Source organism: Balearica regulorum, chromosome 16 (assembly GCF_011004875.1).
Source record: "Balearica regulorum gibbericeps isolate bBalReg1 chromosome 16, bBalReg1.pri, whole genome shotgun sequence".
Classification (NCBI taxonomy): domain Eukaryota; kingdom Metazoa; phylum Chordata; class Aves; order Gruiformes; family Gruidae; genus Balearica; species Balearica regulorum.
The window spans coordinates 9,005,526-9,122,184 of NC_046199.1; the positions used below are offsets into that span (position 1 = coordinate 9,005,526).

General features: G+C 58.4%; 9 protein-coding genes across 20 annotated transcripts; 1 reads left to right on the plus strand and 8 right to left on the minus strand.

The window, feature by feature from the left end:
• Positions 1-556: 556 nt before the first annotated feature.
• On the minus strand, positions 557-11,787 carry TBC1D20 (TBC1 domain family member 20). Of its 6 annotated transcripts, none has more exons than XM_075768871.1 (8): positions 11,628-11,787; positions 8,863-9,048; positions 7,559-7,639; positions 5,895-6,081; positions 5,001-5,102; positions 3,981-4,122; positions 3,124-3,308; positions 557-2,978 (listed from the first exon to the last, which is right to left on the minus strand). In XM_075768871.1, the coding sequence occupies exons 1-8, from the start codon at positions 11,668-11,670 to the stop codon at positions 2,723-2,725; spliced, it is 1,182 nt and encodes a 393-aa protein (XP_075624986.1). In that variant the 5' UTR covers positions 11,671-11,787; the 3' UTR covers positions 557-2,722. The 6 variants fall into 6 exon arrangements, with proteins under 6 accessions (XP_075624986.1, XP_075624985.1, XP_075624984.1 ...); XM_075768870.1 differs by having other exon boundaries at positions 7,559-7,642; XM_075768869.1 differs by lacking the exon at positions 11,628-11,787 and adding an exon at positions 9,836-9,963.
• A 1,404-nt stretch (positions 11,788-13,191) lies between these two features.
• Positions 13,192-38,124, minus strand: CSNK2A1 (casein kinase 2 alpha 1). 2 transcript variants are annotated; one of them, XM_075768874.1, is made up of 13 exons: positions 37,994-38,124; positions 24,484-24,683; positions 23,314-23,425; positions 22,305-22,406; positions 21,828-21,878; positions 20,981-21,040; positions 20,219-20,302; positions 19,701-19,811; positions 18,770-18,871; positions 17,802-17,902; positions 16,954-17,102; positions 15,018-15,104; positions 13,192-14,510 (listed from the first exon to the last, which is right to left on the minus strand). In XM_075768874.1, the coding sequence occupies exons 2-13, from the start codon at positions 24,582-24,584 to the stop codon at positions 14,395-14,397; spliced, it is 1,176 nt and encodes a 391-aa protein (XP_075624989.1). In that variant the 5' UTR covers positions 24,585-24,683; positions 37,994-38,124; the 3' UTR covers positions 13,192-14,394. The 2 variants fall into 2 exon arrangements, with proteins under 2 accessions (XP_075624989.1, XP_075624990.1); XM_075768875.1 differs by lacking the exon at positions 37,994-38,124 and adding an exon at positions 25,608-30,030.
• A 6,614-nt stretch (positions 38,125-44,738) lies between these two features.
• On the minus strand, positions 44,739-47,753 carry TCF15 (transcription factor 15). The gene is made up of 2 exons (XM_075768663.1): positions 47,066-47,753; positions 44,739-45,187 (listed from the first exon to the last, which is right to left on the minus strand). The coding sequence occupies exons 1-2, from the start codon at positions 47,540-47,542 to the stop codon at positions 45,113-45,115; spliced, it is 552 nt and encodes a 183-aa protein (XP_075624778.1). The 5' UTR covers positions 47,543-47,753; the 3' UTR covers positions 44,739-45,112.
• Positions 47,754-53,893: 6,140 nt separating this feature from the next.
• SRXN1 (sulfiredoxin 1) lies at positions 53,894-55,476 on the minus strand. Its single transcript, XM_075768632.1, has 2 exons — positions 55,191-55,476; positions 53,894-55,020 (listed from the first exon to the last, which is right to left on the minus strand). Exons 1-2 carry the CDS (start codon positions 55,443-55,445, stop codon positions 54,817-54,819), a joined length of 459 nt encoding a protein of 152 aa, XP_075624747.1. The 5' UTR covers positions 55,446-55,476; the 3' UTR covers positions 53,894-54,816.
• Positions 55,477-56,967: 1,491 nt separating this feature from the next.
• On the minus strand, positions 56,968-62,706 carry SCRT2 (scratch family transcriptional repressor 2). The gene is made up of 2 exons (XM_075768958.1): positions 62,038-62,706; positions 56,968-59,748 (listed from the first exon to the last, which is right to left on the minus strand). Exons 1-2 carry the CDS (start codon positions 62,159-62,161, stop codon positions 59,042-59,044), a joined length of 831 nt encoding a protein of 276 aa, XP_075625073.1. The 5' UTR covers positions 62,162-62,706; the 3' UTR covers positions 56,968-59,041.
• A 3,175-nt stretch (positions 62,707-65,881) lies between these two features.
• SLC52A3 (solute carrier family 52 member 3) lies at positions 65,882-68,868 on the minus strand. 3 transcript variants are annotated; one of them, XM_075768956.1, is made up of 5 exons: positions 68,801-68,868; positions 68,297-68,442; positions 66,826-67,888; positions 66,440-66,563; positions 65,882-66,303 (listed from the first exon to the last, which is right to left on the minus strand). In XM_075768956.1, the coding sequence occupies exons 3-5, from the start codon at positions 67,848-67,850 to the stop codon at positions 66,091-66,093; spliced, it is 1,362 nt and encodes a 453-aa protein (XP_075625071.1). In that variant the 5' UTR covers positions 67,851-67,888; positions 68,297-68,442; positions 68,801-68,868; the 3' UTR covers positions 65,882-66,090. The 3 variants fall into 3 exon arrangements, with proteins under 3 accessions (XP_075625071.1, XP_075625069.1, XP_075625072.1); XM_075768954.1 differs by having other exon boundaries at positions 66,826-67,893; XM_075768957.1 differs by lacking the exon at positions 68,297-68,442 and having other exon boundaries at positions 66,826-67,893; positions 68,801-68,862.
• Positions 68,869-74,001: 5,133 nt separating this feature from the next.
• FAM110A (family with sequence similarity 110 member A) lies at positions 74,002-78,604 on the plus strand. Of its 3 annotated transcripts, none has more exons than XM_075768952.1 (2): positions 74,002-74,077; positions 76,671-78,604. In XM_075768952.1, exons 1-2 carry the CDS (start codon positions 74,012-74,014, stop codon positions 77,754-77,756), a joined length of 1,152 nt encoding a protein of 383 aa, XP_075625067.1. In that variant the 5' UTR covers positions 74,002-74,011; the 3' UTR covers positions 77,757-78,604. The 3 variants fall into 3 exon arrangements, with proteins under 3 accessions (XP_075625067.1, XP_075625066.1, XP_075625068.1); XM_075768951.1 differs by lacking the exon at positions 74,002-74,077 and adding an exon at positions 75,381-75,605; XM_075768953.1 differs by lacking the exon at positions 74,002-74,077 and adding an exon at positions 75,952-76,147.
• A 2,212-nt stretch (positions 78,605-80,816) lies between these two features.
• Positions 80,817-91,007, minus strand: ANGPT4 (angiopoietin 4). Of its 2 annotated transcripts, XM_075768949.1 has the most exons (9): positions 90,377-91,007; positions 85,921-86,076; positions 85,559-85,680; positions 84,936-85,168; positions 84,423-84,538; positions 84,203-84,304; positions 83,957-84,123; positions 82,914-83,044; positions 80,817-82,822 (listed from the first exon to the last, which is right to left on the minus strand). In XM_075768949.1, the coding sequence occupies exons 1-9, from the start codon at positions 90,695-90,697 to the stop codon at positions 82,662-82,664; spliced, it is 1,509 nt and encodes a 502-aa protein (XP_075625064.1). In that variant the 5' UTR covers positions 90,698-91,007; the 3' UTR covers positions 80,817-82,661. The 2 variants fall into 2 exon arrangements, with proteins under 2 accessions (XP_075625064.1, XP_075625065.1); XM_075768950.1 differs by lacking the exons at positions 80,817-82,822; positions 82,914-83,044 and adding an exon at positions 83,083-83,280.
• Positions 91,008-92,326: 1,319 nt separating this feature from the next.
• RSPO4 (R-spondin 4) lies at positions 92,327-101,790 on the minus strand. Its single transcript, XM_075768525.1, has 5 exons — positions 101,232-101,790; positions 97,618-97,806; positions 97,147-97,290; positions 96,877-97,062; positions 92,327-93,677 (listed from the first exon to the last, which is right to left on the minus strand). Exons 1-5 carry the CDS (start codon positions 101,308-101,310, stop codon positions 93,604-93,606), a joined length of 672 nt encoding a protein of 223 aa, XP_075624640.1. The 5' UTR covers positions 101,311-101,790; the 3' UTR covers positions 92,327-93,603.
• Between the last annotated feature and the right edge of the window lie 14,869 nt (positions 101,791-116,659).

A 116,659-nucleotide genomic window follows, 5' to 3' on the forward strand; every position in this document is an offset into this window, starting at 1 on the left:
ACTAAAAATAGCCCTGGGCCAATCCAGTAAACACAGCCGCGGCCTCCTGCTGCTGAGCAAAGCCTGTTCCCAGTTCCCAGCCTGGGGAAGGTGGCTGCGCCACCCCGGCTCAGCAGAGCGTGCCCGGCTGCTGGAGGATGCACAGGGGAAGCAGTGATGGCCGGGCCTCTGACAGGCACCGTGCCCGGGATCTCCTCCCACAGCCGGGCACCTAGCCCAGGGTGCAAAAGGGGCCGGGAGGTCAGGTTATTTACAGCCCCGCTCTGCCGCCGTGCCGCTGATGGGGGGGATGCCCCGGAGAGCCAACGGCACGTGCAAGTCCTGGCATTCAACCAAAGGTAGGCAGATGGAAGGAGAACAGCAACTGGGACACGCAACAGCCACTTGGCTCCACTCCTGCTCCTCCTCCCACAGGGCTGCTGGGCGTGAGGCCACGCGGGTCGGTGACCACAGAGATGACCTGGCCACTGCAGGGATGTGCCACAGGGTGCCATGAGAGCAGATCTGGTACCCACGGCCCCACACCATGGCCCCCACTGGCACAGGGCGAGGGAAGGAAGTGTGTTAACTGTTTATTTTACAGTTAAAGGGTTTGTACAAATCTGCATTTACACAGGTATGTGTAAGTCTGTACAGAGTAAATGAAGCACCCAAAGCGACCGTCTCCTCCCAGGCCCTTCCTCCCGCAGGGACAACGCAAGAACTAAAGTGCATCATGGCCAGAGAGCTGGGGGGCTGCAGGGGCTTCCCCCCGGGGCGGGGTCCAGCCATCCCCTCCTTCGGGGCAGCGGGGGAGTGTACAGAGGGGTCCTGGGACCTCTGGCAGCAGCCCGAGGTCACCGCAGCCACCACAGACTCTCCTGCACCATGAGTTTCTAAAGTGCTAAATCACCCAGCCCTCCACCCTGCGCCACCGCTGCCCTGGGGAGGTGCCAAGGGCCAGCAACCAGCTCTGCCTTCACCCATGCTAGGAGGGGAGACCCATGAGCAGTTCCCAGCTCTCACCAACAGCAGACAGCCCTGGCATGAGCCAGCTGCTGGCACCAGCGAGCAGCAGAGGCAACAGGTCTCTGCCCTGCCTCTGCAGATTCACACACTCCAGCTTTCAGCTTGCAGAGGCAAAGGAAACTTCTCTGCTCAGAGCTTCATGGAAACACAGGTCAGATGTGACAACTGCCCGCATGCCCTCTGGCCAGCCCGACCATCAGAAAGGCACAGGTCCTCCAAGACTGAGGGCCCAGGGGACAACCCAGAACTAACACAGAGGCGGTTATAAACCACCAGGCAGGGGGTTGGGACAGGAGGGTGCTGAGCTTTGCAGGGCACGAGTTTTCTTCTCCATCCAGAAATCTGTAACTCTTCAACCAACACCTGATTTTCAGGTATGCAGCCCCTGGGCAGGGCACAGGTGGCTTTGGGCACAACACAGCAACGGCGGGGGAGCTGGGTGGGAGCTGTAAGGGACAGGTAAGGGCACTTGCGGGAGGTTTAGCAGCTCAGGGGAGAGGTAGAGGCATATAGTGTCTATTGGCTTTGTCTCAATGGGACACCAAGTTGTCTAGAAGGATTCGCTGCTTAGCTTGGAGGGCAGGGGAGCACTAGGACTGTTAATGGGACTGAGTGGGGAAACGGGAGCTACGCAGGGGTTGGAGGTGGCCTTTCCGGGAAAATCCCTCACGTGTTACTCTGAAGAGTGACGCTGAAGTCTGATCAGCTCGTGGGAGAGATTTAAGACAGACTTCCTATCGCAGTGACTTCTGTCCTGTGCAAGTGTTTCGCAAGGTGGAAAAAACCTTTCTCTGCATTAGAGCCTGCTTCCAGAGCTGTAGAAGTCTGCAACGGGTGTTTATGGTGCCGCTAATTCTCGTGGTGACGTGATCTGGCACATGACAGCACATGCCTCAGGCAGGGTGAGCGACACTCGTCTCTCACCTCGCTGACCTGAGATACGACCGCGCTACTGCCAGCGAAGGAGCCCCAGCGACAGAGAGCTAAGCTCCCTCTGGCAGTCCTGCAGGTCCACTCCTGTCCCCTGCCCTTCTCTCCTGTAAACAGATCAGGCTACAAAGATGAGGAAGCAAAAGGAGCCAGGGAGTATTACACACTGGAGACAACCTCACGGCAGGGCACTGGCAGGGGTTTGTGAGAGGTTTGGCTCTACTCAGAGGTTGCCTATAGGAAAGGGAAGCTGAACGCAGACAGTAGGAGTGCTGGCAGCCTGCACATGAGAATGATGCAGAGCCAGAGGGTTCCCCTGTTCTTCAGGAGCATAACAGCGCCTTGCCCCCACACATGCACGCACCCAGGCCAAACCCTGCCATGATGCTCTCCTCCAGGCGAGGATCTGTCCTCGCTCCCACTAATTATCCCCAACAGAGAACACGGGATCTTTTTGGCATAGCCCACGCAGGGCTCTCCACTCGTACAGTCACCTGTGCACAGCCTGAAGAGCCTGACTCGTCCGTACCTCCAGTTCCTCATGAGACGGTGGCAGTGCCCATCTGCTCACCCCTGCACGGGGAGGAAAGATCATCAATGTGGGGAACAATCCCGCTGGGCTGGTTCCCATCAGTCTCTGTTGCAAAGGCCAAAAGCGTCACTGGACGCAGCAAGAATAAAAAATAATCTTCAGATAGGTCATTTCCAGACACGTCCTTTCATCAAACATCACCCCTTCCTGCCAGGGAAGGATGTGGTGATAGGGAAGGCTCTTCCGCTGGCTTCAAGGGAAAATCTGCAGTTCAAACTTGGGTGCCCACTCCAGCGCGCTCTTCACCACGGCCAGGGCAGCTGCTCCCAGCGCGACTGTCAGCCCCATCACCGCCAGCTTGACAAAGCGGTTGGTCCTTGGCTTTGTCAAGATGGATTTTGTCCGCTCCTCCCCTCGGAGCCGCTCCCTGAAGCGCTGCCTCAACACAGTGTCTGGTCTCTGCTGCACTGATGCCAACTCAAAGTCCTTAAAAGTGGAAGCTGCAGTTCTGCAAGAGAAGGAACTGGTCAAGGAGCATCCCCGGCTTGCCTTTGGGACCAGCCTCCTGTCATGGAGGAAGATCTTCACAAGGAAGCAAGACCTGGCATGGGAATGTACAGAACACATGGGCACATGGGCTGGCCTGCACTCACCGTTCAGCCTGCTGCTGAGCTGCCTCCCTGGCAAGTTCGGATGGTGGAAACTGGACAAAAAGGTCCCCGGCTCTGCTGATCAGAGTCTCATAAGGAAGGTCCTGTGGGATCTGGGACAGGAGGTGGTGGACAGAGGCCATGTCACACTCACAGTCCAGAACTTCCTGCTCCCGGTGCAGCACGATCTGCAGAGAGGAGTGAGAGCACTGAGGACAGCCAGGAAAGCAGGATAACTCCTTGTCACTCACTGGCACTCACTTTACAGCCAGAAGAGAAAAACATGTCGCTTCCAGCTGAAAGACTTGCCCTTCCTCAAGGCGACACACTGCAGTGAAGCATTCCCTCTCTTGGAAGAAAAATGCAAAACCCTTCCCGAGACCGAGGACATAGAAAGCCCCTTTCTGTGTAGTTATGTCTGTCTTCTGAGCAGAGCCTGCTACTGGCAGGTCAGAGACACAAGCAGAACCTCAGCAGGGCTTGACTCCATGACTTGCCCTCAGAGATTTGTTCTCCTTGTAGGAGAAGGGCAGATGGACGCACGGCGCAGGGCTGCCCACAGCCCGACAGGCTCCCCAGCACCCAAGGAAGTGCCTGGCAGCAGGGCCAGCACATAAAAACACAAAGTCACGCTGCCTCCACAACACTGAACTAGAACAGCCTGAAGATATGGACACCCCCCGGCTGTGTCAAGCAATCCTGGATCCCACCTGCCCTCCACCACCAAGGACATTGCTGGCCTTGGGGGCCACTGGAGAACTGGGTGCAGCCAGGGACAGCAGCAGCACTGGGTTTGCCAGCCCCCCTCTGCAGCCTTGCAGTGGTTCAGTTAATCCCCTATCGCTCTGGCCAATACCTACCACAGCAGCAAAATAAATGGGCATCAGCGGATGGCAAGCCAGAAAGAAGTCATACAATCGCACGACGTGCCTGAAGTCAGACAAAACGTGCCCAAACCAGGTGATCAGCCAGCTGAGAGCAAAGATGGTTCCCACCTCCGCACTGCACAGAGAGAAAGTGCTGTTAGGTCAGCTGCTGCCAGCAGCTTGGGAACAGTGCTGAAATGCTCCTGGGGGATCCCTGTGCTTCCATGGGAGGGGAGATAGACCTGGCTATTGGCAGAGCATTCAGAGCTTAGTCCACATCCACGAACTGTACCTTTGATACAACCCCAAGGCAAGGTACTACTTGTCTCACATCCAGTGGAGTCCACAGTAGGGGTCCATACAGTATGCTTTCAGGAGAACCTGAATGTGTGACGTACCATGTCACTGTATGGCACGCTGACTTGAGGACACCTGAAGTCCTGTGGCACAGTCAACTTTTCAGATTCTTTTCCACCCTAAAGGCTTACTAACTTCTGGGAGTTTCTAATCAAGCTTGGTACCGAAAGACATCTTGGCCATGAAAAGTAACAGAGACACTTGCCCAGAAAAGGACTCTGGACTGAACCTTCCCACTTACCTTCCTGCTTCTGCTTTATTCTGCCCAGACTACACCCGTGCGTCCCTGTTGCACAACCTGGGAACTACCCCCAGAACTAGCAACAAACCACAACAAGGTGACAGCAGCCACAAAACTGGGCATGTGAAGCAGTTGTGGCAGCTTTGTATGACGCTGTCCACAAACCCCCAGCCTTTCCAATACAGACTGCAGACCACTGGGGTAAAGATGGCACCATGTAAAACCACTCAAAACAGGCAGCACAGGTTTGGGTCTGCTTGGAAGCAGAGTGCCAAATGGCTTTGGACTGTCACCATTAGCTGTGGGTCAGCTGGCAACTCACCCTGAGGAAGCCATTGTGGTGCAAACACCCCCATGAACAGTAACGCGAGACTGGCAGGGGAGAGTTAAGAGGCTCTGAGGGAACAACTACGTACCTCTGCATGAAGTCATGCACCTCAGGATTCACCTGGTCTATGATGGGCATCAGGTAATTTAAAATGTGCTTGGTATTATCCATCGTTGGGTCCATAAAATCCCTAAGGAAAGAATTAAAAGAAGCTCTGACAAGCAACCATGTCAGTGAGCTCTCCCTCCAGGGAGGCAGCCAGAAGGTAAATAAACGTACTTGCAATAAACAGCTTTGCTGGCAGAGTGGCCCCCAGCCCCAAGGAAATCTGTCTATTTGGGACAGCCTCCTTCCTGCTTGTCTTGGACACACAGGGCCGAACTGCACAGAAAACCTGGACCCAATCACGCTGGTGTCAGCTGACGCTTCTTATTTTGCTGCAGTGTATAAATGCGCTGTAAAGCCTTTCCAGCACCCAAAACCTGGGAGAATCCCTCCCAACCACTCTCCAGCTGAAGGCTTGTTCTCATGTCAGTGCGCAAACAGGAGAGTCATCTGACATGGGGGCTCAGGACGCCGGCTCTACAGACCACCCTTTCAGTGCAAAACTGCCCAGGGCTGTATAAGGCAAGTGGGAGGCACCGTGCTGAGCCAGCCCCCAGGAGCCAGAGAGGCCCCGACAGCAGAGCTAGCGAGACAACTATGAATAATGCACGTGTGTTGGCTTTTTCACCTTCAAGAGACACTACAAATTAACCGACAGCCTTCAATTATCCCTTCCCCAGAGCACAACTCCCTGCAGGCCCACATGCTATCGCGTGGTCATGCTGCTCTCTCACAACGCTCCTCTGGGTACAGACGTGACAGGCAGCCGGCTTTAACCCAAGGCTCTGCCTTCCAGGCCAGCCCCATCTGCACAGGCATCCCCACAGCTTGAGGACACGCAGGCGGCTCCTCCCCTCCAGCCGAGCCCGGTGAGTACCTGAGGTGATGCGTTGAGAGCTTTTCCACCAGAGCTGTGGCCAGTCTGTCCCCCACCACCAGGAGGAAGGTGACCACGATGTCATGGTAGCCCTGGTAGTAGTGCAGCTGTGGGTTGCGCTTGAGGACGTGGAGGATAATATCGATGAGCTCCTCCTGCAAGCCTTCCCTCTGGTCATCTGGCATCCCTGTGGGGACACAACCAGGTGGCAGTGGGATGGGCTCTGTCACCTACCAGTGCTTGCTGTGGGAGTGAAGGTGGCTGTAGGAGGCAAGGAGAGGACCTGTGCATTTACCAACCCGCCTGATCCCAAGGGATGTGGTGCAAAGGGGAGAGGGGGGGTAAAACTAACAGAAAAAATATCCCAAGCCCTAATTCTGCCCCCCAAAACTCTGATGGCCCAGGGGAAGCCGGCTAGTTGTTAGGTTGTTTAACCTTTGGAGCTGCAGTGCCCCTACCTGTGAGGAAGTCACGGTGGAGGACGGGAGCAGGGTTTACTGATGTTTGTACGGTGCTGTGAGGAGCGAATTGTGCTGCACATCCAGCACTACTGAGGACATTTTAATAATTTTTAATTTCCCAGGAGTTCTACAAAAAATTAAACAGGACCCATTTTCACAGAAACTGTGCCAACTGCATCAGATTGCAAGGCCTCCATCGCTACAACTTGATATCGGTCCCCTGCTAACAACATGTGTTTACGGACAGGATGTCAGAGGAAAAACATTGTTCCTGCCACGCACAGCTGCAGCCAGTTTCTGGCAGTCCTTGTCAACAGATAAAATGCCCAAAGGCCAAGCAGAAAGTCCCAGTGGAGATCCTGCAATGACAAAGTTCTCCTTTTCCCCTGCTCCGCTAATGCGTCTAAAAATAGGCAGGAGGCTGCCATTCAAGGGCAAAAAAATCTGTACTAGCAGACCCTTCAGGAGTCAGGCTTGCACACAGTATCCGCACTCAAAAGAGAATCAGAGTGAATCAACTGTTTACACAAAATAAAAGCAGCAGAAGGGGGAAGCAGATTCTGGCCAGAAATAACAACTGCTCCGCAGAGTTAGATAGCTGCTGGATTAAATGTTTTATAAATAGTACAAGAAGGCACCAGCCACCCATCAGAGCTAAACAACTGCAAAAACATTTTGCTTCTACAAGGTTCAGAGTTCTCTTAAATTTGGTGCATGAACCCGATTTTGAGACTGTTTTACACAAGAAATTGTTCTAAGCACTGACAAACCCTCCCTCCACGCCCCTGGGCTAGACCACTGTCTAAAATAAACTGAAACAAATGGTACATTTCTCAAGTACTCCATCTGTCCTAACTCTGGTCACAACAGGAAGGGGCACGCAGGATCCGGGCCTCCCTGTGCTGCAACGGTTCGAAGGTGTCAGCCTGCTGGAACAGGGGCTCAATGGGGCTGGGGGAAATGTAAGGTTGGAAGAGACACATCAAAACCAAGCTGTAGCACAGGCAGTTGAAGGAAGCAGACAGCTGCAGGACAGCTCCGCTGCATGAAGAAGCTGTTGTGAGCTTACAAGGAAAAGGTTTTCTAGAAGTCAGGCTCTTGGAGCAATGGAGTGCCCATCCTACCACAACCTTTGAGTAAGGTGTGATGCAGGAGGAGCCCCAGACGTTTCCCCTGCAGAGGAGGAAGAGAATCCCCTCTCACCTGGTGGGAAACGGCGCAGGGATCGCCGCACATCCAGTAACACTTGCTGGTAATCTTTATTGTCCTCTCGCAGCTCCTTTCCTGCTGAGAAAAAGAGGAATGTGATTAACATCGAGTAGTGCAAAGGTATCGGGAAGAGAGCTGGGTGAGGGAGTCACAAGAAACCCTGCTGAAGGCAGGAGGATGAGGCTGCACACACAGATACACCACCCCATCGTACGTCCCCTTTCTTGTACATCACACACCAGCCCTGTCCCCTCGCTTTCACTGCCGCACATTCTGACATTAACGGCCCTTCAGTGTGAGGAAACGAGACTATTATTTCTTTAAACAACATGTGTTAAAATGCTTAAACTGACACCACTCCCAGCGTTCCTGAAAGATCTTTGCTCCACAATTTTGCTGTGGAATTCAAAGCATACTCAGCAGCAGCAAGGCATGATATGCTGTAGAGACCACAAAGAATAGTTTATCAAATAGAAATAATTCAGAAGAAAACCCCACCCATGGGTAACTTAGATACATAAAAAAAAGAAGAGAAAAAAAAATTGCTGGCACACTGAACTATCTACATGATCACGTGAAATTAAATGTTGTCTTCCAGCAGCTCTGATCACCTAACAACATCCAGCTCTTGCCTGGCGTGGGGGGGACAAACACTTTTGAATGGCCACAGGTTCAGGAACAATGACAAAATCTGTCCTGGGGACATTGACTGTAAAAGCTACAGGACTTGGAGCTCCTGCACTGCTAAGGTTTAAAAACCATGCAGGTACCTCATCAGGAAGGTCATTTTCCTTGCTTCTGCCCTGACCAAACACCACATGCACCTCATGCCACAAAATGCTTCATCCATGCCTGGAAGTATTTCGGCCAAGCCAGGGTTCAGCATCGCCACCTCTCCATGGGAGCAACAAAAATTAAGTTTGATGCTTTCTGCTGCAGATAAACGTACAGACACCAGCTAACTGCTCAGGGCCACATCAGCTGCATCCAAAGTGAACCAATTTCCATCACTGTCACTAAAGATAATAACACCCTCACAGCACAGTGGAAATGTTGTTTTTATGAAGTCATGTACTTCCAAATCTGTCATTTACGTACAATACAGTATGTGAAGCTACGGCGTTCATGCTGCAGTGCGAGTCCCCTCTGCACACAAGCTTGGTGGGAAACACATCAGCGTACACAGGGAAAAGGCAGGTCAGAACGTGCACGCTTCAACCTCTGCGATCCTTTCTCTAGCACACACAGGGATCACCGAGCCATTCTTCCAAAGCACCCACGTCCAGGCTGTTCCATACCTGGGAGAGGGGGCAGGTCATCCGTATTAACGCTTAGCAGCTTCGGCCACACTTTACAACGAATCTCATCCGTCAAGAGCCCCCCCTCGCTGATTGCCATCCGCCTGAGCGCAGCCACATCGATGGGGTCACTGTTCAGAGCCTGATAAATTTCCGCCACTTTTCTTTTCTTCTTAGAATCAAAGTCTGTAAGAAGATCACAAAGAGGTAAGCTGATAGGCAACGCCAGCACATGGCGGGCAGCAACTCAGATCAGGGGGGCAAAATACACTCACAGTGATTACATTCACAGCGATGTCACACACACAACAAGGGAGATGACATGGGACAGTCGGCACGCGCCCTGCCAGGACAGGCTAGGGATGACCCCGGTGGGTGACCCACCAGCTGACTGTGCACATCTCCACAGGCTCAGCGCCGGGGGCACCTCACACCACACAGGACACCCCCAACGCTGGTCCCACCCCGGGAGGCAACTGCTGCTTCTCCTGACACGGGAGTCACCACCGCTGCCCAAGCGGATCCCTTGCCCTCAGCTCCCACCCTCCCCAGCAGATCACAGCTCCAGTCAGGACTGTGACAGCCGTACAAAGCCATCCTGCAACTGTTTGCTCTGACGCAGCTGCCAGCTCAGGTGTCAAGTGTTTCCTAAGACCAGGACTTTGCGTTCCTACCAACTCCCAGCTAGACAGCAGCTCTGGGATGCAGCCGTCCTAAGGAAAAGTATGAGCATTTCCACTGACAGCAACAGTCACGAGAAAGGGAATAATTATTCCAGAGTCAGCGAATCACAAACATATTGACTTTTCTCCCAACAAACACAAACTTGCCAGCTATTAGTATATGCGCAGGTTAGCCAGTATTAAACAAATACCACTGCTTTGTGGCACACACGAACTTGGGGGCAGGTAGGGAAGGGAACAACACACAAAGCACACGGTGCTCTGGTTTCAAATGGGTTAAATGCACTTACAAGACACAAGAGTGCTTCTTGGGGAGCTGAGAAAGGACACTATTTCACACTGCATCGTGGTATTTGTCACCGCTGCCTCACGTTAGGAAGAAGAGAGGCAGTCAAGAGCCACCTGATATCCCACACTGGAGGAGTTTCCACTAAGGAGGCTTTGCTGAGCAGACGCAGGGCTGGAGCACAGGATGAGGCTGCAAGTGCTGCCTTTACCTAAAAGCTTTTCCAACAGATCCAACTACTCTTGGGATCCAAATGGGATTCATTTGATAAGGGATGTGTCCAAATAGGATTTGGGTGGGAGGAATTAAAATGATCCTGATGGAGAAACAGTTGTTTCTCAACACCCCACCCTCCCAGCAGCGACTCGAGGAGCGCGTTCCTCTGCACACGTGGCATCTCCAGCGTCTCGGCACTGCCCCGGCTCTCTCCCTGCTCTCGGGAAGCTGTGTGCAAGTGCCTGGCTGGAAGTGTGGCTTTCTGTGGTGTCTGCACGGGAGACGGTGGGACAGCAGGCCGCTCAGACATGCAGACGCTAAAGCAGGTCAAGCAGTGGACGCTGTCCCTCCTCAAAGCACCCTTTTTAAACACTTTTTGGATGAAAACAAGCTGTAACAAGCCTAGGACAGATCTCCAACTCCCCTCCAAACACCAAGGTCCTGGTAACATTAAAGCTTCTAACGCTCACCCAGTGACTAGAATTTCCTTTTATTTCCTTTCCCGCCCCTTATGCAAGCAAAGGTGTTTGCACACAAACAGAAACCAGCTCCGCTCAGCTGGCTGTTCCTTATCTGCTGCAACACACAGACGCTGAGCTGTCACATACTGAAGCCTTGGGAAGGAGGAGACAAAGTCTATAGAAGAAGAAACTCCTGTTCACACACAAAGTACTTAAGGAGTAGCATGAAGGAAGGAGCACGTATTGCAGGCTCCTCTTCTAAGATTTACCAGCAAATACCCCAATACTTATGCTATTCAAATGTATAGCGGACAACAGTTCCAAGTATTAAAAAAAAAAGTTTCAAAACCTTTTTTGTGCACCCACAAAACCTTCACTTGCCGCATCAGTTACACTTTGAAGGAGAGACAGAAACATGAGCACAGGGGCTTATCGCACCGTAACTCAAACTGCACCAGCATGAAAGGTCCACCCGACTGGCTGAGAGTGGATTTTTATTTACTTCTGCAGCTAAAACCCGCAGCACCTGGAACAATTCTCACTGACGAGCACAGCACCCGTCTGTGCGCATAGAACGCAGTCTCCGAGGGCTGAAAAGGGATGACGGCCCGCACCGGAGTGCGGTTCCGGAGAGGGAAGCAGCCCTACGTTCCTAACGGCTGAAACAACATGCAGGCACCGGGCACCGGCACTCACACAGCGCCGTGCAAGGCCGGGCCAGCCCCGGCGCTGCTGCAGAACCCCCCCGGGTACTGCCGCGATGGGCGCCCTGGAAACGCGAAGCCGAGAGAGCTCACGGGCCCGGCCTCGAGTCAGGCAGCGTCCAAACCGCAGCCCTGGCTGCTCCCCGCCTGCCCGAGCCCGCGGCCTGGCGAAAGAGCCCGCTCCCGCGCCGAGGGACGGCTCCGCAGCCGCGGGGGGTGTGCCCGAGCGGAGTGTTCGGGCCCCCGGGCGGACCCCCGGCCGCTTCCCACCGGGCGGCTCTGAGGGCAGCGTCGAGCCCCGCCCCGCCGCTAGGGGGCGCCGCCGCGCCTGCAGGGGGCGCTCCAGCCCCCGCCCACCTGAGAGGAACCGGCGCCCCCCGCCCAGCCCGCCCGCCAGGCCCGGCTCAGCCCGTACCGTGGCCGCCGACGCCGTTGCGCGGCGGGCTCCGCCGGGCCATGTTCCCGGGCGCTGCGGCGCATGCCGGGCCGGAAACCGGACCGGGCCGGGCTGGGGCTCCGCGCTCCCCGCGCCGTCCGGTCCCGTCCCGCCCCCGCCCGCTCCCTCCGCCCCTCCGCCGTCGGCGCGCGGGCGGTACGTCACAGCGCCCCAATGCGCAGACGCAGCTCCTTCAGGGGAATCACGTGAGCGGAAGGGGCGCGGTTGCGCATGCGCAGAGAGGAACGCGCAGCACGTGCATCGCCTCCCAACCCGCGCGCTCCTCAGTGGGACGATCGTTTCAAGGGTTTTATTAAATAAAACCCCCAACACCCCCACGGCCCGGCTCCTTCCCCGCGCAGGCAGGGTGGATAACACGTCTGCCAGTGCTGCTGCCACCCCCATAGAACAATACCCTTAAAACCCCCTGTGAATTGCATCAGCGGGGGCAGCAAGGTGCGGGCAGTGCCAAGAACAGCCCCGTGCAAGGGCTCGTCCCGTCCAGAACCGTCCCTCCGTGCGCGGGCTCTTGTGCTTCCTTGTGCAAGGGCTGAGGGGCATCCGGACCATCAGCCAGCTGCAGTCCCCTCTTCTGTACGGCTCATCCATGTCTGCAAGCTCAGAGGGAGCAGCAAGCACTCCGGTTTGCAAGCTTCCCTCACTTGAAGTAACACAAAAGAATGGGGTTAAAGGTCCTGTGCGGCTCACAACCTAGTGCAAACAACCACAAGCTGTATTTTCGTCATATTGGGTGCTTTTACGTTACAGCACATCAAGGTAACAGTCAACACGGTCCAACTTTCACATCATTCTAAGATATAAAAGATTAAGTACAATATATTTCCACTGGATGAAGTCATAGAGGAGAAAGCTACCCTGGGGCACGTGAAAAATCTCATCTCCCCTGCCAGTGCCCCGCACAGAAATGGGCTGTTTCATGTTCTCCTGCCTCATTTCTCTTCAGTCAGTTTAACCTGGCCTACACGCTCCACTCTACCTCGTAAAATTAACGGAAGTACCATGGAAGCCTGTGGCCATCACCTCCCCAAAGAACAACAAACGAGGGACGGATGCTCCGAGGACAAGGAGCCGAAGGCCAAGGCTTCAGCACTCGCTGAGGAACAGGAAGGGCATGCGCTGCCCAGGACAAGCAACCGCTGCGATGGCTTTAGGGTACGTCACCAAGAGGGGCAGGTGCCATTGCGCTCACGGCCACTGCAGCCGAGTCCCACAAGCGTGAAACCAAGTCGCTGCATCCAATGAATGGCAACACACACAAAAAACTAAGAATTGGTTCAGCATCTCAACTCCCCATCCATCAGGGCTGAGACAGAAGAGGAGGGTTTTTTGGTTTTATGGCAAAAGATCCTTCTCCCAGGAAACACTTTGGCTTTGCGTAAGGCTTCTCTACACTGCTCACCGTTCAAGGTGCGTGTGAACGGGGACACGGCCCTCCCGGTACGCGCAGGGCTGTGGGCTGCTCCTGTGTCAAAGCGTACCACCACCCCAGGGAGGCCTCTACACAGGGAACTTAAATCTAACCTCGATAAATAAAACCAAATGTTTATTTACACCAAAGAATTCCAACACTGGATCTTTCACATATGAAGGACAAAGTATATATACACAGCAAGGGGTAGCAGGGCTGTAACAAGGGTGCTTTTCTGTTGTCAATGATAATATTTGTCCACAATTACTGATCTACCATTTCAGTTTAAGTTAACGTCTGCTCGCTCCTTCCTCTCAGTGCATATTTACAAGACTGTGAGGTAACTGGTATTCTCACCACATGGCACGTGAGGGAGGGGATGGTGGGTGAAGATGTGATATCGGACTTGGCGCAGTCTGAGTTTTCCAGCTTTAAGTAGCCACCAGCTTGAAACCTATATAAACAATTTAAAAACAATATACCCAATAACAAACTAATTCCAGAGATCCAAGCCAAGCAATGGCAGGAAGAACCCTCCATGAGAAAGAGGCTGATTAGAGGACGGCTTACTCTACAGGAGCACCTTTCTCAGGAGGTGGCAAGGACTCCAATTGAATCGGTAACTTCATCTTTTAAGACTAAAATTACATGCAAGGGGGTGAGTTGGCATTCTGGTTGGCTCCTAAGGAGACATGATTCAATCCAATTAGGGTTTCAGACATTATCTGCACTTACTTTTTTTAAGCTTATACCACCTCTCCATACTGGAATTGTCTCCTCAGTGTACCCCAGCTGAGTCATATGCAGGACATGGGGATAAAGTGAGTGGTACTTTAAGAATCCCCTCCCCTGCCTCACGAAGACTTGGTTTGGTAGTCTCTGGAGAACAGCACGATCCCCCAAGGTGTAGGCTCATGGAGGAGTAATGGTGGGAACATGAAGAGAAGAGATTTCCAGCAGGATGCAAGAGCTTGGAAATGCTGTTGATTCATCTTTGTTCTTAAATGAAGAGTACTTTTTTTGGGGGGGGAAAACAAAAAACAAGCTGTCCAAGAAATATTCCATCTGTAGGTATTTTCAGGGAATCCCCTGAGTTACGAAAAGTTCAAGTAAAAAAAGAAAAATCAGCCTATAATAATTTTGTATATAATGACTGAACTACTATAAATCCACAAGCAACAGTTCAGACACGGTGCCTCCAAAGCGTTCATCCCCTCCCTTCCCCTGCCAGGCACAAGCTGCGTCCTGAGGAGAGGTGGAGGGGGAAACCTCTTCCCCACCTGACTCAGCTCAGGCAGCAGGAGACAGAGCCCATCACTACTGCTGAGCGCCTGCAGCAGCTGGAACGGGCATCCCCAGAGTGGTGGTGGCAGAAATGACAGGTGAGCCTGCTAGAGGTCCAAGGGGTGAAGGTGTTGGCACTGAAGAAATCCCTGGAAGAGAGATAGGTAAGCAGGAATTAGAGTGGCACCAGTGCAGTGTTATCCAGGACAGCTCAGCTTCTTAAATTAAGTGGTGTCTTTGCAGGTCAGTTTGCTGCTGCTTTGTTACATTTCCAGAGCTGCCAAAATAAGCTGAGATTAAAGGTCTGTTACTGTTCTCTGCAGCCTCTGAAATGAGCTGGGATTTGTACACATACAAGTGTCACTGATGGACAGATGTATGGCAGGATCGCTGTCCTTCAAACTGCTGCCAAAAATCCAACTGCAAAGCACTTTTCGAAATGGGACCAGAAAAGCAGGTCAGGCTGCAGTGAAGCCTTATTTATCACACTCTCCCACCCACTTCTTCATACCCCTCCTTGCTCTTGTCACATCGGTCCCAGGAGATGACCTAATGCCCCACCTGCAGAACTCATCCTCCTGGATCCTCACATCCACACAGCATATATAAATGCTTTAAAATGCCACACACCAAGAAGAGTCAAGAGCAGAACTGACCTGACATCATACTCGCACTGCTGACAGGAGTGCTGCCACCCGGCATGTTGGATGAGCCCATCCGAGCTTGGTCTTTCACGATGGGATCTAGGAAGAGGAAACTACCCTTAGATGCCGTGTTGCCAGAGAGCAGCTGAAGCACACTGACTGCGGGCAACCTGTGTGCTCAGCCAGTCCTTCCAAGCTGCCTACGTCAAATAATACCAACCATCATCTACCAGAACACAAAACAGTTTCCATCAAATTCCAGTGGGAAGCACCCAAGAAGGTACCAAGGTAACACGATCAGTGAAAAGTCACCTAAATGATGTGCTTTGGAGTTCAGCGGGACCACCTGACAGGAAAAGCTGAAGGAAATAAAGGTGAAGTTGACCTCCTTTCTGTGCTAAGCAACTGCACAATTCCATAAAGCCAAACCCAGAAAATGAGGGTAGCAAGCAGAAAGATTATCATGAATTACAATCATACGTCATGTCTCTATACACAGCCCACAGCAACATGTGAGTTGTAATGAATGTCACTGGAGCTTGTCGTCTTCTGTAAGATATCCCTAATTTACTCACTCTTTATAGAATATAACTGAGCAAATATTCCTACTTTGCATTGTTACAGCTGTCTCCAGAAAAACCAAGTATCAAAGTTTTCTGAAAACCAGCAAGCATTTAAACACATTTCCAATATGATTTAGGTTGGAAGGGACCTTAAAGTCCATCTAGTTCCAACCCCCTGCCATGGGCAGGGACACCCTCCACTAGACCAGGTTGCCCAAAGCCCCATCCAACCTGGCCTTGAACACTGCCAGGGATCCAGGGGCAGCCACAGCTTCTCTGAGCAACCTGTGCCAGTGCCTCACCACCCTCAGAGTGAAGAATTTCTTCCTTATATCTAATCTAAATCTCCCCTCCTTCAGTTTAAAGCCATTCCCCCTTGTCCTGTCACTCCAGATCCTTGTAAACAGTCCCTCCCCAGCTTTCCTGTAGCCCCTTTAGGTACTGGAAGGTGCTATAAGGTCTCCCCAGAGCCTTCTCTTCTCCAGGCTGAACAACCCCAACTCTGTCTGTCTTCACAGAAGTGCTCCAGCCCTCTGAGCATCTTTGTGGCCTCCTCTGGACTTGCTCCAACAGCTCCATGTCCTTCTTATGTTGGGGACCCCAGAGCTGGACGCAGTACTGCAGGGGGGTCTCACAAGAGTGGAGTAGAGGGGCAGAATCTCCTCCCTCAACTTGCTGGTCATGCTGCTTTTGATGCAGCCCAGGACACGGTTGGCTTTCTGGGCTTTAAGCGCACATTGCCAGCTCATGTTGAGCTTCTCGCACCCCAATGCCCCCAAGTCCTTCTCCTCAGGGCTGCTCTCAATCCATTCCCCTCCCAGCCTGTAGTCGTGCTTGGGATTGCCCTGACCCACATGGAGGACCTTGCACTTTGCCCTTGTTGAACTTCATGAGGTTCGCACGGGCCTACCTCTCAAGCTGGTCAAGGTCTCTCTGGATGGTCGCTCTCTCACTTTTACTAGCCAAAGTTACATTTTTGCTTGCAAAACCAAGACCTGAATATACCATTCGCTAAGGTAGCAACAAAAGGAGTTAAAAGGACCTGTTTCTCAACAAATCAGTTATCTGGTTTTATCAAAGGAATCCGTGTACCCAAACACCTGCTGAAATTAGCATGGGTTCAGCACCAAAGCTTCTTAAACACAGTGCTGCTGATTCACTGGCCTGACACAGGCATGTAACACTTTGTTTCCTCAGCTGGTGTACGTGGCAATGGCCTGTTTTATCCACCACAGAGACAAGCAGCCTCAGCTCCAGCACAATTATTTGCCAAGACCAGGCTTATTATGTTGCCGTTCTCAGCTCCTGTCTACTGGAATGGAGATTTCCTAGAGGCAGAAGAACTCCTCTTTCGACAGCAGACGATGACAGCAGCTGATACTTACAGAAGTAGGGGTGTTCCATGGCTTCCCTCGCTGTGAGTCGTGACTGGTGATCATATCGCAACAGCTTGTCTAAGAAATCCAGTGCTTCTGGACTCACCAGATGTTGGTTCTCGCTGTGAACAAAGCGCTCCCATCGCTTACGAGAGTGTCTGTAGGAAAAAAAATGTACCCAAATCAGACTAGGCAGAGGTCATCAACACCAAATTTCACTTTTTTAAAGAGCAAGAACTGCAACAGATGCCTGTCTCTGAGAGGGGCTGCTGCCAGGTGTGGCAGCAATGGGGCTGAGCCGTACCAGAGCACAAAGCAGCAGTACACCCCATCTCCACGTGAGGGCACAACCACCACAGCCCTGGTCAGCACAAGGAATCAAGTTCAGAATGGATTTACAGGCCTAAAATCCCAGCTTCTGCTCATTCCTTATGCCCCCAACATTAGTTCCCTGTAGTTTTGGTGTGTGTCACACAAAATAACTCTATGGAGGGAGAAAAATTTGTAAATGCCATTTTAAGCAGCAACTGATTTTCTGTACTGTAATTCTGAAAAACTCAGTTTTTTGGTTTTTTCCCCCAGAATACTGGAGAGAGCATTTGCCTTTCATGCTTTATGCATGGCAGTTCATTTACTGCCTAGACGACATTTAAAAACCTTTCCTAAAGTCCATTTGCAGATCAAGGACCATGGGAAGCACTGGCAAAAGGGATCAAAGGCACAAAGTGACAGTTATCAAGAAACTTGGCTGTTTTCTCCCGTAAGTTTGGGGGTTTTCTTACTTCAAGGTCTACTGACAAAGCAGTAGCTGTCTGGATCTACCAAGAGCTTATGAGCTACTCTGGACCTTGGCTCACCTGCCCAAGATGTCATTGAAACGTGGATCCAGTTCAATGTTGTATTTGTCAATGTAGTCATACAGATCTTCTGTTCCCAGCACCTTGGCTATCCTCACCAGCTGGGAACAAACAGAAAAATAAGTTGGTACTGTGAGGGTGAAGAGCCAGGGTGAAGACAGAGCAATACATTCCCTTGAAAGCTTGAACCTGCTCTCAGTGGTCTGAACCAGGAGCCACAGGGTCACCTTGTGGCTCTGACCTCCCCGGCCACATACAATCACAGGCATCACGAACAGTTAGTAACCCCAGGCAGTCAGGAGGGAGCTGCATACCCTAACATCCCTAAAACTTGAGATCTTGCAACACTAACTCCCTTTGTAGCAAGAAAATACTCAAAACCATCAGAGTGGGAAGGCAAGAATAACTGGTCAAAAGAGCAGAAACTCTGTAACTTGAACCTGAAGGGTGAAGTGCCACCCCAGAGGGCTCCAGAATGAAGGTTTGAGAACAGAAGGTCCCTGTTCTTGAACGTCTGCACATCAGTTCAGATGCAGAGCACATGTTGAAGGTCTAAGTATAAAGATTTCAGCCTAAAGGCAACACATCAAAGATTTCAGAATCCATATAAATTCAGAGTTTCTATACATAGGGGAGGGAGGGTGGATAATGGCAGGGGCTTTCCACATAACATAACCTCAGGAATAGTCAAGCTACATACCAGAACACACCAGCCTTAATACAACTATTTTTATAACTTTTTCCAGATACCTACTGAGGAGCTCATAAATACAAAGCACTATAAATATGTTTCTATGTAACTGGTTAGATAATTCTGCACACTTTGAGAAAAAGAACGTGGCTTCAGACTGAACAAAGAAGCCATTAGAGAAATGCTTAAATTCTTCTTTGGATCCTTCAAGAGAAGTGCAAACAATGCAAACTTCATAGTGCTAAGAGAACAGAGATTGTACATGACCAGCTCTCACCTGATCATAGTTGTCATGGCCATGGAAAAATGGCTCCTTTCGGAATATCATACTAGCCAACATGCAACCCAAGCTCCACATATCCAGACTGTAATCGTACATCTGTACAAAACCAGAAGGACAATTCAGTTTCTAATGAATTAAGCAGAACAGACTCCCAATACTAACAGGGTCCCCCCTTCCAGTGAAACAAATACGACCACATTACACTGGGAACAGACTGAAATATCTTCATGAATCTTCATCACTAGATGATGTTCAGCTCAGTGTTCCAGTTACTCAAACTGGGATACAGCAATTAGCAGAACAGCAGGTATCCTATTTCCATCCTTGTCCATAAGGATAATAAAGACCAATGCCTCTATTTTCACTGCAGACTTCAATGTTACAAATCATTGACAAACGCAGGTTGAGAAACATCACGACAAGCAACAAAAGGAGTGGACTCCACAAGGTACATGGGCAGTTGAGGAAGTGCCTTCATTCAGAACCAGCACGATCTGAAAGTCACCAGTAAAACACTGCTATTTCCAGCCCACAGCATTTCCATAATGCAAACTGCTATCAGATATGGAGATGTTTTAATAGCTTAATTTAGAAGTTCATGCAGTACTAGCTATTCCCACAAGGGCTTTGTTTCATTCCTGTACCTTACTGCAAAAGCAGCCTTGCTAAAAAAAAAAAATAAAAAAAAATTCAACATTTGTATTCCAAGATCCATGATGATAGTTCTGCAGCTCTTTCTCAGGTCCTGAGACTACTCGTTAGTTTCTTTAACTCAGTAGCTTTATAGCCACTGCTTTCTGTGATACATTTTAAAATGGACTGTCTTTAGCTTCAGGTCTCTAGATACCCGGATTTCTTGTTTGCTACCTTGAAATGGCACAGCCTTTGCATATAAAAGTCAGTGATAAATGCTGGTAATTCTTACCTGATAATCTACAAGGAGTTCAGGTCCTTTGAAATATCTGGAAGCCACTCTGACATTGTACTCTTGGCCGGGGTGATAGAATTCGGCCAAACCCCAGTCTATTAGTCTAAGCTAGAAATGGTAGAAAACAAAGAAAAAACGCTCAAGGGATGCTCCAGCTCTCCACTGGCTGAACCACACTATGGGTGAGTTTAGTTTGAAGCTTCATTTACAAGTCTTCTGTTTTCAATTAATTTGAAGTTGATCACAGTATCTGTTTAGATATTCTCCCCACATCCATATCACTAACCAGTCTAAACAAAATACGTCTCCTTACCAACCCTGTTTATAGGTTGCATGCAACCCATAAAGACTTAAGAGAAGCAGCATATAGAATTTCTTTTTACATTTCTCCACATGATGGAAGTGCAGCCCCCCTTGAAGATGTCTGCTAGTACCACTACGTAGGAGAACCCAAAAGGGATCATTGTTTGCCCAAAGTATTACCTCTCCCCACCCTCCAGCCTGCGCCACTTTACCTTTCTGTGCTCATGGTCAATCATGACATTGTGAGGTTTGACATCTCTGTGCATGATTCCCATGCTATGGCAGTAATCTAGAGCCTGTAAGTGACATACAAAGAAACAGATGCTGCAGTCACAAGAACTTTTCAAGTTCAATCATATTCAGAAGTATTTCCATATATACCAAGTCTAACTAGACAGCAAGACTTTACTGCCCAGTGTTATAACCTGGACTAGACTGGTGGACCACAGAAAACACCTCTGGAGTCCCCTCTCAAAGGGAGGTCCCAGCAACAGAAGTGTTTTGACTTCACCTCATGTGCTTCCTCATAAAAATGGGATTTTGGAGTCCCTAAGAGCAGAGTTACTAAGCACTACTGATCAAACAAGCCTCCTCTTCTCTGCACTCCTGAGGAAAAAATACTTGTTTCAGAAGAATGGACAAATACGTTCGACTCGCATTACATCAGAGCACAAACTCAGCCAGTAACAGCTTACGATTTTCTGTTTTCAGAGGCTACATGTACTTTTCAATTAGGATCTTAAGTTATCTCAGTGCACCCAAAGGCTCTGCTATCCTCAAAAAAAGGACTAGATTTTGTTGCAGATACATGGCTGAACAATTGATACTGACTTGATATATATTTTTCTGTCCAATTCTTCCACAGGCTTTCTCTTCCCTTCCCCCCCATTAGCGACATGATAACCATCTCTATAGGATTAGCTGAGTGTAAATCCTAGAAATATACCGATAAAAACAGCAAAACACCAACTTACCTTCAAAATCTCATACATATAGAATCGAATATCATAATCTGTTAATGTCTGGTATAATTGCTGTGGGACACAAAGACATCATATCAGTGTTCAACACCTGAGAAAAATATCACATCCCTGCCAATCCAGAACAACCCAGCCCTGTTCTCTGCTGCTGTGGTTCTCCAAACCCATTTGAAAGAACAGGAAAAGTTTCCCAAGTTACTCTGTGTGTTCCTCTCCCCTTACAAATCATATATATAGTTTACTTCCAGCTCTGCTCAGACAGTACATTCTGGTTTCTGTCACTAACTCCCTCAGGTTGCACTCATCCACCACCAGCACGATGCACTATGCCTGCAGACTGGGTCTCAAAAAGAGATGTTGCTCTGCAACGTTGAGCAGCTATTCCAGATGGCATTACACAGCCGTTCTTCTGAGGCAGGTCAGTACGGAAGAGGACAAAAAAAACCCCATTTAAATCCCTTTTCCCAGAAGTATGGAAAGCCGTGGAAACAGCTGTCCACATTTAAAGTGGTTCTAATAAATAGCTATATGCTGAACATAAAAGCATAGTGTTTCAAAGAGACAGGCACTGATGGTCCACAAGATAACAGATTAATTTGCTCCAAAGGTTAGAATACCACTTGGAATCTGGATTGTCATCTTGTAACTTCTGTGACAAAATGGTACTAAAGGACTAATTACAAACTTCTGTCCCAAGCATATTTACCTTTACAGACAGTTACTATGTTAGAAGGAAATGATTAAATAACCTGCCTGCCCCTATGTACTTGCCTTTCCCCAGAAAAACATTATGAGTGGCTTTCAAATGGAAAACATTAGAAGTTCAGATCCCATACTGTACCTTAAAGTCTGTGTTGTTTACATGTTCAAAAACCAAAGCAGGTGTCCGAGACTAAAACAGAGAGAAAAGTGTTCAGCCATGTTAAGTTGCGATAATATGTTTCCATTCAGGATAATGAGTTAAATCATATTTACTCCTAGAACTGCTAGAAGCCCCTCTGCCTCAGACATACTTGTGATTCCCCTCAGATAGAGGAAGCAGAGCCAAAGCCTGCAGCCCCTGGCAGCACTGTTTGTAGAATGAATTAACTTGTCTCAGTTCACTGGTATCTCATCCTTACAGAGCAAGGGGCTGAAGGGACCTGTGGGGGAAGGGGCCTCTAAAAGAAGTTAATCAGATTAAGAGCTGATCTGATTAAGCAATTCAAAAGTAGGATTTAAGAGCAGGGGAAAACAAAAAGCCAGATCAGAGCTGAAGTCAAACACAGCAACTTCATCTATAATCCCAGTGTACCCTCTAAGTTCCTTCCATACTCACCACAGGATCTTTTACTATATCTGCAAGAGTGATTATATTGGGACCGCCTCGCAAGTTCTCTAAGATCTTGATTTCACGCTTGATTTTCTTCTTTTTAACAGGCTGAAGAATAAAAACCCAAAGTGTAAGACAAAGCACTCCAGTAAAGGGAGGCTAACAGACAGCTTAACATCCAGACGACCACGGTAGATGACTGCAGGTCAGCATAATACATTGGAGCCTTTGCAAGTTAAGTTTAAAAAAAACCTATATTTTGTTGTTATCTGACTATGCATCATTCCAGTAAGGGCTCAAATATCTGCAGTCTCCTTTCTAACCATAACAACCCTGACAGCTACAAACATTCGTTTCATGTGAACGAGGATTAGGAAGATGGTGTATTATTTTTAAAGCTGTCTGAACATGATCTGACAGTCCAAAACTTCTTGACTGTCACGTGGTAAATGTCTAACTATGAGAAGTCGATGAGCTACCTGAGGGTCACTAAATGAAGGTATTTCACCAATCGAGGCTGTGGAATAACCAGCATCCAGGAGATCCTTACTCAATCTGGAAGAATATTACATATGCAATGGAACATGTGGAGCAGAAATGAAAATTTTAAGGTTAGCAGTCCCTAAGTCTAATCAGTGGCTTTAAAGGACAACAATCTCATCAGCTCATAGGCCTCTATGCACATGACAGTATGTCAGGACACTGGTAGGTAGAGGAGGTGAGAATTTTCTAGTCAGCTGTTGAAGCATCGCTTAGCTCCAAGTAAAAATGTGTTGCACATCAGGACTTCTTTAAGAGAGGCTAATTCCTTAGATGCAGAGTTTTGACTTAACCAAGAGTAAGGGCTTCTATTACGAGGCTCAAAACGACAGCCTATTTCACCTAATAACACTCCAAAGCCAGGCTTTAAGGATTTCAGTTTTAGAACATAAGACTTTTTAGACTAAATGCTGCACTTTCTGACCTTCTGATCACCTCAAGACAGATACCATCTTCTGCCCAATCCCCAGCTCACCTTGAGAATTTTAACAACTACTTTTTCATTATTTGTAATGTTGATGGCTTCAAATACTTCACTGTATTTGCCTCGGCCTAATTTTCGAACTAGCTGGTAGTCATCTTGATTTCTGTGGAGATAAAAAGTTAAGAGTTCCAAAGAGCTCAGTCACTTCCATCACAATTTACAAGCTGCTCCTTAATACTAAACCACTGCCTCACCTTCCAGACAAGGTGGATTAACTAGTGTCTTACATCTCCTGAACATGAGTATGAATTAGGAAAGAAACAGGGAGCTTCTATTCACCCAAATTAGATTAAATCCAGAACTTATTTCTTCTGTAGTAGGTAACATAAGCCCAACTATGCATTTTAGCAGCAGCAAACTCAAGCTATCCCTTCCACCGGTATCTATTTGGAAGCTACATTTTTCCTTGTATAATGCTGTCAAAAAAAAAATCAGCAAATTCAGTAAGATAAAAAAATTTAAGTGCTAGCCTGTTTAAAAACAGACTAGGCTCAAAACACCACTTATGCTCAGAAGAGTGTACATTTCAGAAACTAGGAACTCCAACAAAATTGAGGGCAGAACTTAGTCTGGGCCCTGCTATACAAAAGCAGGAACACAGAGCTTTGAAGCTGGCATCACTGCTGTCTGATTCTTGGATGGTTTAGTCATGGGCTCAATTTAGACACCTCCTTCCTTCATAAAGAAGCAGACATGTCTTTTCCAGTCACTCAGAGAGCTGAGCAACAAGTCACAAAATAGCATGTACCTATTCAAGTCTGCTGAGCCTCTTCACTCATGCAAGTCAGAAGCAACATCAGATGTCTTTTCACTTCTTGTCAGCCCCACACCCAGGGCTGGTTCAACTGTTTTCAGATAAATATTTTCTGTCCTATGAAAGGACAAGTTTCCTGACTACCTGGCAAAAATTCCTCAAAACAAACTCTTAAGGGAGCTGCTAAAAATGTTCTTGTGCTGCTGGGGATTTAGAATTTTGACAAGAAACACTTCTCCAAAGAAAAGTTGTGATCCTAACACTTGCCATGCACACTAGACATCTGCCAAGGAACATGGAAAAGCCTAACGCAGCACAGGTGTCTGAACTCCCCATGAACCACCATGCCAGATCCTACAGGGATCAATCCTGGTCCAGGAACAGCCATAAGCAGCCCAGAGACTTACCCCCACTCAACAACATGCGACTCATAGTCCCAGTACTCCCGGGGTCTGTGTGTGTTCACATCCGTGTAAACTCTGGCCCTGCTCGGCACGGGTCCCGACATATCAGACAGGTTGGCAGGCGGAAATGATGAGGTGTCTGAAATCAGAGGCTACTTGAACTGCAAAGCTGGACAGAGGATAAAGGCCTCAGATTCTTCCACCTGCAGAGAGAAAATAAACCTGAGGTTAAATATTTTTATAATATCTTGAAATTTTTAAGTTAATCATTAAAAGCTGCTGAAAAGGAGAGGCTGGAGCCCAGCCACAGGCCTGGGATTATTTGTCAGAGCTTGAAAACAATGTCTGCTCTCCCTCACATAAGATGGGACCACTTGGCCCCACAAGCAAAAGTAACACCCCCCCACACCTTGCAACTTTCAGCATGTAGTTTCCAACTTATGGTTGCAAAGATAACTTTCCAAAAGGGAAGAAATGGAGCATGATCTGTGTCTGCAGACAGAGTGAAAGCAACAGCCATCAGCTGCAATGTCTCCGTCATCCAGGAAGAAGTCTTGCGCCATCCCATGTAACCAAAACACTTCTTTCACTGAAGGTTGCACAACTATCATGCCTCTTGCAATGCACTAATTAATGATGCTGCAAACAGAGTTGAGATCAACAAGAACACCTGTGCAACTTAAATAAAGCACTTTCTGAAGTTTCAGCTTTAGAAACACCAATTTTCATTTAAATCAGAACTTTGGGATTTACTCGCAATTCTTAAAAGGATCAAAGTCTTTCATGTGCTCACACACAAAGGTTTGTGTGGCTATATTGATTCATTCTGTGGAAAAAAAACCCCAAACCCTGAACTGATCCACCACTACTCTGCCCTTTCCATCCACTGGAAAATGCAGGTACTAACCAAAGCATTTATGTACAAAGCAAGGCTGGTCAGCTCAGGAGCAGGTTTCTGGAGGAGAGCAGAGATGTCCAGACACTGTATCAGAGCATGGATCTTCTCAGTTTTAAGCACCCTCCCACTCATGTATTACTGTACAGGCTTGTATAAAACAGCTAAATAGCATTTCAACACAATCACTCATGTTGCTTTCCCCACAAAGTAAAAATTTAAATGTATGCACCTGAAAGCAGCATCAAGACCAAAACATTATCCAAAAATACGATTGCTGAAGTCTGAACATCACTCTGGGGATTTTCACAGTACAACATTTTTCCCATTTCCACATATTCTGAAGAAGACTTTTGCTACTCTGTTCTTGCCCTCCTGCACAGACATCTCATCCCACCATCTCACAACAGATACCTTCTACATATAACCCAGCACCCACTTGAAAGTGAGCAAGACTTCCAGAGCAGCCAGCCACTGGGTCTCATCTGCACTTTCTTAAGGAAAAACGCAACACCATGTTGTACAATGCAATTAAGTTCCTAACACAGAAAACAGCATTCTCCAGAAGAGGTAGGACATTTATAGTGATAAGCTACATCCACACTAATCCGACTGTCATGAGGAAAAGTACATCCCCAACTAGCAGTGAGACAAGGACATTGGGAAGATCTCACTGGAGGCCAGTCTTTACGAACCATTCAGGGATTAAATGGCTTGAGGATGCTCTGAAGACTTCACAACAAACTGAGGCAGCCAGAAGAGTTCTGCTGGGATGGGGCACCAGTTTTGGTCACGACTTTCTATAGTCAAGACATTATATCCAACTGTCCAAAAGACAGTGGCATCTGTGTTGGATTATGATGCTTTACCCAAACACAAAAGAAAAATTCTGCTGCAAGGATTTAAAGATGTTTCTTTGCATTGCTTGTCCAAACTTCTGTTAAGTTTTATCTGTACTGAGACTAGTCAAACTAACTCAAAAGGAAGTTACTGGATGTGAGAGACAAATACTCTAACTTCAGAATATTTAAGACAACAGTAACTTACTATGGTTTTATATCAATATTGTCCTACCTAAAGTAAAAGTAGTGCCTTTGCACCTCTCAAATCTTTCACAAGTGAAAGCCAACATATTTTTAAACATTCAAATACCAGAACCTCTTTGTCAACTTTCAAAATAACTCACAAGGAAGGAAGCTGTATCAGAGCATGAAAGAGTACTGTTTGGTGCATAGCACATGGCAGAGACTATACAGCCCTGTCTATCCAAAGGCACCCAATCAGTAAGCAATGCTATAATCTAAATGAATATAATGCATATAATTGCTATGCCAATCTTATCCCTTCATAGAAAACAGGCAACTGCCAGACTGCAGGAGGAAGTAATAGCCCCATTAATCAGAAAGACCTAGAAATCTTCTGCGAGCAGTTAGCTTAGGCTATCAGGATACGTCAGAGCAGAAGAAAATTCTAGAAGCAACATCCTGCTCTATTGGCAGTGTCCTGTCATTTATTCGAGATCTGCAGTACATCATTCTGCTGCAAGGACCACAGCAACAATCACTTGCAATGAAGATGATGGAGGATCTGGGCGGGGGGGCATAGGTCTGATGGCCTTCACCATGTCACACAACTTGACCAGCAGCTGGTTCTGCATTCAGAGGCAGAAACGCAAACGAGGTCTCTTTGTGCCATGGACTAAACCACCTCAGGTGGTAGGGACCTTTGCAGCGTGGGTTATTTTTTGACCTACTGATACACAAATGGTGCTGAAGGCAGCTCCAGGTAGACAGGGTTGCAATAATCCAACCCCAGGGTTGAAAAGGGACACAGCACTGTTCCAAAGTCCACAAGAGGTGTGAGCGAGGCCTCAGACCAATAAAGGAAGGACAGGGGACTTCAGCCACGTGTTCAGCTCATGGAAGAATATGAAGTATTACTAAAAAAAAGGAAGTCTATCCTGGACAAAACGTTAGTCCTCTAACAAAATACACTTTCCAAAGATTAGGCAGCAATAATCTAAGACCACAAACCATTTATGTGGCATGACTCAGACACTCCAGAAGTTAGATGTATATTCCAAAAGCATATTCAGGCATTAACAGAGCATGCAAGTTTACTAGAACACTTTTAGCACAGTGAAATTTATTAGATTTCAAAGTTTAATCACTGTGCTTTTGTTTCTCCTCATTCCATGTACTTCTGGCAGGAGATGCACTGGCTAATTTCCTCTGCCCAATACTTGTGTAGGAATTAACTGAACCTATATATGTCTAGATGACTTAGCAATTTTAATTTTTTTTAGGCACAACTCTCTATCAATACAGAACACATGACTGCTCCACCTCATCCAGCTTAGTAAGATCAGTTTCAGCATGGAAAAAAATAATAATCAATCGCATTATCTAAAGACACATCAAATTTCACAGCAGATATTTTTTGTCATGTAGTTCCAGCATAGCACAAGCTGTATGTTGTAACAGACTGCTCAGAGAAGGGCTTTTTCAGGAAATCATCGACTGTAGCTTCTAAGAATGGCACACAATGCCTATTTACAAAGGTAGGTATTATTGTCTACTGTTCTTTATATATGAAGAGGAAAGAGTCTGCACACATAATTTGGTTTTAAAGCAAAGTTATATATACAAATTTACCCTGCCTGAAAGCTTCTCACACTCTCTGCTCAAAACTGCTTGAGGAATTTATATATATTTTGCTTTCACTGCCCCTAGAGAGGGATAATTCTGCAGTGGATCCAAGCTCTTGAACAGGAGGGACCAACACAAATAGGGACAAATATTGGGGACAGGTGTGGTCATGCAAATGTCAGTTTAGCTTGCAAGTTTAAGGCAGAAAATCTACAGTATGAGCAGCGATTACACCTAGATGAGTGTCCTGAGCTTGTTATAAAGAATAAGTTCTATTTCTGCAGTCAGAATCCAAACAGAACATGTCATTCATTAATTCCTGTGTTAATGACAGCATCATAGAATAATTTATGTTAGGAAGGACTGCTAAAAGTAATCTAGTCAAAGTAGATCTAATTAGAACAGGCTGTCATATCCAGTGCAGTCTTGAGTATCTCCAAAAAACACAACGCATCTCTGATAATTTTAATTTCTTTGGTAGAGAAGTGCTTAACTAGGAAACATAACCATGAGCTTTTGGGAAATACATCAGAGATCACAGAGAGAGAAAGACAAAGCTTCCAGTTACAGTCTGACACACACTGTTCAATGTTAAGGCTTGCCTGTGTGAGGACAGAAAACAGCTCTTCTGTTTTAGCACTTGTGGTGACACCCCTTGGGAAGACATTACCAAACAGCACTCACATGGTAGCTATACCAAATCAGCACCATGCAAAAATTTCAGTGCTTGGTTTTCCCTCAGAGGCCTGCCCTTAAAAAAGCCATTTAAGTATTAGCAAACTGCCAATTAGCTAATCTCTTACACAGCATCGTTACCGGGAGCACCCCACAGGACCCTGTTCATCCTGCGTACAATAATAATAATAATAATAATAATAATAATATCACAAAACCATAGCCAAATACAACAATGCAGGTATTACTGATAATTACTCCGCAGGAGTACCTGAGAGCCTGTCAAGAGACAGAAGCAATTGTGCTGCCATCACATAGGAATTTTTAATTGGAAGGTCTATTAATTGAAAGAGACCAGTTCTTAAGTTTGAATTATTCTAACAGTAGCCTATTGTCTGAGCAGATTGGTAAGCTAAACTTTTTGTACCTAAAGTTCAATAAAATGGTAAAAAGCCTCACAACATTTACTTTGAATCTTATTTTTAAAATATTTTCATTTAAGCCACTGTTAGAAGCCTCCTCCTTTTTAAAAAGGGACTTTATCATCCTTACAATGCATTCTAATCCCAATGGCAACCCCTGCCCCCATGGAGGACTTGATTTCTTGTGAGGTGTTTGTACTTACAGCACCTATAACTCAATTAGTATAGGAATTTCCTATGCCCTCTGTCCTTCCAGATGTAGCCACTGACAGCAAGTAGCAACAAAACGTAGCTAAGAAATCTATGCAAACCACTTTTAAGAAAGACACCTACTTTGCCTCTAGTAAAATTCACCTCTCTTTTCAGTCAAGAATAACTGAGATACTGGAATATTTTTTTTCTCCTTTTAAGTGGAACAGAGCTTCTCTCAGATAGTTACTCAGAACCTTAAACCTAAGTAGTTGCACCAGTATGACGCAGCACACATACAGACTCCCAGTGAGCTGCAAGCCAAGAGCTTCCCAGAAGACTGGTGTCCTGAGGAACGTGCAAGTGCTATCCAAGCAATGACCTTTGTGGATAAGGCTTGGAGTATAAATAATAAACCCAAGAACATGAACACCGCTTGACACTGGTCTCCCTGTGGATTGCTGCTAACAGCACAACTTGCCCTCAGCGTGAGCAGTATATTGCCGGGTAGACCCAAGATCATGCAGACAGAGCAGAGTGAACTCAGTGAACTATGTTCAACACCACATAAACATGATCATTACTGATGGCCCTCCTGAACTCAGACTGTTAGCGGAGAGCAGTCCCAAAGGAGCAAGATAAGCCCCAAATTGCATCAATCGAAACTCAAAGAGCCAAGAAAATATTGCCGTCAGTTTATCAATTCCAGATAGATCATCCCAGACAAACTCAAGGAGAAAGCAAGATGCAGAGATTGGTCAAACAGGTCTAGAGACTTTCCTCTCACTTCTACTTTCCCCATGTAAGCTCATTACCAGCTCTGATTGTGACAAACCAAGACTGTAAACAGGCTAAGACAGACAGCAGCCAGTTCATTTTGAAAAAAAAGAAGAGCCCTCTGTCAGCTGAAAAGAGCAGAATTACAGTAAGCAGCCTGGAATCAATGGTTATTCCTTTCTTTTATCCACAGCTGCAAGAAAGACATTACCTTTCATAGTAAATCGTTCAAACCCAACCTCTGAAATCATGAGTGTATAACGTGCTTTATTAGTGAGAGGAAGTATTACAATTATCAGATAAAATTGATTATGATTTCCTTCACATAGCCCATTTATCCCTTGCTTGTAAGCCTCCCAGGAAGGAGCACTCACTTCTTCAGTGTTTGGAGAACATCTAGTACTGGATAGACACCACTGATATTAAAAGATCAAGACATGCTTAAATACTACAGTACAGCCTACTGTCAGCCAACATTAATCAAAACCCAGCTTACCTTTAAAAGAAGAAATAACAGTAACCAACTTTATAAAAAATATGTTCTACCTCACAAAAGAAATCTGATTTGTGTATTTTCATGAGGCTGGAACCGCCTCATGAAAAGTATGGAACAGATGACCTCCAGAAGTCCCTTGCAACCTATATTTTTCTATGATTTTATAGCTGACATAGAAACAAGGCTCAATTATCAAAACTGACATTTTACATGCTTTCCTGAAGACCACTTACCTACTAAAGGGACAACATCAATAGAAAAGCAGCTTTTAAACCCTAATTGAGTTTGAAAAAAAAAAGCTCAGGTTTGAAATCAAACTTTTCTCTTGGTATTTTTTTTGGAACAGTACGCTCTGTTCTAACTACATTTTTCCAGCAAAATTATTTTCCAGATTTCTTTCAAATAGCTGGTTGTGTCCAGCTACAGAGAACTAACAAATCATAATATATAACAACCTCAAACATTCTTTTATAAAAGAAACAGGAACAGTTGTGATTTAATTCAAAATAAGATGTGACCAGTCACTAGGGAAAACAGTTGACAGGTTTAGTTAAAGTGGAAGAAACATCTTGGAGTAATTCTGTATTAGCAACATCCTAAAACTGAGACTGGTTCTTTCTTCATCAGCTTCACCAATTCCTCCCCCGAAATCCTCATAGTTCCTGCCAATGCAGAGTTCATCCCTTGTAATGAGGATCACGGTCTATATGGAAGTCACAGGACCAACCATGAAACAGCTTTACTGTAACTCTGTATTTTATGATAACCTCCACAGTCTTGGGGGAAATTTAACTCTCCCACTCCACAAGTGTAGAAAGCAGCATCTATCACATCTGACACTCTTCGGGTTGCCCTGGCAGCATCGCTGGTGCCCACATGCTCTCCTAGCAGATGTTGTATCACATTTAGTCTTCATTTTTGTTCAGACCTGTAACAGCTAAATTTTAGTGGAGCTTACACAGATGCTCCATGGGTCCCCAGCATCTCAGCCTAGTTGGACAACTGTCCTTTGCAAAACCTGTGTTTTCCTCACTGCTGGAGAAAATCCCAACTGTCTGGCCCCAGGTGCAGCACATGTATCTGGGGCCAGACAGTTGGGATTTTCTCCAGCAGCAGAAAGCTGCCAGTGATGGGAACACTCCTCACTCCATCTCCTAACGGCTTTGAAAGTCTTCTCTTTCCGCTTCTCACCAAAAATCATGGAGTCTCCCTCACATTTTCAGAGCTAAGGTAGTCTACAGCACACAGAGCAAAGGGAAATCTTTTCCTAATGCAAAAACACCAAGACTGATCTTAGATGAGGCCATGTAGCCACAGTGGGCAGTGACACCAGCAAGACACCTAAGCACCAACAGCCAAGTGCAGGCTGTGCTGCTTTTCCACACCTGCAGCTTCTCCTGCCACAGTTCCCAGATTCCAACAAATCACAGCAGATATCCTTACTGCCAGCACTGAAAACTCCTGACACAATCAAATAAAAACAGCTACAAATGTAACGAGGAATTGTCAAACTAACCTGTCAGCACACACATATCAAACAGAAAGGGATGACAATATTCTTCTACCAGCATCTCCTCCGCGCCCTGGCAGTTCAGGGTGAGCAGGGAGTGCAGAAGAGCTGGTGGGGTTTTTTTGGAGGCACGTCTCTTTAGGTCTGACCTAAAGCCAAAGCAAGATCACCTGCAAGGACCAAAGCTCCTACTGCTGGAGCTTTGGACAGTATTTTCCAACAAGTCAATTACCAAAACTACCATTTCTAAGATCCTGACACCACCAGGTAACTCCTCCTGAAGGCTCACGAAGGGGAACGTTTCAGCACCACTACAGGCTCTTCACAGCTGACAGCAGGTCAACTGACAGCATCCTCTGGAAAGTTCTACCTTCCTAATTACTACTGACACAGTTGTTTTCCTCATTAATTAGTACGCACAGAGTACTGACAGGCCAATCGTTCAGCTGATTTGACTCCTATGGTTCACATACAGACTGTGATTTAGCTAGAACTCTGACACCTAAACAGTACCCACCATCTGTAAAAGTTATACGCTTTTAATTCATCTGATCATGCAATTCCTAGAGGCAGGAACAGTTACCGGAGCCAAAGAATAAACCAGCATACATTGCGTGTAACTGTTTCTTCAGGAAATTCCCGTGATCAGCTGTTCCCATCGAGCAGGCAATGCACTGCAAACCATCTTCACAGTTCAGCTGGCATCCAGAAGGCTCAGCAAGAGACACCCAATGCAAACCCCTGCCAGAAAGTAGTTCTAACACAATTCTCTAAAAATTTGTCATTATTAACACAAGACGAACCTAGCTTCCAACCAAATGGAAAAAAACAGGTATTAAACTCCAGAAATCCGTATCTATTATGCACTGGGTACCCTAACACCCCACACTGAGTGCTGGGTTTATACAGCTCAGTAGACAGGCAACTCTCCTAAACATTGCAGGTGATGTAAATGTCTTGATTGAGATTTTAATACTTCATATCAGCATTTTGGAGGTTAACTGAAGCCTGGTGATCACAGCATTCCTCACTCAGTGTAACCCAGCAGGGACACAAATGCTGAACCTGCCCTCACCATGCCAAAAACCCCACACCACTATCGGCCACATACAAGGACAAGTTTGTCCATCTCCACAGCATCTTTCTTCACACTTTGCAATCACCCAGTAAAGCCACAGTGCAGCATTAAGTCACAGCTTAGGACAAGTATACATTTATATGGCTGGTAAGATGCATATATTGGACGTATGCCTAGATGCCATATGTTTTAAAACACTGAAACTTGTAACTTTTCATTTGTAAGCTGAGTTGACATGAATCTGGATGCTGCACAATTTCCTCAGTGAGCAAAAAGCCCTCCTTTTCCTTCTGGAGTACAATCAAAGTGCTGCTTAATCTGCAGAAGGCAAGGCTGGAATTTAACAGTGCTCTGGTAACAGACAGAGAAATCTGTGACAAAACTTCTAAGAGAAGTAACACTGCAGGAGCTCTTGCTTTTCTATACTGGAAATTAATTTGTTGTGCATATCCACGGTCACCCATTTTCAGAACACTAAAATATAAAGATTTACTGACAACTCACACACGTGTGCAAAGATGTGCTGATAAACTGCCTCCTCCAAGGGCTTTGGCTGGAACACAGGAGAAGCACCACTTCACCTCCCTGGACACGCAGGAGGGCTTTGAGGACACTTCTTCACGACATAACGAGACCTCTCCCACCCAGCAAAAGCAAGTTCTGGCACATAATTCTGTGTTAACACTGCAGAACATGCTGGACTCTCCCTACACTTAGCTTAATTAAGAAAAAAAAAAAAAGACTACTTTATCCTTTGGTTGTTCCAGAAGATGCAAGGGCACAGGCCTACTTCTCTGCAGAAACAGACTAACTTCATTTTTCTAGGAATGCTGCCATAATATAATCCAGCCATTAGATTAAGCAGCTGGATAGTCTGCTTTAGAAAGCACCTCCCTGCAAAAGGTAATATTCCTTAAAAATTAGAAATCAGTCACAAGAAGGGCATATCCTTACTCTCAGAAATAAACTCTATGGAAAATTAAAATTATTGAAATTGTGACCTTCCCAATACGAGTCTGTGGCGGTATTGTCTTGAGTCCGCAAGGAACTCCAAGGTCTCCCTTCTGCTCTTCAGCTTTCCAAAGCAGCAGTTTGAAAAGGATAATAAAATCATTTGTTTGAATAAAACTGTCCACAACAGTCTGAACAAAGGACCAGGTAAGACTCGTGTCAGGCTCGCTTTGCTGCTCCTCTATTGCTGACACTTGAGCAACAGAAGATATCCATGAACCACTGATGCTATGACCACATCAGCAATCCCACTTCTTATCAATCTTTCATACTGACAGATAGGGTTGGCACCTCGATGGCAAATGGGGTCCAAAAAACAGCTTGTAAAACCACTTTCCTTTCAGCAACAGTGCTAACACCAGTTCAGAAAGCTGCAGTCTCCCCTTCAAAGCAGTTTTTCTAGGTCCAAAGGAGAACTCCTTTTCTCCAGTTACGTTCTGTAAATTCCAGGAAAGTCGGCTCTTGGAAGCCCCTGGAAGGAGATATCCAAGCTCAGAAAAATTATCCAAGAGTTGTCTTCAAGTCAAAACCAGATAACGTCTGCAGCCAGACTGAGTCACAGCAGTCCTTCCTGATCTTAAAGTCTGTGGGGTTTATTCTCTCAAGACCCTTGCGGGACAATAAAATCTAAGATGGCATGAATCTTGCCCAGATAGTTTATAAACCAGATACGTTAGTGTAAAGTGATTCAATAATGGAGGAACAGTGGAGGTGACAAGTCTGGTAACCCAGAAATAAATCCCTGCCTCTTCAGACATGTGACATGAAATTAATCACACCACCACAATGTCACCCACTTGCTTCTCCTGTCTTCCTTTCCCTTATTCCTCAGAGGACATGAAGAAAGACAAAAAGAGAAAATTAGTTCTGTAAGGAGAAAATGCAGACAAAGAATTCAATTGGAAGGTATAAGGACACCTGCCATTTAAAAAAATTGGGAAAAGTTACATCCCCGTCCCTTTTATCACAGTAGAAACACAGGTTTTTTTCTCTACAACTCCACAAATCTATAACCACCTTTTGACATCCTGTCTTCCCAAGTTTCCTACCACAAACCCATTTCACATCTATTCACCTAACCTGCAGTACTCGAAAATGCCCCAAATCTCAAGTACTAAAGTCCTTCCATGCCTTGTATTTTACCAAGTCTTTCCCCAGTAATCCCCACTCGCAGGTTTGCATCTTCATTCTCATATTTCATCAGGTTTTTTTCAAGTAAACAAGTACTATTAACTGCCCCTGCACAAAATTAAACTCCATTTAATTCCATGAAACATTCCACGATCCAATTTCCTCCATATTTGCTAGAACCACTGCCAATGTTACTATTCCTCTTCCATTTCTCTTCAACCCATGAACCCATATGCCCTGACAAACCCCAAGAACCTGCTCTGAATCTCCCACTTGGAAGCACCTGCTTTCTCCTCCAGCATCCGATTCTCTCACCACATTTTTCCATACTCTGTGGCTTATCCCCACCACAGCATGTTACCCGGCTACTCAGCTACATCAGCTTTCCCTCCTTTGCTACAGCCAAGGCTGAGATGATGTTACCTTTGTTACCTTCCTCAACCCCATTTCAACTCCTCATGGGCAGCAGCCAACTCAGCAAGCTCACTGGTCTGAGCTGCAAGACGTGTATGCTGAACTCTCTGCTACTGCCCACACTGGGAAGCAGAAGACAGTGAGGTTTTACCAACACATAACTAATAGAAATGATAGTACCAGGTGACAGAGAAAGATAAAAAAAAAAAAAAAAAAAAAAGGGAAATCTCTCTCCATTGCAAAGATGAAAGGGAAGGATCACACTGCCTGCCACCAAAGATGTACATACTTCATACTCAGGCAAAGGTCTGGACCTTCACAATAAACCCTTCTCTGTCAGGAGGCACCTGAAGAGCTGGACTTCCAGCCCCAAGACACAGACAGATCTTCTCCTGAGGGTGGAAAGCAGACTGCCCTATACATGGGAGCAGATGCTCTTCTGCTGGTGGGAGCCACATTCTATTCCAATTTTCTTTTGCCAGTCACAGACACCGTGTGTGTCTCTACACAGAGGATGTACCACTGTTGCTGTGTTTTACCCAGGCATGGCATTGTGCTGCAAGAACTGGAATGTTACCCTAGTCCTAGTTTTAGGACTAATTAAGGAGCTGATCAAGCTTCACACTTTGCCCAAATTCTGCCTAAAGCTCAGTCTCCCCTCTCCTAGCACAACTTTGCCCTTTTCTACATAATGCCTACATGAACAACACACAGGACGAGCGATTTCTGTGCACCTACCTATGATACACCGAGAATCTGCACTGGCACGTTCAACACCCAGGTCGATTTGCAATATGGCATGAACACCAACTCTGAGCCTGAATACTCAGAGCAACTATTACGTTTTTGAAGAAAAAGTGTTCAAAGAGCAAACTAAATTGCTACCTGTTCCCAAGCAGAAACTCTGCTGTCTCCATGTGCTGCCATCTAAAAAGATGACGTTGCCCCTGGTCACCTCCAATGGGTGCTGACCCTTACACACAGAATGAGCTGCTCTTCCCAAGCCATTTACGGAGCACACCGATGATAGAGCTCGCTCAAGCCAGGTGAGCACACGTGGAGCACGCAATGCAGTCACCTCCAAAGATACACACGCAGTACCCACTTTTGCAGCCTGGCATCAATAGTCAGCACGAGAGCAGCTCTCCAAGACCCCAGTCCAGTGGCAGGTTTGAACAGCACAAATCCCACACCATTTCAGACCTCTCTCACAGGTACCAGGGCTCAGCACAGGCGTGAAGGACCAAAACACTGAACAACACAGGCTCTGGATCCATAAAGTTAGCTTGCAGAAGTGAGGCACATGCCCTCATGAGTCTCTGCATAGATCAACCACTGCTGTCAGCAGAAAATATACCGATGACTGAGTGTTCATAATCCAAACTTTATTGGTTGTACCCAAAGCCCTCAGCAAGAAAGAATAAAGTAATCTGACAAGCAACACGTATGAGGTTTCATAATCTTATATCTGCCCTTTCATTTACAAAGCATATTTTACCAACAGCCACACACAGCCTGTTGCCCCAAGGCACAATTAACTAAATTAAAGCAGGGGCGAGACTGACCACCATTGCTTTCAGAAGAGGAGAGCGACTGGTGGGGAAATCTGTGAAAATCACCCTCCTCTCCACCCAGAAAGGCCCAGAACGGAGTCTCTGCACGGCTGGGGGTGGAAGCAAGAAGAAACAGGCTTCTCCTTGTCCCTCCACACACCTCGCAGCCCCCCGCTTTTTTAGGGAGGGCAAGGAAAAGAAAAGAGAGAGCTTTTCTGGTAAATAATACCTACACCGCCTGAACGTGCGAACTCGGAGAGCTGGGGGGAGGGGAAGGCTACCTTTCCGTGGGGCCCTGCCCTTCCTGCGTGGCCGGGGGCAGCGGGCGGCCCCAGAGCTGGTCCCAGGCCAGGCTGAGGGCAGCCGAGGCGGCCCCCCCCGCAGCGCCCTGCCCTGCTACCTCCTCCAGGAACACAGAAGCTCCCTCCGTGAGCAGGAGGCGGCGAGTCCTGCCCTCCCGCCGCGGTGGGCCCGCCCGTTGCCCTCCCGCCGCCGCCCGTTCCTTTTCAGCGGCGCCGGGCCGTGTTCCCGCCGCGGCCCAGCTCTCCTGAGGGGCGGCCTCGGCCCCTCAGCCCACACCGTGCCCGCAGCGGGGCGGGGGGAGGGGGAAGGAACGCAGGAGACACAGTGGCGCCTCCCCCCCGTCGCTCCCTCCGCCCGCCCCCGCCGCTTGGCCCCAGGAGGGTCACCAGAGCCGCCGCGGCCCGCCGGTACCTGCCGCGGCCGCCCGCTCGCCGCCCGCCCGCCGGCCGCACACAGACAATATGGCGGAGGCACAAGGCTCGGCCGCCAGCCGCAGGGACCAGAGCGAGGCGCGCCGGAAGCGGAAACCCCGCCGCCCGCTGGCGCGCGACATGCCGCGGGGGCGGGGCGCGCATGCGCGGGGGAGGGAGAAAGCGCGCCGCAGGGGGTTGTGGGGGCTGTAGTCCGCGGTGGGGCGGGCGGCGGTGACGGATTCGGCGGCGGCGGCGGGCGACGCAGGGAGGTCCGGGGGGGACGTCGGGCCTTGTTCCCGCTCCGTGTCCCGGGGCCGTGCCCCGGCGTGGGAAGCTCGGGCCGTCCCCCGAGGCGAGGAGAGGCGTCGGGGCCAGTAGCAGAGCGCAGCCCGACTACGTCGGCTGCCCTCGCCCCGCGGCCCCGGCGGGTGGCGGGAGGCCTGGCCGTGCGTGGCGGGCTCCCGGGGCCGGGGCCCCTCCGTGGGGTTCCCGAGTGGCCGCCGGCGGCCGCCCCTCAGCGGGGCTGTGCGCGGGGCCCGCCGCCAGGTGGCAACTGCGGCCTGCCGAGGGGAGCCGGGTCCGCAGCGCCCGCGGCCTGGCCGTGCTCCGCGGCGGGGGGCGGCCCTTGCCCCGGCCCGCAGGGCCGTCCTGCCCGCCCTCCAGGCCCCGCGGCCGAAGCCCTGGGGTCGCTGCAGAGCTGCAGGGCCCCGGCGTGCCCCGCCCCGGGAGATCCCCGAACCGTGCGGATGCAGGGGCTGTGGCGGAGTGGATGCAAGGGGCTCTTCCCCCGCAGTATTAGCAGGGCCCGCGGCAGCGCTGGGCCCGAAGCTGGGCTGAGCCCTGACCTCTTCCAGGGCCCGGTGACCTTCGCTCACTGCCTTTCACGTTTTTAACCCCAATTTCCTTTTGTCCAGCCCTGGAGATTAGCTTTACCCCTGAAAGGCTGGCCAAACCAGATCATCCACAGACCCCTCTAGCACAGGCTGAGCCAGGAGAGACCCCTGGGGAGGAGAAAATGCTTCGGGGCACGGCCCGACCCCTCTCTGCTTCCTCTGAAACTGCACCGAGCCCCCAGGCAGGGCAGGAGTACGCCCTGGCTCATGGCACCTTCAGAGCAGGGCTGGCTGGGGACACGGAGCCCTGAGCTAGTCACAGCTGGGCCACCACAGCCAGTTCTCTCGCCAAGCGCTGTGGGCTACCTAGAGGGTTTGTGCTGAGCCATGTCCGCACCCCCCTGCGCTCCAGAGCCCCCCGTGCCCAGAGCCCTGTGCCCTTCATCACATGGGTGTGTGGCACAAGCAGACAGGAGCCAGCCCGTCCCACCCTGAGGCTCCCCCCGGCCATGGCCTCACAGAAAGCTGAGCATGGCCACACTTCACCCCGCTTCCCTCCCCGCGTGGGAGTCTCCCCCACGGGAGGCTGCTGGCCCGAATCTCGCAGCCCCTCACCCTGGGTCACTCCCATTAGGTAAAGGAGCAGCTCGTCTTGGCGGGGGTATCTCCCTCTTGTGCTTTCCTTGTATTGTACGGGCCTGGGTCATCGAGGAAATCTTACAGGTCCTTCTGCTGCCGAGTGGTCACGGGGGAAGCCCGGCCCCCTTCCCCCCATTGTCAGCGGCCGGGCCGTATCCTCGCTCCAAGCCCCGGCCCCTAAAAATAGCTCTTTGTCAGGCGATTGTTCCGACACCTTCACGGCGGCATTGACGTGGGCCGGAGCGGGAGAGTGGTGGGGTAGGTGGAGGGGAAGGGCTGGAGGTCCCCCCTGGGACCACTCTGAGTATTCGCCACTGATAACAGCCCCTGTTGTGGGGAAATGGGCTCCCGGCACGCGGTTGTGTGCTGAAGGCCTTCTCGTGCCACTGCCTGCTGCTGCCCTGTGGTCACCTCTCCCCCACCTGTCCCAGTCCTTCTGCACTGGACCCCCACCCTGGGGTCCCCAAGTGGGGGGGAGCCTCTGCCCAGGGCACATGGGGGTTGTGGATGCCTCCCGAGCCCCTGGCTCAGACCCCACAGTGTAGAGTCCAGCCCCGCACCCCCCCAACTGGCACCCCAGGGCTCCCCACATGCCCACTGCCCTGCTCATCCCAGTGGGGCCAGTGCAGACAGGGTTCTGCCCCAGGGGGAAGCAGGGTTGTTGACGGGTTGAGAAGGCAGCCTGGACCCCCACCACGTTTTGGAGGGGTTAAGTCCAGGCCTGCAGAGCTGTCCCTGGCCCAGGTACCCACAGGGGTGACCTGCCGCACAGCTCTTCCCCAAGCCCCAGCGAGACCCCCAACACGGTCCCATCTCTGCCGAGTTGAGGAGCCCCTGCAGGGCTGGGGAAGGGGCTGTGCTGTGGCAGGATGGGGCTCAGCCCTCCCCCAGACACCCTTTCCCCAGTGCAGATCCTGAACGGCTCCTGGGACCTGTGGTGCCCGTGGCCCCCCCATACCCACTCAGAGGGGCCCCTTGCACCACGCAGCCCCAGCACGGCCCCACGCAGGGGAGGCACCCGAGGAGAGCCCCCTCCACTTGTCACCCCCTGCCACCCCGACTGCTGTCAGCTGGAGGTGACCGTGTCCCCTGAGGCCTTCTCCTGCCTGGCCACCCCAGCTGCAGAAACAGGATTTTATTTCCCATGAGCGTGAGCAGGTCTGGATTAAAATAAACTCCTGGCCCAGATCCCTTTTCTGGTGTCGCAGGAGACGCTGTGTTTGCTCTGAGCGCTGCCCACAGCCCTGCTGAGTGCCCAAGCCTCGATGCTCCAGGCTTTGCATCCCCTTAGCGGGGACATACCTGTTCCCTGCCTGGCCCTCAGGGATGGCTCCCTCTCTCAGCCATGCCCAGCTGTGCTGGCTCTCACGGATGCTGGCTCCACTCAGCAGCCACCCCCAGGCTGGGCTGAGCCCCCCAGGGCCACTGGCTGTGGTGCAGGGCACTGGGCCAACCCTGCTCTGATTACCCCCAGCGCTTTTTCCTTTTTATTCCTTAATTTACTGAGTGCTAAATCCAAATATTACAACTTCCCCTCCGCACCGCTGGTTACGCAGGCGGCCCCCGGCCGGGCATTGTCTTATTGTTTGCAGAGGGAAGCTCCAGCGGGAGATTAACCTGGCGTTCACCCCGCACTGTGGCTTCACACCCTGTCCCTGCCGGCGCAGCCTGTGTCCCCAGGGACCATGGCCAGCACAGGGTCCTGGTGTGGTGGGCAGCTCCAAGGGGTCCGGTGCACGGGGGGATGTGGCACAGCGGTGGCACCGGGGCTGCCTGGCAGCGCGGATGCCTGTGCAAAGGCTGGTGTGGGGCTCAGTGGCTGCAGGGCCACTGTTGGCCCTGATGGGGTGGCGAGGAGCTGGCGGGTGTCTTGGGGGGTGTCAAGCAGACCCCTTGCCCTGTTCCTTCCCCAGGGACCCCAGCAGGGTGCTGGCGGGGTCAGTACGATCCGTTTGCTGGCACAGGGAGGCAGGGACTGGCTGGCACCCCAGGCCAGGGACCATCACACTGACCCCTGGTCTGCCCATCCCATCCCGTCCCATCCCATCCCATCCCATCCCAGTGTGCCCATCACACCATGGTTCATGGTGTGTCCATCCTATTCCCACCCCTGGCTGCCTATCCCTTCCCGGTCCTTCCCCCTACCCTGTCCTGGGCAGCAGAGCCCTTCCCCTCTGCCCTGTGCTCCCCTGTCCCACCGTCCCTCTGCCCTCCTGTCCCCCCTGCTGCCATCTAGACCTTGGGGGTTCCTTCCTTTGCCCCCAGCTCCGACAGGGCCGGGGTGATCTGCAACACTCGGTTGATCGCTGTGGTCACGGCAGCAGGGAGCATTCCCTGAGCAGCGAGCGGCTGAGCTTTCCTCTGGTGCCAGTGCAGGACACGTGGGGGGTTTTGTCCTGAGCCTCTGCTCCAGGAGGTGCCCGGGGAGGGCCAGGCAGCACCCAAAGGTGTTGCCAAAGGACAAGGCATGAGGAAGGCTGGATCTGGGGGCTGAAATCTGCCTTCATGTCCCACATTCCTGGCTGGTTCTGCTTGCTCAGCGGCACAAGCTCAGGCTCAGGCACAAGCTCAGACACAACTTGACCCCACTGCCCCATCCCAGGGGCTGCGAGTCGGGAGAGTGGGGCTGCCCACCCACCTCAGGCTCTGCAGACCCCTCTGCCATGGTGGCCTCATCCTCCCACGCCCCCGTGCGTGGCCAGACACCCCTGGGTCCCCACAAGGTCATGAGTCCCTTTCCACTGGCCCTGGTGCACAGAAGTGCTGGGGGCTGTGGGGTCCTGCCTCCCCCCCATCACCAGAGACCCCCTGTCTGAGCCCCCTGCCCACCTGCCCAGGGCTCCAGTAGCTCCTGCCCGGCTGAACTTGGCCTTGGCCATCCCACCAGCGCGGTGACTGTCGGTACTGCCGGGCTCCAGCCGCGGGTGCAGCCCTGCTGCATTCCAGCCTCACTGGCCCAGCAAGGTTAAACTGCGGAGAGGCTGAAATATTTGGGAGGGGAATGAAGAAGGGAAAGGGGAAAAAAAATTCTATAAAAAGAAAGTTTAAAAACACAAGTTAAAGAAAAAAATACCAGGCGCAGAGTGCAGCTGCGGTTCTGGTTCCAGTTCCCAGGTGATGTCAGGCCTGGAGCCTCTCCAGCCCTGGCCCCTCGGAGACGGTCTTTGTGGGTTCAGCACTGAGTGTTTTTCCTTCCTGAGACTTGGGGACACCTTCCTGTCTCAGAGAAAGCGGCCAAGAGCCTTTCCAAGGGTGTCCGCGCGCAGGAAGGGGAGAGGATGGGAGGGGAGCGCGAGAGAGGCGGCGCGGCTGGGTTCGGCGTGGGGCTGCGGCAGCCGGGGAGCCGGGAGCATCCGTGGGTGATCGGCTGCGGTGGCTGCGGCGCTTGCCTCGCGCAGGGCAAAGGGGCGCCTGGCTCCCACCAGCCCAGCAGCCTCCGGCGCCTCTGAGTCACCGTTTCCCTCTCGTGGTGCTGGGAGGGGCTGGAATGTACTGGGACCCACGGGATTGGCACCGGTACGTGGTGGGACCCGTGGGCTTGGCACTGGGACGTGCTGGGACCCATGGCCCCAGTGCTGGGGCATGCTGGGATCCACAGCCGCAGCACTGGAACGTGCTGGGTTCCACAGCCCTAGCACTGGGACATACTGGGTGCACAGCTCCTGCACTGGGGCTTACTGGGATCCATGGCCTTTACTTGGGGCTTGCTGGGATGCACAACTCCTGTACTGGGACATGCTGAGACCCATGGCCTTTACTTGGGGCTTACGGAAGTCCTAGTCGCTGGCATTGGGACATACTGGGACACTTGTGCTCAACCCTGTGACATGTTGGGACCCATGACCCGGCAGTTGAGACACAATGGGACAGTTGAGACACTCAGTGCTGGGACGTGCTGGGACCCACACCATTGACACTGGGACATGCTGGGATGCACTGGGCGCCCCGCCTTGGTGCTGGGACCTGCTGTGCCCCCAGCACTGGGACCACCAACCCTCGCCGTCCCCCCAGGGGCTCCGAAGCCGCCGTTTCAAGGGGCCGGTCCCGTTTCATGTGCGGGTCGGGCTGTTTGCAGAGAGCAGCCTCCTCCCCGCTGCCCCTGCCTGCCGATAAACCCGAGGGCAGGGATTCTGTGTCCTGGGCTGTTTGGAGAATCTCACGGCTGTTTATTGGGGTCTGGGACACATTAGCCACGCTGAGAACAAACCTCTCCCACCCACCCCGGTCCCTGCCTGGGACCAGCTCTCACAGCTGCGCTGCGCTGTCAGCTCCATAAATCAAAACCCGGGGGGAGGGAGCCTAGGGCAGGCTCGCTTCGGCCAAGCGGGCGGCCGAAAGGTGCCGGTGGGCTCCCACCTTCACCCCTTCTCCAGAGCAGGCTGGGGGAGGCTTCTGTGGGACCCCCAGGGTGTTACCCTCGCTCCCTGCTGGCTCCAGCACCCCAGGGAGATGAGGCAGGCCTGGCCCCGCAGCCCTCAGGGGGCTGCCCTGGGAGCCCCCGGCCGCCCCATCCACAGCTGCGTCTGCTCCACAGGACGCACCAGCCCCTGGGAGCCGCAGGCCCCGGCACGGCACCTTTCCCAGGCCTGGCGCTCCCCGCTGCCCAGCACAGCCCGGCCTCCCCGAGCAGGGTCTCGGGGGGGCCCAGCCTGGGAAACCCCTGTGTCCCCACCTGACCCCACGCAGGTGCTGCTGCCTGCAGCCCCGCCGTGCATGGCCCCGGGCGGCTGTGGTGGTGGTGGTGGCAGTCATGGCAGTGATGGCAGTCACAGCAGTGGTGGCAGTCATGGTGGTGGGGACAGTCATGGTGCTGGTGGCAGTCATGGTATTCGTGGCAGTCATGGTGATGGTGGCAGTCGTGGTGGCGGTGACAGTCATGGCAGTCATGATGTACCAGGCGGAAGGGAAGGCACAAAAGCAGCAAGATGAACTCCAACCCATGGCCCAGGCGCTTGTGTCTGTGGCATGCGGCTGGCAGTGCCATCCCCATCCTGCAGCACAGCGCAGCACAGACCGTGCTGGGGCTCCCATAGCCCTTGCAGGGCCAGAGCTGTCATCAGGGCCTGGGGACATGGGGACAGTGTGTGCCTGGGGGTCTCACCCCACATGGATCCCACTGGGACCCTCAAGCGCACCCGCAGGGAGAGCTGGGACGGTCACACTGGCTCTAGTGACACAGAGCAGCAGCAGGCGCAGGGCCGGGGCCTGGGGCTGTCTCAGGGCCCCCGTCCTCTTCCCTTCCTCGCACCGGGGCAGCAAGCAGGCACCAGCCCATCAGAAAAATAAGGTTTATTTTTCAAGCGGCTGCATATGCACAACCAGCGCCCATGGGGCCGCAACACCGTCTCCCCCAGAGCGCCTTGACGCCGGCCGCACGTGGGCCCCTTCCAGTCCAGCCCCGGGGCGCGGGGACCCCCCTCCCCGGCCCTGGCCTGCGTGGGCAGCCTCGGCCACGGGAGCGTCCTCCCACCCCGCTGCTGGCTCCGGGGTCGGTGTCGGTGCGGTCCCAGCCCGCGGCCCTGGGCTCGGTTGCCATCGCCTCAGGCGGGCAGCTCCCTCCCTCCCCGCTCCGGTCTCTGGGGCTGGCGTGCGCGGGCTCCGGCCGGCTCTGCCGCTGTCTCAGGCGGGTGCTGCCGGACCCCGGCTCATCTCCGTGACACTCGCAGCGGGGTTACCCCCCGCACCTTCAGGCAGTTGCCCCCGAGGTCCCTCCGGCTGCCCTGTGGAGAGAGGAGGGGAGAGCTGCAGGCGCCGGGGGGGTGCCCTGCTCCTGCTCACTGCTGCTCTGTGCCAGCTCCGCATGGACAAACTGCTCCAAAATGGCCGGTGCTCTGGTCCTGGGGCAGCGCAGCGCTGCCCAGGATGGATGGACAGATGGGGCCGTGCCTGGCGAGTGGCTGGGTACGTGACTGGGAGGTAGCTGCTATGGGGGGGGCCATCCACGGCCCTGTCACCCTACAGGGACACAGTCCCCATGGCTGCTCAGTGCCATCATGCTTAGACCGTGGGCAGGGCGGTGCTGCCCCAGGACAGACCCACAGCCCCAGAGAGACCCACGGCCCTGCAGGGGATGAGGAAGCTGAGCCCCACTGCCCAGCACAATTTCAGCCCAGTACTGCCCAGTACAACCCATCATGGCTCAGCAGAGTCCAGTACTGCCCCAAAACTCAGCCCAGCACCACCCAGCATGGCCCAGCACAGCCTATTTCCAGCCCAGCCTATTCCCAGCCCAACCCAGCCCAACCCATTTCCAGCCTATGGCCCAGTACAGCCCATTTCCAGCCCAGTACAGCCTATTTCCAGCCCAGCCCAGCCCAGTACAGCCCACTTCCAGCCCAGCCCAGCCCAGTACAGCCCATTTCCAGCCCAGCCCAGCCCATTTTCACCCCAGTACAGCTCCTTTCCAGCTCAGCCCCAGAGCTGGGAAGCACAGAGCTGGGTCCCAGCCCAGCTCCTGCTGTTGTTCCCAGGGTCCAGGGTGCCGCAGAAGCTCCCTGGCCCCGGTGCCTCTGTGGGATCCCCTGAGGTGTCCAGCACCGTGCCAGCCCCCCCAGCTCTGGCTCTGGGGAGCAGCGCAAGGACACAGCTCAGCCCTGGTTGAGGGCTCCCAACATGAGGACCCCCATGGAGGGGGCTGGGGGTCCCCCAGTGAGGGCTGGCGAGGCTGCAGAGACCAGCCAGCGAGGGGGGGACGGGAACAGGAGGAGCAATTAAAAATGGAGCATCAGAAACTGAAAGAGTCCCCAGGACTGGAGTGTGACCCATGGCCATACTGCTTGGGGTTGCATGTGTGACGGCTTGGGGGTCTTGTGGGGACTGTGGCAGGTCTGGCAGCCCCTGCCCACGGCCCTGCCCAGGGGTGCCCATGGAGCTGGGAAGCTGCCAGCTCTGCAGCCCACACCTTGCACCCTGCCAGGCCCATCCCGGGGCAGGGGCACTCAGGACCCCGGCGTAGGCAGTGGGAGGGGCTCACCACAGGAAAGGTGCCCCCTGAGCTGCAGGGTGCTGGTGGGAGTCAGCTGGGCAGGGCAGGGGTGCCATGCCACGGCCCAGCTCAGCCCCCTGCCCAGGTGGGAGCCGTGCCAGTGCTGTCAGCAGACCCTGTGTGGGGCCACAAGACAGGGAGCTCGGCCTGGCCCCCCCCTACGTGGGGTGTCTCCATAACATCAGGGAGCCCTGATGGGACAGCCCTGCCCCAGCGCCTGGGGGGGTTTGCAGTGTTGGGCATGGAGACAGGGGATGGGGATGGGGTCAGGCTGTGAGCTCTGAATTTCCGCCCTGGGGCAGTCAAGTGCCCCCGGCACTGGGGTGACTGTTTAACCCCCCGAGACCTCCCGGCCCGGATGGACGTGGAGGAGCAGCCCGGCCCTCTGACGCGAGCAGGAGCTGTGGGCGTGCGGCTACGAGCAGGATTTGGCCGGGAGCAGCCAAAACCTCCGGCGGGAGCTGGAGCCACAGCCTACAGTTCTCGCTGAGACATGCCGAGCCTCCTGCCCCACTCAGCCTGGGCAGGGGCTGCCGCCCCCCCATCCCTTGGGGACATGCTGAGCCTAGTGCCCTGCTCAGCCCAGGGACCCCCATCCCACCGCCTTGCTCACCCCTTTCCGCTGGTTGCTGAGGCAGAAGGTGCAGATACTGCGGGGCTGCTTGCTGTCCAGGTCGCCCTTGGCCCCATAGATGGCACTGAAGCAGGGCTGCCCGTCCTCACAGCCCTCGCCCAGCAGCAGCACGTTGGCCAGGTGGGAGATGTAGCTGGAGGCCAGGCGGAGGGTCTCGATCTTGGACAGCTTCCGATCCACCGGCTCAGTGGGGATGAGGGTCCGCAGGGCGGTGAAGGCCGTGTTGACACTCTGGGTCCGGTCCCGCTCCCGCGCGTTGGCTGCCTGCCTCTGCTTCACCATCACCATCGGCCCCGGTTTCCGTGGCAGCTTGCGGCGAGCCTCGGCGCCCTCGCAGCAGCCGAATGACTGGTCCGACGTGTCACTCTCACTCCGGTTCTCCTCATCCTCGGATAGGATGCTGAGGTCAGGGTAGAGCATGCGGGCGGCTACGGGGCGCAGCATGGTGAAGGCCATGGCGTGGCGCCTGCCCGTGGCCCCGGCCCTGCTGGGGGGACCCCCCGGGCTGCGGGGAGCCTTTCCCCCGCCGGCAAGGCTGCAACGGCTGGCTCCGGACGCCTTCCCGCTGCTCCTCCGCTCCGGCGGCCGAGCGGGGCTGGGACGTCTGTCTGCTGGGGGAATCAGGATTTATACGGCCGGGGAGGGGCTGGCGCTGGAGCCCACCCCCAGCCGGCCCCCCTAGCCGCCGGCCAGCGTCCAGCGTCCTCGCCCCAGCCCGTGGGAGCCAGCACTGGCTCCGGCCACAGGCCTGGCCCTGCTCTGGCACGCCAGCTTGGCCACAGGCACCTTGCACCCGGGGCTGTGCTCCAGATTGTGCCCATGGTGGTACTGGATCCCAGCGGTGCCACAGACAGTGCCAGGGCTACCGCATGGCTCCTTCTCTGTGCCACAGCCCTCAGCCCCCGGCACCTGCGGAGCAATGCCACATGTAGTGCCAGCCTGTGGGCAGCGTGTCCCCAGCCCCTGCCCGACTGTCCCTTGCCAGCCCTGGGTTCCCTGCAGGGTGGCAAGCGATGAACGCAGAGCGTGGAAGCCAGGATGGGGCAGGTACCCGGGAGCGAGTGGCACCGGTGTGATCCCCGGGGTGTTTATCAGAGGGGATGCCAGTGGGTGACACGCTGCTCCTGACACCCCACTGTGCCCCACTGGGATGGGGTCTGTGCCTGGGAGGATGGCTGGGGTGGGCAGGGAGCAGCGAGGGCAGGCAGCCCTGCGGGGATGCTCTGCACCCCTCACCCTTCTGTCCCCAGGGCCTGGCACCCTCTCCACCCACCTGGGGGTGGGGACAGGACGACATGGTCAGGGGCATGGGCAGCATTGCAGGCAGCACTGCCAGGTAGCCAGGAGTGTTTCCTCCTGCCCGGGAGGAAGGTGTGCGCCGGCAGTGGAAACACGAAGTCTTTTCCTGCGAGGGAAGAGCTGAGCTGGCAGCAGCAGGAACCACCGGCATCCCGGGGAGGGCTGGGGATGCCCCCCCAGCCTGAGGTTGGCTCCCAGCCCTTCCTGGGCACCTGATACCACTCGTGATGGCCAACTCCTGTTCCTCCTCACCAGGGAGGTCTCTGTGGGTCCTGCTCTGCCTCCCCCCCCCCCCCCGCCCCAAGCCCAGCACCCCTGAGAGCAGGCAGGGGGGCGGCCAGCTGGGCTGAGCAGCCAGGAGGCTTCCTGCCTGCCTTCCTCCCCGGCCTGCGGCTGAGCGGAGGTCAGCGGCTTGGTGTTGCTCCAGGCACAGCAGGTCAAGCAGCAAAGGCGAATGGAGGGCAGGACCTGGCTCCCAGCAGATGGTCCTGGGGCTGGGGGGGACATGGCCCTGTGGGTGCTGGGGACGTGGCCCCAGGACCTGGCGGTGGCTGCAGCGCTGGCCCATGCCAGCAGCAGTCCCTTTCTGGCCACTGGCCCCACAGCCAGAGGGAGATGCCGGAGGAAATCTCAAACTAATGAGGCAAAAAGGGCCAGCTCGAAGGCTTGCCGGGGGCTGGGATGGCAGTCATGGGACACAATGGGCACGTTGCAAACCCCAAAGTGAGATGGCTGGTGGGGGGGTCTGGGGGCCACGGGATGGGGTTACATCATGTCCCAACTATGCCCCACAGCCAAAGCCCCACAGTTGCTGGACTGAGCTCATGGTGTGGCTCCTGTGGTTCCCCCAGGGCTCTCCCGGAACGTACCAGGGCTTGTCGCTGCTGGGACTGTGGCAGAGGTGGCTGTGCTGCCCATCACTGGCACTGGCACTGGCACCGGCACTGGCTTGCTGCCAGCCCATCTTGCTGGCTGTGAGCAAACGGCCCCTCTCCCCCCCGCAGGGTGCAGGCAGCCCCCTTGCCAGCGGGACCCCCCTGTCCTGTTTTCCTTCACCATTTGTCTGCCTGCGCAGAGCCCGTAAATCACGCAGCGGGGAGGGGGGAGAGGGCCGCGCCAGGGGCCAGAGGTCCTGCTGGGGCTGGGGGCGTGCAGGGCTGTGCTGGGTGTCCACACTGCCACAGGGACATGTCCCTTGCCAGCTCTGTTCCCCACCACCTTTTGCTGTGCATCGGTCCCCAGCAAGAGACCCTAACCCTCTCCTGGCCCTGCAATAGCCCCTGCTTGGGTGCAGACCAGGGGCTGTTTCTACCCCTGCAGAGGTGCTCAGGGCAGAGCTGGGGATGGGCAAGCCCTTGGTGCAGCAGGCAGGGAGCAGGCAGGTGCCTACACAGAGAGGGGAGCCCCCCGCTCTCGCCCTGCTCTTGCCCTGGTGTCCCGCTGGGCTGTGGCTGGGGGGCCACAGCAGCCCCCGGCACTGACAGGCAGCAAGATGGATGGCAGGGGCTGTGTACTCAGCTGCAGCCGCCCCACACATGGCCACCAGCTGACGGGGACGGGCTGGGGGGAGAACCCGGTCCGGGGGCCCAGCCGAGCTGCCCTGGGGCATTTCCAGGGGGCACAGCCATGCATGGGGTGCTGGTGGCCTGCGCTGCTGTGGTGGAGGACAGGGCACTGGGGGACATGGGAGGGAAGGAGCAGCAGGCTTTGGAGATGGCTCGGTGTGGGGCAGGGGGCAGTGCACGCGTGTGCATGCGTGTGCACTCATGTGCATGAAAGTGTGTGCATGTGTGTGCAGCTGTACGCACTGCTGTGCATCCATGCACGTGTGGGCACGTGTGCTTGGCTGGGTATATCCATGCATGTGTGTGCATGGATATATGCGAGTGCGGGAGTGTGTGTGCATGTGTGTACGCAATTGTACACGTATATGAGCATGTGCATCTGTATGCATGTGCATGGATGCGTATGCTGGTGCATGCAAGCACATCTGTGTGCAGGGTGCCGTGTACACCCTGACTGGCACCACCTTCTGCTGCAGAGAGCTCCCCAGGTTGGCACATGAGTGTGTGTGTGTGTGTGTGTGTGTGACCACCACCCCGTGAGGTCCTGCACGTGGGAAGACAGACAGAAGGAGCCATCAGTCCTGGCCAGGAGAGAAATGGGAGCCATGGGAAGCAGCGAACGCTGCTGCCTCCCTGCCTGTCCAGCTGCCAGCTGCCTGCGGATGCTGCTGCCGCTGGGCTGGGAGGACGCACGGCAGCAGCCGGGTTTTCCTGTACTGCCTGGCGGGTGCACGGGACAGGACGTGCATTCCCATGCCTGGACCCCCCCAGCCCCCCCTGACACCAAGCACCTCAGGCCTGACTCAGCCAGGCGGCACGAGGGGCAGCCGGGGGCTGCGGCATTGCAAACCTCCTGCCGGTCGTTGTGCCGCACGGCTGACTTGAACGGGTGCCAGGACATGGTTGTGTTTGGCATCATGGCTCTCCCAGCTGATCCAGCCAAACAAACCGGCCGCCGGGCCAAGGGCTGCTGTCTGGCAGAGCAGTGCCGCGCTGCACAGCCGGGGCATGGAGCGGGCAGCGTCGGGCGGTGGGTCGGGCATATGTGGTGGGTAGGGGGTGAGCGGGACCCTGCATGGGACATGTGGCATGGAGGGGACATGGCCTGAGCATAGGGTTGCAGCCATGGCCCCAGCCTAACCTGCCAGGCACCCCCCCCCAGGTGCAGACTGGCCCGTGTGTGAGCATCCCTGGGGTCAGGGTGCTGGGGACCCCAAGAGCTGGGTACTGCTCCGCTGGCAGGGAAATGCCCCCTGCCCCCCGCTCCGGGGAGTGTTTATCTGCGAGGTGATACTTAAGTGTAAGAAAATAAACAGGGAGCAGATGGGCTGGGGGGGCTGGGGCTGCCCCCAGCCCTGTGGGGCCACTCCAGCCCTGCTGGGAAAACACCGCTGCCAGCGAGGCAAATGGATTCCAGACCCGCGGCAATACCGGCACATGTGGCCGCCAGGACGCCAGGCCTGACCCTGCTGAGCCCCAGCAAAGCAATGCCAGACTGACCGGACCCACCCCACCCCACTCCACCCCATCATATCCCATCCCATCCCACCCCATCCCTTCATATCCCATCCCATCCCATCCATCCCATCCTACCAAGAGCCCTGAGGGCACTGCCTGGCCCCATTTGCCTGCAGACCCTCCCCAGCCCCCAGCGCAGGGGGATGTCTGCACCTGGCCCCTCTGCCCACAGCTCCCCGATTTCGGGGCAGTTCAGACCAGCTACGCTGCAGCCCTGCGGAGCTGCCCCATTGCAGGCAAGCTCAGGGAGCTCTGCCCCGGCCAGCTGGGTGCATGCAGCATCCGAGCCCAGCTGCTTCCCTCTGGGACAGGGTCTCATCCAAGGTGTGGCTGTCCCTGCTTGCCAACACAGGGAGACCAGGGCCGGCAAATCTGGTAGCCCCTGTAGCCCCCCTGGGTGGGGAGGAATAGTGAGATGGGGTCAAGGGGACCAAGCGTTGTGAAACCTTTTGACGAGCAGAAGCATTTCCCCACAAGAGCAGCCCCTGCCCTGGGAGAGGTCCCTCCCTGATCCTCCCCCCCCAGGGTCGGGGCTGTGGCAGGGTGTCCTGGTGGGTCCCTGGGACAGCATGGGGAACCCCAGGCCCCCTCTGCTCACCGGGCTGTACCTGTGGGACAGGGCTGCTGGTCTGGAAGGCATTACACGCCTGTCGCACGGGGAAGTCTGTCCCAGTTCCGGAGCAGGGACCCCCCCACCCAGCCCGGGCCAGAGGGAGCCCACAAAGCCCCTTTGTTCCTGCCCTGGAACGAATGGATTGGAGGCAGCCAGGATCGGCTGTCAGCCGACGACACCGGAGACCCCTCGGGTCAGGCAGAGGGAAGGGGGACAGGTGGAGGGATGGATGAACGAAGCCGATGCAGAGATCGCTGGCTCTGGTGAGACTCGCTCTTGTGCCAGCCGGGGGGTTGTGGCACCGGCAGCACCAGCCGGGGACCAGCTCACGCTGCCTGCACCATGCCAGCCCCGGGGACGTGCCAGTCAGCCCTGGAGATGCTCACACAGCACCTTGGACACAGTGGCTGGTCCTGGCTCCCAGCCAGCATCACCAAGCCCTGGCAGCAGTGTCACAGGGCACCCGCAGAGCCGGCACGGCCGTCGTGGCACTGTTTGGAGGGGATGGGAAGCTGGAAGAGTGGATCCTGCAGTGGGTCTCCCAGTTTGAGGAAGCCCCCGCAGGGTGCAGGGAAAGGGGGCTGCAGCGTCTGGGCAGCCTTGGTTCATCCCCACTCGTGGGGCCCCAGCTCTGCTGCACTGCCTCACACCCAGCTCCCTTTGTAAGGGGCACAAAACCAGAGAGGGGGGGATGAGCAGAGCCCAGGAGAGATGCCCAGCACTGGGGCACAGCCTGGGTAAAAATCAGTCCCTGCCATGGGGCACCCATTCGAGGGCACCCTGGCAATGTCCTGTGCTGCCACAGGAGCTGCCACCTCCTTCCTTTCCCCCCTGCTCTCTAACAAGAGGAAACTTTTTAGCACGCCACAATTCTTCTGAGAAATTTATGGCCCATCAGGGAGCTGTGAGCCAGGGCTGCTCTCTCCGTGAACGCTTGCAGGGCTTCCTCCTGGAGGAGAGAGGCTTTGATGCGGCACATGTAGCTCTGCCGTGCTGGAGTGTCCCTCCAGCCCCTTCCCTCGCGGAGGCAAGGGAAGGGGCTGGAGGGACGCTCCGGCGCAGCGGCCCCCAGCCCACCCTGTCCTTCCTCCCCAGTGGCTCCTGCGGAAATGCTGCACTGACAGACAACGGCAAAGCGTGCCCTGTCCGGTGGGCAGTGCTGCCAGCTCATGTCATGCACGCTGCCCTGCAGAGCTGCTGCCCAGGGCAGCTGTGTCCTCCTCCCAACTATCTCCCCAGTCTATTTCTGCTCTTGGAGGACAGGATCCATCTGGGGAGGAGCGTGGCTGAGGGGGCAGAGCAAGGGTAGAAGTGTCTGGTTGTGGTTCCTGTCCCAGTTCTGCTGCTGACTCACAGTGCGGTGGGGTGAGTCAGTGGCCTTTTCCCTCCCTGGACCGAGGTTCCCGGCTCCGAGGGATGCCGAGACACCCAGGGGATGCTCAGGGCAGTTTTTCCAGCCCGCACATGGGGTGAAGACGTGGCGTTTGCAGAAGTGACAGCATCCCGGCATGGAAGGACTGCATGTGCTCCCACAGCTGGGCCAGAGCTAACCCTGACTTCGGCTGCAGGCCAGAGTGGTCTGGCAGAGCATCCATCCCCCAGCACAGTATCTATCCCCCAGCACAGCATCTATCCCCCAGCACAGCATCCATCCCCTTGAAAAGCCTCTGACCCATGACACAGCATCTGTCCCTGTCCCATGTGCCCTCAGCCACTGCTCTCACAGGTGCCAGGCCTCCACACTGTCCCATGCTGTGCCACTACACGCCTGCTCCTGACCCCAGCCTGTCCCAGCACCAGGCCCCAGAGCCGCGGGGGTTTGATCACCTTTATTCCAGGTGCAGCAGCAGGTGTCCCCACCACCCCATTTTGGAAATGTCCCCCCACAGAGTAGGGGACCGTGGGATGTATCCAGGGAGGGGGCAGGTGGTTTCGGGGTAGGCACAGCCCAGGGTCCTCTTGGTCAGGGCACAGGGTGAACCCAGAGTCGCTGGGGGTGGGACCTGGGGACTGGCTGTGCTGGGTTTCGCTGTGCCCCGGTTTGGCTGTGCTCTGGTATAGCTGTGTCCCCATTCAGCTGTGTCCCGGTTTGCCTGTACCCCTTCCCGGTTCAATTGTGCCCTGGATGGGCTGTGACCTGGCCCAGTTCCAGTGTGCCCCGCTTCAGCCTGTCCCGGTTCAGCCAGTCCCGGTTGAGCCGTGCCCCGGTTCAGCCCGTCCCATCCCGGTTCAGCCCGTACCGGTTGAGCCGTGCCCCGGTTCATCCAGTCCCGGTTCGTCCCGTTCCAGTTGGTCCCGTCCCGGTTCATCCAGTCCCGGTTCATCCAGTCCCGGTTCGTCCCGTCCCGGTTCGTCCCGTCCCGGTTCATCCAGTCCCGGTTGGTCCCGTCCCGGTTGGTCCCGTCCCGGTCCCCGCGGCAGCTCGGGGCTGCGCAGCGCGGCAAAACAGCGCCACCTGCCGGCCCCGCTGCGCCGCACCATCCCGGGCTCTTCCCGGGGCCAGCGAGACCCTAACCCCGTCCCGGCTGGAGGGGTGCCCCAAGCCCCGCAGGAACCCCGGGACACACACACACACACCCCCCCCAGGACCCGGAGACCATGAACCCATCCCTACCGGAGGGTGACGGGACCCCCGGGACAGGACCAGCTCAGCTTACGGGGACCGTGGGGGGACCCACCGGGATCACGGGCTGAGGGGGCACTGCGGGGGTCTGTGCATCCTCCGGGGCACTAGGCTAGCGCAGGTGGGGCGTGGAGGAGCCCAGGTAGGTGCGGAGATCGCTGAGGGTGGACGGGATGATCTTGGCGGGGATTGTCTCCCGGTTGAGCGCCCTGTGGGCGGCAAAGCGGTGGCAGCCCCCGAAGGAGTAGAAGTAATCCCCCCCCTGGCTGCCCTTGATCCAGAGCACGTCGATGGGGGGCACCCGCTCGGGATCCTCCTGGGAAGAGAGAGACCCACGAGAGCAACGCACGCCTCGGCACCCCTCCACCCGCCTGTACCGGGGCCTCAGTGCTGCGAGCTGCCCTGGCAGTGCCCCCCAGGGTGGTACGGGTCGGTGCAGGGTTGGCTGCCCCAAACACCCCGGGGAGGGAGCGGGGCTGTGCTCACCTGCAGGGTCTCCATCAGGCTCTGCACCTTGCCCGGCTCCAGCTCCGCGGGGATGGGCCGGATGAGGACGTGCATGGGCACGTTGTGCACGGTTGAGATGTGTTGTGTGTGGATGCTCCGGTCCCCAGCCTCGGCCATGGCTGCTGTCGAGAGCCGGCCTCGTCCTTCTTCCTGCCTGCCCGGCCGAGCCCGCCGCTCCGCCCCGAGCAGCACAGCGCCCAGCCGGGCCCCTCTGCTTCCTCCAGGCCCGGCCATCGCCAGCGTCACCGCCACCGCCCTGCCGTTTTGCAGAGTCACAGTGAAGGGGCAGGACAGGCTGCCGGGACCAGTGCCAGCGCCGGCTGGCCTGCTGCCCGCTCCTCTGTGCCCCGATGACACTACAATTGGGGCTGCCCTCAGCTTCCCACCCAAGTGGGACACCCCTCAGCACTCAGTGGCTGAGCATCCCGCCGGGGGCTGCTCAGTGTGCTGGGGGTCCCCATCCTGACCCCCACCCTGGGGCTGCCCAAGGGTCTCTGCTCCTACCTGGCCATGCCAGGGCACTAAGGATCTGCCTGTGGCATCTCAGCTGGGATGTGCCCCCCACCTGCTTGGCTGTGCCAGGACTGTGTCCCCACCCCAGAACGCCCTCCGGGCTGTGCTGATGCCTGCCAGGTCCTTGGTGGCACCATGAAACAGCCCTGGAGCTGAACAGTGAAGCAGGGATACTCCGCAGCTGGGCAGACACCATGGTGCTCCAGCCCTGAATCTTTCTAGATCATTCCTCCAGACCAGTGTCCCAAACGGCAGAGAGGGTCCCAGCAAAAACTGGGTCTCCTGCCCCACCAGCTGCTGGAACCGGGCCAGCCTGGATCCCTAGCAGGGCCAGTGGACAGCTGCTCCTGGGTCCCCTCACTCTGACTCCCGGGGGACATAGAGGGTCCCCGGCCCCGGTGCTGACTCAGAAACATGCCAGTGGGACGGGGTGTGTTGGGTGACTCACTGTCCTATGTGAGGGCTGGGGATGGTCTGGGATGGGCTTGCAAGGTTCCAGGATGATCTTTTCATAGAATGAATCCCGCGATGACTGTGCAGGTGAATTATTGCGCTCTTGCCTACGGGGCAGGACTGATGTCATCGGGAGCACAGGTCTCGGTGAGGGCTTTACCAATGAGCTGGAGGCCCAAAATAATTTGCCTTCCCCTTTTGGCACCAATCTGTGCAGAAGGAAGGCAGTGAGAGGGGCGAGGGACAGGAGCACCTGGCTGCCCCTGGAAGCGGGGGCTCTGCCGGGCTGTTCCCACTGCCCCCAGCCTGTGCCTGCATGGGCGGGAGTGGATGTGAAGGTGATGGCAGATGAAATAAATTTGGCTCACCAAACCCTTCCTGTCTGGCATGGCTGAGCCCCAGGGGTGAGGCTGGGGGTATGTGAGCATCGCTGGGCACCCCCTGGGCTGCCTGCTGGGCTCTGTCCCCTTGCTGGGATTTCACACGGTGCTTTACTTCCAGGTCAACGCTCTGCCACTGCTCGCAGCCCCCACAGTGCTTTAGCAAGCAGAGTGGCATTACAAGCCCACTGCTCACCAAGCAGGCAGCGCCGGACGCTCCAGATGCTCTGGGTGCGTCTGCCACCCCACTCCCAGCCGGCTGCCAGGGCACCTCCACTTCTTGGTTTAGGGCAGATGTTTTCTCCGCGATGCTCCTGCCCACAGCTGCCCTTGGGTGCAGGCACAGGGCACCGTGAGATGGGCAAGCTGGCAGCTCGCGTGCCACCACCCGCCACCGCCTGTACAAATCTCCCAAAACACACACTTAGTGGCAGAAATCCCTTTTATATCCCTGAATTGCGTTATAAGTAATACTGCGGGCGGCCGGTTCTCAGTAGACTTGTCTTACTGGGGGCTGTCGAGTACAAAACCTGGCAGAAAAAAATCTATCATCATGCACGGAAAATTATTGCTGTAGTATCTGCTATTTACAGTATAGACAGGGGCAGAGGCGCGACGCTCCATGCCTGCCCAGCCGAGGGACGCGGTGCTGCTGCGGGGAAAGCCCGAACCGCTGCGTCCTCAGCTGACGGGGTGCCTGTGTGGTGTGATGCTCTTCCCCTGCATGGAGCGCGGGTGCGTGGCCACCATGCCACAGCGGCGAGGACTGCGACAGGGACATCCCTGGGAGGCATTGAGCCCGCAAGCTGCAGCCGTGGCAGCGTGCAGGGAGCATGCGGGCACCGAGGCGGCAGGAGGAAGACGATGCAGGGAGGAAGACGGCGCAGGAAGACGGTGTGGGGGTACGCAAGTGCGGCCCCGCGGGGTGCCGGGCTGAACCCCAAAAGTGTTGGGGACCGGCACACGGTGATGGGGCCATGGCAGCTCGTGGCCCGAGGTAGGAAGCGGAGGCACGGGTCAGGCCCCGCTCCGGGATGCCGCGCGCACAGCGCTCGCTCCGGGGCCGGCGCAGGAATGCTCCGCCGGGAGGTTGCATAGAATGGCTGGTTTGTCCCTGCCGGGCTGGCACGGGGCAGGGAGCAGAGCAGGAGCCTGTGGCAATGAGGAAGACGAAGAAGAAAGGCTTTGCCTTTGTGGGAGGCTTGCAGGGCACGGGGCCTGGGCTACTGGGCCAGCTCGTGCCCTCCTGCCTCCGTGCCCGCCACATGGTCCACTCTCGGGGTCCTGTTCTTTTCCGTGTCACCGCAGCTGTGTCCTGGGCACAGTGGCTCTGCTGCAGCTCTGCCACCTCCTGCAAGCCAGCGCTGGCATGGCCCTGCCAGTCTTGGCAAATAAATAGTGAAAAGCATAAGTTATAAATAATATAAATAAGAACATTTAAATAGACTCACCCAAACTTTACGGCTACACTGACCCCCTCCTCCTGAATGCAGGCAGGGGGTGATGGTGAAGGGGCTGGAAGATGGCTGGGGAGGGGTCCGGGCAGAGGCTGGGGGTACGTGGGGGGCAGTTAGGGGTTCGGGTGCCGCCCCAGGGCTGGGTCTCCAGCCCAGCTGCCAGCCTGGCCATTTGCATGGTGAGGGGGACTGCACCTGCCCAGGGGGGCTGCTCCCCAGCCCAGCACCATGGTGGGGGCCAGTCATGCCTGGCCAAGCCAGGAGCTGGGCTGTGTCCCATGGGACTCTGCTGGGAGCCCTTCGCTCTTCCCCTGACACCAGGGCTGCAGAGCTGCAGTGCCAGAGTGAGCACCATACCACAGGGCCATGTCCCATGGGACTGTGCTGGGCAGGGGCGCATCAGGGTGCCCCAGGGCCCGGGTGGTGGGCTGCAGGGACCCCAGCCTCCAAGGGTGACTGACAGCTCTGCCCTCCTGTCAGCCGCACCGTCTGTCAGTCCCGCCGAGCCATCGGTAGCACCAGCCCATGGTCCCATCAGTGTTAGGGTCAAGGTGAGGTTTTGCTCCTGGGGGGAGCAGAAAAGTGTCTTTTCTCCCCCGGATCCGCCGGGAGGAGAAGCAGCAGCTCTAAATAAATAATAGTAATAAATTAAATAAATAGAGGTGAAAGTCACGAGCTGGGGGAGGAAAGTCTCTCCTGGGTCTGGAAGAGGTCCCCAGGCGAGTCCCCCGCAGAGAGACCTGCCTGGCTGCGGGGGGGCTCGGGGACCTGTGGGCGAGGAGCTGGGTCCCACTGTGGGCCCAGCTGGATCTGGCCCTTCCTGGGGAGCGCTGGGGCACCCTCCTCCCAGGTGGGGAGTCAGTCTGCGGGGATGTGTCCTCCAGCCACAGCACAGCTACAAACCAGCCGGCTGCAGCTGCAGGAGTGCTGGAGCAGGGACCGAGACTGGGATGGGGATGGGGATGGTGACAGGGATGGCAATAGGGATGCGGATGAGGATGGGGATGCGCCACAGGGGGCTGGGGGGCTAGTTCCCTATTGCACAGCTGTGTTCAGAGCCCTTGAAGCAGGCAGACTCATAGTGCTTGTTGAGGTACGACTTGAGGGCGAAGGTCTTCTCGCACTGCTTGCACTTGTAGTGCTTGAAGGCGGAGTGGGTCTGCATGTGGGCGCGCAGGTTGGAGCGGTCGGCGAAGGCTTTTCCGCAGTGGGAGCAGCCGAAGGGCTTCTCCCCGGTGTGCGAGCGCATGTGGCCCTGCAGCAGCCAGGGCCGGCTGAAGGCTTTTCCACACACGTCGCACTTGTGCTTGAGGTTGTGGGTGAGGACGTGCATGGCCAGGGCGGGCATGGAGACGTAAGCCTTGCCGCAGGTGGGGCATTTCCTCGCCATCTTGCTGTCCAGGCTGCGGTGGGTCTGCTTGTGCCGGCTGAGGTTGGAAGAGGTGGCGTAGGTCTTGCCGCACTCGGGGCAGGAGTGACGGTGGCTGCCACGGCGCTGGCTCTCGCTGCGCCGGCGGGACCGCCCGTCCGTGATGAAGAAGGCGTCCATGGAGTAGCTGTCCGTCACTGCGGCCTCCCCATTGAAGTAGCGGGCAGAAAAGCTGGACTGGGGGCTCTCGGGGTCACTGTACTCCTCGTGGCCAGGGGCGTAGGCTGGGTCCGGTGGCGGCGGTGGCAGACCCTGCTTCTTGTCGGTGTCATAGCCAGCGGGTGCCAGGCAGTGTTGGAGGTACCCTGCAGGGATGACACAGCAGGGTCACCATCCCTCTGGGCCAGCCCCACCAGGACAGGGGAAAGCCACAAGCCAAAAATGCCCTTTGGAGTGCATAACCAGGGCTGTCACCCCGCACCAGTCCCTGTCCCTGCTCGGCCTCGGGGGCTGCCCCTGAGCACTGGAGCTGCCTCGTCTGCACAGGGGCTGAATCTGCCCCGACTCCTGTCTGCATCTGCCAGCAGGATTGGTCCCATCCCGTGGGGTTGCCCTGGGTGGGAGATGGGGATGGGGCAGTGGGACGTCCAGCTGCGCCTGCCTGGGTGCCGCCCTGCTGCCCCGGCTGCAAGCAGCCCCCGGGGGCCATTAGCTGCCAGACAGCTGTCAGTGCCGAGAGTCTCATTGTTCACCGGGGCAGGCGCCGGTAATGAGCTCTGCTCCGTCCACCACCTCGCCTCCAGAAACCCGGGGCAGCCGGGGCATGGGGAAAGAGGCAGTGCAAAGGGCCTGGGAATGGCCCCCCGCCTCCCCGCTGTCCCCTGCAGGGGCTGTTCCCCGGGGATGGGGCAGCACCTGGAGGCCAGCAGCACTGAGGCTCTGGGCTCCCACTGAAGAGAAGGACCCACAGCCCCCCAGGCGCTGAGCAGGGCTCAGGTGTCACTCCAGTAATGTCAGTCCCCGTGTGACATTGGTGCAGGTCTGCTCATGGGTCAGCTCTGGGTAAGGGACTCCTGGCCCATGGCAGAGCAAGTGCTGCATGGGCATCCTTGTCCCTTTTTGCTGGCACATGAAGATCACCGTGGGAGGAGCAGTGTGGCCCTTTCCCTGCTGGGCCAGCAACCCTGTGGGACATGCTGCCATCCTGGGTCCCCCAAACTGGTCCTGGTGGTCTCTGGCTTCATTCATGCTGGCCCTTGCCAGCTGCTTCTGAGGACACAACCCTACTGTTGGTGACAGTGGGGGCTGTTGGGGGCCTGGGGTTGGTGCACAGCCAGGCTTACCCATGCATGCCAGCGGGGCACCGTGGACATCCCACCTCAGCTGTGGCTGAGTGTCCCCTAAATCCAGGCCCCCCCTGCCCATGGGACCCCCTGCCCACAGTGAGAGGCTGCTGCCGTATGTCCTGTGGAGGCTGGGGGTGCCTGTGGTGGGGACGGGGCTGCATGGTGGGGGCAGAGCTTGGCCCCCCCAGCTCCTGTGCCATGCTGACAGCGCGGTCGCGCGGGCTGTGCAGAAAGCGCTCTGCTCAGCAATTTCTCACGCTGCCTCCGAGCATGCAGCAAGGTTATTTCCAGGAGAGCAGCGTCGGCAGCTTCTGCCCAGCTGCAGCGCATCCCTCCCCCACTGCCTCTTGGATCCCGATGGGGGGGGTGGTGGTGAAGAAGAGGACCCCACGAGCCTCGCACCCCTACCCCCGGCAGGGAAAGCCCACCAAAGGCTGGGGAGGAGTGAGCTGTAAGAAAGGGGGGACAGGCAACACAGCGGTCAGGCAATCTTGGCTTGTGCGTGGCTGGATCAGGCCCATCCCCGCACCCAGCTCAGCCTCCCGGTTCACGAGCAGCCAGGACCCGCCACAGCCCACGACTCGGGATGGACACCCCCCCCCCCCCCCCCGGGCCCCTCTTCCAGGGGAGGTTCCTGGGCTGCCCCGTCGGGGGTCTCTGCCGAGCCCAGGTGACTCCCAGAGCCTGCCCCAGTGTCCCCTGGCAGGACGGGGCTCCAGGGACCCTGGGCACCCCCCAGCCCAGCTCTTCGCAGCTCTCCCAGCGTTGCGGGGAGGGGGCTGCCCCTCGCCTGCTCCCCGTGCCCCGGAGAGGCGACAGCCCCCACCGCACTCCCGGGGGGGGGGGGGGCTCGGGGCACCGCTGCGAACAATGAAACCCGCAGGCACGGCGAAGCTCCCACTCCCCCCGCCGGCTCCCCCGCCTGCCCCCGCAGCCCGGCTGCTTCATGCCCCCCCAAGAACTTGGCGTGGAAAGGAGCCGGCCCCGCTGCACCCCAGACATGGGGGGGAGCCGCGCCGGCCGGGACAGCGTGGGCTGCCCACGGGGGCTGCCGCTGTCACGCAGGGGATGTTTCCCCAAGGACCAACTTCGGCAGGGACAACACCCCCAACCCCGCCGCCCCGCTGCACCCCCCGCACGACGCTCGGCCCCGGGACAGAACACCGGGGACCCCCGCTCCGTCCTGCCCCGCGTTCCCCGCGTCCCCGTCCCCCCCCCCGGAGTCTCCCGGTGCCCCGCCGGGCACACACACAATAGCGGCGGGGGAGCCCCCCCCGGAGCCCCCGGAGCCCCCGGCCCCGCACTCACCATCGCCGGCGGCGGGGCCGGGCAGCGCGTAGGGGGGTTCCAGGGGGGCGTAGGGGGGCGCGGGGGCCCCGGCGGCCGGGAACGCCTCCGCCTTCAGCTTCTTCACCAGGAAGGAGCGGGGCATGGCGGGGCCGGGCCGGCGCCCTCAGCACTGGACAGCTCCGGTACCGGCACCGCCACCGGCCCCGGCACCGGCCCCCGCCCCGCCCCGCCCCGGCCCCGCGCTGCGCCCGGCGCTCCGGCCCCGGCTGTGCGGGCGGCGAGGAGCGGGGAGCCGAGTGCGAGGGGCGGGGAGGCAGGCAGGCAGGCAGCAGGGCGGCGAGGAGGAGGAGGAGGTGGAGGAGGAGGAGGGGAGGAGGAGGAGGAGGGGGAGGAAGGCAGGCGGCCGGGGGGGGGGGGGAGGGGGCCGCTCCGCCCGGCCGCGCCCGGAGCCCCCCCGGAGCTCCCCGAGCCTCTGGCAGCGCCGGGCGCCCCGAGCATCACGGCACTGTAGGGTACCCGGTCCCTCCCCCCGGTTCCCCCCCCAGCCACGGACAATGGGGACAAGCCGGGACGGCGGGGGACACACACACACACACACACACCACTGCCTCCCACCGCCTTTGTCTCCCTGTCGCCAGCCCCCAGGGCCTGTGAAGGACGGGGCTGCGGGGCGGGGGGCCCCATCCCTGTCCCCTGTCCCTTGTCTCCATCCCTGTCCCCTGTCCCTGTCCCTGTTTCTTGCCCCTTTCTCCTGTCCCTATCCTTGCTCCCTGTTCCTGTCTCTGTTCCCTGTCCCCATTCCTGTCCGTCTTCCTTGTCCTCATCTCTGTCCCCTGTCCCTTCCCACTGACCCCTTTCCCTTTCCCTTGTCCCCTCATCTGTCCCTTGTTCTCTGTTGCCATTCCTGTGCCCTCTTCCCTGTCCTCATCCCTGTCCCACCTCTGTCCTGTCCCCATCCCTGCCCACTGTCCCTTTTCCCCTCCCCATTCCTCTCCCCTGTCCCTTCTCCCACCTTCTCCCCTTTTCCGATGTCCCTGTCCCCATCCCTGTCCCTGGGGAAGCGCTGTGACCTTCGCAGCCCACAACAATAGCCCGGCTTGTGGCGGTGCATTGTTCCCTCCCGGAGCCCCCACTCCCCCGCCTCCCCTTGTCGGCGCTCTGCTGCTGCCCTCCCCGGAGCAGGATGAGGCCCCGGTCCTGCAGAGAGGCGGTGGCCCTAGGGCTGGCTCTCCCTGGGGCTGCGCCAGCCGGGGGTTGGCGGGTGACACGGGGACCTGGCAGGCAGCGGGCTGCTCTGCCCAAGAGCGTTGCAGCACTTAACTAAGAACAGTCCCTCATCTGTCACTGCAGGCAGAGCGCTGACACAGTCAGCACAGGGCAGCCCTGGCCTCAGGAGGCACCAGCACCTTTAGCCAAGCGTGTGGCATTGGGCCTGGGGGCCAAAAGCACCACCCCTGAGGCCAGAACCCTGGGCCTGCCTGCTCATGGCCATGTCTGCAACCTTCAGACGTGCTCAGAGCCAGGGCTGGGGCCATCCTGTATCGTATCAGGCCAGTGTGCCCCTGCTCGCTGCTTTGTGTGGCATCCCACAGCCCAGGACATCCCACAGCCCAGGACATCCCACAGCCCACAGCATCCCACATCCCACAGCATCCCAGAGCCTACAGCATCCCACATCCCACAGGATCCCACAGCCCACAGCATCCTAGACCCCAGGATATCCCACAGCATCCCACAGCCCAGGGCACCCTGCAGTCCGCTCTGCCAGGCCTCCTCCCTCTTGGGGCTGCTGCCCACGTGGGCTGGGGTCTCGCCTCCCCCTTCCCGCAGCACTCAGCCGGGGCTCACAGGCAGCGACACAAGTCCCATCTGGCCCTGCAGCACGGCCCTGACGTCAGGGCTCTGCCAAGTTCAAGGTCACCTCTCCCAGAGGGCCGCGGCCCTGGGGGGAACGTCGCCTGCCGGGCTGCTCCTGGCGTCCCCCCCCCGTGCACCGGGCTCCCGGCCTCCGCTCCCTGATTTATTTATCCGCGCGTGTGCCGTTTCTCTCCTTGAAGGCACGTTTGCAGAATGGGCGATTACTTACGCCCTAGTTGGGCCAGGCCTGCCTGCCTGCCTGCCTGCCTGCCCGCTGCCCTGGGATTTTGTCTCTCTCCAGGCTGTGGTGTAATAAGGGAGGTAATTAAGTGTAAAAGACAGGGGGAGGGAGGGCTGGGAGAGGGGGAACGGGAACCCGGCTCCTTTCAGAGGCAGGGGACTGAGATAATGTATGTTAATAACCTGCAATCAGTCCTGCCGAGCTGTGCTAATATTGCTGACTGCAGCGGCTGGGCCCCCCCCAACCTGCCCCCGTCGCGGTGGGGAGGGAGGGGAGCACGAGAAGAAAGGCTCAGCCTTTCTCCTCCACTGCGGGGCGAGGGCTGAATTTGTGCCTTCCTGAGCAGCTGTATGGAAATAATTCCCATTGGAGGCAATTGTTTCCCCGGCAAGAGGGAGGGGGCGGTGGGTGTCCGGTGGGTGAGGGTCTTTGGGGGCTCCTGAGGGCAAGAGCATCCTCTCAGAGTGCAAGGGGGAGAGGGTCTGGGTCCCCACTTCAGCTCCTGGTCTCCCCATGAGGGCCATGGGACGCATCCTGGTCCTGGGATGAGACAAGCTGCCCCGCGGTGTCCCCACACCTCCCACTGGTCCTCAGCACCCTCCTCCTGCCCCTCACTCCCCACGAGGCTGGACCCTGGACAAGTGCTGCTTTGGGGTCAGCCAGGAGCTGCCAGGGGGATGCCCGGTGGTGCTGGGGGGCAGAGCCTGCTGCCCCCGCTCCTGACCTCTCTGCTGCCTTGGCCGCCAGACCCCCGCCAGCGCTGCCGGCTCGGGGGGCTGCTGGCCATTAGCTATTCCAGCCGCGTCCTTCCCGGAGGCGGCCGGGCCGCAGCCGGAGCCCCGAAGTGGCTCCAATCCGTGGCTTTGAGGCACGACAGGCGCGGGTCTGGCTCGGGGAGCAGATTGCCAGACAAAGGGCCAGGGACAAAGGCCCGGCTGCCTCATGCCCCGGGGAAGGGGCGCAGGCGCATGCGGGGTGCGGGTGCCGGCCCGACCTGGGGGCTGCCGCTGCCCCCTGACCCCCCGTGTCTGCCATGCCCCGGTGCCCACCCGGCCCCCACCCTGACTGGCACTGCTGAGGTGCAGTTGGGTACCAGGTGGCACAGCGCTGGCACTGATCCCATGCCACCCCCCTCTCTGGTGCTGTGCCTGGCACCGCTCTGGGTGTGGGGCTGTGCTGCGGACCCTCTCCAGCTCTCCCCACCCCAGTGCTGCCTGTCTCGGGGTGCAGTGGGGCTGGGCTGGGGTGCAGCGGGGCACAGGGCTACAGGGAGGGAGCAGAAAGTGTGGACAGGGCCACAGCAGAGGATGGCAAATGCCAGGCAGGTCCTCCCAGTCCCAGCGTGCCTCAGTTTCCCCAGCTGCTACTGGGGCCCTTGTAAAAGCCCCCTGCCACAGGTGCCCCCCCGTGCTCCCTCTCCCCACGGCCAGGGCAGGGCAGGCTCCGGCACAGCCCTGCCCAAGCTGTCTTTGTCCCCACTTCCCGCAGCTGGCTGCAAACCCACCATCCTGGGGGCAGCTGCCGCCTCTGCCACCGCACGGGGCTGGGAACACCGCCGGTGCCACCGGGCGCAGCTGGGGCTGTGCCCACCTGCGGGGTCCCAGGGGGCCTATGGGGCATGATGCCAAACGGCGCCAGACCCCCCCAGGGGAAGGGACGGGATGTGGCCCCAGCCAAGTGGTAGCCAGGTGGGGGGCACTGGCACAGGCAGCCCCTCCCTGCCTGCCAGCATAGGGGGGCGCGGGCAGCAGGGAGTCCAAGGGCTGAGCAAACACCTTCTATTGCTTTTAACAGGATGGGGATGCTCTGTGCCCGGGCTGGGGACAAAGCCACAGAGCTCCTCCCACCTGAGGACCCATGGAGAGACGTGCCCGCAGCTGCCCCCATCCCAGCACCGCTTTCCAGCCCCTGGCCCTCACTGTTTTTGGGAGTGAATTCTGGCAAGAGGGGTTGTCGAGAGGTCACCATCCCGCTCATGCCGGGCACTGCAGGCTGCAGTAGTCAGCGGATTTGAAGAAGCCGTAGATGTTGACGAGGGGGAACATGAGCAGGGCCCCGAGGAAGGAGCCCAGCTGCTCCACCGCCCCATACCACACCAGCGCGCTGTGGCTGTGGCTCCGCAGGATCACCCCGGCCATCACCTTCACGTAGGAGAATGTCCCGGTGAACAGCACCCAGGAGAGGACCTGGTGGTGCAGGGGGGGAGAGTGGTCAGCGGGGCCAGAGATGTCCCCCACCATGGCGACGGGGGACATCGCAGTGAGGCTGGAGCTGGGGGTGACCGCAGAGACCTCCCCAGGTGAGAGGGAGTCCATGACTTACAATGATGGCATCGCCCCACTGGGACTGCTGGAGGAGCGGGCAGGGGCTCATCACTGCAATGGCCATGTTGTAGGCGCCAAAGCCTGTCCCCACCATGGTGAGGGTGCCCAGCAGGGCCAGGGACCTGCAAGGGACACGCGGGTGACACCAGGAAGTGCTGCCAGCCCAGCCCTGTGAGCAGCACAGCCCCACGGCATGGGCTGATCGGCTCCATCCTGACCCCATCCTCCTTTCTTGGGGTGTCTCTGCTGCCTGGGCACAGGCACCCTGGGGACCCCCTCCCCACTGTTGCCTTCTTCCCCTCCCCATTGCAAAGCAGGGGCCACTCCTGGGGTGGAAACCCCCAGGGTGCACCTCACCGCGGCCCCTGGCTCCCCGCTACCTACCTGTTGGGCAAGACCATGGCCACGACGCAGGCGAGGGGGTTGGCCATGGAACTGAGCGTGGCTGTGAGGTGGTAGGCGGTGTTGCCATAGGGCAGGCAGGAGTAGGACTGCACAGATGGCAGGACGCCGTTCATCAGAGCGCTCACCCAAGTGATGAGGAGGTAGATGAAAGTGAGCTTGGCCAGAGAGTAGATCTTCTCTGGTGGGGTGTCCCCAGGCCCCTTGGCATCCTTTGGGCATGAGCAGCCTCTGCTCAGCCGTAAGCCAGCTCCCTCCTCAGGGATCTGGTCAAAGGAGCTCAGCATGATGCTGCTGGGAAACAACTGCTGCTGCGAGAGCTCCCACACCTTGGGCTGCCTGGTGAGGAAGACGAAGGACAGCAAGCAGGCTAGCATCATTACAGTCATGAGGAGGAAGAAGAAGAAGGTGGAGAAGTTGGCTGGAAGGTAGCGAGTCTCCAAATGGAAGATGGTGTTCTCCACGGTCTCGTTGCCAGTGGTGATGTTGACCACATGGGTGATGTTGGCGCAGCTGGAGATGCCGGAGCCCTGGCCCAGGGCGATGAGAGCGGGGATCAGCCCACTGAGCCCTTCACCTATGAAGAAGGTGGTCAGATACTGGGGTTGCAGCTGCATCATGAAGGGTAGGAAGGTGACAGAGGAGGTGCAGTCCACCAGGGCCAGGAAGAAGGTGAGGGTCAGGAAGGCAGTGCTGTGGGGCCTCCCAGCAATGAGGGACGTGTAGTTCCAGAGGAAGGCCAGGAGCAAGCAGGCCACAATGCCCACAGACACCACCACATAGATCATGGGCACCTCCTTCAGCAAGCCAGGCCAAAAGCGGTGCATGAGGGTGACGAAGAGCGGCCCCACATTGGCCATCTGGATGATGATGGTGATGTAGGAGGGTAGGTCCCACTGCTCTGGCAGCACCGTCACCAGTAGTGGCAGCTCGACCCACAGCCCGTTGATGGCCATCCAGGAGCCCGTGCCGAAGGCACAGGCGAGGAGGTGGGTGAGCAGCGCCATGGCTCAGGGCCAGGTGTCCCTGCCCGGGGGTGATACTGCTGCGCTGCGGGGAGAGGCTTCGATCAGTGACAGGGTGAGACCTGACCCGCCCCAGACCCCGACCCCAGCCTCCTGTGACCGCTGCCAGCATTTCCCCTCCTGCACGCAGGCAGCCAGGCAGGCAGAGCAGCTCCTGTCCACACGCCATGGGGGTGCACGGTCCAGCCCAGCTCCCCTCTGCCCCTTACAAGCCCTGGGGACCCCCAGCTCCCCGCGGATGATGCCGCTCCGCCTTCCTGCACTGGGTGCTCCGCCTGGGCCCCGTTCCAGAGAGCTGGGGCTCGGCAGCACAAGGGGCAGAGCTGGCACAGGATCCAGCATGGCATCAAGTTACAGCATGGCACGGCACAGCTTGGCACCCCAGCACAGCATGGCACAGCACGGCACGGGGTGGAGATGGCTCTCACCTGAGGACCAAGAAGCCTGGGCAGCCACTCTGCTGGGAACTCCGCAAGGGCTGCGCAAAGCAGCGCCTGTCTCCTCCCAGACAGGTCCGGTGTGTGATCCCGGCACGCTCTGGCAGCCGCAGGGAGAATGGCCCCGGCAGCCCCACCTGCAAAAGAGCCTTGGCTCATACCAGCGAGCTGAGTCAGCCAGGACTCAGCCGCATCCCCTGCCCACCCCGAGCACCTGCTCCCGTCCTGCCCTCGGGAAGGGGGACCCCCACGGCCCATGTCCCCATGCCCTTGCAGCCCGACAGAGCTGGCTCGAGCCCTCTGCGGCAGCGCTGAGCCTGGCGGAGGAAATCCATGTCTGCCGGGGCTGAGTCCGGCCGGTGCAACAACACAGCCATGGCTCCAGCCCCGCGAGGAGGCGTCGGGGACTCCGGTACGGAGCAGGAACCAGGAAGGAAGCAGGCTCCCGGTCTGACCCTCGGCAATCCCCGGGGCATCTCCCAAGGGGGAACTCACTGCGCTTTGGGGAACCGGCAGCAGCACGCGGGCGGGAGTGAGTCCTGGCTGCTGAGGCAGTGACGTGGGGCAGGCACGTCACCACCTCCGGATGCAGATGGGTGACGGCCTGGCTCCGCTCTGCTCCTCGTCCTGGTCCCAGACTGGCAGAGTCCCCGGGTCAGGGGGTGGCCGGGGGGACCCTGCACCCTCCTGCCACGTGTTCAGCAGGGGAGTCCAAAGCTGCGTTTCAGGGCACCTGTCCCGGGGCGGGGGGGGTGGGGTGGGTCCCAGCAGGTCCCAGAGGACACATGAGCTGTGAGGATGATCTGCTGGCACAGGGTGTAATGAGCTAAAAGTGATAAGAAAATTGAAGGAAAAGGTCTGAAGTCCTTGGAGGGATGAGCCGGGAGGCGGGGGAGGGTGTCTGCTCCCGAGAGAGGCACGAGTGCCCGGAGGCCAGAGGGAGCAGCTCTGATCCCAGCTGCTCCTCGCCCCGCAGAGCAGGGCAGGGGCTGGCGTCAGCCTAGGCACGGGGCGATGGCCAGGGTGGGGAGGGCAGGGGCTCAGGACCCCCTTGCTTGTGCCTCCCCTCCTGGTGGGTCCCTGGTTTTCACCAGCACAGCCCCTGTCGCCCGGTGGGCATTCCAAACTCCGTCTCAGTGGCCAAAGTCCAACCGTGCCACCTCCAGCTACCGGCCACCTCCTGCCTTCTCCCTGCGAGCCCCGGGGACAGCCTGGCCCCTGCCCTGCCCTGGGGGCCACCTCTGCCTTCTGTCCCAGTGTACCACCGGCGCCAGGGACAGCCCTGTGCCACCTCCCCATGGCCGCGGCACAGGGCGCTCACCGCGGTGTCACCGCTGGCCTGATGCACCCTGGCTTGGCTGGATGCCAGTGATTATTCTTGGTGGTGTCCGGGACTTTGCGCTTGTCCCCAGCTGAACTGTGTCCCACCTATTTCAGGTTTTTTCCCACAGGTGGGAATGTCACTCGGAGATGGTGTGTGTCCCCACTGGGGATCTCTGCAGGGTCTCAGGCTGGGACGGGGCCCTCAGGGTCCCCCAAACGTCGTCCCAGGGCAGCTGTCCCACCTTGGGTGCACTGCAGGGCTGGGCACCTCTGACCCCATGTCCAGTGAAACGGGACCAGGCGACCAGCCAAGCCGTGAGACACTTGCACTGCCCGGGAGGTGACACGGATGAGGGGACAGAGGTCAGGTCACCCCCAGCAGCACAACCCCCCGCCATCCCATCCCAGCACCCACCACCCCGGGCCGCCTTGCGGCGGCTCTTCCCCCAGCACCCACCGGGTGTCGCTGGGAGAGCGGGCTGCAGCCCTGCAAAACCTAGGGTTGCCTTCTCCAGTGGCCTGCCTGCCCTGCCTGCCTGCCTGCCCTGCCTGCACCTGACCCTCCAGGGTCTGTGGCCGGTCCCTGCACCCTGCCCTGCTCCTGGCTCTGTCCCTGCCCCAACTGCAGGGCAGCTGGGGTTGTGGGGTGCAGCAGGGGCAAGGGTGTTCCCGTGCCCCTGGCACAGCTGGGTGTCCGCAGCGGGGCACAGTTTGAGGCGCTACTGTGGTTTAACCCCAGCAGGCAGCTCAGCACCACCCACCGCTCAGTGTGTCCCTCCAACGTGGGATGGGGGAGAGAATGGGAAGGATAAAAGGGAGAAAACTGGGGAGTTGAGATAAAGACAGTTTAATAGATAAAGCAAAAGCTGCGTCTGCAAGCAAAGCAAACTCAGACATTCCTTCACTGCTGCCCATGGCAGGCAGGTGCTCTGCCATCCCCGGGACAGCAGGGCTCCAGCAGGCATAATGGTGACACAGGAAGGCAAATGCCGTCCCTCCTTCCTTCTTCTTTCCCAGCTTTTATTGCTGAGCAGGACGTCCCGTGGTCTGGGATATCCCTTGGTCAGTGGGGTCAGCTGTCCCACCCGTGTCCCCTCCCAACCCCTTGTGCACCCCCAGCCCGCTTGCTGGTGGGGCCGCATGAGGAGCAGAAAAGGCCTTGACGCTGTGCGAGCACTGCTCAGTGATAACTAAAACATCCCTGGGTTATCAACACTGTTTTCAGCGCAAATCCAAACCAGCCCCATACCAGCTTCTATGGAGAAAATTAACTCTATCCCAGCCAAAACCAGTACAGGTGCCCAGGGGGACCTGGGAGGGGGGAGCAGGTCCAAGGTGGTGGGAGAAACCAGGTGCTGGAGGCTTGGGCTGGCCCCAGGGCAGCTGAGGTCCCCATGCACCTATGGGGATGAGCACTGAGAAGCGGGCAGGGATGGGGAGGGGACAGTGATTGTCCTGTGTTTAATTTGGCAGCACAAAGGAATGGCGTGGCTGGCAGCGAGACCCTTCCCAAGGGCAACTGGCTGTGGTGCAGGGGCAGGGGAGCCTGAGGGAGTGCTGGGTGCGAGACCCCTGCGCTGCCGCTTCATGGTCCTCACCCAAATCTGCCCGACACATGCTGCCTGCCCTGCCTGCGCGGTGTGAGACGGCTGTGCCTCCTCCGCCCCCTCCCCGTGCTGCAGCTGAGCCCCTGACCCCCCCGGTCCCCCTGGCCCCTGGCCCCTCCGCACCCCTGGCAGATGCGAGTGAAGGCCCCGGAGGCAGATGGCAACATTTGGCAGCCAAGTGGTCCCCGGCCACAGGACTTTGCCGGGCTCCGGTGACCGGCCAGCCAGGAAGCCCCCTCCCCGCCAGGCCAGGGCTGGGGACCCATCCCCAGCCGCAGCAGTGCAGGGCAGGGTGAGCAGTGGGGGGCCCTGGGTGGGCATGCTGCCCATGCCACGGGGGTGCCCGGATGGTGGGATGGCACGGAGGGATTGGCAGCCTGGGGGAGCCGGGGTCCGTCCTCCAGCTCAGCCCCAGCAAGAGCCATCCCCTAATATCTGCTTTCAGCTGAGAGCAGTGGGGACGGTCTTCCTGGACTGGGGAAGGCTGCTGCTCCATTCCTGGGGGGCAAGGGGGACCCCTTCATCCCAGGGACCACCAGCTGCCCCAGGCGAGTGGGTATGACCCCCCCAGACTTGGCTGCCGGGACCGGCTGACAGGTCGCAGCCGCTGGCCCCTGGTAGCCCCCCGGCCCCATTTGCATCCCATTTCCATGTGAAAGGAGCAGGTCAAGTTGAAAGTTGAAAGGCTGGTGGGGGGCGGCCGGGAAGGGGCCGCTGTCGGAGGTGAGACCCCGACAAAAGGGGTCTGGATCCCCAGGGTCTGGAGCTCGCCTGGCCACGGGCTGCAGTCCCGGCCCTGCCGGCAGCCGCCATCTGTGGGTCCGTGCTGCCGTGCACCGCCGCCGCTGTGCAGACAAAGGCCTCGCGCCCCGCACGTCCCCATCTGTCACCTCCCCATCTCCCGGCCCTGAGCTGCTGCCTGCAGAGATGTGTGGGGAGAGCCGGGTGCAGGCAGCATCCTTCCCTCTGCCTGCGGGCAGTGGGGAGCAAGGCGATGCTGAGCCCAGCGAGAGCTTCCCCATTGAGTCCCCACGCCCCTTGGAAAGCTGCTCCGGCCCAGCAGAGCTGCTCTGCAGAGCCCACAGCCAGGGAAACTGAGGCAGAAGCAGGCAGTGACTTGCCCCGGGTCAGGGCACGTGGTGCAGGGGCAATCTCCCCGCTGCAAAGCTGGGTGCAGCCTTGGCGTGGCAGGGGGCTGTAATTAGATGCTAGGAATTAGCACCTGCCCAGACGAGAGGGTTGGGGGGGGGTCCTGGCTCTGGGGGTGCTTCTGCCTGGGGCTGCCTGAGACATGCTGAACCCCAGCCTCGCTGCTCCAGGGGTGCTGCCGGGCACCCGCAGCTGCCTCCACCCAGCACTTCCAGGGAGGATTTGGCCTCTGAGCATGTTTTTTGCTCGTTGGCGGCTGCATTTAGCTCCCGGGAGGTCTTTGAAGCATCATGGGGCGGGGGGGAGGGCGGCTAGCACCCAGCTTCTGTGGGAGGTGAGAGCAGAACCAGTGCCAGCACCTCCCTGCCTGTCCCTCTTTTTCCAAACACAATTCTGCTGTCCCTGCCCTGTCCCCATGTCCCTGGGACAGCAGCAGAGGTGCTGAGCTGAGTGCTGGGGTAGCACTCCCACAGCAGGCTGCCCTCCCAAAACCTGTCCCAGGATGCTTCCAGGGAGGGTGAGGCTCTGGGGCGCTGCCTTGCTCCAACACCCCAATCCAAAAACACCCGGCTGCCTAGACATGCCCGGGCAGCTGCCTGCAGCCGGCTGCCTGCACCCCACGCAGGCTTGGCAGCCATGGGGCGATGCAGCCTGGCCGGGCAGGCGCCTGCAGGCTCTGCCCTCACCCGTTGCATGGGGCAGTGTTCTTCCAGCCAAGCTCGTTGCGTGGATCCACCTTTGCCGTTGCCCAAGTGTGGGGCAGCCCTCTGGCAGTTTTCTGTGTGCTTTGCTCAGCTTTTCTCCCTCCTCCAGCTCCTTGTCTTGCTTCCAAGTGCAGTTTGAAAAATGCACGGCTCCGTGTTGCATGGGCCAAATGCTTGGCCTCTCCACGTGGAGCAGGACCTCACTGCGGGACCTGCCCATACCATGGGGCAGGAGCTGCCTGTCTCGCAGGGCAGCAGCCCCCAGAGCTGCCCCGGGGCTGGGTTCAGGCCAGCAGGTCCATGTGGCTGCAGGCTTGGTGGCCCTGCTCCGGTCTGTCGCCTACCTTTGTGCCGTCCAGGTTATTTTGCTGCACGTTGGATTTCATTGCAGAGGGTTCGCTGCCAGGTGCATGGGGAAACAAGGCGAATTTTCCAAATTGGAGCAGGCCCTGCCGGCTGGCTGTGCTGGTGGCACGTGGGGAGCCGGACAGCATCTCCGTGCATGTGGAAGATCTGGGAATTTTCCCCTCTCCCCAAAGCCCCAGCGGGACATCAGGCCCCTCTGCCTGCAGCGCGCAGGGGACGTCAAGGGGCATTTTGGCTTTGACGGTGTGAGCATCTCAGGCAGCGTATCCATGCTGCCCAGCCGGCACCACGTGCGGAACCGGCATCCGTGCCAGGATGTCACCGGCTACTGTCACACTGCATGACGCAGCCTGGCGTGGAGGAATGCCCCATGGTTTTAATCCCATGTGAGCGCTGAGCCGCCTTGGAGGGCGTCCTCGCCTGGCGCTGACTCAGCGGGAGCAGCCACAGCACGGAGCTTCTCCAGCGCCCTGCCAGCTGCCATCCCGCAGGGAGAAGGGGAGGACGTGACTGGGGAGGAGGAGGCGTGGGGACACCAGGACACCACTGGGACGAGCATGGGGATAAGCAGCGTGGCGGCTGAGCTGTGCCAAAGAGGCTCCCACGTCACAGGGCCAATCCAGGTAGGTGGCGGAGGTGGTGCCGGTCCTGTGCCGGTCCATTGCCATCAGCGCGGGGATGGGTCACCCGATGAGGGGGAGGCACAACTGCACACCTCCCAGCATGAGTGCCTGGAGCAGCTGCTTCCAGGCAGGAGATGATCCGGTGTGCCGAAGCGAGCCCAGCTGAGCTGCCCACACTGGGAGGGAGAACAAGCCAGGGCTGCGGCTGGGCATTGCCCGTCATGAGTGGGGCTGTCAGCCCCAGCGCCTAGCTCTTTGTGCTGTGGCTGGGCTTGGGGCATGCGATAATGTCGCTGTGTTTTTGGGGCTGTTCGGAGGGCGGCTCTGCTCTGCTCGGCTGGATGCAGCCTGGCTCAGCACGGCCGTGCCAGGGCAGGCGGCTACAGCACCGCAGGAATGCAGAGTAGCAGGTTGTGCCTGGATGGGCTGTCCTTGCCAGCCAGGCAAGGGAGGGGAGCCCACACCGGCTACAGGTGGCTGTGCTGAGGAGCCCTGCATCCTCGTCCCTGTGCCCCAACAGCTATCCCCTCCGTGGCTTGGCCCCAGGGCTGAGCCTCTGGCACCGAACTGAGCTCCAGTGCCTGACGTGGGGACGTTTCCCCACTTCACCTTGCCTGGAGGGGCACGTTTGCACCCCTGTGCTGAGCCGGGGAGCTCTCCCTGTGCCTGGCACGGGGTGCAAGGGCAGTGGGGCCAGTCATCGGCCGGGTGCTGCCATGGGGTCTGGACAGTGCTGGAACTGAGGGGTGCTGCTGCATGGGCACCAAACTAGCAGTTGGCACCCCCTACCACCCCAGCAAGCGTCCCGGTGCTGGGTGAGCAAAGGTCTTGACCAGCTGCCCCCAGTCTCTGGCACGAGCTGGGCTGCAGCACCAAGCGCAGCCCAGCCCTGCTTCCCATGGGGGTTGTAAGCACGGCTCTGGCTGGAGGGTCCTGCCTGCCCTGCCTGTCCTTGTCCTTGCCCAGCAAGGATATTGGCACCCTGCCATTGCACTCTGTCCCCAGGTCTCCCCAGTGCTGGGCTCCCTGCAGAGGGGTACAGAAAGCCACCCCCAGGGAGCAGGGCAGGAGGGTCTGTACTGGCATTGGGACTGTCCCCAGCTGTCCCCGTGTCTGGCCAGCCCCCCGTGGACACTTTCCAGGTCAGAAGGCAGCGTGTGTCCCCGGGCAGGGGATGGGGATGGGGACAGGGACAGCCAGCCTCTCCCAGGCCTCTCGCCTGTCACAGCACATCAGACGGATGCACCGTGGGACCCCGCCGGGGTACAGATTCTGGGGAGCTGGGGCCGACACGCTGACACGCATGGGCTTGCAGACGATGCGGTCGTGGCTCAGCGTGGCCGTGGTGCGGTGCTGTGGGTGCCGGGGCTGGCTCCTGCCGCCCGTGGCCGAGGCTAGGACGGGCCCTGGGTCGCACCCAGGAAGTTGTGCACGAAGGAGAGCTGCTGGCGGCGATGGCAGCCTGCTCGGGGCCGCGGTAGGAGGGAGCCGGGCTGCAGCACCTTGGCCCCCAATACTGCTGCACCCGGTGAGTGCCAGGGCTTGCTGTTACCTCCCCGGGGATCGCCTGTGCCCCGAGATGGGGACCCCCAGGGAGGTTCTCAGAGCAGCTCGGGAAGGCGGATGGGGAGGGAGGGGGAGGCGGGGGCAAGTCCTGCACGTCCCCCCTGCGCCCCGCCGCTGCCTGAGTCCCTCTCTGTGTGTTGTGAGTGCTCCAGCTGTGCCCACCCCCGGGCAGGGGCATTGGGGGCAGCCAGGCAGGGGGGCTGCAGCGGGGTGCAGGGCGGGTTGGGGCCCCTCCCGCTGTGGGCGGGTCGGTGCCTCTGCGCGACCGTTGGGGCGTGCGGCCGTGCCTGTCGGGGTTGGCGGGGGCCCAAGGACACGGCTCCGGGCGCACCTCGGCCGGGGAGGCACGGCTGGAAACCCCCGCCGGTGCTTTCCAAGGGGCTCAGGGGAGGGCGCGGGAAGCCCGAGGGCAGCCCCGGAACCTGCGAGGGGGCTGAGAGCCGAGGGAGTGGCAGGGAGCGGAGCATCAAATCCCCCAGGCTGGTGGGGTGCTGGATGAGTGAGGTGGGTGATGCACCCAAGGCACGGGCAATGCACCCCTTGGTGCGTGCAGTGCTCCCCTGGGAGCAGGTGATGCACCCCCGGATGCGAGCGATGCTCCCCTGGGCATAGGCGATGCGGGCAGAGCATCGGCGAGGGGCGCCGGGCCCCAGCCGCCTCTCCGCCCCGCTCTCGCTCCCCGGGGTGTCTCTCGCCGGGGCCGGGGGCGTCCTCCCCGCCAGCCCCATTGTCCCGAGCGGGGTTTGAAGGAGGCCTGCTCCGCGGATTGGCCGGGGGGACGTTTCGGGGAGGCTCGGCGGCGGGCGGAGGCGTGGTCCCTGCCTTCAAATAGGAAGCCCAGCGCGGCCGGTGCAGACAGTGCGGGCCCGTACAGCCCCGCGCAGCCTTTGTCTGGCTGCAGCGGCCGGGGTGCAGGCAGGGGACGGGCAGGCAAGTATCGCCAGCCAGCAAGCTAACCAGCTCGCCAGCCCGTCTTGCCAGCCTGCCTGCCCCCACCACCGCCCCTCACTCCAGCCCCTCTTTGCAGCCGACGCCGCGTGAGCCCCTTGCTGCCTGTGGAGGCTGCCTGCCCGGTGCACCGGTGCCGGCGCAGAGGATGCCCGTCGAGGCGCTGCAAGCCGGTGATGCCATGAAGGGGGTGACAGTGACAGCACCCTTCACCTCGGCCATGCCTGTCCGTATCCTCCGCAAGGGTCCAGCGTATTTCCGCCGGCGTGCTGAACCGGGGGCCGGGAAGCCCAGCGCTGTGGAAAGGCTGGAGGCTGACAAGGCCAAGTATGTGAAGAGCCAGCGTGTTGCCAGCACCAAGCAGGAGCCGGTGAAGCCGCTGCTGCTCAAGCAGCCCCTCTTCACCCCAGGGGTGCGCCGGGCTGTGCTCACCCCCAGCCGCAGGGCATCCCCGGGGCCGTGCCACGCTGAGGCCAGCAGCCCGAAGACCTCCCTCGACCTGGAGATCCTCAACAACCTCATCAACCTCTGCGACAGCCCCTTCCCCAAGATGGAGAGCCCGTTGGGCCGGGAGTGTAAGTGGAGGGTGGAGGCGCCAGCGGCGCTGGGTGGTGGGGCGGAGTGTGCCGGCAAGCTGTCAGAGAGCCCCACCACCGCCAAGCCCCCTGGCAGCGTGGCTGTACGGAGGGTGGATGTCCGTCCCTGCGGAGCTCTGCGGGGCCAGGTGACACCAGTGCCTGCATCCCCAATCCCAGGCAGGCTGCCGGCAGCCCCAGCATGGAGCTCACCCACCCGCCCCGAGAGCGCCCGCCGGCAGCCCCTGCTGCACCGCTCCAAGTCAGACCTGAGTGACCGGCTCTCACGGGCCACCGCCGACCTGGAGCGCTTCTTCAACTACTGCGGCCTTGACCCTGAGGAGGTGCAGGACATGGGCGCCGAGCGCTTTGCCCGTGCCAGCTCTGACATCGTATCCCTCAAGTTTCATAGCGTAAGCACGGCCAGCTCGGAGGGTGGCCGTTCACCGCCCAGCGCTGCCACACCGGAGGGGCGGCCAGCTGAGCGTGTCCCCTATGGCATTTCCGTCATCGAGCGCAATGCTCGCGTCATCAAGTGGCTGTATGGGCTGCGCCAGGCCAGGGAGCCCCAGCAGGTCTCCGACGTGTAGCAGCGCCGTGGTGGTGGCAGGTGCTGGGGACGGGTTGCTCCTGAGCAGGCGATGCTGGATGGGGTGGGAGCGCTGGCTGAGCCCATGGAGGTGCTGGTTGTGGCCCAGGAGGAGCAGGGACCTCTCAGCAGTGACAGGACCCTTGAACTCAGCCCCCCCCCCCCCAACCTTGCTTCCCTGCCCCCTGTGCCACAGTGGCACTGGCGGAGCCCCGGTATGGTGGCTGGGCAACCTTCCTGCTGGCTCTGGCTCCATCAGACCCCTGCACAGCACTAGAGAGCCAGGTCCCCGCAAGCCCCCAGGAGGGCAGAGGACACGTCCTTGGGTTTGTGGCTGGTCCCCAACACCTCCCATTCCTGTGGGAGTCAATGTGTGGTCGGTCTGCCTGCACTGCTGGAAGCTCCTGCCTGCCCTGCTCCTCGCCAGCACCCATGGGTGGGGGGTAAGGGGCTGGTTCCCCCCTGCATGGAGCAGGGACACAGCCCCAGGGAAGGAGCTGACCCCTGCAGCCTCCACCGAGGGGACCACACTGCCTGGGGTGGGGGCTGTATCCTGGCAGCACTCGTCTTAATGCTGAAGGTTTGGGAGAAGTGGGGTGCTTTGCAGGGTGGGCAAACCCACCTCCCCCTTCAAGCAGCCCAGAGCTCCATGCGTGTCTGAGTGTCTGTGAGTGCTTGTGTCCCCTCCTGGGTGCCAGTGGGCACACAGCTCTGGGCATGCTGGGACCTGTTATTTATGAAGATGACAGTTATGGTGGTCTCTTCCTCATTTCTACTGTTTTTCCTGATGTTTGATCTGTACAAAAATTAATTTTTGCAGCTGGTTTTATTAAATATCTGTGCTTTGGAGGCTGTGTGCGTTGCTGTCTCTTGAGGCGGTGGAAGTCAGGACGGGGCAGGGATGCAGGGGCTCAGCAGGGGCTGGTGGTGCCGAGTAGCCGGGTGCTGGCGGGAGTGATGAGTGCTGTGCCGTGGCGTGCCAGCACGGGGCCCAGCAGGCACAGCAGGGGTGGTGGTCGGGTCCAGCAGGTCCTGGCAGAGCCCTAGCCGGCGGGATTCCCCTCTGTGCTGCAGCCAGCACCGTGCCAACCATGCAGCCCTCCCCTGCCTCCTCACTCTGCTCCGGCAAAGTGCCACTGAGCTTGGCCGAGTCCCGGCTCCTCCAGGGCTGCAAGATGGGGCAGCGATAGCAGAGACCTCCCAGGTGGGCTGGGGAAGCGTAAGGATGAAAGTCTGCACAGGGAGTGCTTTGAAGATGAAAAATGCCTGCGTGTTATCCTCAGGCAGCCTCGTGCAGCACTGCGGCTGCTGCCTGCGCTGGTGAGGTCCCTCTCCTTGCGATGCTGGTGCATCCCACGTGGGCAGGTGGCCTGCACCCAGGGCATTCCCCCCTGGACACCAGCCCTGCCGCTGCACCCCCTCTAGCTCCAGCTACAGTACTGGGGCCGTGGCTGCAAATAGCTCCACATGTGCAGGGAGCCAGCCTGCCTGGCACGGGTGCTGCTTGGTAAACACCACGTGCGTGGTGGCAGTGACAAGGTCCAGCCACCCACCCTTGGCGTGCATTTTTCATTTCAAAGGGGCCAGAGCTGCTACTGCCCTGTCCCACCTCAGTCATTGTGTCCCCTCAGCTCAGCCTGGACCATGCAGCCACTGGCCAGGGCAGCATTGAGGGTCCCCTTGACCGGGGCTTCCATCCAGCACTTGGGGTCCCCAAAAACACCCTCATGGGGATCAAGCATTTCCCACCCCAGCCCTGCTCCTGCACCATGCAGGTATGGCTGCCTGGGATGCGGTGGGCAGGACATGGCAGGCAGGATGTGGCAGGCAGGATGCGGGGAAGGCATCTGGCCCATGAGTCAGGCTGACAAAGTGGCTTGGGGAGGAAGCGGATACTCAAGGGATCCTTAATGATGGCACGTGGGGTGCTGGGTGCCTCCCCAAGGAGCCAGAAACCAGGGGGTGACAGAGACCCCTGGCATGCACTCGGGGACGGGCTTCGCCCTTGGGGAAAGCTCTGCAGGAACTGGCTCCCCGCTGCCGGCTGGGACCGGCTGTGCTGCCAGATTCCTCAGCCCGGTGTGTCCAGAGCTTGGTCTAAATTTGCTGCTATTGCCAAGGAGAGGGGGGGGCCCCCGCTGAGCAGGGGGCTGAGCAGCCAGCGTGCCCCTCCAGGCGCTGCCGACCCTCGGCTTGGTCCTGGCGACTTGTGACCTGCGTGGCTGTCCAAAGCCTTGTGTGCTCATGTGTGCACGCATGATTGTGTGCATGCATGTTCAAATGTGCACACATGTTTGTGCATACGTATGTTCAAGTGTGCAGGCATGTTTGTGTACATGCATGTCCATGTGTGCATGCATGTTCCTGTGCATGCATGCTTGTGTGCACGTGTTTGCGTGTTTGTGCACGTGTTTGTGTGCGTGTGTGTGTACGCAGATGCATGGACAGGAGGAGCTGTGTTCCCAAGGCAGGAGTCTGCATCTGACCCTGCACCCGCGGGATCGTCTGCATGGAACCCTGGCACAGCCACAGCGATGCGTGCCCCCCTGGGAATGACCCCCCTTTGCGTGTCCCTGCTGGGGACAGCAGGACGGCCCCAGCTCTCCCTATCACTTTCCCTGGCAGCTGCCTCTTGGCAGCTCCAGTTTCGGTGGAGAGCCGCAGCTGAGCCCGTCTGTTATTTCTAGGGAGGAGGAATGGTCGGGAAGGGTGTCCATCGCCCTCACTCCTCCGTGCCGGGGTCTTCCATGTGCAGGCAGGAGCTGCAAGCAGGCAGCTGGGGGAGAGAGAAAATCAGCAGCACCCCAGTCTGGGGATCCAGGCCCAGCACCCCGGGGCAGGGGCCACCCCCCTGCCTGGCAAGCGGCCCCCGGCCCAGGTGCAGCTGTGCCGCGCCAGCCACCGGTGGGGTGCGAGGAGCCAGGGCCCGCGGCCGTGCCGGGATGGTTTCGGCCTGCAGTGCCGCTTGCTGGGAGCAGGGCGAGGCTCCTGGGCAGCGCCCCCCCCCGCCCCCGTATTTTCCATTTTTTAATTATTCCACACAGCCCCACTGATGAGCATCTTCTGGAAGTGCCAACTACGTCATGTGCTTTAATTACTGTTAATTAGCAAATGCCTTGGGACAATGTTGAGGACAGGGTGTCAGGAGCCTACTTGCTGCCATGTGCGCAGCCGGTGCCGGTGCCAGCACCCTGCCAGCCTGTCCCACCGTCCAGGACAGCGTGTCCCTGTGTCCCTCGCCCCTCTCTGGGATACTGGCCCTGTCCCCCAGGAGTTGCAGTGGGGGCTGCGGTTAGGTGGCACTGGAGGGTCCCCTGGCACCTCTGCTCCCCGGCTCTGTGGGGTCTCTGCTGTCACCCACCCGGCAAACCACTGCTCGGGGTGAGAGGGTCCCGTTTTGGGGAGGGAGGCACAGGGGTGCCTGGGTGTCATGGAGACAGCATGTCCCTGGCAGCTGCCACTGCTGTTCTGGTCCCCAGGGCTTGGGTACCAGTGGGACAGCTGACCTGGGGACCCAGTGGGGCACCCCTGTCCCCCAGGGGTGAGGGTGCTGCAGGGAGCTGCCACTGGGCTGTGGGGAACCTCTAGTGGCAATGGGACCGAGGGGCAGGGGGACAGGGACTGCAGGGGGGACAGGGACACCCGCAGAAGGGTCACAGGGACAGGCTGTGACCGGGTGTCACTGAGCCCTGCCCTCCTGTGGGCTCACCTGTGCACCGAGCTGCCCAGGGCTCAGGGTCCCCTGGGGATGCCCGGGGCCCGTCTGTCCTGCCCTGTCCCCCCACAGCCCTTCTGCCCACCCTTTCGTCCCAGTTGCTGAAGTGGGGGGACAGATTCCTGCCTCAGGGCGGTGGGGTGCAGGGACCCCCCCTTCCCACTCCTGCCCTGCCAACGCTTGGAAAATAAATATCTCTTAGTACAAAAATAAAAGTGCCCCAGCCCAAGCCACGGCAGCTCGGAGAGGTGGCTGCAGGGCCCCAGTGCTGCCGGCTGGAGACCCAGCTGCTCCATGCCCTGCTCTTCCCAGCCTGCTCCCAAAGGTGCCCTCAGTGTGGGTTTGCTGTCTCAATGCAACCACGAGCGAGGAGTCTTGGCCCCATGTCCCCCTTCCTGCTCCGAAAAGCCACCCCCAGGACCCTTCCCACCACCTCCTGCTCCCCCAGCCCCATCTCAAACCCCGGCCCCCTCCCCACCCGTGACCCCTCAACCCTGTCCCGCCTGTCCCAGGGCTCTGCCAGCTCCCTGCCAGTGCTGTCCCCCCATCACGGGGCTGCCGGCCATCCCAGCCTGGGGACTGTCCCCCCAGGGTCCCCAAAGACTCCTCCTGCTCGTCCCACCCACCCCCAGGGGCTGGAAGTGCCCAGCCTAGTCCTGCAAGGAGCAGGGCCTGTGCTGCCATGCAGGGGGACGGTGACTTGGGCCACGCACGCGGGAGGGGATGGCTCGTGTCCCCCTGCATAGCTGTGCCCAGGCAGGATGGGAAGGAAGGATGCACCGGCCCCTTGCACTCACAGGGATCCCCATCCCCACCAGCTCCCCTAATCCTGTGGGGAAAGTGGGACGGTGGGGGCTTTGCAATGCCCTAAACCATACAGAAACGGCAAAGCCCCCACTGTGCTGTAGAGCTGGGCTAAGTGTGCAGGGGGTCCTGGGGCGAGTCTTGGACCCCCATCCCTGGGTGAAGGAGATGGAGCGGCGAGCTGGAGGCCCAGCCTCTCTCCGCGATTCAAAGGATCTTGGAGGATGGGATAAAAAAGAGTAAAAATTAATAACCGGGGGAAAAGATTCTCTGCAGCGACTGGGAGGACTTGGTCTCCCCCAGCCATCTCTTCTCCTGGCCCCTCCTGGCCCCCGCCCTCCTTGCCAGGCTGGCACTGGTTGTGGTGCTGCACCGGCCGCCGGCGTGCTAGAAGCTGGCAGGACGTATCAGCATGCGGGTGCCCTTCAGGGAGTAGCTGGGTCCCTGGAAGTGGTGCCAGCGGATGCCGTTGAGCTTGCGGATGTTGTGCTGGGCCGGGTAGTAGATGCCGTTCAGGTTGGAGAGGCCGCAGGCGTCGAACCACCAGCCTGCAAGGAGAGAGAAGGACGGGAGGGTGGCATCTCGGGTGGGCACCCATGGGTGCTGCGTAGGTGTGTTCCCCGCCCCCCCCCCGCTTACCTCCTGACAGCATCTGGGCACATTTGCAGAGGCAGTTGTCGTTGTCGGCGTCACGGGTGCTGAAGCGGGTGCCCTGCAGCGCCATGCCGCTCTGCTGCCCGGCCGTGCCGCTGTAGTCCTGCAGCGAGAGCCTGCCGCCCGGCCCAGCACGCCGTGGCCATGGCCACCATCAGTGCTGGCTGGCTGCTGCTGGGGGGGTTCACAAAGCCCCTCAGCCCTGCTCGGGGGGGTTGAAGGCCATGGGATGGCACGAACTGAGCAAGGGCCGGCATGAAGGGATGCAGGCAGAGATCCTACAGCTCCAGCTTAGTCTGGGTCTGCTGGTTTGGAGGGCCTGTCCTGGGGGTCCCCGAGGGTGGAGGTCATACTATGCTGGGGCAGAGAGGACCCCCCCGAGACTCCTCTGGTCCTCTTTGCTGGAGGTTCTCGGTGCACGCACTTGATACATTGTGCAGGGGATCTCCAGGGTCTGGTCCCATCTCCAGCCCAGCACCAAAGCACCCAGCTCCCTGCCACCCCTCTTGCCTGTGTCCAGGCTGATGTTCCTGAGAGCACACACCATCCTCGCAAGCCTGGCAGCAGGAGCGCAGCATCCCTCCCTGGACACAGGTGTAGCAGCCTGGGGATGCCTGGCACCCCCAGGAATGCCCGGCAGCTGCGGCTGTGTCACTCCCATTTGCCCAAGCATTGAGATGCGGTGCGACTGTCCCTGCTGCCCGCTGGTACTGCACCCGGCTACCGGCTGGGATGAGAAATCCCGCTGCCTTGATGCTATTTCATACATTCAAATCTACTTTGACTTCTTAGGAGCCCACGGGGAGAAGAAGGAGTGGGTGACACAGCAATGTCCCCAGCACCTGGGGAGGAGCTCTGCTGAGCCGTGATCCTGCCTGGAAATCCCATTGAAGCCCCGTGTGATCCCGCACCCCCAGGGCCATGTGCCTCCCCAGGGCACCACAGCCAGCCCTGGCCCAGGGTGGGGCTCGGGGACAGCTGAAGATGGGGAGGGCTCAGTGACCACCCCCGCAGTGCCTCTCTCCTACCTGTAAAGCTGCCGCTCGCTCCCCAGCTGGAATTTCCCATAGTGGGCATAGACCTGGTTGCCCTCCCAGTCCCGCAGCTCAACACGCAGGGTGTAAGGTGCCTGGCTCGTCAGGAGGTGCACAGCCTCGTTACCCAGCCAGTACTCGCCTGCCGCATCCCCGAAGCCCTGGGGGAGCAGCGGGACGGGTGAGTGCAGGATGCCCGGGGTGTTCCCAGGGTGCCCCCCTCCCCAGGTGGGTGCAGACCTGCTTGTACTCCCTCCAGCTCCTCTGGAAGCTGAGGCTGCCGTTGGTGCGGAGCTGGATGACTGTCCAGCCCCCTCGGTCTGTCTCCATGTCGCAGTACGCCTGCAGTGGGGAGAGCCGGAACGGGCTGCAGAGCAGGGCGACGAGGGCTGGCTCGGGGTGGGCAGTGGGGTGTGACCCCGGGGTGCTGCGGTGGGAGCCCGCTCTGGGCTGCACTCACCTTTTTGGGCTCACTGAGGTTGGCGATGTGGAGGGTGTAGACCCCGCTGGTGTGGATGCCTGCCTGGCGCACCTCGGCGCAGTCCTGGAAGAGCTGCTCCTGCCCGGGCAGCGGGGCTGTGGCAGAGGGGATGGTAAGACACAGAAACCCTGCTGGTGCCACAGCCCTGCCTGGTTTTGTTGCTCTTCCCCGCTCCCTTTGGATGCTTTTGTGCCCATGGATTATTTTTCTTTCTTCCACGTCATCTCCCTGGGGGTGGGTGAGGCAGTGGCTGCGATGCACCGGGGCTGCCGCCAGTCTAAGCCTGGGGATTTGCTGTGGCTGGGGACAGAGTTGGGACATGGACTGGGGACAACCCTGGGGCTCAGAGCTTCTTCTTGGATGCAATCCAGAGCTCAGTTTTGGAGTGAAGTCACCCACGCCTGAGATGGGCACAGGGGCCCTGCACCTTCATGGGGGGGGGGGCAAGGACCTGTCCTGCTGCCTGCACCCTGCCTGCATGCCCCAGCTCACCTCTGCCCGGGGAGACGAGGCGCACCAGGCTCTGCACTGACTCGAGGAGCTGGAGCTGCTGGCGCTGGAGCAGGCTGGTGTTGGCGCTGGCGGCCAGCAGCGACTTCTCCAGCTCCTCAATGGTGCCGCTCTGCCGGCTCACCAGGCGCTGCAGCTTCTCCTTCTCCGAGCGGGCCCCTGCCAGCTCTGCCTGGTGCTTTGTCTCCATCTCCAGCACCCGCACCTCCAGGATGCTGAAAGGGGGAGGCAGCGGTGACGGGGAGGGGGGGCTGTGCCTGCACCGAACAGCCGGGCAGGGAGTGGGCAGCCAGGCAGGGAGCAGGCACCAGAGTGGACCCAGCCCCAGCTGTGGTGCCCCGGCACGTCTGCGGCAACCCAGAGCTGTCCCCGTCCCCTGCTGCAGCCCCCGAATCACACCTGCTGGCACCTCTGAGATGTGCTTAGCTAGAGGGAATGAAAGCCCAAGGGGCTGTGCCAGGGCTGTGCAACCCCCCAGTGACCCCAGCCAGCCCCTGGAGGGGTTCAAGCCCCCCCAAAGTGCAGCCACGCTCCTGGGGTGGGAGAGACCAGCCTCCCCCTGGGGTTGGGGGCTGTGGGGGTCCCGAAGCCACCCCAGGCCCTACTTGTTCCTGTTCTGCAGCTTGTGGATCTCATTCGTCTGCAGCAGCAGCTGCTTCTCCAGCTTGGTGGTGGACAGGGAGTTCTCCTGCAGCTGCATCTCGATGCGTGACGTTTGGTTCAGCACCTGCCCCGGGAGCGGAGGGGAGCGTCGGTGTGAGCAGCCAGGGCCACACCACGTCCCGGTCATCACTGGGCTCACGGCTCCCTGGCACACAACCCCAGGACTCTGCACACTGGTGCATTCAACATCACATTGGGGAATCACCCTGCTTTTAGCAGCAGAAAGACCATGCTGCCCAGCACAGTCCCAGGGGGTGGTGGGGACGTGGGAACATGCATGCCATGCGTCCCGGCCACCCCCTACCTGGGCCTCCACATCGGTGAGCTTGCGCCTCTGCTCGGCGCTCTGGTTGAGGAGGGTGCTGCCGATCTCCAGCATGGTGGCGGTCTGGTTCTGCACTGCCGTCTGCCGCAGCTGCGCCATCTCCGGTTTCATGCCCGTCTGGACGTAGCTCTCCAGCTGTGGAGGGGAGCGGGGACATGGCGGGTCATTTGGGAAGCTCCGGGTCCTCCCTTGGTGCCCCAGCTGAGCCTGGCAGTGCTCGGTACGGCCCCCAGGCACACGCCTGGGAGGGTTTCAGCATGGCACGACCCATCTCGGGGCCCTTTGAAGCTTATCGGGAGGCCAGAGCGAGCTGCCCGCAGACCGCGGTGCTGCGGGGGAGCCCCCTGGGGCATCGGCCGCCAACATTCCTGGGCTGCGGTGCCAGCCTGGCAGGGGCTTGTGTGCACCAAGGTCTGCTGGCAAGCCGGGGCTACTGCCTGGCCAGGGTGGCTTGTGCTCAGCAGAGGAGTGGGGAGTGGCTGGCATCAATATTGGCATCGGCACCAGCACCAGCATCAGCATCAGGTCACCTCCCAGACCCCAGACGCTGGTTTCCCAGGGCTGGGGACGTGGAGAGTAGGGGGCCACCATCGGCCGGGGAAGGTGGGTGTCCGGCACCCGGTGCTGCCCCACCACGGGGAAGCGCTCGGGGCTGGGAAGAAGCCGGCTGCGGACACAGCTGAGATGTCGCTTCCGCTTTCCCAGCCCGCGGGGGAGCTGCCTTTCCCAAAGGCTTTTCTATTTCTGGCTGCCCTGCCACGAGGTTCCCATTCGGCCCCTCCCCGGGGCGACGGCCTCAGTGGGGGCATGGTCCCTCGGCGGGGGCCGCGGGGAGCGGAAGGGGCCATGCTGCCGCCCACGCTGGGAAAGCAGCCCCATGCCAGGCAGCCCCCGAGAGCAAGAGGAGATGGGGGCTGCCCTGCTCCCTCCGCCCTACAGATCCTGCTGTCACCGCGCTGGCCAGGTCCTGCTCCCTGCCTGACATCCCAGCCGGTGCAGGCAGAGCCCCACATCCTTGGGCATCTCGCGGGGCTGTGGACCAGCCAGGACCGGCCGGGGTGGGATGGTGCTCTCCCAGATGCCGTGGTGGGCAGGCAGTGGTGCTGGGATGATCGGCACGAGAGCGGGGCCGGCAGCGGGCCAGGGCACAGGGCTCTGCTCTGCACTTGTTTGCTCATGATGAAATCTCGCTGGCAGCAGCAAGGCCCCGTTCCCTCCTCCCCAGACCCAGGCAGTGGCAAAACCATCACCCCGTCGCGAGCACCCACGGAGGGCAGGACGGTCCCAGGGCTGGGCACCCTGGCCAGCATTGCCTGCACCCCACTTCCCTGGGGATTTTCCCCCACAGGAACATGCTCACGGGGAGGAAGTGGGGAAAGGTCGGAGAGCCGTGTCTGGAAAACATTTCCCCAAGCTGAGTGATTGCTGGAGAGTTTCCCTTTAACCACGTCGTTAATCTTGTTGTTTCACAGGGCTTGGGGAGGCCTTTTCTCCCTCTCAATCTTACTTTTTTTTTTTTTTTTTTTTAAATAAACATATCTCTGAGCCCAAGGGCAGTACATAGCCGTGGAAAAGGTCAGGCTGGCACAGCGAGGGCTGAGCGCAGCTGGAGAAATAGCCCCAGCTCCTGGCCCCGGCAGCTCCTTGGGAGCAGATGGGGCTGGAGGGGGGTACAGTGTCCCCAGCCTCGGGTGGCACAGGGGACCCAAGCGGGACAGGCTCTGTGCAGAGGGCTGGGAAGCTAGGATTGTTCTCCCTTCGCCCCACGGGTGCTGAGATGAGATGGGCTCGCCTGGGCTCAGAAGGGTCCCACCAGCCTCGCTCCTCCCCAAGAAGGGCAGAGTGGCTGGTGGGGGGACCATGGTGCTGCCAGTCACCCCAAAATGCTCCCCAGGAGCAGGAGGAACCCCATCCCACTGTCCCAGTGCTGGGGACCCATTGCCCACAGCTGGATGATCCTGTGCTGCCTTCTTGCAGCCACATCCCTCCCCTGTCCCCATCCCCATCCTACCCCAGCATTTCTAAGTATCCCGCAAGCATTGTCTGGGGGACCCCTGGGCTGGAGGTGGGGAGAAAGCCCCCCACCCGCTGCCCACACCCCTGCACCCATGCCAGGGTGAGCAGCACCTGCCCCTGTGCCACAGGCACCCTAAAGCTGCCAACCTGCCACTGCCCCACTGGGGACCCCATCCTGCCCTGAGCCCCACCCATCCCCAGACCTGGCGACTCCATCAAATGTTTGTGTTTGAACTAAAATTAATTCCTCCTGAGCGGGGAACAGCCAACAGGACAGTGAGCAGAAGCCATGTCCCTGTCCCTCCCAGCCATGGGGGGGCTGCATGTGGCTGGGTGACGAGGGTGGGTTGGCACCGCTGTGCTGCAATGGGGTCCCTGGGGGAAGCTGGGTGCTGGGGGTGCCCAAGGGGGCCCAGGGAGCCCTGCTGGGTGCTGGGGAGCCTGCAGATTCTGGCAGGACTCCCAGCCCCTGGCACCCGGCAGAGGGCCCTGGGCCAGGGCAGAGCAAGCAGGGATGCGACGTTGTTTACAATCTGTCCCCGAATCCGATGCCTCCTTTGAGCCCTGGTTTGTTTGTTCAGGCCTGGAGTCTGACCAAAACAAGCCTCCCTGGTCAGCTCCGGTTAAATTAGGAAAGCCAAGGAACAGCAGAAAAAAAAAAAAAAAAAGCTAAAAGCTGCCTGTGCCAGAGGGGCCGAGCTGTGGGATGGGATGGGATGCCCCACCGCCTCCTGCTCCTTGGGGCTGTGGCGTGGGGCATTGCTGCCCACAGCTGCCCATATGTGCAGCCCCATTTTGCCTGTGGCTGCCTGCTCCGGGGCAGGGCCACGTGCACCTGCGGTGGGACCCCTGCCCCCCCGCCTCGCTCGGCCGTGCCCAAAGGCTGCCCTCACCCCAAGAGAAGCTCAGAGCTGGCCTGGGCACCCAGGGCACAGGGACCCCAAGGGCACAGGGATGCGAGGGTACAGGGACCCCAGGATACAGGGACTCCAAGGCGCAGGGACCCCAGGGTGCAGGCACCCCAAGGCTGGGCACGCACAGCAGACCCAGCAGGTCCCGCGGTGATGGAGATTCGCTGCCACCAGCCGGGCAGTGGCTGGCTCTGCCGGTCCCTCGGTGACACCCCGGGCTGGCTTTCAGCTGTGGCTCAGTGTTTTCCCAGCTTTTGATGAATTTGTCGCCATGGATGGCTAAGGGGATAGAGGACAGCCCTGCATGTCCTTGGTGCCTCCCTCATCTCCCACGGCCAGGAGAGGCTCCCCAAGCAGTGTGGCCGGCACAGACCACCCCCGGGACCCTCACTCGGCGTGTTTGGCCCCAGCCCTGACCCCAAGCACTGTGGGGGCTCAGCGTGCACCATCTCATAGAGGAGCCGCTGACCCTGCTCAGCTGGGGGCATCATCCAGGAAATTGGGGTGCAGAGGCTATTGCACCCCAGCGGGATACCACCAGGACATGGATGTGGCTCTGCTGGCAATGCCACTTGACTGGAGGGTCAGTGACAGCCGGGGACAAGCCATTCGCCATCTCATCAGCACAGGCACCCAGGGTCCCAGTGCCGCTGCCTCGCCACGGCATGGGGTTTACAGCCCCCCAGGGAGGTGTCCCCCAGCACAAGCTGTCCGGGAGCTATTCCTGGGTCTGACGCAGGCGGCCGCGCTCAGCTGCAGATGGGGGCTCCAATGGTGCTTGGGAGCTCTCAGGAAGGAAATACTGCTTCCTGCCTCAGACGGAGGGGACAGAGTGAGCTGGGGTGGGGGGCACCCCCATGTACATGCAGTCCTTCTGGTGTGGCACCCCGCTGCCCCCCCCCACCGCACCCTCCCACTTGCCCATGTGCTGCGGGGCTGCCCAGGAGCCACAGGTCCCACTTGAAGTCTCACCAAGCGCCAGGAGCTTTTGCAAATCCCATAAGTGGGAAAACGATGAAGCTGGAGAGGTTTTGATGCCAATGCCCTTAGGTCCCTTGCTCCACCATTTGCCAAAACCCTCCCCAAGAGCTTTCCAGCAGGGCTGTATCCTGACCCAGAACAGGGAGCGCTGAGCCCCAGGGGATGCCTGGCACAGCCATGGCAGGGATGGCAGGGGGATACAGCTGCAGCAGAAAGCACCAGTGATCTGTAGCACCCACAAGCTGCAGCACACATAAGCACCTGCAGCACCCATCCCCTCCGAGGAGACAGTGCCTGGTGCAAACGGGCCAGGATCAGGGATCAGGGGAGACGCTGCCTTAGCTGCAGCGCTGCTGCTTGGGTGGGCATGAAACCCCCCGTGCACACAGCTCTGCCCCCGTCAGCCTGGAGCAGGCAGGGAGCTGGAGCAGGCAGTTGGTACGGGGATGGTGTACGCTTGGGTGCTGGAGGCAGATCCCCACCCGCACCACCCTGCTGCCCGTCCCCTCCGCTGCCCTGCACCCTACCTTCAGCAGCCACTGGGTGCTGTTCTCCAGGATCCTCTCGAGATGCCGCAGGCGCTGGGCAGCCCCATGGCCGGCGTGCGCGGTGCTGGCCGGCGAGTCCCGTTGCAGCAGCGCGTTGGCGGGGCCGGGGGTGGCGGGGGTGGGTGGGCAGGGTGGTGGGTCAGCTTCGGGCAGCACGAAGGTGTAGCTGCAGTGGCCATGCTGCACCCGGTGGTAACGCCGGCGGCTGCCCCCCTCCAGCACCCGCCGCTGGGTTCCTGCCGCGCACAGTGCCGTCGTGGCACAGGTCAGGGCCACGAGGCCAAGGCTGAGTGCCTGCATAGCACAGGGGTCCCTGCAGCGCCAGGGCGGGGTGCAAGCGGGGTGCCGTGGCCGGGGATGTGCCGGCACTTCCCGGGCAGCCGCAACACCGCTCTTTGCTGGGACGGGTCAGTGGGCGCTCGCCACCAAGTCAAAATGCTGCGATTTCGGCATTTCCTCCCTCTGAGCCGGCTCCAGCCGCCCCGGCCTTTTATCACCAGGCGGCCGCAGCCCTCGCAGGGGGAGAGGGGGGGGAAAAAAAGAAAAGAAAAACAAAGGAAAAAATCTGTTTAAAAACAATACTTCTATCTTTTTTCTCTCTTCTTAGCCCACTGCGGGGAGATCAAGTTTCACACGTGATCTATAAATGTCTCGCGCACACACACACACTCGCACACACTCGCACACGCAGCCTCCGTCCCTCCCCCAGCCGCACGCACCCGCCGGCTCCCCCCGGGCCGTTCTCTGTGCAGCTCCTTGCACCCCTGGGCAAGCAGGCAGCGCTGCCAGCCCACGGGTCCGAGCCACTCGTGCCGGCACCGAGCCCTCCCGCCCTCCATCCCTGGCACCCATGCGAGTCCCCCCCCCAGTCAGCACCCACTGGGACCCACTGCCTCCTGGACACCCCCATCCTGGGGAGCAGAGCTCCCTCCCCATGTCCCGGCTATTTATAACGCTGGAGGGAGCCAGGCCTGGATTTGGCTGCTCTGGCCGTGGAATGAGCCTGTGGGGACCAGGACGGGGGCTGTGTCCCAGGCAGAGCTTGGCAGGACCCGGCCAGACCCTGTGCCAGTGCCCAGATCCCATGGCTGCCAGCCTACGTGCTGGGCTAGTTCTATGCTGGTTCCCCCGGGAGGGGACAATCACAGTGGAGGGGACAGGCTGGCACTGGAGAGTGGGCTTCCCCAGGCATGCGGGATGCTCACACATCTCAGGGGAGGGTGGTTTTCTCCCAGCACAGGGGGTACGTGTCCCCACACACCAGGCTGCTCACACAGCCGTGGGGCCAGGGAAGGGACCTCGCTGCTGTCCTGGTCGCGGCGGGATGGCTGGGGACGCTGTGAGCGCCAGTGCTGGAGCAGCTGGTGGGAGCCTTGTCTGCAGCACGGAGCAGTGCTGCCCGGTGAGTGGGGTGCTCCATCCCCCCCCGCGAGGGAAATGCTAGAGCTGCATGGGGCCAGCGTGCCGTGGTTGTGCCTTCGCAGTAACCAGATTACGCGGCTGGGCCCGGCCGTCGCTGTGAGGGTACTCTCACTGTCATTAGCAACCAGCCGGATGAGCCCCTCGGTGCTTCCCGGTGGCAGAGTGGAGCCCAGGATACCTGCAGGGCAGCAATCTTGGTGATGCCGCTTGCCACTTGCTCCAGCCACTGGCTCGGGCACCAAGCAGTGCTGGTGATGCTTTAAATAAAATCTGTAAAATAAAATCTTCCCAGATTCCCTGGTGCCTGGGGGCAGAGTGCCGCCCAGGCTGGGAGCCATGCTGTGGGTACAGGCTGCAAGTCGCAGGACGGAGGGGACCCATGCTGGCAGCTGCATTTCCTGCAGCAGGGCCAGGGGACACAGGGCTAACTCTGTGGCCACCACCGGCGTCCCCGTCCTCCTCCAGCAGTGCCTCGTGGAAATGAGTAAAACAGAGAGGCAAGAGGGATGCCGGAGGCTTTAATACATTTATTTGACAAAAAGCGAATGGAGGAGCTGCCTAGTGGCTTCACGCTGGCTGCTGGGGCCAGCTTAATGCTGACATCCAGCGCTCTCGCCCTGAAGAGACTGTGCCCCCGCAGCCCCTGCAGCCCCTGCAGCCCCCCCCAGCCCCGATACCCCACTGCCAGACCTGGCCTTGCCCTGCCCACGCTCGGAGCAGGGACAGGGGACTCTGACCCTGGCAAACTCCCCAAATACAGAGATGCCTGCGGCTGGGGCAGGAATTTGAGCAAACACACGTTAAATATGCTGATACAGCCCTCCATGCCTCACAAATGTACACCGTTTATTTCTGCAGGCGATGCGAGCGTGGCAGCTGGCTTGGCGGGATAGACTGGCACGGCTGAGCTCAGCACCCCTGGGTCATGCCCCAGGTGGTGGTTGTGAGGGGGCTGCAGTGGCTGCTCCCAGCGCATCCCGGCTGGGGGATGCAGGAGGCAGCAGCATCCCCTGCCTGGGCTCACGCCAGCAGCTGCTGTTGCATGGTGTGCACCCCTGTTCCAGACCGAAGATGGCCACAGCCACCCCAAATTCCTGTGCCCACATCCAGCTGGGGAAAGAAACTCCTTCAGCACTTCCGTGAGCCTGAGGATGGCAGGATTTGGCCCACATTGGAGATGCTGAACACTTGCTCAACACATGAGCGATGGCATGATCCCCCGCAGGGTCCCAACCCTCGGGGTCCCACCACCCTCTGTGCCAGTGGCTGAGGATGGGGGATGCTATCTTGGCACCCAGAGCAGCTTGGTGGTGGGCTGTGCACCCCAGCACCCCTGTGCAATTGGGACAGCATGGGGACACGGCATCTCCCAGCCCTGGGGGACGGTACCCAGGCAGGCATCATCTTCATCAGTGGGGTCGAACACCGGGAGCAACCCCATCCCACCCGGCTAGAGCAAGGGAAGGGACCAAGCAGGCTGGGGGAGAGGGGAAAACAGAAAAATAAAGGAGTCACCCTCTCCCCGAGCCCCAGGGCATTGCTTTGGACACTGCAAATTAGATTTTCTGAAAAGGAAATGTTTTACAGGCCATAAATTGTCTCAAAAGAAAAGAGGAGGAGGGGGGAGAAAATTGTGCAATTATTTTGTGGATGGAAAACCAGGGGCGACGTGGCCAGGGCAGCGCGGCAGGAGCCGGTCGGGAGCTCTCTGTGCCATCGGCCAGCGTCACGGAGAGCTCCCGACTGGCTCCTGCCACACTGCCCTGGCTCCCATGCCAGTGCCGCTAGGTACCCACGTGCGGTTCTGTCTTCGGCTTCTTCTGCCGCTTTTTGCCTTTATTTTTGGGCTCAGTTTTCTCTGAAACAGAAAAAGGAAAAAAGGAGAGCTCGCTTGTCAGCCAGGTAAAAGGATCCAGCCCAAGCCCCATCCATGGGATGCGGATCCCACATGCTCCCTTGGGTGTTAGCACAGGACCCTCCTCCCAATTTGGGAGACCCCAGAGCCCTCTCCAGGTCACCAAACTGCAGTGTGGGTCTGCAGGGGGGTCTGGGTGTGCCAGCGGCATGGGCAGAGGGACACAGATGTGTTGCCCCTCTGGTTCCCACGGGCGGACCCTAAATCCTGATACCCCCAAAATCTCCAGATTCTCTCAGAACGTCTCTCTGAGCAGGGACTGGGGATGTTGGGGCAGGGCAGTGGCTGCACCAATGCCCCAAATTGATGCTGTGGCCATGCCTGGCTCTGCCGCAGTGCATGGCCATGCCTGGCTCTGCTGCGGTGCAGGGCTGTGCCTCCCCCTGGAGAACACGGTGCTGCCCACCCACCACCGTGGGCTTGCACAGCACCCATCCGGCCCCGAGGAGGGTTTGGGCATGGTGGGAAGTGGAGTGGCCTCAGCGTGCATCCATGCATAGGTGCGAATGATCTCCCTGGGGATGCTCTCCCCGCACGGATGCTCCCTGTCCAGATGCCACAACCCACACCACGGTGGAGCCCGGCCGTGTCCCGGTGAGGCCAACCCACCGACAGCCTGCCAGGCACTTGGTGTTGCCCGGTCAGGCACCCCGTGGGGCTGCCCTGAGCACCCTCCAGCTCCTGGCTCCACTGCCCGAGGGGTTGGTGCCAAGACACCAAACAGGGGTGCAGGATAAGCCCCGCCGTGCCGTGGGCTGCAACGGGAAGGGGACCCCATGCTGCGGAGAGGGACAGCTGCCCAAAAACTTGGCAGCTTCGCCTCTGCTTCTGCTCCTGTGCCCACCACGCGCTCTCATGACCCCGAATCGAGTGACGTGGGGGGAGATCTGATGCCGCTCTCTCCACACAGGGCACAGGGACTGCGACCAGCCGGTGCTGCGTGCACCAGTGCTGTTGTCGCCCATCCTTTCCAAGGGCTCCAGCTCTTTTCCTGCCCGGTTCTGTTTTTCGGCTCTGATCTCCCAGACAGTTGCCACCCACAAAGGAGAGGGCATGGCACGAACACCAAGCATCTGGAGAGCACGGCAGACACACAAGGCAGATTTACAGCAGCGTGAGGGGTTTTGTGCCCTGGCCAAGCGTGGATGCTTCTCCCTTCTAGCTGCCCGGGGACGGCTCAGAAGTGGTGGCACAAATCTCTCATCACACAGTTGGGTCCCGCTGCCTTCCCCGGCTCACCCGCGCTGGGGATGTCTCGGCTGCATCAAGTGAACTTGCCGTCCTCTTCCAGCATCTGGATCCCATAACCCAGCACTTGGCCGGGTGGGCAGGAGCCTGGGAGCGAGGGCAGATGCACGCTCCGCCGTGGCGGGAACGCCAAGCAGCCTGCCCAGGAGCTGGCGGCCAGGCTGGGCTGCCAGACACGGAGGGGCTGCCCTCTCCTGCCCACCCGGCCAGGGCAGCAGGCAGCGAGGGCTGCTCATGGAGCACTGAAGGGATTTCCCTCTGCCTTCCTGGGCCCATACCTGTCTCTGGAGCTGATTCCAGACAGTGGCCTTGAGAAAGGAGCCCTGCCATTCCCTGAGCCCATCACCATGGCCTCAGGGCTGCCAGCTACCAGTGCTTTTTTGGGGTGCCGCTGCCTTCCCAGTCACTCCACAAGACTGGGTGCCTCCCAGGTGCTGGCACCGCAGTCCTGGCCACCAGAACCTACTGTGTGCCAGGCAGGGCTGGGCACGGGCACGGTGCCGCAGGCAACCGCCTGGCACCATGCTGCAGGACACCGTGCTCCAGAGCAGCCTGTCCTCCCACACCAACCTTGCCACATCAAACTGTCACCAGCTCTCTGGGTCTAGAGCCAGCGCAGCCCAGCAGGGAGGGGAACATCCCCAAAATCGATGCCACCTGGCACCCTGAAGCTGCGAGTCAGGGCCCAGGCAGGGAAAGAAATCAGCTCCTTGGTGCTGTCAGCAGGAAAATATTATTTATGATTGATGGTGCTGAGATGAAGCCACTCTCCTGGCTCCTTGGCCCCAGCCCCAGCATACACATCTTCTGTTATTGCCCCCCTTTCTCCACCCTTTTTCTCTTCCCCACCTCGCAGTCCTCTCCTCCAACACCCTTGGCTCCCACCATGCTGGCGGTGCTGGCCAGCGCGTCCCACAGCACACAGCAAGCCCACAGCTCCGAACCACAAACCTCTGCACTGCTGGGGCCGGTGGCTCAGATCTCCTTCCAGGCCCTACAGATCAGTATCTCATGCAATCCCCCTTTCTGCCAGTTATTAAGTGGAGATTTATTAGAACAGCTTCAGTCCAGCTGGTTGCATCCAAAAATGACATCAGCCACCTCCTGGTTCCCATTGCCAGCCACGTGCCCGCATTGCCCGGCCGGACCCCACGCCAGGTCTGGGTGCTGCAAGCTGTGGTGGGGAGCCCCACACCGGGGACCCCCCAGCCTGGGGGACATGGTGCTGCCACGGTGGGAGAAGGCGCAGGAGCCAGGGCAAACATCTGGCTGGGCAAGCCATGGAGGAGGACCCTGCCTTGGGGGTGTCTCCCAAAGCTTTGGCCATCAGAAATCCCCTGGGTGATGCCCTCCAGCTCCATGAGCACTGATGGTCTTTTGGTGGCTCAGAGATTTTTGCAGGAACCTCCCCCATGGGTCTCAACCCTTCTTATTCACAATTGGGAGACAGAAAACCGCGGCCATGCCTTTCCCTTTGCAAGCGTGGCAGGACGGGAGCCGGAGCTCGGCAGCCTCATCCCGCCACGGCGGCTCACGCCAGCGCCCATCCCAGCCCGGCGGTGGAAGGGGACTCCGGCCGATTCCAGGCGGTCTCAGGGGCTGCCGGGTAGGAGCAGCCAGCCCGGCGCGCTGCCCGCAGGGGTCCCCGCCAGCCCTGCAGCCAGCGCCAGCGCCGGGGCTGCTCAGCACATGTGCCTGAGACGGTGGCTTTCTCCAGAACTGCACAGTTACAGTCTCCGGCCTCAAAATGCTTGGGAGATGACAGCCAGGCTCGCCCGCCACTGCCGGACCGCTGCCACCACCCCCTCCCGCGGCATGCCTCGGGGCTCGCTTTGGAGGGGTGTGAAGCCGCCCCTGGGGCCAGGGCCGGCAGGCGGTGCGGTGCTGTGCTCACCTCCTGGGCAGTGCTTCCTCATGCGGCACTTCCTTGTCTCCTGCAGCGCAGGGCAGGCAGCCCCGTCCTCCCGGGCGGCCCCCGTCACCTCCCGGACCCGCGTCTCCACACCCCACTTGCAGCCGCCGGTCTGGCCCTTGTGGGTACAGGCACTCCACTCGCTCCACGGCCCCGGCTCACACATCTCTGTGGGGGACAAGGGTGCAGAATGGGGACGGTGACCAGGCGTGTCCCCAGGGACCACGGGCATGGGGTGCGGGTGCTGCTTACCTTGGCACTCACGGGTGCTGGGCTGCGCTGTGGTACTAGGGGGGCACTGCCGAAAACACTGGCCCTTGTGCAAGTAAAACTTGTCTTTGCACTTCATGCAGAAGTCTCTGCTGAAGCAGCTCTCGCAGCTGGGCGACCTGCACTCTGCCGGGAAGGAGGGCTGGTCAGATGGGCGAGCCCGAGGGCCGGCATGTGGCAAGCCCAGAGCCGGCAGCCCCAGTACACACCAGGGACCCAAAGCCCTTTGCAAACATTTGGGGGCCAGGCTGCAGTTCCGGGCAAGGGAAAAGGGGAGGAAGCCCCACAGCCCGGCTGCCCCTGGCTCTCACCGCTGCCCCTGGCTCCGTGTTGCCAGGGATGCTGCGGGAAATGCAGCTGCTGCCCTTCCTGCAGCGCTGGGACCCACAGGGTGGCGAGAGGAGAAGGGGGCATTGGGAGGAGCAGGGGGGCCCCAGCTGGCGCAGGACATACTTGTGCATCTGTTGACCTCCAGTCCCCGCACACCGAAGTAGCCGGGGGGGCAGGTATGGACACACATCCCGTACTGGCGGATGCCGTCCCTCCAGATGAGCAGGAAGAGCCGGTGATGGCAGGTGATGCAGCCATTGTCCTCCGAGCACAGAACGCAGCCCGTACAGTTCTCCAGCAGGCTGGTGCTCACTGCAAGGACAAACGGACGAGAGGGGCTGCGGCACGGCTGTGGCATGCGTGCATGGCATGGCCAAGGCGCTGGGGAGGGTTCCAGCTCCATGGCAGCCCCTCTCCAATCTGCGGGGGTGACAGCACTGTCCTGCCCCTCTGCAAATGCTTTCCCACCTCCCTCCGCTCCCCAGTTTCCTCCCTCTCCCTGGGCTGGAAGCGTGGGGACGTGCAGAGCCATTGGTCCCGGCTGCACTCAGCTCAGGCATTGCCGCCTCCATCACCCTGAGATGCAAGGCCGGGGATTTGCTCCGTGCCTGGCTCTGCCCGAGGGTGCCAGCCTGAGCCCTGTCCTTCCATCAGCTGTGCCCATTCCATCCGAACTGGAGCTAAACAACAGCTCGGTCAGCGGGTAGAAATCTGCTCTGACCTGAATTAATTAGTTGATGCCTGTTAAGTGTCAGGGGACAAAGAGCATTTTGGAAATGCTCAAGAGGAGCCAAGATAAGGATCTGTCTGGTTGCTCAAGAGCCTCTGCTGCCTCTCTGGCTGCCTTGCTGTGCTCCCGACCTGTGTGACAGCAGTCAGCACGGAAGTGGGCTCTGCTCCCAGGGACAAGGATGGGGTGCCAGCCCCTGCCAGCCTGCAGCTGCTGGCGATGCCCGCGGAGACACTGCTGACTGCTTCTCCTCGTCGAGCCGGCTCCCTGTGCCCAGAGACATGCAGCCTGGAGAGATGCTCCTGGCACTGGGGCACTTTGGGAGCCGGGTAGCTGAGCCCCGAGCGCTGGGGGCTGCCCAAGCCTGTTGTCTTTTTGCACCCAAAGACTGGCTGGACATCTCTGTAAGGGGCCACCAAGCTCCTGCGGGCAGGCAGCTGATGCCTCCGCTGTGCCCGTCTGTGTTGGGAAGCATTTGCTTGGCTCTGGCACTGCAGGTACCCCTGAGTGCTCCTGAGCAAAGGTTCACGTTTTGCAGGCTGGTGACAGTGCCAGCAGTGCTGGCACTACGTGCTCAGGGCCCGGGATCCATCTGCCAGCAGATCTTGGAGCATTAAGATTGTTTCTACATGTAGCAAAGGCCTAAGGAGGTGGCTGACCTGGGCAGAGCCCAGCGCCTGCAGTTGGGACAGGCAGGGGGCTGATGTGGACCCCCAGGAGGGACCTGCCCTGGAGCAGCTCCGGGCCCCGCAGAGCCAAGCGGGCAAAAGCAAGGGACGAGCCACTGTGCTGGCATCCCAGGCACAGGCAGGTTTCAGCCATGGGAGCGATCCCTGGCATGGATCCTCTCTGACCCCCGGGAGCTGACAGCAGAAGGGCCCCACGGCCGGGGCAGAAGGGCTGGTGGAAAGCAGAGGTTGGGGCTGGGGAAGCTGGGGGAGATGCTGGCAGACGATGCCTCCCAGTCCTGTGTGCTGGTCCCTGGCACAACTTTCCCTGGTGCAGGTAAGTCCCTGGTGCGGTGGTGCCATGTAGCCGTCCCCAAGCTGGCTCATCCCGGTCCCCTCACCAGGGCACAGGGGCTTGGACGGCAGCACGGCACAGTGTGGCCAGGAGGTTTCGTTAAGGCTGCGTCTGCTGAGAGCGCGCTAACGAAGCACCTTGGATCCATTAAGTTGTTATGGTCTCCGTTACATATTTACCAAACGCTGACAACATTTGTGTTCCTGACTGCAGCTGGAGTGGCTTCCCTGGAGACCCAGGGATTTACAAGCCTCTTTCCCTTCTCTAATTCTTTTTGATGATTTTTTTTTTGCTGCTCTGCCTCCAACTCTCATTTGGGTCAGGGAAGGTGGGGAGCCTGGCGCAGGCTCCGGGGTCTCGTTCCCATCACTAGCTTTAAAAATAGCCCCATGGTGCAGAGACGGGAGAAGGCTCAGCTCTGCCCCACGAGCCTTGGGGCTGTTGGCACAGCAGGGCTGCCGACACGGGCGTCTGCCGCCAGGAGCAATGCCGGGGAGCTGCCGCAGAGTCAACGTGGGCTGTGCCACACATGGGGATGTGGCTCACACCAAAACCATGGGACTGAAGAAATTAGAGACACCTGGTGGGTTCACCTCCCCCTGCCCAGCAGCGATTGCAGACCTGGGGCACAGGGCTGAGCTGAGTCAGGGAGCACACAGGATACCTGGGTGCCCAGATGGGCTCTCCCTGCCTGGGCTGTGCCGACCATCAGTGCGGCATCACCCATTGCTGCCTGCCCCAAGCCAAACTCTGCTGCCATGGGCTCTGTGGGCACCAGGAGGCTCCTGGGCACTGGGCTGCCCAGATCATCCCTCTGCGGCAGCAGGGCATGGCTGTAGGCAGTTCCCAGCAGCTGCGGGGTGCTGCAGCATCCCTCTCGGCTCCCAAACCCCAGAGACCTTGCTGGCCCTTCTCTACTGGTTGTACAGGGAGAAACAACATGTGTTCAAGGCAGGAACCTGAGACCAGACCCCTGGCTGCTGCCAGGACCTGAAGTCCCCATGCATGTTGTAGCATCAGGCTGCTCGGCATCAAGTGTCGGCAGCCGGAGCACTCGTCCTGCAGCACCCCGAGCCCCTCTCGCTGCCAGCCCATTTCTGATCAGAGGCACTTCAGCTGCCAGCATGGCCACCTGCGTAATCACATGTGCCCACTGACTCCACACATCTTTAACATACAACAGCCACAGGGAAAGCTGTCTGGGCTCCAGCCCCAGCCCTGCCAGGTCCTGTCCCTACCCTGGCACGCACTGGTTTGAAAACCGATCTGTTCCCACCGCAGAGCAGAGCGTCAGCCCTGGCACTGCTCCCCACAGCCGGGTGGCACTGCCCGGCACTGCCTGGCAAGGGGACGTGAGCTGGTGCCCAATGGAGGGGTGCAGGTACCTCGGCACAGCCCCAGCTCATGCCCTGCCCTGCACCCTGGCACCAGACAGCGGCTCGGCTGGTGCCTCTGTTCAGGGGAAGGACAGGGTAGGGCAGGGGGACAGGCAGTGCCTGCAGTGGCTCTGAGCATCCTTCCAGGATGCGCTTAATGTGTTACGCAGAGAAGGGACATATTGAAAAATCAGCCTGTTCTGCGCTCTCCCCACTGTGCCTGGCTCTCCTGGGGTTTGCAAAGCTGGTTTCCATGCCAGCCAGCGTCCCCTTGTCCCCTGCCAGCCCCAAGGGCATTGGGCAGGCAACGCCACGGGGCTGGGCATTGCCTTCTCCATGCACCTACCCTGAGCCAGCCCTGTGCCATGCACTGAGAGGGGAATGCAGCCGATCTACAATGAGGCCCGAGAGACTGGATCAAGAAGATGTTGGTTCCCAGCTCCTTCCAGCCGCAGGCGTAGATCAGCCCCATTTCACACCTCCTGCTTGTTCCGTGCAGGCAGCACCGGTGGCTCCAGCACTGGCAGGGGAGGCAGAGGCCAGCAGCCCCGCATCCCCGAGCCGCCCCGCAGTACCTGAGCGGGACAAACCGGCCACGCGCACCGTACCTTGCTTCTTCCATCGGTTCTGCGTGAGCATTTCCATGGAACTGATGAATAACAGCAACATGAATATTATCCACAGCATCTGGGCAAGAGTAATTTCGGGCAGGGAAGAAATCAAATCATCCAAGCGGTTGGTGGGCTCGTCTCCTGCCAGAGCCAGTCGAGGGGCGGTGGGAGGGAGGAGAACGGCTCTGGGGCTCACACCATCCCACCCCGGTGCTGCCACAGGCACGCAGCTGTGCTTTCAGGTGGCATGAGCTGGGGAGCCCCGGGTAGGCAGGGGCTGTCAGGCCAGGGGAGCACTCATGGTGGCGGGGAAGTGCCGGCTGCTCCGGGGAGCTCTGCCTTTATAGCCGGTGCCAGCCCCCTCTCCTCACCCCCCCCCTCTTCAAAATAATAATAATAGAAAAAAATCCCCCAGCAGCAACAAAGCAACTCGCAAACAAATTGGCTGGAGTCCCCCCCGCCGGAGCGCTCCAGCCGCCACCTCGGCTGGGAACCGTCCCGCTGTCCCGCCGCGGTCCGACTGTCCCGCTGCCATCCCAGCGCCGGGGTCACGGCGAAGCCCCCTGTGATTTTGGGGGGGTGGGGGGGTGGGGGTGGAGCCAGACGGGTGACGCTGCCTCCGCCAGCCCCCCCAATCCCTCCTCCTCCTCCTCCTCCCCCCCCCCCCCCCGCCCCGGGCTCAGCGCCCCGCTCCCGGCAGCCCCGGGCAGGGTTGGGGGGGCCGGCGGCAGCCCCCGGGCAGGGCCGAGCCCCCGGGCAGGCCGGGGCTGGGAGCCGTGGTGCGTCTCCGTTGGCGGCTGCGGAGCTGCCCCTGCTGTCCCCAGGATTGCAGCTGACTCCGACTTTCCGAGCGCCTCGTAACTCACCTCCTTCTGAGCCGCAGGAGCTGCGCTGAGCCGAGCCGAGGCGTGCGGAGCTGAGCTGAGCTGCGCTGAGCTAAGCCGAGTTGTGCGGAGCCGTGCCACGCTAAGCTGGGCTGCACTGAGCCAAGCTCAGCTGAGCTGAGCTGAGCTGCACTGAGCTGTTCCCGGCTCCCACACTGCCACCCACTTCCCTTGCCCCACGCAGTGGTCCTTAAAATGCACCCCGGGGGCTCTCGGTGTGCCCGGAGGGGGGTGCAGGACAGGAGGGGGAAGGGGTTCGGCTGCAAAACCTCGCTCACCAGGTACCCACAGGTGAGCCATGGGTGCCAGCGCTGCGCGTCCCCATCTGGGGAGCTCCATGTGCTCACCCCATCATGCTGGCACCTGCCTGCCCCATGCCCAGAGCCATGCCCTGGAGCAGCCTGGTGACCTCCCCGACCAGGGCTCCAGGGCCACTGGCCGCCAGTGACAGCCCTGACAACAGCCCTCAGCAGTGCACCCACCCCCAGCATCAGCAAGTGAAACCAGCACATTATGCTCCTCTCCCCCTGCCAGAGAGGGCACAGAGGGCATACAGGACCCCTCTGCCCCCTGAGCACCCCTGGGACAGATGCTGATCTGCCAACCAGCTGTGGGGCACAGGAAAATAAAAGGGCCAAGAATTGGCTCCCATCTTTTGGGGGAAACCCCAGCGTTTCTTGAGTTGTGCTTAGGTGGCTCTGCCAGCTTGCTACGGCCCCACTCGCGCCATGAAGAGGTTTGGGTTTGATGGCTTCCAGTCAACCAAGGGAGAGTTTCTGACTGCTTCAGTCTTGCAGGGCCAGCTGGAACAGGATCATTCCCACCTGGGATGCTCTGGGTCTGCTTTAGTTGGGAGGGACAAATGGGTTGGGGGACCACTGAGCACCAGCAAACTCATAGCACCGGGGAGGGCCACCCATGGGGCTGCAGTGGATGTGTCCATCAGTGTCCTGGGGCATCTGACCATGCCCAGGGAAAGCACATCGGGGTTACTCTCCTCTCTAACCTCACAAATTTCTCCCTCCAGCTCCCCCTGCCCCGCCTCAGGCTCCCTGAACATCTCTCCCCGCCTCTCCCATCCGGCACCACAGCATTTCATTCCTGAAGAGTTAATGATTCAGACAACAAAGGAGCCATTTCAGACCCCTTGGGTCTTGCCGTAGGAAACCAGGAGTAATAATGGTTGGGATGGCTTTGGGGTTTTTCCTAATGCCAATATGAAATAAATTGAAAAATTACCCATAAAATGCAGGTTTTCAGCATCTGGCTCAGCCTTACTTTCCATAAACAACCAAGCCTGCAACATGGTGTCCCCACTGCAGATCTGCGTGGAGGGGGGCATGTGGGCTCAGACACAGCAGTGCCATCCTGGCACAGGAGCTGAGAAAAATACGGATACAGGAATGGCACTGGAGATACCTGAATATCTCTGAATCACGGCTGCAGGTGGCTGCATCGGTTCTTGCGGGGGCTGCCGGGATGGATGGCCGTAGCTGCGGAGAGCTGCGGGTGCCCAGCTGGGTTGGCACCCCAACAGGGCTCATGGCAGCTCCTCACTCTGCAGTGGGGCCAGCCCAGCTCCCCGGGAGCTGACTAGGAATTTTCATTGTCCAGACCTGGAAGGAAAATGCTGTGCGAGGGCCAGAGAAGTGCCTCATCCCCGGTCATGCTCTCCGGCTGCTGGCATGAGCAAGCGGATATCGGAGCGAGCCCTGCCAGAGTGAGCCCCATCACAGGAGGAGCACACTAATTAGGTGGCTTTCATTAGCACTGGGTCCTTGGGGACGGCACGTGGCAATTTGCTCAGCTCATCACTGGGCTGTGCAACAGTGCAGAGACTTTGCCAAGGTCAGCAGAGCTGCCAGTCCCGGGTCCCCGCTGGTGGGTGCCGGCTGTCCCTGAGGGAACAGAGAAATCCTCTCATTTGTCTGAATTTGTCTATTTATGACTACTCCTCTGAAAATTGCAGTGGGAAGGGATGATGTGTTGTCCGCTGATTAATCAGGCGCCTGTTACCCCTCTGTTGTGCCGGGGAGGTGTTTCGGGGGGCTGCAGGGAGCAGGGAGCCCGGCTGATGGTGCTGGGGCGGCAACTGCAGTGACTCACGGATGATGCTTGGGAGATGCAAGGCTGTGCCCACGGGCACTGCTGGCAGCTCCCAGCTCCCTCACGCAGCCCCGCTTCACGCCATCACAGAGGGAATGAAATGTTCCTCCTTTGTCTTCCAAAGCACCAGGGAGAAAGTATCCAGAAAGATAATTTGGAAAGTTTGCTTGACACTTGAGCGCGCTTTCATCTTCGGAAAAATCTTGGTGACCCTCCAAGGCAGCACCGCCTGCTTCCCGGCACGGCCGGCACCCTGGGGCACATGGCTGTGGCACCACCCCAGGGGCTGCTTTTGGGATGCCCGGGGTGCCAGAGGAGACAGTGTGGTCCCGCTGGGGCTGCAGGGCAGCCAGGGATGCTGGCACAACGATGCTGGCACCAGGGATGCTGGCACCAGGGATGCTCCTGGCCAAGGCAGCAAAGCGAAAATGAAACGGCTGGAGCTGTCTGGCAGCAGGGGGAAGGAGACAGCAAGGGGCAGAGGGATGCAGGAAGCCCTCGGATGAAGGCAGGGTTTTCTCCCCAGGTGCAATGAGCTTCCCGCAGCCATGAGAGCTGGAGCAGCCGCCAGGACGGATATCTTCTCCTGAGCAGGGGCCCTCGTGCATCCCAGGCGATGAATGTGGGTTTGATCAGGGGAGGGTTTGAGCGGATGGTAGTGGATAAGGAAGAAAAATATTTGGCATTCCTCTCCCATCATAACAAGCCCAGATGCTTGGACGATGGCAGCCCACTTCCCACAGGAATGGAAAGTCACAGCCACTCCCTGCGCCAGCTCGGCAGAGGCCCTTTCCCCTGCGCTTACGAAATGCCGGCTCCACCTAACGCCACACCGCGGCTCTTGCTGGGCATCCTGTAGCACGGCTAGCTCTGTCACCCAGGTCCCCTGTGGTGACACCGCCCATGACCCCCACTCTGGGGGATGCAGAGCTTGGAGCTGAGCAGATGCGCAGGGAAACCTGCTGGGAAAGGCCAAACTGCAGATTTACTGCCCAGGATGGAGCCTGGTGCAGCCAGGCGCTCCTCCCGGTGCCGGCATATTGGGAACACCTGGGTCAGCACAGCCCAGTGAGGGAGGAGAGCTCTGGCGAGGCTGGTGCTGTGGGGAGCTGTAATGGGAAGCAGCTCCTGCCTGGCCAGAGCTGGTGGGAGCAGCTGGGCTCTGCATGGTGGGAGGCAGCTCCAGCCTGCTCAGCAGCTCCTCTCGTCGGCACACAGCCGGTGAGGCTCCTCAGTGCCGGCACGCCGTTGGCTGTCCCAGGCAGGGAGGATGGCGTGAAGGTGGTTGACTTCAGTGCTGGTGTCAGCCAGTGGCCGCGGCATGCTCATGGCATGCTTGCTCTCCTCCTCCTCCTCCTGCCACTCTGCAGCTGGTTCTGGGTCTCTGTCACCCGCTGGTCCCACTGTTCTCGGGGGAACGGGGCACTACTGGGTACAGAGCACGTGTGGGAGCAGAGTTTGCCTTAAATCAAATCCTTCATCCTGGAGAGAGCACTGGAGCTCCCGCTCCCCTCCCACTAGTGCGGCTCCTCCGGCTCGGCTCTGGCCCCTGCCACCGGTACGGCTGCGCAGCCTCTGAGTGCTCCAGCTGCCAAAACAGAAGCAAATCCCAAAGACAGAATTGGTGTCGAGCGGCGCTGAAGGCCGAGGGACAGCGGGAGGAAGAGAGGGAGCCGGGAGGAGGAAAGGGAAGGCGAGCAGTGAGGTGGGAGGGAAGGTTTGGTGGCGAAACCAAATTCCTCATCTGTGCCAGTGGAGCAGATTTCCAGTGTTTATTTTATCTCTTTAGTTGAGCCCCTTTGAGGCAGAATATATTAAATGGCTTGACTTTATATAATGGAAATAATTGAAACAATACTCCTGCTTCCCAGCCGCAATTTGTCGTGATTTCAGCCAAGAATGGCCAGCCTCCTCTAGGTGGTGGGGACAGCCGCCGCCGTCGGCGCTTGTTCACTGGTTATTGTTGACACATGTCAGCGTCGCCTTCCAATTTCCGTACAGCTGTCAGAGTGGGAAAAACACCACGGTGGCTCACGCGGGACAGGCTCAGCACCGGCTGGCACCAACAGGCTATGGGAAGGGCATTGCCCTGGCGTTGGGGCTTGTCTGCTGTAACGGGGTTGGTGGTTATGGCTGAGCCAGGATTGCTTAGGGAGATGCGGTGTTTGGGCAGCGCTCACAGGTAGCTGGGAGATGGGGATGGTGGAAGCCCTAGGAGGAAGGAGGATGCACTCGCTCGCTGTGTGAACCATCTCACTTAGACCTGAGTATTCAATGGAAAATGTGAAAGAAGGAGATGGATGTGAAGGTTGGGGGTTGTTGAAGGTTTTATTCAACTCCTCCCCAGCATCAGGTTGCTGTCGGGGCAGGGTCTCTGCAGAAACACCCCCCCTCCAGCCCCAGTGTCCCCCAGGTGAGGGCTCACAATGAGTGCCATCCTTTTAGACGACATCAGTCTCCATCCTGCACATGCCACTGATACTCTGCCATCTCTATTTGTCTGTTGAGGAGCAGCTGAGCTGGCCAGACAAAATAAGAGCAAACACAATGGCGAGAAGTCCCCCACATTGAACCTGGCCATAAACCAACTTCCTGCTCTGCTGCACCACAGGGGTCAGAGGAGAGCTGACGGGAGGTGAAACTAAAAGCAAAAGGCAGGGGGAGGTCTTCGAGGAACTGAAACACAGAGTAAAAATTGCCAGGACTCAGGGAAGGTTTCTCCGAGAAAAGGCAGGGAAACGTGCTACATGGTGCAGAGTTGGGATCCTGGGGCTTAGGGTGCCCCAGGCAGCATCCTCCCCGGCCAGCCGTCTCCCACAGTGGGACCGGGCTTTTGGACAGCCTGGAAACCTGAAATCGCAGCATTTCTGCAGATTATTTTGCTGCCAGGGAGCTGCGATTCCCCAAGAGAGACGGGTGCTGCTGCCGTGCCCACTGCGCCCCTCGGCCCGGGCACCGCCTGCACTGGTCTCCCGGCAAAGCTGAAGCATCGGCGACCAGGGAGCATCCTGCTCTCTGCCAGGCACAGCTATCAGCTGCCTCTGGCTTTCCTAGCAGTGAAAATCATGTGTTTGTTACTGGAAAGGAGCAAGCCAGTGGTATTTTAGTAGCTGGCCCTCTTCTATTCTCCTAAGAATCATTTATGCCACATTCCAGTTGAATTTCTTTTAATATTTGTGCTATTTAAGGAAACTATTGAGAAAGACAGATGGAAGCATCAGTCAGATGGATGTTCCTGGCTCCACGTGAGACAGCACTCAGAAGTCCCATCCTTTTTCAAATAATTTTAATGTGACTACATGGTTCCCTCTTGCACATAATTCCCCAGGAGGGTAAATCCTCTGACTCCAGTGGATGACTCTCACCAGCTGGAATTCAGCAGAAGACAAAGGCTTTGTGCAGGCTCCTGGTCCTGGATGGGGAAATTCCCCCTGGCAGCTGCAGAGCCTGGGGAGGGCTGCGGAGGCAGCCACCATGCTCGTGGCTCCGGCGTCTGCAGCCGTCACTTGCCCTCGCCGTGCCGGCCCCACACGTGCCCACAGCAGCCACAGCTCCCGGTGCACGTGCTGCTGGTGAGGGGATGCGGTGCAGAGGCTGGTGGTGACCTTGGGTAGCCAGGGCAAGTGGGGTGCCCATCTGGGTGCCCACAGGGAAGGCAAACACCGAGTGTGCAGCTGTACCTGTATCCCAGCACATGCCAGGGCTGAGAACCCGGTGTTGGTGCTAGCGTCACCCGGCTGCCTGGCTGGGACTCGGTTGCCAAAGGCTGTGACGGCACGTCTCTGTGCTGGAGCTTAGTTTTAAGCCAGTTTGCTTAAAATCCAACCTCCTTGTGTTAGCTTTGGTCATCGCCACAGGTCCTGCGGCAATTGGACCTTTAACAGCAAACCTGACCCTTGCGGACCTGCTGGATGTGATTTGTACCGTGACCGAAGCTGACGGCTCCTCTGCTCCCGCCCGCCCTGGCCAAAACTGCGCAGATGTGCTCATGCTCTGGACAGCAAGCCAGAAGGAAACAGCATATCCTAAGGGCTGTCTATGAGTTAGTCCTTTGATGGACCCTGCTGCGTTGGCACAGGGATGTCAAACACCTGGGAGAATGTCCCCAGGCACAGAAAGCCGTGGGGCGGTCGGACAGGCTGTAGGTCTGAGAGCTGCCCCTGCCCTCGGCCACACTCGGGGTCCGGGAAAGGCTTCATTTCACACAGCCAAGCGAAGAAGCGGACGCACACCTGCTCCACCATCGCTGTAAAGGTAGCCCCAGTCCTTGGCCTCATCACCATTAGCAGAGTCACCCTGCGTGTCCCCAGCACATCCTGCCCCATCCATGGGAACTGGGGCTTTGGGTCCCCACGGGGACATGTGTCCCTCCTTGCCCTACCAGCCTCAGGCCCCATCCTCACCCCGCTGACATCCCAGCTCCTGGCCCTGCTCCCCGTGTCCACTGGGCACTGCCTCCCATCCCCTCCCTCTGGCACAGCCTGGGGACATGGCACAGCCGGGGCCAGCCCGGACCGTGGTCACTGGCCCCACAGCAGCTGCCAGTGCCCCAGGGACATGGGGATGGAAACCCATCACCGCTGAGGGGTCAGTGGCCATTTGTCACAGTGACTTATGAAGGCTTTTCTCAGAACTAAAAACAGGAGGGACACAAATTTTAATATTTCTGAAGTGAAAATAGAGTGATAATTGGATTTAGCCGACATTCAGGAAAATTATTACCACCTGGCAGCCCTGTTTGTGACTGACGTCAAAGAGCACCATAAACCAATGTGAATTTTGGAGAACACCATGAAAAAAAAAAAAAAAGAAGGAAAGAGCAGAAATTGTGAAGGGCAGACTTTTGTGTTTACAAAACCCCAAGGGTCAGGAGCCGTCCCAGAACACTGGATGGAGCTGGACCCTGGGGTCTGTTTGCCATTAGGAGAGGAGTTTCACTAACACACAGGAGTGCCAGGGGATGTGGTCCACACAGATCTCTTCCTCCATTGCAGGCAAAGCCATGAAGAAAAATGTTCCCCTCTCCTTTTTCTTTTTTTTTTCCAGCCTTTTATATCCTGTTTATGCCACTAACAAATTAAATTTTCAGGAGCTGGAATAAAGACAAAGTCTGAGATGTTTAGAACTGTTGGGTTGTGGGCAGCTCCCCTCTTGAAACACACAGAGGAGGTTCAGCTTTGCCATCATCCCGAAAAGCACCGAACCGCAGGAGCGGGAGGAAAAGGAGGTCAGGGCGGGTGAGTGGAGCTGAAGCACGGCCAGGGAGGGTACGAGTGGGGCCAAGGCTGCCCTGACCCTCACACCGGCCCCCGAGCATCAACACTGCTGGGGCTGGAGGAGGGATGAGGGGATGAGGGGCACGGTCCCCGGTGCCCACAGTTGGGCACAGAGCTGCTGCGGCAGGCTCGGGCTCATGGAAAGAATTCTTCACTTGGGAATTTGAGCAAAAAAGATTAAATGAAGGAAAAATGTATGCCGCGCTGTGAAAGCAGAAAAGTACATTTCCAAATATCCCCAGCCTCCGCCCTGCCCTGCACGCACTCCGGGTGCTCTCAGCGTGCCATCTCTTCTCCCCACAGCATTTCGGGCATTTACAGCTCCCCACCTGAGGGGACAGCTCTGTCCCAGCTCAGAGGAGACTGCAGCAGGGATGGAGGTTGTGACCCGATGCCCTCATCTTGACCGTTTCATCCATCCTTGCACTTCCCTGGCTGTTTGTCCAACAGCGGAGAGCCGGCCACCCATTGTGGTGGTGAAGCTCCAGCACCTTCCTGCAGGCAGACGGTCCCTCCTGCCATGACACCCCCCCCACAGCCCATGGATGCTCTGGGATACAGAGGGTGAACGTGGTCCCCAGGGACCTGATGCTGCTCAGAGCAGGCACAGCCTCTCGGGGATGGGGACTAAACTCGTGTCACCTCTTTGCAGAAGGAGGGATGCTTCTATTCTGGGCCATGTCCAGGACCCTCCTTTGGTTCTGCTTTTTCAGATGTCCCCAAGAATGGGGGCCCCATGAGGGCAGTGGCTCTGCTCCCCACAGGTGGGGGTCTCTGGGGTCCCAGCATGGCAGTGCGCACCCATCGGGGGCCAGGAGCCGGGCCGTGCTGTGGGAGCTCGGCTGGTTCCAATCATCAGCGTTGGGGGAAAATAACATAATATTGCGATGAGAGTGATGTGTGGCACAGCCTCCCCTGGGTGCAAAATGCCCCCTCCTGTGGGGAAAGGGGATAATTAGAGATTACTGATGTTTTCAGATCTTTAACAATGCTGGTTTGCTAATTTGAACCCCCCCAGGAAGACCACACAGCAAACCTTGAGCTCCCAACAGACACCCACTGCACCTCCTGCCTCTCCCTGAGCTTCTCCCAGCTGGACTGGCCGGAGCGGGGCCAACAGCCACTCCATGGGCCGAATCTGCTCCGGCTCCACCGCTCCCAGTTTCGGTGGTGACATGGGGGCATCCATCTGTCCCCACGAGGGGACAAGCCCCAGCTCGTGCAGTGATGGCAGGGCTGGGTGCAGCCAGGTTTGCAGTGGGTTTGGGGTGTGCGCAGTCTGTGGTCATCCCAACAGCATCACACGGAGTTCCAGACTCAACCAAACAACTGGAGACCACTGAGACCACAAACAAATAGGATTTGATTTGATTTTTTTGTTTTTACATATTTTTTCCTGGAAAAAAAAAGAAGAGGAGAAATCATATTTCCCATTCATGCGAAAGGAATTTCCCAGTGCATGATGGCAAGAAAGATGCTGTGGGTCCCTTGGCCCGGAGAAGCCACCACCCTGCATCTCTGGTGACAAAGAGGAGCCCGGTGGGTGGACACCTGCAGAGGTGTGTGGGACAGGGAGACCGAGCCATGGCAAAGGCTCCAGCTCCCTAAAGCAGGATGCTGGAAGGGGCAGGAGAGCACAGCCGGTCTGGGGCTCAAGCCCCGGCGCTGCCAGGGTCTAAATGCCTCGGCAAAGAGGCAACAGCTTTCAGCCAAGGCTTCGGGAAGTAATTTCAGAAAGTTCTTGGTGTGGCCTCTCTTTTCCTAGAACAGATCAAGAGCTGGGCTCTGCTCAGGAATCCTCTCCCTTCATTTTGCCAAGTTCCCCAGTGGGGCAGATGAGCTGAGCTGAGACCTCAGCACCCTGAGGCTGGGGAGAGGGTCTTCATGGGCAAAGGGATGTGGTGGTCAGAGGGATCATCAGGTCAGGACTTGCATTCCTTCATCCCCACATCCCTGCCTCCCTGCCTCCCTGCCTCCCTGCATCCCCATGGCCTTGGAAGGCTGTGCTGTCACCAGCTTGTTCAAACACCCTCGGTCATTCTTCCCAGTAGGATGCTGCTGCTCCAATAGCATCCTGCTGCACCAGGCAACTTTGCCGTGTGCAGCCCTGGCATCTTCTTGCTCTCCATCGAAGTTAACCATTCACCGAATTCTTCCTTTTCCTTGTTATTAATGGAGAAATCCTGTCACAATTATTTTCCAGACCAGCCGCCCGTTTGCTCCCATAGCACTGGGAGGAGCCCAGCTGCTCCCTCCCCTCTGCCGTGCTGTGCCAGAGAGGCACAAACCAGCCCCTCCTGCCAGCCCCGGCGCGGGGGGCAGAACGGCTGCGTTGACACCGAGGCCTCTCGCCCGGGGACAGGTGCCCCAGCACTGCGGGGACCAGTGCATAAGAGAGAGAGAGTCTTTGTCCCCAGTCCCTCGAGCCCAGGGATGATGCTGCACCATTTTTGGGTTTCCCACTGTCTCCCGTTCCCATCCCCAGTGTCGCCGAGTCCCCGGAGCCCCTCAGGAACACCACGGGATCCTGCAATTACACCGAGACCTTCGCTACCCGCTGCTCCTGGCTGGCAGTGGCATTCCCGCTGTGGCCCTCACCTAGACCTTCACCAGATGCTGGCATGGCCCCGGCACCCTCCCCGCCAGCACTGCGGCCATGGGCACCCTTCTCCTGCCCCCAGCCCAGCCGCACACCCCACGGGCAGGCTGCGGAGGGGAAGCCACAGCAGAGAGAGTTGGGAGGTGGCAGCCGGGAGTCCTGTGCCAGGCGGTGCCATGGACCTGGGTGCAAAAGGCCCCCGGGGAGCGGCGGCAGGAGGCCAGTGCCATCCCGGTCCCTGTCCCCATCCCCGGAGCAAGGCCCTCCTGCACATTCGGGGGGCAAGGGCAGCTGCCGGGTGGAGCAGAGCAGCAGCGTCAGTGCACGACCAGTTCCCAGTTTGCACCAGCCTGAAACAATGACGATGACAGTGGTAGAAATAAAGAGATGAAAAATGTGTCTGCGATTTTAATGAGCTGGAAACACCCTGCACAGGGGATGGAGAGGAAGGAGGGCGGCTCCCGGCCGGCCATCGCCGTGACGCTGCGTGCCCCAGCAGCGAAAGGGGTCCCTAATGCTTCCAAGATGTGGAACCCTTCACGGGGGGCAGCTTGGCTTTCTGCAGCAGTCACAGCTCAGGGGAGTAATTGGGAAGATTATCATGATGGAAATTGTTCGCAGGGGAGGGCAGTTTCAGATAGCCCAGCCACGGGCTTTCATGTCTGCACCAAACAATTGCTCTAGGTCGGAAAAGCAGGTGGGGGGCTGGCAGAGCCCCACAGCCTCATGCAAGGGATCCCTGCCCTAATCCGGCACTGGGAGCAACGGAAAGGGAAAGGCTGGGTTGTGCGACTGGTGGGAACAGCCTCGGCAGATGGCCTCATGGGGCAGCAGGTCCTACTCTGGTACCGGCTTTGGGGCAGCCAGCCACGTCTCTCCCAGCCCCGGTTCCCCGGTGTGCGGCAGGGCCAGGATGGAGGGGAACAGGAGGGGTCATCTGTGCCCGACCGGCCCCGGTGCCTGCGATAACAGAGGTGGCAGCGGCTGGTGCCAGCACCAGCCTGCGGCCGGTCACCTTCTCGGGCTCTTCTCCTTTCCTCCCTGGGATTTTGTCCTACTTTTTTATTTAACATTTTTCATAGTATTTTAAACACTGTAAAAATTTAATACAAAGGAAATTAAAAAACCCAGAGGAACTATTCTCAAAATAATTTCACAATCTGCACATATCCCTCAGCAAATTTAATTTGTAGGAAATAAAGAACAAAATATGACAATAAAGGGCTTCTAAACAAATCCTAATGCTTTACATGTGTAAGTGTGAATGCTGCGCCTGTGTGCAGGCACCCGGCAGAGGTGGGTGGCACGGAGGCAGGGGGCCACAGCTCCGCCACCCCCAGCCTGGCTGGTCAGCACTGTCGGGGGGCCCCAGCTCCCCTGGGGGTGGCTTGCAGGAGTCAGGGGGGTTTTGCTGCCCCAAGCATCACACCAAACCACAGCTCCCAGCTGAGCGCGTCCTCCTCACGTCCCAGCAGCTCCAGCTCCAGCAGCGATGCTAAGAGTGCATCCCATTTTAGCAGCCTGGATCCTGCCCAGTTTGGGGTAGTTTCCTACCAATTAATGGGGAAACCTTCAAAGGATGTGGATCAGCTCTGCCAGGGTGTCAGCCCCACCGGAGGATGCTCTGCGCATGTAGGGGGAGCTGGGGACCTCCTGCCTCGCAGCGATGCCCAGGGCAGGGCTTCCCGGGGGCCACTCGGCACCCTGGGGTCTTGGTGGCATAGGGACATGGGTGCTCACTGCAGTCCCCATCCTTGCTGCTCCCCCACACGCACCCGACACCATCCAGTCCCACAAAGGCATCTCCTTCCCCATATGTTCTTTGTCCAGCTTGTGGCCCTGCTTCTCCCCCTTCGTTTTCTTCCCTTCTTTTAATAAACTTGGCACCTGGAGGAGAATTTTCGCTTTAAACACCCAGCCTCACATTTTAGTAACTTTTATGCTGTGTCTTAATTAGCAAACTGGAAAAAATGTCAATTGTTACCTACCATGGGCACATGTGTACCGCAAGCTGCAACAGCAGGAGGTGCTCCCCCAGCTCTGTGTGCACAGTCCTCAAGCCCTAGGGAGGGTGAATGCCTGGAGGTGCAGGCTGCGACACCACCCCACCCTCAACCCAGATGATAAAACCCACCCTGCGATGGGATTTTGCTGCCTCCATCCCCTCCTGACCGTGGTCGAGGTCTCTGGGCTGCCAGTGCCACTGGCAGGTCGCTGCTCTCTGGGTGCCCCAATGGCTCTTTCCTGGCTGCATCCATGATGCTGTGGCCTCATAGCAAGCACCGGAGCGGGACTGGAGCAGGGTGCATACCTGTTTTGGGGTGTAGCAGGGGGCTGTGCATGGCAGGGCCGATCAACACAGGTGCTGTGTTTCAGGCTGACTCCCTGCACATGGAAACGTGGTCCTCACCCCTCTGTCCCGTGCTGTGGGTTGCAGGTCCCCAACCATTTGCTAGTAGGAGAATAAGGGATACTTGGGGTTTTGCACCTAAATTCCTGTGGCCCTGCTGCACCCACACACTGGCACTGCTCTGGGGGGATCTGGGAGCTCTCCCTTGCCTGGATCCCCTGTCCCGCATGGGTAACCTTGCTGACTCATCATGGCCCAGCCCTGCCCACCATGACCGGACCCCCTGTTCCTCCCCATGTCATCCCCAGCCCCACCAGGCTGCACGTTGAGCCGGTTTCATTGGGGGATATTTACCACCAGCTCCTCAGAAGAAAAGCAAGCGCTTTCCCAACAGCACTGCACTGGGAAGCTGATACTCCCCGAGAACATTGCCTCATACCATCCGTGCGTGCCTAGAATGGGCAGAAACGCCGGGGAGCTGCAAACGACATCCAGAAATGAATGTACTGTCTGCAGCAGCGCCGGGGCAGCAGCCTGGGGGAAGCGACCGCCATGTGTCATGGAAGGAACTGCAAAGGAAAGGGTCTTGTGAGGATAGCGGGAGCTGCACCGCAGGAGCAGGCTGTGCCGTCCCTGTGGCTCCATGGTCTTCACACAGCCTCTGAAGTGCTCTGGGATGAGCTCGGGATGGGACCAGCTCTTCGTCCACATGCAGTGCCTCCTCTCCCTCCTTGCTCCCATGGAGGGAAGGTGCTCCCAGCCCCCGGATGCTGCAGTAAGGTCCTGACCCTGGGGCAGTCTCCGCTCACCCCCACCTTTGATGCTCTCCACAGCCGACGTGGCCTCGGGCGTCTCCTGCTGTACCCTGAGCACGGAGCAGTTTTGCATCCCAGCTTTGCCGCCTGGCCCGGGGCAGTGAGCAGAGGCAGAGCCCGCGCAGGCAGCGCAGACAGGCAGCTCGTGGGCAGGGCGCTGCCCGTCTGGGCGCTGGGGCGGCCCGGCAGCCAGTTGGTCCCCGCTTTGATGTGGAGTCCCTCCGGCTCCGCACAATGCAACCCGGCTCAGCCTGCAGACTGGGGCGGGAGTGAAGCAAGGGTGATTGATTGTCTTGTTTTGTTCCTCCAAGGCTGTCCCAGGCCGTTCAGATTCATGTCCGACGTCCCATGAGAGCAGGGGGGGACAGCAGCGTCCACCCAGGCTGCAGGGATGGGGCCGGTGGGGTGCAGGGTCTGGCTGGGAGCAGCAGGTCAAGGGACTGGGGTTGCTGCTGCCCTCTGGGCTGCTGGCTCAGGTGGTTTGAGCACTCAGTGCCTCAGTTTCCCCATCGCCACTGCCTCTTAGGAAGGTGTTGGTGTCTGTGGATGAAACATGTCCCATGAAACCATCCCCGTTACTCTCAGGCGTGTTGGGCATCCCCTGAATTAAGGCAGACAAAGGGAGCGCAGGAGCCCCGCTGAGGGTAAAGCTCATTAGGACTCGAGCCGTGTTGACCTCCGAAAAATTGAGTTTAGCTCCATCCAGTTGATGAGTCACGATTGTGTTTGTGAATCGCTCTCCCTGCAAGCAAGGTTTCCACCGCAGAGCTAACAGGCTTTTCTGGGAAGCACTGGGGCTCTGGGCTTCCTAATTATTTTCAAACCCTATTGGCAGTCTCCCTCCAACAGGGATTATGCTTGCTCGAAACACAGCACTCAAACATGTTCGGAGTCCTGAAAGTGCTAATTGACTTTACGTTTGGCCTCACTGCTGAGAGTCTGCTCTCTCGCAGCCCCTGTCCCTCCTCCTGCTAATGCGGCATGCCCGCCCGCATGTGGTTTGAATTTCTTCCCTGGAGAAAAACCCTCTTTCTCCTGCCTCGGTGTCATCTTTCCCTGGAATTGAATTTGGGGGAAATGAAGAAGAGGCCAAATTTTCATGGAGTGACTACCTCCCCTCTCAAGGCAATGACGGGAGCCCTGTGAAAGTGAGGGGTGAAGCCCATTCCAGGAGCCACCGATGCCCTGTCGCACCCGATGTCCCTTGGCACGGCAATTTCAGTCACCTTCAGGTGCCAGTAAGCCCCAGGCAGTTGAGCAGAGTGTGGAGGAGGCTGCCCCAGTGCCACTGGCTCTCCCTGCTCTGCAGTGGGGATCCCTTCCTTCCCTCCAGCTGTGTGCTGGGAAGTGCTGCCTGCACAGAGCAGTGCTGCCTGCACAGAGCAGCGCAGGCAG

Excerpts from the sequence above, each read along its gene's own strand:
- TBC1D20 (XM_075768868.1), bottom strand. The coding sequence starts at position 9,890 with ATGCAGTGTGAAATAGTGTCCTTTCTCAGCTCCCCAAGAAGCACTCTT. Across the intron at positions 6,082-7,558 it reads CCTGCGCCGTTTCCCACCAG|GGATGCCAGATGACCAGAGG; the intron begins GTGAGAGGGGAT and ends GTGTCCCCACAG. Across the intron at positions 5,103-5,894 it reads CTCTCAACGCATCACCTCAG|GGATTTTATGGACCCAACGA; the intron begins GTACTCACCGGG and ends TTCTTTCCTTAG.
- CSNK2A1 (XM_075768874.1), bottom strand. The coding sequence starts at position 24,584 with ATGTCGGGACCCGTGCCGAGCAGGGCCAGAGTTTACACGGATGTGAAC. Across the intron at positions 22,407-23,313 it reads TAGTTGTTAAAATTCTCAAG|CCTGTTAAAAAGAAGAAAAT; the intron begins GTGAGCTGGGGA and ends TTTATTCTTCAG. Across the intron at positions 20,303-20,980 it reads ATATGTATGAGATTTTGAAG|GCTCTAGATTACTGCCATAG; the intron begins GTAAGTTGGTGT and ends TGTCACTTACAG.
- TCF15 (XM_075768663.1), bottom strand. The coding sequence starts at position 47,542 with ATGGCCTTCACCATGCTGCGCCCCGTAGCCGCCCGCATGCTCTACCCT. Across the intron at positions 45,188-47,065 it reads TCAGCAACCAGCGGAAAGGG|GGCAGCCGGAGGGACCTCGG; the intron begins GTGAGCAAGGCG and ends CTCTCTCCACAG.
- SRXN1 (XM_075768632.1), bottom strand. The coding sequence starts at position 55,445 with ATGGCCGGGCCTGGAGGAAGCAGAGGGGCCCGGCTGGGCGCTGTGCTG. Across the intron at positions 55,021-55,190 it reads GCCTGATGGAGACCCTGCAG|GAGGATCCCGAGCGGGTGCC; the intron begins GTGAGCACAGCC and ends CTCTCTTCCCAG.
- SCRT2 (XM_075768958.1), bottom strand. The coding sequence starts at position 62,161 with ATGCCCCGCTCCTTCCTGGTGAAGAAGCTGAAGGCGGAGGCGTTCCCG. Across the intron at positions 59,749-62,037 it reads CGGCCCCGCCGCCGGCGATG|GGTACCTCCAACACTGCCTG; the intron begins GTGAGTGCGGGG and ends TCATCCCTGCAG.
- SLC52A3 (XM_075768956.1), bottom strand. The coding sequence starts at position 67,850 with ATGGCGCTGCTCACCCACCTCCTCGCCTGTGCCTTCGGCACGGGCTCC. Across the intron at positions 66,564-66,825 it reads GCCATGGTCTTGCCCAACAG|GTCCCTGGCCCTGCTGGGCA; the intron begins GTAGGTAGCGGG and ends TGTCCCTTGCAG. Across the intron at positions 66,304-66,439 it reads AGTGGGGCGATGCCATCATT|GTCCTCTCCTGGGTGCTGTT; the intron begins GTAAGTCATGGA and ends CTGCACCACCAG.
- FAM110A (XM_075768951.1), top strand. The coding sequence starts at position 75,381 with ATGGGCTTGCAGACGATGCGGTCGTGGCTCAGCGTGGCCGTGGTGCGG. Across the intron at positions 75,606-76,670 it reads CCCCAATACTGCTGCACCCG|CCGACGCCGCGTGAGCCCCT; the intron begins GTGAGTGCCAGG and ends CCCTCTTTGCAG.
- ANGPT4 (XM_075768949.1), bottom strand. The coding sequence starts at position 90,697 with ATGCAGGCACTCAGCCTTGGCCTCGTGGCCCTGACCTGTGCCACGACG. Across the intron at positions 84,539-84,935 it reads CCTCGTCTCCCCGGGCAGAG|CCCCGCTGCCCGGGCAGGAG; the intron begins GTGAGCTGGGGC and ends CCTCTGCCACAG. Across the intron at positions 82,823-82,913 it reads TGCCCAGATGCTGTCAGGAG|GCTGGTGGTTCGACGCCTGC; the intron begins GTAAGCGGGGGG and ends CTCTCCTTGCAG.
- RSPO4 (XM_075768525.1), bottom strand. The coding sequence starts at position 101,310 with ATGCTGTGGATAATATTCATGTTGCTGTTATTCATCAGTTCCATGGAA. Across the intron at positions 97,807-101,231 it reads GAACCGATGGAAGAAGCAAG|TGAGCACCAGCCTGCTGGAG; the intron begins GTACGGTGCGCG and ends TTGTCCTTGCAG. Across the intron at positions 97,291-97,617 it reads GGAGGTCAACAGATGCACAA|AGTGCAGGTCGCCCAGCTGC; the intron begins GTATGTCCTGCG and ends CCTTCCCGGCAG.